The sequence below is a fragment of the Trifolium pratense genome, linkage group LG7, assembly GCF_020283565.1.
Source record: "Trifolium pratense cultivar HEN17-A07 linkage group LG7, ARS_RC_1.1, whole genome shotgun sequence".
NCBI classification, from domain to species: domain Eukaryota; kingdom Viridiplantae; phylum Streptophyta; class Magnoliopsida; order Fabales; family Fabaceae; genus Trifolium; species Trifolium pratense.
In genome coordinates this window covers 40,559,084-40,701,795 of record NC_060065.1, presented here as the reverse complement: position 1 = coordinate 40,701,795, position 142,712 = coordinate 40,559,084, and the positions used below count along the sequence as shown (strand labels likewise).

Genomic DNA, 142,712 nt, shown 5'->3' with positions numbered 1-142,712 from the left:
AATGACCAACTAGGTCGCTCATTTTGGGACGAAGGGAGTAGCATGTAAATCATATAAAATGACAAAATTACGTTTGTAAATTTAGCTTAGGAAGTGAAGGATTAATAGTAATAAGGCATAGGAATCTAAGTCTCATTTTCCTTCTATCTCGTCTGTCATACTGCTCATTGTAATCACACTTGCAGGCCATGAAGTAGTGTTGACAATACATTGTCTGTATAACAGGTGTCTCCTGATCAGGCACAACTACTTACAATGCTTGTGCAGATTCTTGGAGCAGAACGGTGTATTGAAGTCGGCGTTTATACTGTACGTCCCTCATTTTTTTAATAGTATAACTACTTCATGTTATATAGTAAATTTTACCAATTTAGATCTTCACCTGGTTGAGATATCAGCTGATTGAGGCTTTCATTTATTTATTTAAATTATATTTATTTTAATCCGAAAAAAAAATCGCTTTGATCTAAACATTCATGTAACCTTCATAGCACTGCATAATTATGACTCTTCATTGGTGTACTCTTCAAAGTCTTTATAATCTAAAATTTTGGATGAAACTCAAATCTTTTGCAGATTCATGATAAACCAAAAAAATAAAATAATCTATTGTTCCACATTAGTTGAGTGGTATCTTCGGCGTGGATTTTTAAGTTTCCATTTTCTGGTTAATTTGCTTTGTCAATCAGATCTCCGCCTTTTCCTTTCTCCTCAAATGACAGGTTTTGAGAACTATTAAGAGTGAGAAAATTCTAATTACTGAATTTTTCAAGTTTTAAAATGATAGCCTATTTTATTTTCGTCGACAATGCTATGTATTTTATAGGTTTGTTTACATTGTCATGCCTAGATTTTTTAATTTGGCTATTTTACTTTACTTTTTTTTTTGACAAAGCTATTTTCCTTTACTTATGAGGTATATTATATTGTTAATTTGACCAGGGTTACTCATCACTAGCCATAGCACTAGTCCTGCCAGAATCAGGTCGTTTAGTTGCATGCGAAAGAGATGCCAAATCTCTTGATGTTGCCAAGAAGTATTATCAGCTTGCTGGTGTTTCACATAAGGTAAACTTATGCTTTTGATCTGAAAAAGGTGCCAAATATCTGTTTGTTGACTATATTCTCTGAAGTTTTAATGTAATAACACTAGGTGGATGTAAAACTAGGACTTGCAGCAGATTCCCTAGAATCGCTAATTATGAATGGTGAAGCAGGAAGGTACATGGATTCTAAACATTAAGACTATGTGATTTGAGGCCTGTTTAATTTGATTTATTTGTTATCTATTGGAAGAGCTTATGAAAATAGCTTATGACATGTCCATAAGATGTTTTTAGTTTCTTACCTTATTTCCATAAGATCACTAGGATAGCTTATGAAAACGGCTTATAGTGTATAGGAAAACAGTTTGGCTTTATTTTACCTTCTTGTTAAAGAAAAGGCTTATACATAAACACTTATATAATAAGCAATTATGCTATAAGTGCTTAATTAAGTTGTTTATCCAACACAGCCTTGATATTCCTCATTCTGCTGTAGCAGTTGGGAGGTCTTCTACATTTGATATTTTCTCTTTATTAGGGTTATTGTTTGCTAAAAAACCAGTCTATATGATGTGAATTGTGAGAAAAAGAACAAGTAAAACAGAATTTAAACATTTTCTTATTATGCAGCTATGACTTTGCATTCATTGATGCTGAGAAAAGGATGACTGAGAAATATTTTGAGCTGCTACTTCAATTGGTAAGAGCATTATAAAATAGCCAACATTGTTCGGTGCTTCTTATGCCTACGTAATTATAATATTTTTCTTATTCCTAGAAATTATCATATTGGTTCACTGAATAACTTGCCGTTGTAGGTGAGGGTTGGAGGTCTAATCGTAATTGATAATGTCCTTTGGCATGGAAAAGTTGCTGATCCATTGGTAAATAAATTCTTACATGTTTTCCTTTATTTCCTGTTAAACGATCTTGACATCTAATGTACTATGTGCAGGTAAATGACTCTAAAACTAACAGCATTAGAAATTTTAATCAACGGTTAATGGAAGACAAGCGTGTAAGCATCAGTATGGTAAGTTTATACCAATTTTTCTAATTGCTAATACACTTTAAACGAGATTCTTTCAGGTTGATATATATTTTCTCTTTTGGTGTCATAGGTGCCTATTGGAGATGGAATTACAATTTGTCGAAAAAGATGACACGCTTTTAAAGAGTTCTTTAGTTATATGCTATTGCGATTGAACCGTTCAGGGAAGAAAATAAAAGTTATATAAGTCATTACATGTGAACTGCATACTGAAGGATAGCATTTTCGCTCCATACGGAATGCAGACACTAGATTTTTGTGATCTTCTGTGCTGCAGCTTACTCACATACAGGCTACAGCTCTCGATGCGGATATATTGCATTCACTACTCTATGAAGCAGATATATATTGTAAGAAACAAACTCAAGACAAAAATGAGAATACTTGTTGAAACCTTAAGAGAGCATAATCACAGAGAGAGCTTTCATTAGATGAATGACATAACACTATTACAGTGACTAATTTCAGGAGCTAACTTAGATTAATTTGAAAGGTTTATATCATTCAACAAATATATTTTCATACAAGTTAACATTTCTAAGGGTTGTTTATCTCTGAGTTGTCGCAATATAGATTTCTTTCATAAAGATTGACTAGGGATCAATATACAGGTTTTTATTTATTTTTGAGTCCTATATGTGCTATTTGATAGATATTAAAATTCTTACGACTCAATATATGATAGTTTTTTTTTTTTTTTTTTACAGCCTCAATATATGATAGTTAGAAATCATTCATTTGTTGTTTTGTAACAATTAATTGATTAAATTTGCTATGTTAATCGAGTATATGTTCAATTAATAGATTAAGAGGTTGCTAATCGAGTATCATGTGTGTTTGCGAGTCGTAAATAAAATTAATCCATTACAATGTAAATAAACTTGTTTTTCTTTTCTGTAAAATTTTTATTTTTTTTATAAGGGTTAATAAAAAAGAAGCTACTAAGTTTGGTCTAGTGATGACTCTGATGAGAGATTTGGGTAGTATGCTAGAGGTCGTATCCTCAACTCTATTGTAAACAAACAAAATTCACCAAAAAAAAATAAATTTATGGAATAAAATAATACTAATTTATTAACACAAAATTATATCAAAAATAAAAATAACACAAAATTTCATCAAATACATTTAATTCAGACAAAAAAAAGAGTAAAAAATGGACATAATTCAAATTCCACAACAACAAAACAAGCTAGGATTATATCTCAAGGAGCTTCAAATAAAGAAGAACGTGGGAAATACATAGGTTTAATAAACTGTGACCAGCCCCGTTTCTAAGGTTTTGGTGGCCTATGGACGACCTTAAAATTTGGGCCTAACTATTAAATAGTATAAAAAAATTGAATTGCTAATAAACATTGAATTTATTAATTCTAACACTCGTTTACAAGGCTCTTCTACTCATTTGCAAACAAACTTATCTATCGATCCCTTTTGTGATTTTATTAATTCTAACACTCGTTTTCTTTTTTTTTTTTTTCCCTTTTTTTTCATTACCATATGCATATTTTCGCAGCGGCATTATGTGATAAAATAATGAAACACAACGAATAGAATAATAGCACCTGAGTTGTGCTTGCCGACGCGACGCAGCTCAACCAATCAACCTCAAATTATTTGAGCTTAAAACAATTTATTATTGTAAATATAATTGTAACATATATTTAAATTTAAAATCTTCACAAGATATTTAGACATATTATTTTAAATTTTAACAAGAAGTTTGATAATTATTTATTTTATATTATTGACATGTATAATATATATACCACTAAAAAAATTTTGGGGGCCCTAATAGTTGGGGGCCTAGGGCTGTCGCCCTCCTCTCAGATACGGCACTGACTATGACATTAGCGTTCGAATTCTGGACAATATCCCAAACTTGTTTTGCTAACATAGCCATACCTAATTATTATTTTTTTAAATAAAAACAAATAAAATAAGGAAGAAGCATTATTATTTTTTTGACGAAGGAAGAAGCATTTATTAAAAAATATCATTTAACATATTTAGTTTCAACCAAATAATATAATTAATTTAATGAAAACCAAAATTATACGTATATTAAAAGTATAATAATAATAATAATAATAATAATCCACCCTTACCAAAAAAAAGTATAATAATAATCCACCGCGCAACAGGATCTGTGTACTTTACTTCCATCTTCATCTTCCTGAGGATTCAAATTGAAATTGATGATAATGATGATACAGATTTGAAAATAACAGAAAATCACTCAACAACGAATAACAACTTACTTCTTCTGCAACAATGGCGGATCCAAAGAACGAAGGTTTTCTCACCTACGCTTATCTTCTTCTCTACATTGCTCTTTCCAGCGGTCAAATCTTCTTCAACAAGGTTACTTATTATCACCTGTTTCATTCTTATTCATTTTGCATGATTTTCTTGTTTTCTGTTAAAACGGCTGAAATTTTACTGCTAGAAAGGTTCTGTGTTGATTTATAAGCTAGGATTTGATATTTGATTGACTTTTTTGTTTTTGTTTTTGTTTTTGTGAGGTTAGGTTGAATTTTCTTAAGGTTTGTGTTGTTGATTTGGATTTGATATGGTGATGAATGGATTAAGGATTTGGAAGTTTTTAGGTGTAGTTGACTAATTAAGGATTTGTAAGATTTTAGCTGTAGTTTAGCTTTAGTGGAAATGTTTTCAGAATTAGGGTTGAGTGTAAGAGAATTGAAGTGATTAAGCAATTTTTTGTACAATATTTGTGTCTGTGTGTGTGTGTGAAATGTGGATGGTAGAATGCTAGTGGTAATAGCATTAGCATAGTTATAGTACCATGCGTCGCTGCTTGTTTGGATTTACGTTTTTGATATTTTATATAGTTTTGACTGGATTTTGAGTGATATTTGAATGTATTGATGTGTTCTATTTTGGTTTAGAATTATGCTTGATTTGAGAAATGAATGAAGGGGACAATGTGAACACGTGTCTTTTGAGCGATACTTGGAAGGATTATCGTGTTCTGTTTGGTTCTAGGTTTATGTTTGATTTGAGAAATGAATGAAGGGTGACAATGTGAGCACATGTCTTTTGAGCGATACTTGGAAGGATTATCGTGTTCTGTTTGGTTCTAGGTTTATGTTTGATTTGAGAAATGAATGAAGGGCGACAATGTTAACACGTGTCTTTTGAGCGATACTTGGAAGGATTATTGTGTTCTGTTTGGTTCTAGGTTTATGTTTGATTTGAGAAATGAATGAAGGGCGACAATGTTAACACGTGTCTTTTGAGCGATACTTGGAAGGATTATTGTGTTATGTTTGGTTTTAGGTTTATGTTTGATTTGAGAAATGAATGAGGATAAAATGCGGAAAGTCGCACATGTGTTGTTAATTGTTATGTAACTGATGGATTTTGTTTTTCTTTCAATTTTGTTGTCTGCAGTGGGTTTTGTCGTCTAAGGAAATTAACTTTCCTTATCCTTTGGCGTTGACTCTACTTCATATGATCTTCTCCTCTGTTGTGTGTTTTATATTAACCAAAGTTCTAAAGGTATGTTTTACTGTTTGGTTTAATGTGTTATTTGATCAGTTACTATTATGCAATGCTGATTAATTATCTGTTTGTTATAGGTTTTGAAGGTTGAGCAGGGAATGACTCCTGAAATGTGAGTAAATAAAGACAATTTCTGTAAATTATAGCTGATTTATAGTTTTTCATATATGAATATTTTTGGTTTTGTCTTACTTTCTCTGGCTGTTGGTCACTGAAATGATAAAAGTGGGATATTAAGATAATACATTTGCCGATTAAGAAAGGTTATTAACTGGTTGATACTATATGCAAGTTTCTGTGTATGGCTGTATGTATTCAGCTTTGACCCATTATCCACTTTAGATATGGAATTGACGAAAAAAATCGAAGTCAATGAAGAAATATCCTTTTAATTTAAGAGGTGTATAATCTGACGATCCGAAATTGTTTGGTTGTTAAAACAGCACGAGTTTTGATTCAAATGACATGGTTCTATATGATTTGGCAAGCTTGTGATTTGCACCATGTAAGAATTACTGATGGGTTTGAATAAGTTCGCTGAGTTACCTTTATGTTATGGCTATTTTCCTTATTCACTTATAAGTGGATAAGGAGAATTAGTTATGACTTGTGATTTTGTTTTGTGAGAATTGCTGTCAATTTGTTTTGTCTGTTCCTACTTTAATATTACTTCCTCTGCCCCTAATGTTTGGTCCATTTAGGTATGTGCACACATTTTAAGAAGTAATAATAAATTTAGATAGGTTTATACATTTAATACTTAAAGACCAAATTGTTTGTATGCTTTTGGTTTTTGTTAAGGTACAAAAACAAAAATATCATTAATTGCGTCTTGGTTTCTAAAAGACCAAAGTTTTGGGACAAAAGTAAAATGTTTAAAAGGACCAAAGATTAGGGGCGGAAGGAATATTAGATTGGATAATACTATTCATCATTTATATGATATTTCAATTTCAAGTGATTTATCATTGTATCTTTGAATTTCACAATTCAATATGATTATGATTCACGATTTAAAAATAGCTCGGCGATACATTACTTTAATCATGGTTGTGGTGTTAAACAATATAAGGATCAAATCTTGGTTTTGATTGTGCATACATTTTGCGCCTGATTGTCTCTATGTGCAAATGCTTCTCTTCTTGTGATGTTAACCTAGGTCTATTACATCAAGGCTATGTACCTTAATAGTTGATTTCATTAAATACTTGTGATGTCTCCAAATTCCAGTTGTAATTATTTCATACTTATTATTACAGATATGCTACTTCAGTAGTGCCAATTGGAGCCATGTTTGCAATGACTCTTTGGCTTGGAAATACTGCCTACCTGTATATTTCCGTTGCATTTGCACAAATGCTGAAGGCAATTAGTAAGTTACTATAATCTATGATCCTGCATATTATCAATAGAGGCATGCTATTTATTTATTTATTACGAAGCACTTAAGAGACGAAATGCAAGAATCAACACTTGGCAATGTTTTAAAAAAATGATTTCACGTTAATCTCGTTTTTAGTGGAAATCATGGGGGTAGTGGGTGTAAACCTGTGGAGATTTATTCGTACAATTCTTTTCTTTAGCATTCGTAAGAATAACCTTTTTCTTTATCAATAATAGTTAGGCATCTTTAGCCTTTATGATATCTATTATCTATCAATGGTAACCTTAATGGCTGAATATGTGTTGTTTGTGACATTTAAAACAATCAGATTTGTTGGTTTATCAACTTGCCCTAGCTGTGTACAGTTTATGATGATTGTATATTTGTAGGCCATACTTTTCTTCCAATACTACAACTAATTGCCTATTCTCTCTTGTTCTTTAAATGAAAATCACAGTGCCTGTAGCTGTTTTTGTGCTTGGAGTAGCTGTAGGACTTGAGGTGATGAGCTGCAAAATGCTTTTCATCATGTCAATGATTAGTTTTGGTGTTCTAGTAGCTTCTTATGGTGAGATAAATATAAACTGGATTGGAGTAGTTTACCAAATGGGAGGTGTTGTTGGTGAAGCTCTAAGACTTATCTTCATGGAAATTTTTGTGAAGAGGAAGGGTCTTAAGTTGAATCCTATATCTGTGATGTATTATGTTAGTCCCTGCAGGCAAGTGTTCTTTTTATAATTTTACTTATTGTTGCTTAAGTTTTGAACGATTTGTGTGTAAATTGATGGCTATTTAAATAACTTCAAAATTTTCCGCAGTGCACTTTGTTTATTCCTTCCATGGATATTTCTAGAGAGATCAAAGATGGAGGACCATGGACCATGGAACTTCCCACCTGTTTTGCTTATCCTCAATTGCCTTTGCACTTTTGCTCTAAACTTATCAGTTTTCCTTGTGATTACACACACAAGTGCTTTAACCATTCGTGTTGCTGGAGTTGTTAAGGATTGGGTGGTTGTCTTACTGTCTGCTGCTCTGTTTGCTGACACAAAGTTAACAACCATCAATTTGTTTGGTTATGGAATTGGTAAGTATCTTATAATCTTTGACCACCTAAATTCCTTTCTCATTTGATAATCCTTTGAGGATTTTCATAACATTTCTCTCAAATGCTATAGTAAACTAAAATATATTCCACAATCCACGAAAATTGGGTAGTCCAGTATTAGGTGTTCCCTGGAAGTCTGTGTGCATATTAACAAATATAAACCTAGCAAACAAATAAGTTCCTGTTCATTTTCAACATTGTCGTGAGCAAATCTTACACCAATCAACAGTCAGATTTCTTCTCTTTTTAATCCCTTTATGTTTAGGGTGTGGGTGGAGAGTGACGTGGCATATTCTATTTTGTTTATTGACATTTAATGGTCAGAGTGGTAATGGTAAGTAACTCGGTTTCCTATAAATAATGCTACAGATTTAAGTCTTGTGGATGTAATGCAGAGGCATAAGCACCGGGAGAGATTTTTCCCTCTACTCTAGGCGGGTTTACCCAGCTCAAGTCAGACTAGTTGGGTTCAGAAGTGTTTTCTAGATGCCGAATCTCAAATATTTTTTATTTTTATTGTGACTGGTTATTATACTCGGTACTCACTGATGTACTAGTGTGGAGTGGGGAGACAAGTTTGTAGGTGGAGTGGGGAGACAAGACGACGAGTGTTACTTTAGTCTTAAACTACCATAGTTGGTGGTCTAGTCCCCTTTTATGTTTGGGCCTTGTATGATTGTTTGTATTTCTTACTGTGGCTATTTGTAAACTCTTGTAGTCGTTCTCGGCACATCTTGTGCTGAGGAAGCTTTTTGTTAATATATCTCATTTTGGCTTGTTCAAAAAAAAAAGTTTGTAGGTGGTATGGTTGAGTTTTTATAAAATATTCCTTAGAGAAGTATGAATATTGTACTCAAATTAAAAGTTAAATGGTACAAATGTACAAATTATATTAGTTGTAACTTGTAAGACTTGGATATGAAGCAACTCTGAATCTTATTAAATATGAACCAAGAAATGTGAGCAGCTTCTGTATCAATGACTGATTATTATTGTAAATATTCATTCAGCCATTGCAGGTGTAGCAGCATATAATAACTTCAAGTTAAAAAAGGAAACTTCTCGAGACCCCTCAGCTGCTTCTGAGCTTGTTGAATCTACCCAAATGCAGGAGTCTCAGCCTTTAGTAAATAGATAGTAGCAGTCTGAATTACTCAATGTATGTATACATATATTTGACTGTATCCTCTTCCCACATTTTTGCTTCTTATAGAGTATTTCTTTATCTCTTCCAGTTGTTCATGCCTTGTGGGAACATATAGTAGATAGCAACACAGTTGTTAGATAGTGTATCAAATATTCATGTAGTGGATATAGATTTAAACAAGAGTTATGGAGTTTCTTCTATCTTATAAACAATTTCAGTCGGGAATGTAACATTCTGAATCAAGTGTAATATGTGTATATGTATACACAAACTTTATCCTTTCAAATTGAGGTGCTAAGCCATGGCATTTGAATTTTGAGGACTCTGAAGTTATCCCTAGTGATTTTTTTGATGCAATTACCAGTTGTAATCTTAGTGATTCACTATTTCAACTTGATGGTCAAGATTACGAGTCCAGGCATGCACCATTCACTACGATTGGACCTTGAGCTGGTAGTCCAAGGGTTTATACCACCTTCAGGGACAAAGATAAAATCTTTGTAACATTATTTTGTGTTTTTAAATGTATGTTGATAGTGATTCGTTCAGTGTTGGGAATCTTTGCTCCCGACTAATTTTTGTTGATCTAGATGCTTTCAATGTTTCTTACTAGTCCATTATTGTGTTGTAAGGGGATCAAAAGTTATAACCGAATGTTTCATCCTATTCTTACTACATGTATTTGAATCATACTTGTGTTTTGGAATCACTGTTTGATCACTTGTTGCCTATATAATTTACTTTATATAACTGTGATAAAATGCTAGTGTTGCCATATATCGAAGTATATTATGGAATGTATAGTAATTGTACAGCGTTTCAAATAGTTTTTATCTTTGTTGGCTGAATTAACATCTGATTTTGAAATTCTTTGCAGATACTAAATGTCGAGGTTTTATTTATCTTTTTAGTAGCAAGGTTATTGATTTACAATGCGCCTACTTGGAACAAAAATTATGGTTGCGTAGTCCAAAACATAGCATAAACATACATGATAACAATCAACAAGAACATAATATATTGTCATAAAAAGAACATATTATAAAATTCTAACAGTATAACGAAGAATTCACCTTATATTATTATTTTTTGACAAGAACTTTAGATGTTTTTTATACTACCTAAATAACTCAAGACCTGGTCAATATTATTGGCTTAGTGTAATGACTCTTTGATTGATGGTGTACTTGGTATTTAAAATAGAATTGAGGCTTAGCCGAGTTCTTTATTCTTTGCAATTGAATTGAATATACTAAGCATAGGAAGATCGACTCTTGTTTGTTTGATTTGGTCTTATCTTGTGTCTCAATCAACCTTTCTAATTGATTCACAAGTTAATTCATATGAATAAAACATTTGTTTCTAATATTCTACTAATATTCAATTAAACTATAAAATATCTTAAAGTATTTATCGAGATAAAAAAATCCTAATTATGAAAGAACTCTGCAAATTTAGAAAGATGAATTGTCCTGATCAAATTATGAATTTATATTTTGCGGATAGGATGGGGCATACAACCCCTCGATTAATTCCGTTGTAATCTTCATTTTTTTTTTCGGCTTAGGCCCTCACGATTATAAAAAAAATCCTAATTAATTACAATGAAATAATTAAATTGAATATAAAAAAATAAAATCTAAAAAATCACCAACAAAATCACAATTTTTTGTTATAAACATATTTTTATTTTCACACTTTATTTTAAATTGAATATGAATATTAATTTATTTTTACAAGAATATTCCTTTTTATTACACTAGTATTTTTGTAAGAACTAAGAAGATACTAGAAGAAAAAAAATATTACAAATAAAAAAATAACAGAAAAACAAAGAGAGGGAAAGAAAGAAGAACCTGAAAGAACCTCAAATCGCTATCGAATTCGCGCGATGCGATTGCGGTGGCGTTGGCGGCGTTCAGTATTGTTGAGGTCCCAACCATCAACGGCAACGCCGTCCAATGCTTTGGTGGCTTCTCCTTGTTGTCGCCGTCGGCGTTGATGGCTACTTTGCAGATGACCTGGCAACCTAATCTCCTCACTCCCAAACGCAAAACTTCTCCTCCTTTAGGTCTTCGCAATCTCGGTAACTCTTGTTACCTCAATAGCGTTCTTCAGTGCCTCACTTTCACTCCTCCTCTCGCCAATTTCTGTCTCCGTTCTCAACATTCATCTCTCTGTAATAACGACAATTCTCATCTCTCTTCTTCCCTTTAATTTGACCTAATTTTCATCGATTTTATCTAATTTTTCTGTTTTCATTTTTTTTCAGGTGATTCTTCTGGTTCATCTTGTCCCTTTTGTATACTCGAGAAACAAATTTTTCGATTACTCCGTTTAGATCTCACTTCCGAAGCTCCTTCGAAAATCCAAAGCTGTTTACGGATCTTTGCTGAGCATTTCCGATGTGGTCGTCAAGAGGACGCACATGAGTTTCTTAGATACGTTATTGATGCTTGTCATAATTCGTGTCTTCGTTTGAAGAAGATTAGAAAGAAAAGTGGTGGTGGTGGTGGTGGTGACGGTGGTGCTTCTATTGTTAAGGAGATTTTTGGTGGTGCTTTGCAGAGTCAGGTTAAGTGTCTTTGCTGCGGATACGAATCGAATAAGGTTGATGAGATTATGGATATTAGTCTCGATGTTTTTCATAGTAATTCGCTTAAGGATTCTATGCAGAAGTTTTTCCAGCCTGAGGTTTTAGATGGAAATAATAAGTATAAATGTGATGGGTGAGTGTGTTTTTCTCTTTTTCGAATTTTGATTATTGTGTGTTAAATTGTTTGATGTTTGAATTAGGGCTTTATTGATTGAATTTATTGATTTTTGGGTGTTGTTCAGTTGTAAGAAGTTGGTGACGGCTAAGAAGCAGATGTCTATACTTCAAGCACCTAATATACTTGTGATACAGCTTAAGGTTGGTTGTTGTTTATATTCTATTATTCCTGAAAATAGCTGTTTGTTCATATTCTGCTATGCTATATTGCGCCATAACAAGACTATAATGTCTATTTTGATCACACTTATATTAAACAGCTTATCGTGCAGCAATTATGATTTGTTATAAATTTGCTACATTAAGCCATTTGACACCACTGGTTGTTGTGTGTGTGTGTTTTTGTAATGATGGTGTGTTGATGAATTTGGCTTGTAGAGATTCGAGGGCATATTGGGTGGCAAGATAGATAAGACTGTTGGATTTGAAGAGGTTATGGTGCTTTCTAGCTTCATGTGCAAAACAAGCCAGGTATGTTTGATGTTTGTTTTGAACTAGTTATTCCTATAGAGTGTGTTGGTTTTTGCATCATTGAGGCAGACATGGACTTGATAATTGGTGTGTATGTAAGGCATGCTAGCTAGATATGTTTGATCAGTTCTTCCTTTAATCTTGTCAATATGTAGTCTCCAAATTTTGATATTCCTCCTACTTATGCTCCCAAAATCAGAAAGGGGGATGTCTTTGTTGATCTTTCCAATAATTTGCTATGTTTATTTTGGATCTGGTTCCTTAAAGTTAGTGATTTACTTTATAATGTAAGTAAGTAATATCAACCGTTAATGAATAAATCAAATGTAGATATTGCAGGTACTTCATAACAAATCATGGGGTTGTTACAATCACAACTCATGATTTTCTCACTTTACCACTTAGATGATTCAAATCTGTTTATATTAGCTAAGTTTGTTTGGTTAATCATACATGATTGATTTTACGCTTGTTGGTCCTATTTGCTGTTGTTATTTTTTTTAATTGTTGTTATTGTTATAATAAATAAATTAATAAATAAGAGAAATACGAGAGTAGGATTAGATATTCTTCATAAGAAGCTTGTCAAATGAGATGATTGGACATGCGAGCCATATAGGAAAACCTTCTGAGTAAATTGTGGTTTTGAAATTTATTTTTGCACGAGACTGGCCAAAATGATACTTTTTTACCTGGAGAATATGACATTGAAAGGTTTCCTGTACATCTTCTTTAAGTGCTATTGCATGTTGGTGTATAGTACTACTATAATTTGTATGTCAGTCATATGTAATTTGCTATTAATACAGGGTTTACTTTGGCAACCTGATGCAGATAAAAAAAAAGTATGATCCCCATATGGGATTTCAATATTAAATGGAAATCCTGTAATTATGAATTGTGTAAGACTTAAATTAAAACTAATTGGTGGGATGTGAAAGGTGCTACAATATTATATAATCAATGGATCACTCTGTTGGAGAATGAAAAAGAGCAGTATGGTAGTAGAAACTAGAAACTGTATTTTTATCAAATAAGTTAAATAGTTTCACCCTTTGATATCTAGAATTATCAAATAAGTTAGATAGTTTCACCCTTTGATATCTAGAGCACAACTCTTTCAGAGGGTGCAAGCTGGAACGAGAATAGCAGAATGCAAAATTAATCCCCCCATTGCACTCTCTCCCTATGTTTCCCCTTCCGAGGGATAGTTCCCCTCACTTGCTAAACTAGCTATGGACACTCAATCTCACCTTGTTACATGGCACAATTCCCTTTCTTCCCTTTTATTGTATACTTGCCAATCCTAACCCACAGTTGGACTGCAATTCTCCATCAATTGGGCCCTTAGCTTCCTCGGCCCTAACATTTAAGACCTTAAATTTCTTGGTTAACAATGAAATTGTGTATGTTTCTTGTTATCCTGGTACTACATGGTTAATGTTGTCTGTCCTTTTTCCCCTTGTATTAATATTATGTTTCAATTTCTTTCTAACAATATTTTTTGTTTAGGATCCACAACCAGAATATAAGCTCTTTGGAACTATTGTGCATTCAGGATACTCCCCTGAATCTGGTCACTATTATGCTTATATAAAGGTAGGTTTGTGAATTTATAGTCCATCTGTATGCAAACTATATAGTTAATACGTTGATTTATGGTTTAGGGTTGTAATTTTCTATCCCGTTCACAGGATGCAATGGGTCGTTGGTATTGCTGTGACGATTCTTGTGTAACACTTGCAAGCCTGCAAGAAGTTTTGTCAGAAAAGGTTTATATTCTGTTTTTCTCTCGAACTAATCAAAAGCCAGCGTCAGTCAATGGTTCTCTTGCATCTAATGGTGTGAAGCCCCATCATTCTAATGGGAGTCAGGCATCTGAATCCCCTAAGGTTGATGTACAATTCAAAGCCGTCCATGCAAAATCAAATTCTGAGCAATCTTCTCGTAAAGATATGCCAAGTGTATCTAAAATTGGTGAAGTTCCTCCCGGCTTGCGAGTAAAGTTTGACATTAATGGTAGTTCAAATTCCAAAAGAAGTCCGGCTCCTGTAAATGTCAATGGGAAAGTTGACATGTTCAGTAATCAGCCCTTGCTAACAAATGGGCATGCAACAAATTCAGTTTCTTTGGAAAATGGAAAGAAAGATCATTCTTCATCATTACCCACCAGAAATGGCTTTGACAAAAATAAGATTGGTGTTGCTAACAACACGAAATGGAATGATTCGACAGTTACAAATGGACACACTAATATTCAGACGGTTGATACCCATTCTGTAAAACTAGATCCTCCGGAAGATATTGATAGAAGCAAGATAATAACAGTTAGAGGGCCTGGCAACTTTAAGCAAGAAAGTAATGGTGTCGTCAACAAAACTAAGATACTGGGGAATAAGAGAAAAGTACAGGAGGCTCCATGCATTTTGCTTGCAAATGATAGTCAGTCTCGTGCTAGAGTTGAAGAAATGAGAGACATGTATGATCATATATACTTAACTCAATCTTTTATTTATTTATTTATTTATTTTCTTACTAATTTTATTTGATTATTGGACTTAAATGAAAATTGATTCTTCAATGATGCCTAGCTATGCTTTGTGATATATGTTGAAATGCATCCTCACATACTTTTGACGGTGTTTCACGTTGGGTTGAACTGTCGAAATTAGCTAATGTTCGACAGTTTTTTATTTTTTATTATTATTATTATTATTATTATTTTATGAAGACTTATTTATGTTCAACACCTTTACACTCTAATCAATTCATTATATGTATGATTTTTTTATACCATTTTCTTTGTGAATTATTCATTATCAATATATTCCTCATACTGATATTGTATTTTCAAAACCATCTCTCAGTCTTGGGAAAGAAGTAAAGTCAGTTTTGAGCTCATGTGGCTGGACGGATAAGGTTGATGAGTATATGCGTGTTAGAAAGAGGTTGCATGAAAAAGAACCAGGGAATTTAACAAGTGATGTTAAAAGGTAAGTTTGATCATCCTCTATTTCTCTTTATGCATTGGACATTGATATTTCACATAAACATGGTTGTAGCACAAATCTGTGAAAGTCAAAAACCATTTTTGCTATTACTTTTTAAGTTTACACGAGATTGAATTTAAATTAGAGTTTAATCACAATGCAGCAGTGTAAATTATATTTCAGCGTCTTGCCATAATATAAATAAGTTTGAAGTAGTAATATTATGATGTAGTAGGATGGTGAAATGTGTTTAGATATGTTTGTGTAAAACTTCGTTACATTTTTGGTGTATATTTATTTAATTCTTTAAACTATAAGTGGATTGCTGTAGGGTCTATTTGGTTCAACAGAGGGGGGAGGAAAGGGATTTTTAGATGCTTGTGTATATGGTTCAATTAAGGGGAGGGGGATAATTTTAATGGAGGAAAAAGGTAAAATTACATTTTTTAGCCTTATAATATTTAAGGTCACGTTAAATATAATGATATATACCTCCAAATTTAAACAAATATTTTCTCCCCTCCAAATCTCCCCACTTTTGGAGTGGATCTAAAATTAGCTCAGTAGGGATTTTGCCCGGTCCCTTCCCCTCCAAAAAATTAAACCAAGTAACCAAACCATTAAAATTTAAAGTAATCCCTCCCTTCCCCTTCCATTGACTACCTTCCAACCAAGCAGAGCATCTCCCATGCCTAGTTTTCTCATGGTTTTTATAATTAAGTTAAGGAACAACTTGTTCTCCTAGTTTATGCCATGCCATGGCATTGCCATCCTTCACAAATTGCCCATAGTGGTTGGCAAAAAATCTGCCATAGCTGCTGCTAAGACTGATATCACAAGTATATAAGAGAAGAGGCAAAAAGGGAAGTAGAGGACGAAGGCCCAATGACAATGTGGGCTTAGTGAAAACAATTGAGGTTGTTGCTGAACATGAGAAGTGTGGTGGTTGTACCAGAATGGACAAGTGGTGAAATTGGACTGGTAGGAGAGGATGTTGGCATCACAGGAGAAAACAAATGATTATATGAGGGAAAACTAACAGAGCGGGTAGGCAAGTATTCATTGGTGCAATTGTTGTAATGTTGGGTATCTCTCTCTGTCTCAGGGTTGACTTAGGGGCTTTCCCTATTCATTTTCTTTTATTTCATTTTTGTTTGCCAATTTTCCAAGGAGTTAGCCTCCAGCCATTGTATTGATTGTCGTTCTTGACAACACAATACATCAGTATTTCTCTTCTGGTTCTTATTCTTGTACTAGTTCCCCCGTGACTTTTTTTTTTCCTGCCCCTACAGCGGCTATTTGGTAACATGGTTTTTTGGTGAGTATCACAATCGGAGGGAGAAGAAGTGGACACCGTTGTATAATAATCGGAGGGAGAAGAAGTGGACACCGTTGTATAATAATATGTTCATAAAGAGTTGCATCGTTGGAGTGAAAAGTTGCTAAAGTTCTTAAAACTAACGAGACATAGTAGTAGGGTCCATAAAAAATTCAGAACACCTCCTGGTATTCATTACTGGAGATAATCTTAGGGTTCTAACTTATAAAATGAAACTTACATCTATGATACTCTTACTATGATAAAACATTGTGGTCAAGTAGTGGCTTTGGTGTTGGTATTGCGCAATGATGCTGTGGATTTCCAGCATAACACCATTACAAGTCAATGGTGTTTTGGTTTTCTCAGGTAGCATCTCTGTTCCTCCGAGTTTCTGTTTCTTTGTTATTGTTCCTTCCTTCTCTTCCCCTGTTTCTTTGCTTTTCGCTATTCCTTATGTCTCTGTTTTCTCTTTTATTCTCTCCATTCTTCTGTTTTCATGACCATTAATGTAATCCTTGGTTTTCTGAATCCTTTTTGTTTTTTAAAACACTTATAGTATGATTATTAATAAAAAGAAGCTTAAATGATTACAAAACTGTAAATAAATTTCATAATTACAAAGCTCTTTCCTAAAATTACCTGCCTTACATTTCTGGATGGTCGATGGAGCCTCTCTGCAAATCTACTGAGTACTGACTACTGTTTATCACAGCACAACCTGTATTTTCTTTCTTTCTTTGATTTTTTTTCTTTTCCAGTATCTGAAGTTGAGCTTCTTCTAGGCTCGTTTGATCTGTGCTCATTTTTGTTCTATCTTTTCCCTGCTATCTTTGGTTGTTTTCTTTCTCTTTATATATATATATATATATATATATATATATATATATATATATATATATATATATATATATATATATATATATATATATATATAGTCAGGTGTCAAACTTTAATTTGACACCAAAGCATATCCCTTGATTTGATCTCATCCAAAGGCTCTCATTGATTCACTTAATGCTGCGCGTGACCCTTGCTTTATCCTAGTCTCTGTTCTTCCTGTGCTATTCATCGTTTTCGTTCATCCCCTTCTTCTCCTAATGCGTGCACATGATATTTCGTTCATCTAATATTCTGCTCATAGAATTTAAAATCCCACTATTGAATTACTTATGGAGTTGAATTGGAAAATTATTAAACTATATGTTTAACCTAATATCCTTTTGCAAGTACAGATTAATATTTTCTCCGGAATCCATCTACCCTACCCTTAGAATTCCCAAAACAACTTATTTCCTTGCTTCGAAATATAATTTGTTTGAGTTTCAATAAAACAATAACTAACAATATAAAAAAAAAGCTCATGAAGGAATGGAAATCTACAATCAGATTTTCAATCATACAATTGTTTTCTCAGGAATCTCAATAACATGGAAATAAAAGAACGAGAAATTCATAATAGTGGAAATATACAATTGTTTTCAAACCTACCATTCATCAATGCCAGAGAAATAACAAAAATTTGTCAAGAAACCATGACATCAAGTACATATGAGATACCTTGTAAACAAAAAGTGCACGAGATATTATTGTAAAAAAAAAAATAGATGAGGTCTCACATGCAATATCAAGTGAGTTAATTAGAGCCTTTCGATTAGATGGAATCAAGGGATATAATTTGGTGTCAAAATAAAGTTTGACACTTGGTGTCAACGGATCCTGACTCTCTCTCTCTCTCTCTCTCTCTCTATATATATATATATATATATATATATATATATATATATATATATATATATATATATATAGGGGAGGGGTCAAATTACACCGGTGTAACATTTGAGTAATGTTACGCCGCTCAATAACGTTTCAACGAATACAAATTTTACAAAATCCACCGTTGGATTGAAAGTTTATATCATATAGATCATTCATGTTCAATTTTACAAAAATCTAAAATCGTTTGATATGTTATTGAGACCGATCAAGATTAACGCTTTATGTGTTTTTATTGAATACCGTTAAGCTTGATCAATCTCAATAACATATCAAATGATTTTAGATTTTTATAGAATTCAACATGAATGATCTATATGATATAAACTTTAAATCCAACGTGGATTTTGTAAAATTTGTATTCGTTGAAGCGTTATTGAACGGTGTAACATTACTCAAATGTTACACCGGTGTAATTTGATCCCTCCCCATATATATTTGGCGGCTTGGTTTCTTAGCAAGTCTCTTTATCTAAAAAAAAAGATGTTAAATTCTCACTCAACTTTTAGTTATATAAGTTTTCTTTACCTTTTATTAGTATGTGAACTATGTTAAATCATATTTTACAGCCTCTCTTGGTTATAATTCTTGACTTGGATATGCATTTCATGCCATGCAGGAAGTTAATAGCAGATGCCCGGAATGCTTTTAAATCAAAGGTTCCCGAGTCATTGAAAAAGGATCTGATTGAACGTCTCAAATCATTTAGCCAAGAAAAAGTACAATTTGATGGACCTTGATCAAAACATGGTATGTGATGATCTCTAATTTTATTCTACTGATTTACTCCTTCCGGTCTCATATATAAGCAAATATTCCTTTTTTCAGGTTATTCATTGAATAACTGATGTATTTGATCCATAATATGAACCAAATACATCAGTTATTCAATGAATCTAAAAAAGGAAATCTTTGCTTATATTTGAGACCAGAGGGAGTACCATTTTATAAAGCCTATAGATCCGATAGTGATTCATGCATTAAAAAGCTATTGATAGTTTGTGTTTTCCCAAAAATATTGCAGCATGTTGATCTGTCTTGCTAGTGAGACCTGGTGTGTATACTGTATTACTAATTATCGTAGGAATGGTGGTGCCTATACTGGGTTGCTCAGTTTGGGTTTGTCACATACTGACTCTTTGAGCTAGTGCTGGCGTTAGTCGCAGGAGAACGTGGAGACTGTATCATTCAAGTCTTCCACAATGGCCATGTAATGATTTCCTAGGTGTTCCGTTCCATGCATATTCGATATAGAAGTTTAGGTTTCATGTCTTGCTGCCATATGTTCTCTTTCTCCGCGGAGGCTACAAAGTTTTCATTGAATCTTTGAGGAGTATACGGAATTATATTCATTTTGTACAATCTGTTTTAGTCATGTATTGGAGCAAAAGCATATTTTTCTATAATGTTGCTCAACAAATTTTGCATCTAAGATGAGGCTGTATATGGCTTGTTGAATTTATGTATCTACTTTTTGGCATAAACGGAAAGAATCATAAGCCATTGATGGTGGACGATGTTAAAATTTTGAAGGATTTATTGCTCAATTTGGTATACACAAACATATAATAGAAGACGCATATATGCTCTGATTTGATGCGTCTAAAATGACTTTTTATCTTATATAAAGATATGTGAACGTAGCTGATTTTTTTATATTTTTTTGGTTAAAATTTTAAAAACGGTTTCATATGTCAATTATTTGTTCATTTTTACAAATTAGTTATGATTATTTGGTAACATTTACAAGATATATATTATAAAAGGTTTATACGTAGTTTGCATAATAGAAAACACCTTACCCTTTAATTTTTTGAAGAAATCAGAAAGATTAGTCCTGCTTTTCAATTTTGAAGGATTAGTTTGCATAATAGAAAACACCTTACCCTTTAATTTTATAGTTAATTTGAAAATTTAATTGTGCTCCTTAAATTGCTTTTTGTCACAAAAATTTGTTTTTAATGAAATGAATGGACTCGTGAGTTTCTTTTTTAAATAATTGAAGAGTATCTTAATTGTGCAAAAAAAAGAAGAGTGGCTTATAATTAATATTATTAAATTTTGGATAGTTAAAAATGAGATATTCTTGGTTAAAAATTGAAGTTTAATTCAAGAGAATATTTCAACAATTAATTTTTAGTTAAAAATGAAAGTTTAGTTGATACATTTTTATTAATAAAATGCTATAAGTTTGTTTTTGTAAAAAAAAGAGAATATTTCTATGATTAACCTTTTTATCTAGTGCTCGTTAGGCACTTGTTAATATTTGTCTTGTTTAATAAAGATTCAAAATGAGGCAAATGTAAGAGTAATTTCTGTCCTCTATTATTTTGTAAAACTAAAATGAGGAAAAAACCCATTTCTATTATTATAATATTTGGAAGTAGGATACAAAATGTTCAATCATCTTATCAAGCAAGACAAATGAGGCAAATTACATAGTACATAAACAAAATACACTTCAATAGAAACTACATGGTAAAAATTCAACTTCCTTAGGGTTCAATCAAGCTTTAGGCTTTTGAAGAAGAACAACCGAGTTGGTCACATCATCCGTTGGATGAAAAATAGTAAGCACCTCAAAATCCATCACATCATTCTCATCAACAATTGGATACAAAAAAGCTCTACTCCCTTTTGCACTTCTTACAAGATAAATTGGGGGCTAAATTGGGATAGTATCTAAAGTTCAATTTGTTCTTTCCACACTGCGTGTAGAATGAGAAAGTGAATTTTTTTCTTCATGATATTGATAAAAAGATTCCATCACCGGTAGCGATGATTAATTTTAGTCAGAAAACCTATAGGGCACATGAGGTGGGTGTTTCTTTTTCAACTGAATTTTCTTCATACGCATGAGTCAGTAATCAAACCCCTGATCACATGTTTAATTTAAGTGGACCAAAGACACTTATCACTTGGATCAATTTATCGTTAATGAGAAAGTGAATTAACTATTAAGCATATCCTATTTATGCAATATGTTCACACTAATAATATATAATATACGAAAGATAATACTGTCCTTTGATAAGGTCCCACTGCGGGCATGGAACATGGGAAACAGATTTCCTGCTGTTTGGTTTCCCACAGTTTTCACGCTGTTTTAAATTACAGCCGTCCGATCTTAAGATTGATTTAAGTGATTTTATAACTGCGTTGATCTGGATCGTTCGATCAACAATCAACGGCCAGAATCAAAACTGCGTGAAAAATTACTGCAGCAAATCTGCATCCTGGAACATGCTCATGCAATATCCAATAAAACATCATACACGGTTGATATTTGTCATTTGATATATGATATATAGTATATATGATGTTTGTGCTTTCTGCCCTCCTTTAATTTTACATTATGGTTCGTTTTTTAGAACTTGCAAACTCCATTATGTGGATATACTTCTATTTATGAAGTTTTTGATATCAAATTTAGTTTCAAGTCTTCTTTTTAGATTACTAATCTCTTTAACATCATCTTCTATCATTATAAAGTCATAAACTCCATTATGTGTTTGTTTGTTTTGCCTCAAGTTTAATGAGTTATTCCTTTTGTTCATGTTTGTGTTATAGTTTTCCACCTATTGGGGGGGGGGGGGGGGTATAAAAGTTTGTTCATACACTTGGCAAAAATAAAATTTGTGAGTAATTCAAATATTAAGGAGCCGATTGGACCTTTTTGGATCATTTACTCACACTCTTAATTGGTAAACATGTTCAATTTCAATGAATCAATGAATTAGTTTCAAGATTGGATCAAACAAGATATGATTATGCCCAATCTCTTGGAGCATAATCCTCTCTCTCCATCACAAACCCCAAATTTCTTACGTGGATTTGTGATTGAGGGAGGTTTTAAGAGCTTTGATCCTTTAATCACAATCAATAATCCATTATTTCTAAAGTGACCATTAATTGGTCAATCATTCCTAGATCCATGACTAATTTTCATTCTCATGATAAAATCAATCATTAAATTCATCACACAATTGGTCAAATCATATGAAGCATTAAGCAATAAGAACAATCAAATGAAACTACTTCAAAATTCATTTAGAGAGAATCAAAGTTTACATGGTTCAATGAAGGTGGAATAGAATCCACTAAAGATCCAATCAAAAGAGTTTAGCAATCCATGAAGAAATTAGGAATTACAATTAAAGATGGAGATGGAATCTTGGTGGATTGAACTTTGGACTTGTTTCTTCACTTGGATCCCAGATTCAGATCCCTTGCTATGAGCTCCGAGTCTTCAAACTACTTACAATTTCGTAACCTTTGCACTAGAAAATGAGTTCTCTATTTATAGCTTTCACCTGTCAGATCTGCTGCGCCACACGCAGCAAGAACACACTCAAGCTGCGCCACGCGCAGGTGACAGCGTCCAATGACATGAAGTCATCAGTATACTAAGTTTATAAAATGGACGGTTTCAACTTTCAACGATATACATCTTAGTTTTGCCTTTTGGAAATATATATTGTACCATAAACAAACCCAAGCGAAAGAGGAAGACAAAGTTAGCTAGTTCTATAGCCTGTGCAACAAGTTATCTTGTTAGATAGTATTGTATAAGTGCTTGAGGCACGTTAGTTAGCATGTTACACATTACTTTTATAAATAGATATTGTATCCTCTTGATTTTTTAATGAAAGAATGGTTTTTAATTCAATTTGTTCCATTCATAATATGGTATCAGATTATCGTCCTTCAAGATAGAAAGTTTGTTACAATCCATATCCGTTTTTCGTTGCTTCCTAACTTCCTTCATCTTCTTCATCGAGTTCCTGCATAACCGCTATTGATTTTTTGCATATTGAGCTTCTTCAAGCTTCTATTTCTTTGCAACCAATCTTCATTTTGCCTCATTTTCCCATTCTCACCATGCCTCCTCATCAAGTTCCTCCACATGCTCAAGTTCCACCGAACAATTCCAACTCTATCTTCTACGTGCATCCAAGTGAAGGACCAAATTCCGTTACAATTACTCCTCAACTCAATGGTTCTCGAATTATCTTGCATTGAGTCATTTAATGCGACATGCTCTAGGTGCGAAGACCCAACTTGCTTTCGTTGATATACAAACTCAAACCATTTGGTCTTTTACTAGTCAAATTGGGCATGATAGACATTTACCATCCTCCAACTTCGGGCCGGGAGGATATTTGCACCATAAAAACAAACTCAAGTGAAAGAGGATGATAAAGTTAGTTAGTTCTATAGCTTGTTCAACAAGTTATCTTGTTAGCTAATATTGTAAGTACTTGAGCACATTAATGAAATTAAGAATTGTTTTTTCATTCAATTTGTTCCATTCATAATAATACGAAAAACACATTTATTATCATATTATGAAGTACAATACATAACTTTCAATAGCAAGCAAGACAAATGAGGCAAACTACATATAGTACATAACAAAACACACTTAAATAGAAACTACATAGTAAACATTCAACTTCCTTAGTAATTGGGGCCAATCAAGCTTTAGGCTTTTGAAGAAGAACAACCGAGTTGATCACATCATCCGTTGGATGAAAAATAGTAAGCACCTCAAAATCCATCACATCATTCTCATCAACAATTGGATACAAAAAAGCTCTACTCCCTTTTGCACTTCTTACAAGCAAAATACCACCTTGTTTCATATATTTTCTTATATGACCCAAAACCTTCATTTTTTCACCTCTACTCATACCAACAAGTGCAGCCAAGAAAATGCAATCATATTGCCCTAATTTCTCTTTCACTTCCATAATATTTTGTGTCACAAACTTCATCCTCTTTTCAAGTGCTTTATCCGAGGCCACAATCTTGCTAGCAACTTCATTAGCCTTCTCATCAATATCAAAATTATCAAATTGAGTTGATTCCATGTGATGAGTTGCCAATATAATTGAACTTAGTGGCATTGGACCAGATCCAATAAAGGCTACTTTATTTGGATTCACAACACCATTTTCTTTGAGGATTTTGTTCTCATAGTTTGCTAGTTTAACATAGTTTCCATAGTAAGGAAAAAGTGTTAAATTTTTCATTGGGTTTGGTGTGAGGTTAATGAAAGTTGAGAATTCAAGCTCTAAGAATCCTTCAGCTTTGCCACAAAGTTTGATGAGGCTCTCACGCATTGTCTTAACCTCTTGAGGTAGGGTTTCAATGTCAATGGATGAAGGGGGAATACAAAGTTTGACTAAGTGAGTGAAAAGGGTGTTGACTTGTTTTGATGGCCTAAGAGATTCTAGCTTAGAAATTGTTGCATGAATTTGCATGATTTGAGATATGAGAAGCTCATGTGGAATTTGAGTTTCAAAGTTGAAGGTTTGGAATGAAGCCATTGGATTGAATTGAAGGTAATTTGAGTAGAAGTTTGGGAGATTGAAAATGAAATACAAGATGGTTATTTGCCTTGTGGAAAAAATGAGGAAATGTTTCAAGTATTTATAGGTGTTGCATGGGCTTGGATTGAACCATGTAATTATTGTTTGGACATGATTTGGTCAATTGAAAAGGGGTGTTTCATGCCTTCAAGATTAAAAAAATGTAATCTTATTGGGTGACCTCCTCCTACACATGATAAATTAATGATAGATGGATATTATTCTTATTATTATTGTTTAGAAAAATATGAACCTTAATTTCTTAATCAATATAGTTAGATTTTAAAGATTCTAAAAGTAAATGTTATTGCTCAAGAAAAGCATAATCTCCCGGATTCATGAAATGTTATTGCTCACTTTTTTGATCAATTGGAAATAATTGAGCAATTCACTTTAAAATATAAATGGCTAATTGTAACAGTGTGGGCCCCTTCTTCCGGCACTACACTTCACGATCTTCTCTACTCATCTCTCTAGTAGAGTTTTTGCTTGTAGAAATCGAATCACGTACATTAGGGTTCATGTACATGTTCAATCCATTCCCACTACCAATTGGGCTAGGGTTGTTCCAAAAAGACGCTTTTTTGTAACAGCCCGGGCTCCTTCTCCCGGCAGTACACCTTACGATCTTCTCTACTCCCCTCTCTAGTAGATTTTTTACCTTATGTGGGAATCGAACCATGTACCATGAGTTTCAAGTACATGTTCAATTCATTCCCACTATCTACTTTTTTGTAACAGTTCGGGTCCCTTCTCCCGGCACTACACCTCACGATCTTCTCTATACTCTCCTCTCTGGCTACTAGAATTTTTGCCTTTTGTGGGAATCGAACCACGTACCCTAGGGTTCAAGTATTTTTACAATTTTATAATATTACTCGATTTCACTTTGTTCTTTTTAATTTCTTTTTAATTAGAGTATCCAAATAATATTGAGAAAATATTTTTGGTCATTCACTAAGTATTGAATTTGAATGATACAAGTTATACACCACTACAAGTTATACACCACAAAGGTACATATTACAAATATTGTTAAAAAAAAAGTGATAGAAACTCAATAAACATTTGTCAAGTTTTTGGTGATGACTTTCAAGCACACTTGGAAGTAGCCATATAATAAAATATATGGAAATTGGAAATGAACGGGTACGGCATCTCAAGTTCAATTTGGTTCTTTTCCCACCTTATATACGTAGAGTGAGGAGGTGGAACTAAGCATATTCAATTTATGCATTATGTTCACACTATTTGTCACTAATACAAGATTAGTATAATATATTTTTATATGAGATCCCGCTACGGCATGTAACATGCTATAAAATCCAACAATTAATTAAGAACTTTCCAATGATTTTTTTTAAATTAGAGAAAGGATTAATAAAAAATTATAGAAGGTTGATATTTGCCATAGTTATAAGGTTGTTTGTGCTTCCCACGCGACCTTAAAAATAGGTCAAAGGAACTTGTGGGGTCCCTTATATTTATATACTATCTTCATTCTAAATTTTCACATATGACATGTTGATCATGTATATTAAAATATTGTTATTTGGTAAATTTTTTATTAAACACAAATTATTGATGAATTATTTAATTTAGTTTTGCTTCTGAATGGATTGTGGACTATTATTAGAGGTGGGAATAGGCTAGGCCGAGCTAGGCTTTGCCAAGCCTGAGCCTGGCCTGTCAAAAAATCGAAGGTCTGAGCCTGGCCTGTGGCCTATCATAGGCTTAAATTCTAGGCCTGAGCCTGGCCTTTTGAAAGTCTGATGTGGCCTGTTAGCCTGTTTAAAAGCCTATTTCATATGAACATATTTAAATAAATAATTATATTTATTTTGAAATATACTTATGAACTAATAAAATAATGTTCCATTTGATATTTTAGAGAATTTGACTATATATGTCATCATATTTCAATTCTAGTTTATAATAATACATTTATATATGTTAAAAACTAATGTAGATTAATAAACTTAAATTACTTAAAAAGTTAATAGATTTATAATTTAATCAAAATATAAATTTTAATATATAAATAATAATCGTAATAAAAATATTATTCATGTTAACTTAAATAGGCCGGCCTAGTAGGCCTCAAAGGCTTTTTTAATGGCCTGCGGCCTGGCCTTTTTAGCTAAATAGGCTTATAAAAAAGCATTGGCCTGCTCTATTTAAAGAAATAGGCTGGCCTGGCCTGAGCCTATGTAGGCTAGGCCTTAAGGCCATGTAGGCCGGCCTGGCCTGTTCCCACCTCTAACTATTATGTTAAGTTTAATGAGAGGTTTTTCTTCCCTCAATTGTTGTCTCATTAACTATAGACGATCATTAACATATATGATACAAACCTAAAACTAGATGGCATGATAGTGGTTCACCTCTCATTTTCTATTTAGGTACACAATATTTTATCCTTTTCCTCAATTATATCATATAAAGGTACACAAATTTGTTGTTATAGATATGCTATAAATGTGTGTATATATAGTTATATTGTTAAAATTACATCAAAATGTTGTTATTATAATTTTTAAATGTATCAAAATTATACAAATTTTTAGATAAATTTTTTCTTAATGAACTTGATCATAAAATGTCTCGTTAGTCAGTTTCTTTCATAATTACTAACTAAAGCTGATATATCATATAGCTTGAGTGAGGAACAAATTGTTGTGGACCAATGGACAACAAGGGCCACCAGGTTTTGTCTTGTTGGGTCCAATTTTGACGCAACCTAACCCTTTAGAGAAAGATAGCTTCATTTTAGGGCCTCACGTTTCTTTTAGGCATCTAAAACATGCGAAAAAATTCGATTTTTATTTATCGAAGTTATTTTAGTATAAATTTTACACAAACTTCAGGTTCAAGAAATCAAATTTTTTCGTGTGTTTTAGGGACCTAAAAGAAACGTGGGGACCTAAAGAGAAGTTATCTAGTGAGAGAATCAAGTGAAAATTTCAAATTTTGTCCATGTGGATATTTTGGTGGGCTAGGATATTAGCTTCGGTGAAAGGCCAAATAGGTCTCGTAACGAAAATGTTGCGTTATCTAAGATTGTCAGAATTTAGTTTTTTTACATCAATTCGTTTTGGTTAGGTGGAATCGAAACGTAGATTCAACTTATAAACTCGCAGAATTTACCTCATATTAAAATAAACATATATAATATATATTTTAACTTATTCAAGTTTGAACATAATTTGAAATTAATAATTTTAATAATTAAAGAAAATACGACAAAATTAATATATTATTAATTTTAAATATTAGATAATTCACACTTAATTGATTTTATCTCATTCTCATTAGGTAAATATGACTATAGTCATACATTTAAATAACAAATAACAAAACTATACTATATATGTCCATCAATATCAATATATCTTATAAAGAAATAATATCTTTTTTTTTTCTTCACATATATTAAATATGACTCTTTAACTCATGCATGTCCCGCAAGATTGAATATTATATACGATTGAAATACAAAGTGATTGTATATTTTAACCCCTTATTGTTTTATTTTATTTTGATGAAACTCCTATTATATTTTTTTACAATATTTATGTCTCTGTTATTTATCAAATTACTTATTATATTTAATGTCCATAAATCTTAGTTCGACTGGAATAAATGTTGAAATTGCTAGGTCGGACACCATTTCATCTATCTACAAAAATTTATTATATTTAAATAAATGCATAAAATTTTGCAATATTATGTTATTTTATCAAAATAAAATTACTTTCTATTGTTTCTCACTTGTTTTTGTATTGTTTTATTTTTTTTCGCACACGTGCATAAAAACAAAAGATATTGTTGAAAACATACGAGTACTAAAAATTATTATATGTAAAACTCTTATGTACTCCTTTTGTTCCTCCGTTCCCTTTTATAATAAGAAATTCTCTTATTAGAATTATTAATTAATTGATGTACTTAGTCTATAATAGAGACTAGATAATCAATTATTCAACCATGAACGTTTGCTCATTAAAAACAGACAAAATATACTATTATAAAATATAATCACAAGTGTAAATAATTGTTACTCTTATAATTATTAACATATACTATTATAAAAATTAAATGTCTCTCTAGATATTATATTGTATTTATTACTAATAGGATAAAATTGACTAAAAATAAAAATTAAGTTTTTGAATCGTTAGGTGAAAACATGCGAGTTTAAGTAATTTTATAGTGATTTAAATCGTGTAAATTGGTTTTGACTTCCGATTTTACTCAAAATGATTTTAGCTCTGATTTAACAAGAAAATCATACAGGTCTCAGGTTCGATTCTCTCTGATGCCAATTTGGGTGGACTAATTTAGCTTCTTAAAAAAAAAATAAAAAAGTCATACATAAAAACGTAGCATCCATATAATTTACGATTTAAAACGAGATTTTAACAACCTTGGTCCATTATCACCCGTAAGATCAAAGATTAAAAAGGCAAAAACTAATTTGACAAAAGGACAAGTCACCAATAGCTTAAACTCTTAAGAAAACTCTAATGAAGACCTTCAAGAAGCAAAAATGACGTACATGGCTAAGAAGTTAGGCCTAAATGCAGAGAGCAAGGATAAAGTAGTTCAGATGATGATAAAACTTTAGCGAAATTTAAGGAAAATAAGTAGTACCAAAAGCCAATTGAATAAATTTTGTGATCCAGCTGACTTTTAGCATGTATTCGGCTTTTGTGTTTTGTTAACAATATTGTTTCTCTTTCGTGGAGTAGGATTTATTTTATTTTATTTCTATATATGTTTTGGCTTTGGCTTTTATTTTATCTTCGGTTTATGCAAAAAAAAAAGGACAAAAAAAACTTCTGTCTATTTTTATGATGACACTGCAGAATAAAATTCTAATTATATATATATAAAAAAAGAAATCTTAAACTCAAGCCGAACTAAGGCCCCGTTTGACCCTACTTATTTTCTACTTTTTTACTTCTCCTTAAAAGAAATAGAGAAGTAGAAAATTATATTTGGCCACATTTCTTCTTAAAAGAATTAGAGAAATAAAGTAAAGAAGTAGAAAATAAGAAGAAGTTGGGGTCAAACACAATTTTTTACTTGTTTACTATTTTTAAGGAGAAGAAAAAAAGTTGAAAAAAAGTAGGGTCAAACGGAGCCTAAAACCAGTTTGACTCAACTTCATTTATTTTTAAGTGTTAAATATGTTTTTGGTGTCTACTTTTCATTCAACTCGTGCATACCACTTTAAATTTGAAATTTTTTTCTGCAGTCATGTTTAGTACATTGTATGAATATTTGTTACAAAAGTTTAAATTTTTTAACAAAAGATGAATTCAGTATGATTTTTTTCGTTTTTTGCACATAAAAATTCATAAATAATTCATCTTATCTTAAAAAATTCTAAATATTTTTATCGGAGATATTATTATAATATTATAAACATGATTATAAAAAATCATTCAAAAATGTGAAAGTATACACGAGTTGAATGTAAAGTAGGGACTAAAAATATTGACGGAAAAAACTTCAGGGACTAAAAAGTGTGAAAAAAATCTTCAGGGACTAAAATGAAAATTCTGAAAAACTATTTGGACTAAAAATATGTTTAACCCTATTTTTAATCCTAACTAGTCCCCGTAGTTGCACAAAAATTTCCCATTGATTGTTGAATGAACGTAGGGCATCACGATGATAATAAACATGCACCGATATTTATAACGGCCGGTTGAAAAGAAAAAAAAGGAAATAATGTGAAACAAGTGGTAGATATTTGAGTCTCTTAACCATTTGATTCTGGTTTTGATCTCCGGTCGGTGCGTATAGAGAAGTATTTGTTGGGAGAGGTCAACTCCTTAAATGAATCTCAGTTACCTCGAAAAGATTAATCTCTGCAGTTGCGCGCGGAGGATATTTTTGGTTTAAAAAAAAAAGAAGGAAAAGAAAAAAAACAGAAAAATTGTCACATATCCTTGGGATTTGTCCTTGCTATAACTTAATAAATAGAATAGCTACAGATTGAACCCCATAAAAAAAAAAAAGAATAGCTACAGAAAAAAAAGTTTATTGTATTTGAGATAAGGAACAACCACACACTATAAAATTGGCCGATTAACTCTAATGAACAATAGAGCAAAATAAAAATAAAAATTATTATTTGAGATAAGGAGCAATCACACTTAAATTGGGTGAAAAACTCGAATGAACATATTAAAGCAAAAAAAAAAAAAAATCTAAATTAAAAGACATCAAGAAAAACAACACATTGTTAATTCTATCCTCTGCCTATTTATTTGATTCACCTTATGATTTGGAATGCTCACTAATATATGCTTCAACAAACCATGTCTCTTTAATTCTTCTATCAACAAAATATACTCAAAATATATACCAACATTTTATAAATAAAAAAACTATATAACTTGTAGTGGAATTAGAGTCCCAAGTTGTCACCACCAAAATCATTCTCTTCCTCAAAAATAGTATCCAACATTTTCTTCATTGGAATTCTTGTCACGGACACAAACCTTGGTGGAGCAACCTCTGTGGTGATTAATCTTGCAATTTGTTTCAACTTGTTGGACATTTTATGACACTCTAGTGTTGTTGGGATAAATATGTGATGATTAACTTTGGAACAAAAAGGAGACATTGTAAATAAAAAGAAGAGTTGTAGTGTATATATGTTTCTTTTCTTAATAAGAGAAGTGAAGAGAAGTGATAATATATATAGATAGGTTGGTTATGGTTATGAAGTTGAAGTGAACATGTGACATATTTCATCCGTCCCAAATTATAAAATAAAATAAAATAAAAAAACTAATTAATATATAATAATTTTTTTTGAGAAAACTAATATCTAATAATTTGAAGTATTAAAAATACGAAAGACAAACGAGGTACTAATAAAAACAAACGATTTTCATTACACTGTGTTTGTTTAGGTAAATTTACAAAAAAGAGAAATAAAAAAGAGAGAGATAGCAAATTGGTTATTTCTATAGTTTGAATGAGGAGAGAAATAAGGAAAGAAAGAAATATAATGGTTAGTAACCGTTAAAAACAAATCTCTCCATATTAGGAGAGATTTGTGTGTCAAGAAGTGAAATAAACAATCTTACAACTATAATTTATTTTATTGTAAAACGGGTAAATTTGCTATTTTCCCAATTTTATTAATTTATCTCTTCTAACTTTTCTATTCATCCAAACCATATAAAATTTCTATCAAATTTCTCTACTAGCTCTGTTCTCTCTCTCCTCTCTTAACATAATGTTAGTCCTTTATACAAATAAACCTTCCTTTTTAAAAGCCTGACTTAATCATGTGATAGTCCACATGTGTCATATAATAAATGGTCCACAGATTTTTTTTTTGGTACACACATATATTTCAATTTTCAAACAACAATAAGGGTACATTTTGGTACACACATATATACTAATTTTTACTTATTTTTTTTGGTTAACATAATATTGATACGAAATTTTCAAATCATAGTTAACAGTGGCTAATTTTTGTCGGAGAACATATTGGATGGGGGTACAAAGTCAATTATTCCTCCCAAATCCAAATAATTTTTCTCCATATGAATGAGTCACGAATCGAATCTCTGAACAAATGCACTTCATATTTTTTACCAAGGATAAAATGAATGTTTACTAAAAATATAGTGAAGGGTTGATTGAGTGGTCAATTATTTGCAACTATTTCACGAAGTTGGAATAAAAATGTGTGGCGGCATGTTTGAGTTGTTATTACTGAATAGACTTATCTTAGAAGTGGTACGTACTAATACTATGTAGTACCTTTCATTGGGAAATATTTTTTTGTGGTCACGTGACCAAATAATTTGGATTTGGTCACACTCACAAAATAATATCAAATCATTTAATAATTTAAAAAGAAAATATTATTTAATTATATTTTTAAATACTTATTTCACTTATGTGAGTGTGACCAAATCCAAATTATTTGGTCACGTGACCACATAAGACTATCTCTTTCATCGGTCGGTACAAATCACATTGTAGGGTAGGGTCATTGTGTTTATACGGTATTAGAACGTAACTAGTGGGTAAAACTAGAGCTGTAAAAAGGGCCTTAAGGGGCCGGCCCTTTAAGGGGCGGACCCACTTATTCCTGATTATTAATTTTATTTAAATTTTAAACAATTTTTCTAGTGTCGTGAACTTATTCTCTTTTTCTTCAATCAGCACTGTCCACGATCGGCACCCTAAAAAAACTGTGTTTAAAATTTAAATAAAATTAATAATCAGGAATAAGTGGGTCCGCCCCTTAAAGGGCCGGCCCCTTAAGGCCCTTTTTACAGCTCTAGGTAAAACCCACATTTTGGAACAGGAAAATAAAAGATAAATAATAATAATAATAATAATAATAATAATAATAATAAAAATAATAATAATATACATACTTAATTATTCATTAAAATGAGTGATTAGTAGATTGAAATTAAACGGTGTAAATTTTGAATCTCAATCCAATGATAAAGTTCATATTGTCCGATCTAAATTTAACAGTCACTCATATAGCTGAATACAAGAACCTATAGGTGGAAGAGAATTCTATTTTTTTTTTTAATATACAATAGTGTTGGGGTTAGAGAGTATTGAGTATTGTACATTTGTACGTGATATTCATCTGAAAAGTGACTATTTATCCAAGTGAAATGATTTTAAAACTTCAAAATTTTACTAGAAGGTCTTGTACTTTGAATAAATATCAACAATCGTCGTTGGAATTCTGTGTAATTGTCTGTGTTGATATTCTGTGAATCACTTATTAAAATGATATAATGAAGAATTTTTTATCTTCTACAACTTACATATATCATAAAAATTGAATGACACTTTATTTAACATCAAAATTTGTGGTATGTAGTTAACATCAAAATTTTAATGTCAAATATTATTTTGCTTGTAAAAAAATGTCAAATATTATTTTTCTTAATTATATAGCATGCATTTATTAATAGGTAATCACAATATACAAATACTACTTTTCTTAATTGAGTAGTTTGTGTCAAAAAATAAAAATAGTTAATGTCTCTGTCAGCATAATTCAGTTGGTAGGGACATTGCATGTAAAATACAGAGATCGGGGTACGAACCCTAATACTCCAATTATTTCACTTTAAAAAATTGAAATTCTAACCATTAAACTACTTGATAAAAAAAAAATAAAAAAAAATTATACTAATAGTTAATAGTACATCATTATTTATAGCAGCCAATGTGTGATAGTCTTCAAAGCTACAGAATATCTTATTATATTGAAAGGAACGTGAAAGCTATTTGAGATTGAAATTTGCACGGTGCTAGATTTTTGATATGCAATCTGTGTACGGCATGACAGTAGTACTGTAGTAGTACTGTAGTAGTCCTGTGGTCGAAATGAGCTAAGTATTAACTGATTTTGTCCAAAAGCTTTTTGTATTCATTACAAAAAGTGGTTAATTGTGATATTTGATTTCTAACATATATGGAGGCTAGGGACCATTATAATGTATGTGGTTTGAAGCTTTACCCGCATCAACACGGTGTTTGTCAAATATTATGGGTAATTGATGGTCACGGTTGTGTCTTATTCCATTTTCTTTATGATCGTAACTCTACTGTACCTTACAAGCAGGAACGGATCCAGAAATTGATGAGACGGGGGGCAGGAAAATGTAATATTAAATGTTAAATAAGTAAATTCTAAATTCAATAGCAAGATGATTAAGTAAAGTCCGACAAAAAAAATTTCCTTCAAAAAATTGATAGTATAATTTTAAAAGTAGTGCATTCCATTTTTATTTCCTTAATCATTGCCCTAAAAACATTATTTAGCATGACCTTAAATATGACTAAGAAAAGAGGGAGTATAATCCTTTTATTCAATATGACTACACATATATTATTAGTATTGTAAGACAATGAATAAAAGGGAGGGAGGGGCCCAAGCCCCTGCTTACCCCTGCCCAAGTCCGTCACTGCATACAAGGTAAGTTTATCCAAACAAAGGCAGCATGTTGGCCCTAGTTACGACCGAACTAGGGACACATGGCCTTAGGTATAGCAATAGCAAGAGCTCGGTCGGTCCACCTATATTATGTTTGTTTGGAACTGACACGTGACATTCAATTATAGAATATTCCTTGGGAGTATCCCATAATAGAGTATGAGATTAAAATAATTAAATAATTTAGATATCAATAAAATATACTATAATATTATTAGTTTGGCTCTATTTTTATTATTTATTGTTAGTAATTTTCGAGTTTTAGTCTTTTAAGTTTACTATCACTATATATATTTAGTCCTTGAGGTATTGGAACTTAAATGAATTAAAATGAAGAATGTTTATGTTTATTTTCTTAGATAGTTTTTATTTGTCTTTCATAGTTTAGGTTAATTTTCCATGGTTGCTTAGGCTTTAGCTTTTGAAGCCTATCATCCCACCTCTTATAGACTTGGGTTTGTAATGATTGGGAAATCCCGCATAAAGACAAATCCTAGAGCAACCACTATATAAGGGGAACTTAACTTCTAGAGTAAAAGATCACATTTTACTACACACGACCATACACATCCAAAACCCTAGCTATAGTCGCCCTTCAAAGGGGTCAAACCCTAAGCTTGTATTCTAAAGCAAAATATATTGAATAAATAGGACTGCTCACTTGGCCCCCATCAATGGATCAGTTGATGGGAATTTGAAAAGGAAAATGGTGTGTGTTCCGACACACCTAAAATGTCCCACATTGTTTGGAAATCGAGGTTAAGAGTAGTTTATATATAACATTCAAACTCCTTTATCCACCGAGGTGCCTTTTACAAAGGGCAAAACCGTGATGGCTCACGTGCAATCCAATGCAGAAAAGTCATTACATGCCATCTAGTCTCTTAGCTTCGACTCAGGGGCAACTGTTTTAATTTGGTACCCTTAAAATTCTCACCTCGGTTGTGGATCAAGATTAAGAGTAGTTTATATATAACAGCTGCACTCCTCAACTCACCGAGGCGCCTTTTTCAAAAGATAAAACTGTGAGGGCTTGAATGCAGTCTAAAGCGGACCAATTACTTCAATTTTGTGAGGGCTTCGTCAAATTTGACTTAAATCTAGATGAAACTGATATGCAAATTTGTTGGTCGTTGTTGTCAAGTGGCAAAATACCTCTCCTCACTAAATGGGCTACAACTCTCTCATTAGTGGCCCAAATGAAACAAAACTAGTGACCAATTAATTAAGAGAAAACAGCTAGTGGTAGTGAGACAAGTAACATTTTTAATTCATAAGAAATTGTGTTGGACTAACAACAATTAGAGAAGATAGGGCGACACAATTCAAAAGAAATTGCTTAAGCCATCATAAATTGAGTTTGAGAGCTTTCTCACTTTTGCTTAAGGCATCATAAATTGAGGAGCTTCAAAAGCAAACAACAACAAGGCGGTGCAATATGGAAGGAGCTGAGGATATAAATAGAATAGCATGACATAAACTAGGGAAGAAGAATGAGTTTGAGAGCTTCTCTAGATTTTCTTGTTCCTTCATTCTCGTAATTTTGAATTTCATGAGTATTATTTACAAAGAAATTAGCCTTCCATTTAGATGAACGAAAGAACTCATATAAGTAGCAAAAAATACCACTTCAGAAGCAATGTCCAAAAGATTAGAAGCATCATTAGAAATAACTTCAGAAGCAAAAATTTATATATATACTAGATGATCAAGAACAATCTCACTAGATGATTGAAGTGATGAAAATTTTAGTGAAAAAATAATCAGAATCAACAACAAAATCATTGATGCAGACAAGAAGCATATATGCTCTTGTCTCAAGTGATCAGAAGCAAGATTCAAATGTGCAACGGCTAGCTAGTTCAGTAGCTTGTTCAACAAGAGTGTGACGAAAAGGAACCAAGCCTGCTATATAAAGTCCCTTCTTCAAATGTGCAACGACTAGTTCAGTAGCTTGCCTCACTGATTTATCCCATTCTTCTAATAGAATTTGATGCATGCAATTGGATTGGCTTATACCAGGAATGCCCGCAAATGTCCAACCAACTGCCTTTTTGTGTTGCTTTAAGACGTGCAACTACTTTTCTTCTTGCTCAAGCTATAGATGTTTAGCTACTATCAATGGAAGCTTCTTATTATCATATAGGAAATCATATTTTAGTTCAACGTTAGGTGGTTGCATGATTGAAGGTATACCAATTTTGGAACTGAAGTTTAGTCTACTAAGTTTGGAGCAACATCACCTAAAATTTTTGCACAATCTTGCAAAACAAAATCATCATATCCCATGGAATCAATAGAATCACGAACATTAACAGCATGATCAATATCTTCCTCAACAATATAATCATTTTCAACATTAGAGATATCATTAACATCACAATCACATGACAAGAATGTGGAAATTTCAGTACATGAATCACACACACATTTTGTTTATCAGGAAGAAGTTTAGAGCATGTATCACCATCATGACAAACAATGCTATCAATATTATACCCTACAATCTCAGCCAATTTCTCTGCAACTCCTTGCTAATTGTTCTTGCTTTTCTAATTTCTCTGAAGCTATTGTATTTCCATTTGACCTATTTGATCTAGATTTTCATGCTATGTTGGCTCAAGGATTTGTTTACCATTCCTCAAAGTGAAACACTCACATTCCCTTTAGGATTTGGAATGGTTTGTGAAGGCATTTGACTCGATCCTTGAGATTGCAACTGACTAAGAGAGCTAGCCAATTGTCCAATATCAGTTTTCACACTTTGGAGGGTAGTTTCTAATTTCTATCCTTTGTTGAAATTGCATATTATATTAAGTCATTTAAATGTTATTCCGAGCCAATTGTTTCACCAAGTCCTCCATACTTGGCTGATTAGAAGTGTTTGTTTGTTGTTGTACTTGATGATGTTGTCGAAAAGGAGGTCTCCGTTGTTGTTGGGATGGCGGTCTAGATGGTTGTTGGAATGGTTGAGCAACATTTCCATATTAGAAATTTGGATGACATCGCCAACCAGAGTTATAGGTGTTGAAGAATGCATCATTTTATTGTCAATTAATAGGAAAAATAACTGAAGCTTGTCTTGGATCACTCGATGAAGTTTCTTGTAGTGTCGGACATTCATCGGTATGATGGTCTGCTGACGGTCAAATTCCACATAACTTTGCCACACCTTGGTTTTGTTGTCTGATGGCCAGTTGCCTCACCAATGAAGTAAGTTCTTCCAACCTGTTTTCAACTCTTTGTACCCTTGATTGCCTAGCCACATTATAAAGGTGTGAACCCCATTGACTACCCTTGATTAACCTTTCATCCTAGTACCAAATTGTTGTGCATTGCTGCCACATTTTCAATTAGATTTCTGGCAGCATCTACCATATCATTCCAACAAGTCACCACACTAGGTTGAATACACTATGTGAAACACTTTGAGATGTTTATGAGGATCCTTAAGACCGTGAAACTTTGGCAACAAATGGATTAAACCAGATTTTAATTCAAAAGTCATGTCAATATTAGGTTATTAATTGGATACCCAAATGTTGATATGCAAATGCAACATCAGGAGCTTCAAGCTATTTTAATGTCCTATTATTTTTAACCATGTCTAATTCATATTCAAACTGAGAAATAGTATCACTAGTATTAGTATAATCAGACACAATTTAGGTATAACTCCAATATCTAAGTAATTGTCTCACTAAGTCTATTAGTCATATTGAGTATGTGGAGTGTTCTTTCATTTTCAAAGTTTGTTTCAAACAAATTGTTTTCACAATTGGACCTAGTAGTAGTCATGCAAAATCACCACCTAGTCTAAAAAAGTACTAAAAAAAAAAAAAACTTGACTAATGCTTCGGGATCAATTTTCTTAGAATGGCAGAAAACCTTTAGGCAACAAGTTTTCTCTTGAGATTCCAATACAAGTTTTCACAATTTTTGTTTTTTCTTTTTCTTAGATGAAGTGGTAAATCCACTGAAAATAAACTTACTTAATTGTGTGATCTCGAGTTCGAACCCGAGTCACGACGTCCGGCCTAACAATTTCGACATTTTTACCTATTGAGCTAGGATTTATAGGACACTAATTCGACTTCTTAAACCTATAAAACACAAAATTAGTCGAAACAAAACAAAACTGAACAAACAAGTTAGAAATTAGATATAAATAATCCTAATATGATTGAATAGTAGAAGAATATCACATGTTCTATGAGAATAACTCAATTGAAAGAAATATCGTGAGATACAAACGAGTTGTTGAAAATCTAATCACTAAAACTCTTTAACCAATTTTGTACCAAAAAATATCTTTAACCAATTTTTTTGAAATAAATATTTCTTGTAAACGCAACGATTATTGTGAATCGTAATACATAGTACTCCACTAATCCCACAGGTAGGGTATATAATATGCCTAAATAAACTATGTATATCTTACGATCTAACCTTGAAGATTGCAAAGTCTAGCTGGTTGTGCGCTTCCACTAATTAAAAAAGACTCTAACTGCACTCTAAACGAAAGTGGGTGTATGGTTTTTTAGGATGAAACATTAGCCTTTTACTATTGGTTTACAGTATGAGTTATAAAATAATAATATTAAAATATTATAAAATGAGTGATGTATAAATATGAAATTAGTTGGTTAAGTGATAATTGATATTAGACTTATTAAGAAGGACCATGATTCGATCAACTGCAATTGGAAGGGGATTGAAACAACTTGATGTCAGAATTAACTTCCAAACTAAATTAGGCGGTCCACTGAATCAGATACTGGTGGTAAAAACAGAAAAAATAAAAATGAAGAGCTACGTTATTATGAAGGTTGATATAATTTTTTTTTGACACAAGGTTGATATAATTAGATACATAGAAATATCTATTATTTATAAATTAGTGTGAGCATATATTCTTTAAGTATATATCAAGAGACTTATGTAATTTTTTCAAAAATAAGTAGGTCTCTTAAACCTTGTCATTTTTTCACTACCAATCACTTTAACTTCCATAATATCCATTTTTACTTGTTATCCTAGAAACGTAGCCATGGCAGATGAAGTGATTCTGCTGGATTTTTGGCCTAGTCCATTTGGAATAAGAGTGAGAATAGCCCTTGCTGAAAAGGGTATAAAATATGAATACATAGAGGAAGACTTGATGTCAATGAAAAAGAGCCCTTTATTGCTAGGAATGAACCCGGTTCACAAGAAATCCCCGGTTCTCATCCACAATGGTAAACCCATTTGTGAATCTCTAATTGCTGTTCAGTATATTGATGAGGTTTGGAATGATAGATCTCCTTTGTTGCCTTCTGATCCTTATCAGAGATCACAAGCTTTATTCTGGGCTGTCTATGTTGACAACAAGGTACCCTTTTCTTCATCAATATTGTTACACATTTTTTATTGTAATTTTTTTTGCAGTTTTATGTTTACTTATTGTCTTAAAAACTTACTCGTTGATTAACTTAATTGGAAAATGCAAAATGCATTTTAATGACCGGTCAAACTATTGGATCACTGGTTAAACTTCGTAGTTGAACCAAATTAAATGGATCATAAATAGACGAGATGTAGTATATATATATATATATATATATATATATATATATATATATATATATATATATATATATATATATATATATATATATATATCCATGTATTATCTTTAGAATTTTAGGTTGGGCTAACTCAATCTTACAAAACTAGTTTACAAGGTGAATATATTATATTATCCCTACTTAAAAAATATATTCACCTTTTAATGACTAGAATTTCATCTTTTAAAGTGAATTAATAAGTTGGAGTACCAGGATTCAAACTTCAGTCCTATATATTTCATGAATGTCTACCAATTAAACTATACTCACTGAAACACTTATTATGAAATGTTGTTGGATAGAGTGGCGGACCGCGACTAATTGTATAGGCAATTAAACACTTATCATGAATGTCTACTTGTATAGGCAATTAAACAATTTTTTTACGCACACTGACATGAGCGAAAAAAAAAATGATTAAAGTAATATTAATTGATGTGACTATTTGATTTTTGTTTAAATTATTTTGATTTGTGAGTGTGTGCCTAAATCATGTGCATATGGAAGAATACCTCCTTGTAGTGATGCATTGTTAGTGTTAAAACAAAATCAAAATTTTGATATTTAAGTGAAAATTGTATTCAAAGTAAATATATATTAAACCAAATCTACCTCATTTTACTTGTGTTAACTTTTTTTTTTTTTTTAAAAAAAAATTGCAAGGGATTGAGCCAATAGTCAACATTGTACTTCTCAATTAGTGACTCCAAATAGTTTTTTTTTTTTTTTTTGGTTAGAACACGTTTTATAGTTTCATTGATTATGTTAATTGTCACTACCAAATAGATATATGCAATTTTAAGGAACATTTGTGTCAAAAAGGGAGAAGAACAAGAAGTTGCAAAGAAGGAATTCATAGAAACTCTCAAATTGTTGGAGGGACAGCTGGGAGACAAGTCTTATTTTGGAGGAGACAAATTTGGTTATGTGGATATATCACTCATTCCATTCTATGGTCGATTCAAAGCCGTTGAGATCTTTGGTAACATTGATATAGAGAGTGAGTGTCCTAAGTTCATTGTTTGGGCAAAGAGATGCATGAAGATCGAGAGTGTTTTCAAGTCTCTTCCAGACCAAGATAAGCTCTATGAGTTCATTGTGGAGATGAGAAAGAAGTTAGGCATTGAGTAGGTTGGAGCCTTTGAGATGAAGAATTCTCTTCCCTCGAAACTCTTTTTTCGCCCCTGAAAATATATTTTTTCCTTTGTTAAAAAAGTTTGGAATGTATTTTTCGAAATTTTTTTACCGTGAAAAATGATTTTCAAACTAAGAAATTAAAAATTCGGAAAATACATTCCAAACTTTTCTAACAAGGGAAAAAAAATCTTTTTGAAAAAGAGGAAAGGTCCCGAGGGGAGAGAATTTTGCCTTTGATATCTATGGCCACAATAAAGTAGTTGTATTGTATATTGTATCGGTCATCTTTCTTAAAAAATAATTATGTAATAGAGGAAATTGAATGTTCAAATTCTCTGTTTAGTTTTGTTGATAAGATTTAATGTACACCGTATCTTTTTGTTTTACTCGATAGAGATCATCAATACAATATAAATTCAAAATCGTTAAAAATAAAGGATAAATTTGTGAATAATTTGACAGCATTCATGTTAGTAACATAAAATGAAAAATTGCAAAACATATGCATTTGACTATATTGAAAATTGAAATGCCCCAAATATCAGTGCATCCGGATCTATAGCATTGATGACATTAAAGTCATTGATTGAATCTATACTACATCAAACTTAATCCAACAACTTTAAAAAAATGAACAACGCACAAAGACTAGAAAACAATTAATACTTTGTACTAAGACAGAAAAACAAAATACACCGCACTAAGATGAAGAATCTAAAACAAACAACGTCGCACAAAGATGACAAATCACAAAAAAAAAAAAACAAAAAAAAAAACTAAATATATGTGAAAATCACACTAATTTAACTAAAATAAAAACAAAAACGATTTAGAGAGATGATTCTAGACCTAAATTGACCCTAAATCATATATCTCTGATAAATCAAAAAGAAGACAAAAATGGTGATGGTTAGGCTTAGAAGAGACACTCTATGTTTTGTGTATTTATATTTGATGCAATAATATCACGAGGTTATAAGCAGTAATTAATCTCGGTCATCAATTTACGATCAGATGATGCAGGTTATATATGTACTAAAACAATCATAGTCATTCATCGTCTGGGGAAACTGTTTCCTTGCTACATCGTTCCCAATATATAGGACTCTTTTGTAAAATTTGGTCGACTCATATAAGATAGTTTTCAAAGTTCACGGCGCAATAATTAAATTTTCACAAAATAATACTCCTAATTTTGACTTGTTAAAAAAAAAACTCCTAATTAAGTGAAGAGAAAAAAAATATCACAATTTTTCTCTGTTAATAATTGAAGGGCAATTATGGAAAGAGAATGTATATTATTGAAAAATTTAATGCAAAAATTACTTTTCTTAATCCTGGTATTTATGTTAAAGAGATCTTATATTTTGAGATGGAGGTAACATTATTCAAGTATATATCAAGAGACTTGATTGTAATTTTTTAGTTTAATCGTAGTTTTAGTCATACTATTTTCACTGTGTTGCATAATTAGTCTCCCTATTTTAAATTTTGACAGCTTTAATCCTTTTATCAAATATTTTGTTTAAATTATAAGGATACATGTTCTTCAAAATGGTGAAAAGGGATTAAAACTACAAACTTAATTTGTCAAAAAAAAAATCAACAAGCCTAATTTTATTCTAAATTAAATAGGTCTAAACCTTTTCTTTTTCATTGCCAGTACCAAATACCAATAATTTAAATTCCATAATATCCATTTTTCATTGTTATCCTAGAATTGTAGCTATCACAGATGAAGTAAGTTGTGTATAATAATAATAATAATAATAATAATAATAATAATAATAATAATAATAATGCGATAGCAAAATAATATAACTTGTAAAGGAGTGGAAAGAAAGATAACTTACTTCTCAACATTGACAAAGGAATTGCGTGAGAAAGTAGAGAGGGGTATTCTGCCATTGGAATGTGACAAAGGTGAAGAACCATTAATAGTAGAGACCACCATACTTTAATAACTTAACATGCTCTTTGTTTTGTTGATGACGATGAGTGTCTATCTCTGTCACTCTTGGTTGATTTTTGATTTTATTTAGTTGTTATTGTTTGCACTCATATATATATATATATATATATATATATATAGTGAGAGGAAAAAAAATTTGTGAAAGAGATAACTAATAATATCTTCTTTATTTGTTTCCCTAATTCATTCTCCCTTTTATATAATGTGATACTTTTGTTGTTCTTAACATATTTAACCATTGCGATGGTTCATAAAAAATAAAAACTTGACTATTTTGTGTTCTTGTCATATTAGACCATTGCGATGGTTCATAAAAAAAAATTGACCTTTGCGTTGTGATGAGGATGAATCAACACGCCGGCATATAAGCTTAAAAAAACACCTAAATACAATATGTATAGTATTATTCAGTGAAAAAAAAAATAGTATAATATTAGAAAAAAAATTAGATAAGCAAAATAAAAATTACATTAGCAGATAGTATTCCTATATATATTAACAAAATTCATTGTATATGATTATGAACCTCCCCTCTAATCCATCGTATATGATCCATTAGCAGATAATATTATTTTATGAGGAGGGATCCGTTGACTCTAGGAGTAAGTGTAACGACCCGATTTTTAGTAAATCGATATTTTATATATTTGCATATATTTTGGGTTAGTGTTAAATATTTATTTACGCGACCTATTATTATTTATCGCGAACATAAGTTTGTGAGCGAAACCTTTGCCATGTTAGTGGGCTTGGGCGTGAGTTAGAAGCTTAATGGGCCTAAGCCATTGGGCTTGGTTCATGACAATAGAGAGTGGTATAAGTAACCAAGTCAAACCATTGAATAGTATCACAACTTGTTTTTCATGAGAAGTTAGAAGTTTGTAAGCTTAGAAGCAAAGCAAGAACCCTAGGAGAGCAAGTAGAAGAACACGAGCAAGGAGAAGAGATTTAGAGGCCAAGAATCATCATTCAATCTAAGGTGAGAGTGGTTAAGCATAAGCTTGGGTGATCCAAGAGAGGGGAGGTGTCTAGCCTCCATTCCTGAACTCTCTCATCCAATTTCTTTGGGGTTTGGGTGAAGTTTCTTTATCATAAACATGTCTTTTCATCTTAGTATGCTTAATGAACATCTAGGAGGGAATATGTATATGTTTGATGATGGTTTTGCATGTTTATGCAACTTTGCTTATTTTGCAAGAAATTGACATGATTTTGATTGTTTGATGTATTTGGATGTTTGGAAGGGATGATTAATGTTCCTTGATACCATATATGCTTGAATTAGCTGTTTATAGGAATTTATAACATGTCTAGATGGATTTTTGAGTGGATTCAAGGTTAAACCGCCTTATTGAAACTCAAGAACAGATATTTTTCTGGTGTAGTTCGCTAAGCGACCAGGAGTTCGTTGTAGCGAACATGTTCGCTGAAGCTCGCCAATGCTCGCCATGAGCAGGTGACTTCCTGGTGAGGTTCGCCATGTCTCGCTAAGCCCTCGCTTAGCGAAGGCCTCTGTGACAGCAATTTTTGTTAATGTTTGTAAAGTGTGTGTATCCATGTATTTGGTTTCGTTTTGGTTTTGAATTATTATATGTTTAATAATTGTGTTGTGTGATGGCATTTATATAAAATGTCAAAGAAGTATATGTATTTTTTTATATCGGGTTGTCCGATAAAGAAGAATATCAGTTTGTCTGATAAAGAAGTTTAATGGATTATGTTATCCATGTAGTGAGCAGTAGCTTCGTGCTAAGTGATTATCATATGTTTGGTAAATGCATGACATTCATAAATTCATGCATTATTTAGGGATATCAGACTTGTCTGATAAAGAAGGATATTGGACTTGTCCAATAAAGAAGAATATCAATGGTAAGTTCCTTGATAAAGAAGATGGTACCACATGCATTAGTCGTGTCTAGGTTGGCATGACATTGAATGTTTGGCATTAGTCGCATTTGAGTAAATGTGCAATTATGTGTTATGTGTTATGTGAGTTCTTTGTGTTGTCCGAAACGACGCGAAACTATCTGGTTGTGTACTTGTGAGTATGTGTTATTTGGTGTATTGCTTATTGAGGCATGTGTGTTAGTTAGTAATACGTGATAGGTTGAATATAGGTGCGTTTCTATATTCGTATGTATGTGATTATGTTTACTAACTCTCTACCTATTTGTTATGTGCTGGACCTTTGGGGGTTCAGGTATTGAGGTCGAGGTCTCGTCGAGCTTTAGCTGCAGATCGTTTTGGTGTGGAGCACTTTTGGTGAGGAGCTAGTGTAGGCTACCTTTGTATAGTTTTGTTAAGTTTAGTTGGTTGTGATGTATATTAGTGCTCTGGTAGTTTGTAACATCGAGTCGGGGATCGTTTGTATTCCGTCGTATATCGATGCGAACAGCTTAACTTATGTTTTATGTAAATGATTTATCTTTTGAACTATTTTGTTCATTGCTTTGAAAATCCTTTATTTAAATGTTTTCCGCTGCGACGTTTCGTGTCATGCGCACGATCGTTTTATAAAATGTTTTTCCGTAGCGCTCCGGCTACTTATCTTTAAAGAGTTTTTAAGATCACGTTTTTAAGGGTAGTTAGTTCGGGGTGTTACAATAGTGGTATCAGAGCAGGTCGGTTCAGGTGAGCCATTAGGATTTTCTTTATCTTGTATGAAGCATGTGTTGGGTACACTGTTAATACATTCCAACGTCGAGTTGTGATTCGTTCAGGAATCATGGCTGCTGCTAGGACCAACGCTCAGATTGCACAAGCTTTGACTGCTTTGACTACATTGGTGGTAAGGGATAATGACCCGGGAAGGGATAGTGAGAAAAGATTGGAAAGGTTTATGTCGCATAAACCAACTCTGTTTACCGGAGGCTATAACCCGGAGGGGGCTATCAAGTGGTTAGATGAGGTTGAGATCATCTTTGAAGCAATGGGTTGTTCTGAGGAGAACAAGACTACTTTGGAACTTACGCCCTTAGAGAGGAGGCAATCGTTTGGTGGAGGAATGTGAGACTCAGGATAGGAGTGGACGGTGTTGCTATCGTTTGGGAAACTTTCAAAAGGGAATTTTTAAGGAAGTATTTTCCGGCTGATGTGAAGAATAAGAAAGTGATCGAGTTCATGGAGCTCAAGCAAGGAAATTTATCGGTCGCCGAGTATTCGGCTAAGTTTGAAGCTTTGTGTGTGTTTAGTCCACACTACAACACGGTGGAAGCCGAAGAGGATAAGTGTGTCAAGTTCGAGAGTGGACTTCGTCCGGATATCAAGCTTTTGATTGGATTTTCTGAAATCAGGGATTTTCCGACCCTTATGACCAAGGCAAGGATTTGTGATGAAGATAACAAAGCCAAGACCAACTACTATAAGGTTCTGAATGATAGGAAAGGAAAAGGTTTGGATCGTGGTAAGCCGTATGAGAACAAGGGCAATGGAAGTGGAAAGAAGAAGCAAGGAAGTGGAAGTTGTTACAAATGTGGAGAACGGGGTCATATGTCATATGATTGCCCGAGGAAAAGCGACAAGTGTTTCAATTGTGGACAGTTTGGGCACAAGGCCGATGCTTGTCGGGTGAAAGTGTTTTGTTTCAATTGTGGCGAGGAAGGTCACAAGAGTCCGACATGCAAGAAACCGAAGATGCCGCGTTGAGGGTTCGTTCTCTGTTTTATCTCTTAGGTAATTTCGAGGGCGAAATTCTTTTAAGGGGGGTAGAGTTGTAACGACCCGATTTTTAGTAAATCGATATTTTATATATTTGCATATATTTTGGGTTAGTGTTAAATATTTATTTACGCGACCTATTATTATTTATCGCGAACATAAGTTTGTGAGCGAAACCTTTGCCATGTTAGTGGGCTTGGGCGTGAGTTAGAAGCTTAATGGGCCTAAGCCATTGGGCTTGGTTCATGACAATAGAGAGTGGTATAAGTAACCAAGTCAAACCATTGAATAGTATCACAACTTGTTTTTCATGAGAAGTTAGAAGTTTGTAAGCTTAGAAGCAAAGCAAGAACCCTAGGAGAGCAAGTAGAAGAACACGAGCAAGGAGAAGAGATTTAGAGGCCAAGAATCATCATTCAATCTAAGGTGAGAGTGGTTAAGCATAAGCTTGGGTGATCCAAGAGAGGGGAGGTGTCTAGCCTCCATTCCTGAACTCTCTCATCCAATTTCTTTGGGGTTTGGGTGAAGTTTCTTTATCATAAACATGTCTTTTCATCTTAGTATGCTTAATGAACATCTAGGAGGGAATATGTATATGTTTGATGATGGTTTTGCATGTTTATGCAACTTTGCTTATTTTGCAAGAAATTGACATGATTTTGATTGTTTGATGTATTTGGATGTTTGGAAGGGATGATTAATGTTCCTTGATACCATATATGCTTGAATTAGCTGTTTATAGGAATTTATAACATGTCTAGATGGATTTTTGAGTGGATTCAAGGTTAAACCGCCTTATTGAAACTCAAGAACAGATATTTTTCTGGTGTAGTTCGCTAAGCGACCAGGAGTTCGCTGTAGCGAACATGTTCGCTGAAGCTCGCCAATGCTCGCCATGAGCAGGTGACTTCCTGGTGAGGTTCGCCATGTCTCGCTAAGCCCTCGCTTAGCGAAGGCCTCTGTGACAGCAATTTTTGTTAATGTTTGTAAAGTGTGTGTATCCATGTATTTGGTTTCGTTTTGGTTTTGAATTATTATATGTTTAATAATTGTGTTGTGTGATGGCATTTATATAAAATGTCAAAGAAGTATATGTATTTTTGTATATCGGGTTGTCCGATAAAGAAGAATATCAGTTTGTCTGATAAAGAAGTTTAATGGATTATGTTATCCATGTAGTGAGCAGTAGCTTCGTGCTAAGTGATTATCATATGTTTGGTAAATGCATGACATTCATAAATTCATGCATTATTTAGGGATATCAGACTTGTCTGATAAAGAAGGATATTGGACTTGTCCAATAAAGAAGAATATCAATGGTAAGTTCCTTGATAAAGAAGATGGTACCACATGCATTAGTCGTGTCTAGGTTGGCATGACATTGAATGTTTGGCATTAGTCGCATTTGAGTAAATGTGCAATTATGTGTTATGTGTTATGTGAGTTCTTTGTGTTGTCCGAAACGACGCGAAACTATCTGGTTGTGTACTTGTGAGTATGTGTTATTTGGTGTATTGCTTATTGAGGCATGTGTGTTAGTTAGTAATACGTGATAGGTTGAATATAGGTGCGTTTCTATATTCGTATGTATGTGATTATGTTTACTAACTCTCTACCTATTTGTTATGTGCTGGACCTTTGGGGGTTCAGGTATTGAGGTCGAGGTCTCGTCGAGCTTTAGCTGCAGATCGTTTTGGTGTGGAGCACTTTTGGTGAGGAGCTAGTGTAGGCTACCTTTGTATAGTTTTGTTAAGTTTAGTTGGTTGTGATGTATATTAGTGCTCTGGTAGTTTGTAACATCGAGTCGGGGATCGTTTGTATTCCGTCGTATATCGATGCGAACAGCTTAACTTATGTTTTATGTAAATGATTTATCTTTTGAACTATTTTGTTCATTGCTTTGAAAATCCTTTATTTAAATGTTTTCCGCTGCGACGTTTCGTGTCATGCGCACGATCGTTTTATAAAATGTTTTTCCGTAGCGCTCCGGCTACTTATCTTTAAAGAGTTTTTAAGATCACGTTTTTAAGGGTAGTTAGTTCGGGGTGTTACAGTAAGTCTCCATTGACTTACTCCTCTTAATAACTCGATATCGGCATTACATTTATTCAATACAACAGTTGAATTCAAAGATCTCATTGAGTAGAACAACCCCACAAATTTTTATAAAAATTCGAAAAATGTAGTTATGTATTTAGACTATTGAAATTCACCGGTTTTTTTAATAGTTGGTCGGACGTTCAATTGAAGTTATCAGAAAAAATATCAAATGGTTCTGAATTTTTATAAAAATTTGTGGAGTTGATCTACTCAATGAGATTTTTGAATTCAACGGTTGGATTGAAGAAATGTAATGCCGATATCGAGTTATAAAGCGGAGTAAGTTAATGGAGACTTACTCCTGGAGTCAACGGATCCCTCTTCTTATTTTATATGTTTAACAAAATACGTGGTATATGATTAGGAACATCCCCTCTAATATGTTGATGCATCTTCTTCTTTAATAAATAATTTTATTCAATTATATTAAATTAATTAAATTGTGGTTATGTAGAAGTATTTCTTAATTTATTAAGGAATTGTAAATTTCATTTAATAAATGTGTTTGGTTTTTGTAAGAATACAAATAGTAAAACATCATCAACTGTGTGTTGGTTTTTTAAAAGAACCAAAATTTTAGGATGAAATTAATAAGTTAAAAGAACCAGATATTAGAGATCGAGAGCAATATCTCATCATTATCCCCTCTTTATACCACTGCATATGACCGTTGGTGTTGCAATCAATTAAAATTACACAGAACATTATAATAACATTGTAGCATCGTTCACTTTAATTTATAACTTATCTTGGCAACTCTAGTCGAGGCACTCTTTGGAAAACTCTTTTTTGTCCTTGCTGACTAATAATCAAAATTTTCTGCATAATTTGGTAAAGTTGTTTGTGATAGATGGTGAATCACTTGCTATTGGGAGACATCGGTGATTGTAGAGCTTATTTTTTGGAATAAAATTGGAAGAGTGATAATGAAATTAATAATGCATCAGTTGTTAGTAACATAGTGCGGCTAGATGAATCCATTATTGTTGTTACTACAAATGTGATTAGTATGATTTTGTCTGTTATTTAGTGGATATATAGTATAATTATCTTAATTTTTATTAAAAAAAAAGTCCTTACGAGTTTTCTAAGTTTGTAATGAATTATTTTAATATGTTAATTTACTAATTTTCAATGTGGCCAAATGATAGAATGCCACATTATAAAAACTTTTAAGATCATTTGAGTATCATTTATGGCTAAAATAATGCATCAGCAATACTTCGAAAGCTATTAATCTTATTGATAGAAAATATTTTGGGAGAAATTTTGCTATTAAAATTGATTTCAATAATGTCATGTTATTAAAAATTCAATATTTCGTAAAATTTTGTAAAGAAAACACAAACTACGAATTTAAAACATATAAATCATTGACTAAATGAACTCAGTTGAGGCCAAAATTAAATTCTATATAAACGATTTCTATCAAAATTGAACTTATAATTAAGATCCACGACTCCTATCTATGTTGTTTAATCATCACACATCCTCTATCTTAATAGCACAAATGATGTATATTTATATATTTTGATGAAACTCATGCTAACTAGCTAACGATACATACGACATTTTTTGAAGGTTCCAACATCATTCTCTTTTAGCATTTGACAATCTTGTACATAATTCATTGAACTCATCATCTGTACCAATCATGCTAACCCTAACATACTTTGAACTGACACCAAATCTCTCCCCTCCTCTTGTACGAATCTTCAAGTTTTCCAAATAACTCTCGCCTTCTTTTATCCCCTCCACGCACTTCAACCAAGCAAAAGCTGTATAGGAATTTTTAAAAATTTAGTGAAAAAAAAAGCAACAAAAAACTGATAACTTGTGGAAATATGTAACTCATACATTTTTAATAGAAAGTGTTGTCAGGTGGCTAATATTGACATGACACCGAAACATGTAACACATTTAATTAATTCATTTTCAGATTTACTATTGGTGTCCATGTGTTTTCAGATTTCATAGGTGAAAATATATTACCTGGGTATTGCTCAGATAAGTCCTTGTTGAAGTGACAATAGGAAGTTGGGTATTTGGTCAAGGTAAAAACCTTACTTTTCTCAATAGCTGTCTTAAATTTCTCCCACCTTTCTTTCATAAGTCTTTTGCTATAATCAAAAAAGAGGTGATCAGATTCAATGGACTTTAAATTTTTGTAACCATCACAAATCACTCCAATCATCTTAGCAGCTCGAATTTGGGATTCTCTTGACACGCCAATGGAGTTTAACTGTGTGAATCTTATCATCTTTTTAGCAACTTCAATGTCCTTTACAAATGCCCACCTGTGTCACAAAATAAAATAAAATAAACCTATTAGCAAAAACATTGCAATGGTAATTGCGGCTATATAGACCTTATTTTCTCCCATTTTATATCTATATAAGAGTTTGTTGCAAGATTGCAAATGCAACAACAAGCGTAACATAGAATATGGTCGATATCACGAACTCACCCGATACGCGAACCAGCATGACCGGTGCATTTGGAGAATGTGAAGACCATAACATCATGGTCAAGCTGATCAGTAATGGGAGTGTATTGCGGCCAGTAATAGGCCAAGTCATAAATGATTTTCCCTTCAACTCGAGAGTTCACTACCGGTACACGAAGAGTCCCATCAGGGTTGTTTGGGGAGGTCACAACCTCTATGTAAGGTTCATCTTTATCATACAGAGCAGCATCACCGGTCCATTGAAATAACCTTGATTGCAAGATATCAGTTGCGTCTTTGTATTCCTGCAAATTAAACACAAGCGCCGTTCTCAGTTAACCTTTCGATCAAACACTAATAAGTCATGATTTATATGTAGCATTAGATCAAGCCATTTCAAGAAGTAATTTTCGAAATTGAAAAATATAATTTAAATATTTGTTATTCATAAAAAAATTCAACGAGACTCAAACTACATATCTTTTGTATTTTCAAAGGACAAAGTGAAAAGTAGATTTGTAGGAACAAATATTTTTTTAAATGAATAAATTGTTTGTAACTAAATCTTACTCAGCTAAAATAATTGAAACTAAAGATAAATTACCGAATAATAAGGAGCAGCAGCAACAACATTGATGGGACGATGAGAGGATTCTGAAGGAGATAGTGCATATAGAAGAGCTTGGTAGAGTTGAGAAGAACCTGTCCCTAATACTAAGAACTTATCTTTTGTGACAGCATTACCGACCACATTGTGGAGCCTCAAAATTGCATCCCTCATTTGTGGCACCATATACCAACATAAGTTGTTTGTATCACCAAGGTAACTCATCCATTCGTCACCTTTGATCTCTACCGTACATTCATCTCTCACCTTCTCCCAATATGACCGGAATGCCACTGGATCACCCCTGCCAAATTTTTCCCCTTAAATAATTAACTTGTGTCTAAAAATAATAATAATAATAAAAATAATAATGGGATACGAAAATAATATAACTTGTAAAAGGAGGTGGAAAGAAAGATAACTTACTTCTCAACATTGACAAAGGAATTGCGTGAGAAAGTAGAGAGAGGTATTGTTCTGCCATTGGAATGTGACAAAGGTGAAGAACCATTAATAGGAGAGACCACCATAATTTAATAACTTAATATGCTCTTTGTTTTGTTGATGACGATGGGTGTCTATATCTGTCACTCTTGGTTGATTTTTGTTTTTATTTAGTTGTTATGTTTGCACTCATATATATATAGCGAGAGAAAAAAAATTGTGAAAGAGATGACTAATAATATCTTCTTTATTTGTCTCCCTAATTCATTCTCCCTTTTATATAATGTGATGTGATACTTTTTTTTTGTTCTTAACATATTTAACCATTGCGATGGTTCATAAAAAAAAACTTGACTATTTTGTGTTCTTGCCATATTTGACCATTGCGATGGTTCATAAAAAACATTGACCTTTGCGTTGCGATGAGGATGAATCAACACGCCGTCATCTAAGCTTAAAAAAACACCTAAATACATTGAATGTGTATAGTATTTTCAACGAAAAAAAATATAGTGATAATATTAGAAAAAAAAAATTTGATAAGCAAAATGAAAATTACATTAGCAGATAATATTCCTATATATATTAACAAAATTCATTGTATATTATTAGGAACCTCCCCTCTAATCCATCGTATATGATCCATTAGCAGATAATATTATTTTATATGTTTAACAAAATACGTGGTATATGATTAGGAACATCCCCTCTAATATGTTGATCCATCTTCTTCTTTAATAAATAATTTTATTCAATTATATTAAATTAATTAAATTCTGGTCATGTAGAAGTATTTCTTAATTTATTAAGGAATTGTAAATTTCATTTAATAAATGTGTTTGGTTTTTGTAAGAATACAAATAGTAAAACATCATCAACTGTGTGTTGGTTTTCTAAAGGAACCAAAATTTTAGGATGAAATTAATAAGTTAAAAGAACCAGATATTAGAGATCGAGAGCAATATCTCATCATTATCCCCTCTTTTATACCACTGCATATGACCGTTGGTGTTGCAATCAATTAAAATTACACAGAACATTATAATAACATTGTAGCATCGTTCACTTTATTTTACAACTTATCTTGGCAACTCTAGTCGAGGCACTCTTTGGAAAACTCTTTTTTGTCCTTGCTGACTAATAATCAAAAGTTTCCGCATAATTTGGTAGAGTTGTTTGTGATAGATGGTGAATCATTTGCTATTGGGAGACATCGGTGATTGTAGAGCTTATTTTTTGGAATAAAATTGGAAGAGTGATAAAGAAGTTAATAATGCATCAGTTGTTAGTAACATAGTGTGGCTAGATGAATCCATTATTGTTGTTACTACAAATGTGATTAGTATGATTTTGTCTATTATTTAGTGGATATATATTTTAATTATCTTAATTTTTATTAAAAAAAAATGTCTTTACGAGTTTTCTAAGTTTGTAATGAATTATTTTAATATGTTAATTTACTAATTTTCAATGTGGCCAAATGATAGAATGCCACATTATAAAAACTTTTAAGATCATTTGAGTATCATTTATGGCTAAAATAATGCATCAGCAATACTTCGAAAGCTATTAATCTTATTGATAGAAAATATTTTGGGAGAAATTTTGCTATTAAAATTGATTTCAATAATGTCATGTTATTAAAAATTCAATATTTCGTAAAATTTTGTAAAGAAAACACAAACTATGAATTTAAAACATATAAATCATTGACTAAATGAACTCAGTTGAGGCCAAAATTAAATTCTATATAAACGATTTCTATCAAAATTGAACTTATAATTAAGATCCACGACTCCTATCTATGTTGTTTAATCATCACACATCCTCTATCTTAATAGCACAAATGATGTATATTTATATATTTTGATGAAACTCATGCTAACTAGCTAACGATACATACGACATTTTTTGAAGGTTCCAACATCATTCTCTTTTAGCATTTGACAATCTTGTACATAATTCATTGAACTCATCATCTGTACCAATCATGCTAACCCTAACATACTTTGAACTGACACTAAATCTCTCCCCTCCTCTTGTACGAATCTTCAAGTTTTCCAAATAACTCTCGCCTTCTTTTATCCCCTCCACGCACTTCAACCAAGCAAAAGCTGTATAGGAATTTTTAAAAATTTAGTGAAAAAAAAAGCAACAAAAAACTGATAACTTGTGGAAATATGTAACTCATACATTTTTAATAGAAAGTGTTGTCAGGTGGCTAATATTGACATGACACCGAAACATGTAACACATTTAATTAATTCATTTTCAGATTTACTATTGGTGTCCATGTGTTTTCAGATTTCATAGGTGAAAATATATTACCTGGGTATTGTTGGAACAAAATTGATTTAAAAATGTCTGCCCCTAAATATATATAAAGGTTTTGATGATAACAAAGTATTAATTAACAAATTGGAAGGACTAAAAATTTATTTTAAGTGCGCAGATATAAGCATCATATAAGCTCTGAGTGAAGTTCATAGGATGTGAATTCAGAAGTTCACAAGCGCTCAGAAGATGTTGGACTTCAGAGGTTACAACGTTCAGAGGATGAAGACTTCAGAACTTCTTGTCTGTCTACAAGCTTCATCAAACTCTGAAGATCTCTTTGAAAGCTGTGAAGATTCCCTTTACTAGTCAACTCTTCTACCAATGAAGAAAAGGACCTTTCAAGTCTGATCAGTTCAGCCACCTCTATTCTGTCTGTCCTAACTTGAGAACGTGGGTTTTCAGTTTTGTTAGCTGAATAAGGAAAGTCCACTCTGCAGTAGTCAAAGTATCTGAAACTCTTTCTTAGTTTTGGATACAACCAAACTGCATCAAGACAGACTGCTTGGAGACAAAAGTTTATCAACTCCAACGGTTCCTTTTGCAACGACTCTTTTCTAGTGGTATATATACTAGAAGATTCAGCTACAACAACATATTATTATCAAGAATTGAACGTGCGCTGAACAAACTCTGAACTCTGTGTATACAAGCTCTGAACCTCTCATCAAGTGTTTTTGCACTTTAGCCAAATATTCTGTACTATCAGTATTTGCTCTCTTTAGGTTCATCTAAGAGCATTTGTATATTTTTATATACTTAACTTTTTCTTGAGGAAACTTAAGCTTGTGTGCTTAAGTGTGAAACTTAAACTTGTGTGTTTAAGTGTGAAGTCTTAAGCTTGTGTGCTTGAGCATTGTTGAGAAGTCTCTTGCTTGTGTGCTTGAGCAGGTGTAATCTTGTGTGATTATAGTGAAATCCCTTGGAAGTGCAAGGGGACTGGACTACTCTCGTTTTGTGAGAGGAACCAGTATAAATTGCTTGTGTGATCTCTCTCTCTCTTTTGTTTTTATTGTGTTATTTTTCCGCTGCTAACGTAGTTGAGTTAAGAACTTGAAAAAGATTGAACTTGGCTAAAACACAATTCAACCCCCCCCTTCTTGTGTTTTCACACCTTCAATTGGCATCAGAGCGCCTGGTCTGTTACTTTCACTTAACAGTGAGACAGTAAAGATCTTGTGAAAACACTATGTCTGGAGGAGATGATAGTAGTACTAGAACTACTGGTGAAGGTGAGGCCAGTGGAGCTGGTGGTGGTCCTAGAAATGCTTTTGGCTTTGACTACTTGAGTAATGAATCACATGAACATAGTGGCAACAGAAAAGCCCCTATATTCAATGGTGATGCATCATTATTTGAGTGGTGGAAAGAGAGATTGTATAGCAATATTACTGCTATTGATCATGAGTTGTGGGATTTGGTTGAGTTGGGAGTAACTTTTGAAAACTTAAATGAACATGGAAGATTGTCCATTGAGCATAGAAAGTTACTCACACCAGCTAACTTAAAAATCTACACTAAGCATCATAGAGTAAAGGACATTGTTGTTGGTGCTATTAGACATGAGGATTATGTCAGAATAGAGAACAAGTCCACTGCTAAATCTATCTTTGATTCTATGTGTGCTACCTATGATGGTAATGAAAAGGTTCAAGAGGCTAAAGCTAGTCTTTTGATAAGGCAATATGAACTTTTCACTATGCAACAAGATGAAAACATTGAGACTATGTTTACAAGGTTTCAAATCCTTGTATCTGGTCTTAAAGCTCTTAAGAGAAGTTATTCAACCTATGACCATGTTCAGAAGATTCTGAGAAGTCTTCCTATTGCTTGGAGACCTAAGGTCACTGCAATAGAGGAAGCTCAAAATCTCAAGACTCTGAGTCTTGAAGCTCTGATAAGCAATCTCAGAAGCCATGAGATGGTTCTGGATGCTGACTCAGAAACTAAGAAGAAGTCTAAGTCAGTGGCTTTACAGTCAACTAAGACTACTTCTAAGGCTCTTAAGACTCAGCTTCTTGATATTGAAGAAGAATCTTCTGCTGATGGTCAAGAGGATGAGATGAATGAGGATGAGTTTGCTTTATTCACCAAGTTTCAGCAATGGAACAGATTTAACAAAAGAAATTTCAGAGGAAACAGCTCCAGAAATTTTGTCAGCAAAAAGGATGATCAGAAGAACTGCTTCAACTGTAAGAAGCCAGGACACTTTATTGCTGATTGTCCAGAAATGTCTGCTAAAGACAAAAGCAAAAGATACAGCTCAAAGAAGCAACAATTCAAGAGTAAACTGAGAAAGAGTCTGATGGCTACCTTTGAAGAGCTATCATCTGAGGAAGAAGTTGAGGAAGAAGAAGAGGCAAATCTAGCCCTGATGGCTTCAACTGACTCAGATACAGACTCAGACGATGAATCAGAATCAGATTCAGAAGTAACTGATGAGGTATTTTCTGACTGTTCTAAATCTCAACTTATAACTGCACTTAACAAGGTCATTGAGAAACATCTCAGAGTGTTAAGTAAACAAAAAGTTTTTCAAGAAAAGCTCAACACTCTGACTGAACAAGCAGAACATTTTCAAGGTCTATATCAAGAAACTCTGAATAGAGTAAATGACTTTGAAAAGGGTTGTGCTGTCTGTCACAAACCTATTGATGAGCAAGAAATAGCTCTTCAACAGTTTGTGCATCTCAACCTTGGTAAGAGCAAAGCTGCTAATCTTGTTTATAATGTCATGAGACATAGAGGAGAGGGACTTGGCTATGAATATGGTAGAACATATTCAAAGCTAAAGACCTATCCCAAAAAGGTTGGAAAATCTTGGGTTTACTATGTTGTACCCCAGAGTGAAGAAGGAAAGAAATTTGGTACTCTGGAAGATGAGGACAATAATCTGAAAGATTTAGGAAATGACAACTCAGAGGAACCAAGTTCCTCAGGATCTGGGAAGAAAAGCTCAGAAGATAAAAGCTATTCAGAACTTGACAGTATTAGTTCAGATGTTCTGAAAGTTTCAAAATCTGAGGCTTCAACTTCTGGAACCAGAGGAATTCTAGTTCATGAGAAAAGTCAACCTAAAGGCTCAGAAGTTCTTAAAAGAAAGTCAAACCTCAAACCTCAGAGGCAACATAGGACTAAGGTTATTTATGATTCTAGAGTCAGTAAATATAACCAGTCAAATCAATGGACTGGTGATAAATACAAACTCTGGAAGCATAAACAATCCAAGTCCTGGAATAATAACAGAACTCAAACTAAGAAACATTTTCAAAAGAGTTATTATTCCAAACCAAAATCTTTCTCTCACACTCAACAACACAGTAAACATTCGTGGACTAACAAGCGTGGACCCAGAAGATGGGTACCAAAAGCTGAAATTATGTATCATTCAGATTTACCAACTAGGAAAGGATATGTCCTACCTAGAGTATGGAAACAAGTCCTATGCAAAGGAAGAAGGGCTTATGTCCTAGACCAATGGCTGACAAGTTCTCAAGTTAATAATCAGAACTTGATAAATGAAGAGGAAGAATATTGGGATGACTTTATCATTAACTATGATAAAGAGTTCCATCTTAGTGATTAAAGTTGTTTCTCATACAGCCTGCCACTCAAAGAAATATCATGAAACACTCATGGTATCTGGATAGTGGGTGTTCAAGGCACATGACTGGTGACAAACAACTGTTTTCCAAGCTAACCATGAAAGAAGGAGGTTCTGTTGGCTTTGGAGGAAATCAGAAAGGAAAGATAATAGGTACAGGTACAGTAGGTAATTCCTCCCTATCTATTAATGATGTTTGGTTAGTTGATGGACTTAAGCATAATCTATTGAGCATAAGTCAATTTTGCGACAATGGTTATGTAGTTGTCTTTAATAAGGAATCATGTACTGTGTCTAAACAATCTGATAACTCCATTATATTCAAAGGTCTGAGAAAGAACAATGTCTATAAAATTAATCTTTCTGATTTGAATGAACAAAAAGTGATGTGTCTTTTGACCTTGAGTGAAGAAAAATGGATCTGGCATAAGAGGTTAGGCCATGCTAACTGGAGGTTAATCTCTAAGCTTAGTAAGCTTGACCTTGTCAGAGGTTTACCTAAAATCAAATATCACTCAAACACACTTTGTGGTTCATGTCAAAAAGGAAAGATTACAAAATCATCTTTTAAACCTAAGAACATTGTTTCTACCTCAAGACCATTGGAACTTCTTCACATTGATCTTTTTGGACCAGTTAACACTGCTTCAATCAATGGAAAGAAGTATGGATTAGTAATTGTTGATGATTATAGTAGATGGACTTGGGTAAAATTCCTAAGAACAAAAGATGAAGCTTATGATGAGTTTAGCATCTTCTGCAAACAAATTCAGAATGAAAAAGGCTACACTATTTTAAAAGTTAGAAGTGATCATGGTGGAGAATTTGAAAATGAACCTTTTGAAAGCTTTTGTGAAAAATATGGCATTCTGCATGAATTCTCTTCTCCTAGAACTCCTCAACAAAATGGGGTGGTAGAAAGGAAGAATAGAACTCTGCAAGAAATGGCCAGAACCATGATGCATGAAACAAATGTAGCAAAGTTTTTATGGGCAGAAGCTGTAAACACAGCATGTTATGTTCAAAATAGAATCTATATCAGATCTAAGTTGAACAAAACTGCTTATGAATTGTTCAAAGGAAGAAAACCTGATATTTCTTATTTTCATCAGTTTGGATGTACGTGTTACATCTTAAATAACAAAGTCCATCTAAAGAAATTTGATGCTAGAGGCTATAAGGGTATCTTTATAGGATACTCTGAGCGCTCAAAAGCATACAGACTGTATATTTCTGAAACACACACTGTGGAAGAAAGTATGCATGTCAAATTTGATGACAAAGAGCCTGACCAAGTGTCAGAGCTTGTGGAAGGTTTGTCTAGATTTCAGGTATCAGAGGATCAATATTCAGATATTCCAAACTACTCAGAACATCCATTCTCTGAAGTACCTCTGAACACAATAGTTCCTACAGACTCTGAACAACCAAGAACTGAAGCATCTGCTGAACATGATGTTGATGAGTCTGAAGATGATGAGCCCCCAAGAAATACTTTCAAATACAAATCATCACATCCAGAGGAACTGATATTAGGCAACAAGGATAGTCCAAGGAAGACAAGATCTCAACTGAGAAATGAGGAATCATTAGTTGGTCTTATCTCAATGATGGAACCTTCAAAGATTGATGAAGCTCTGAAGGATGATGCTTGGATTGTAGCAATGCAAGAAGAGCTGAATCAATTCCAAAGGAATGATGTATGGACTCTAGTGCCTAAACCTTCACACAAGAACATTATTGGAACAAAATGGGTATTCAGAAACAAGCTGAATGAACAAGGTGAAGTGGTAAGGAACAAGGCTAGATTGGTTGCACAAGGTTATAGTCAACAAGAGGGGATTGACTATACTGAAACCTTTGCACCAGTTGCTAGACTTGAAGCAATCAGGTTACTTCTATCTTATGCTGTTAATCATGGAATAACCTTGTATCAGATGGATGTTAAAAGTGCCTTCTTAAATGGTTTCATTTCTGAAGAAGTGTATGTTAAGCAACCTCCTGGTTTTGAAGATATCTCAAACCCAGAACATGTTTTTAAACTGAAGAAATCACTGTATGGTCTGAAACAAGCTCCAAGAGCTTGGTATGATAGACTCAGTAATTTTCTTCTTGAAAAAGGTTTTGAGAAAGGAAAAGTTGACTGCACACTCTTTAGAAAGACAACCAAAGAAGACATTTTAATCATTCAAATTTATGTTGATGATATTATTTTTGGTTCAACTAATGCTGCTTTGTGCAAGAATTTTTCTAAGATAATGCAGGATGAATTTGAAATGAGCATGATGGGAGAGTTGAAATTCTTTCTTGGAATTCAAATCAATCAGAAGAAGGAAGGAACTTATGTTCATCAATCAAAATACACTAAAGAACTTCTGAAGAAATTCAATTTAGATGACTGCAAGACAATGAATACTCCTATGCATCCAACTACCAACATGGGCAAATCAGATGATGAAGGAAAGGTAGATCAAAAGGTCTACAGAGGTATGATTGGTTCCCTACTCTATCTGACAGCCTCTAGACCAGATATTTTATTCAGTGTTTGCTTATGTGCAAGATTCCAGTCAGATCCAAGAGAATCTCATCTTACAGCTGTAAAGAGAATCTTTAGGTATCTGAAAGGAACAACTAATCTTGGACTTCTCTATAAGAAATCCAATGATTATGTGCTAAATGGATTCTGTGATGCTGACTATGCTGGGGATAAAATTGAAAGAAAATCCACAAGTGGCAATTGTCAATTTGTTGGTGAAAACCTTATCTCCTGGGCTAGTAAGAGACAAACTACTATAGCGTTGTCTACAGCAGAAGCAGAATACATTTCAGCAGCTAAGTGTTGCACACAACTACTCTGGCTAAAATATCAGTTAGAAGATTATCAGGTAAGCAGTAACAATATTCCTTTATATTGTGATAATACTGCAGCCATTCATTTATCTAAAAATCCTATTCTACACTCTAGAGCCAAACATATTGAAATTAAACACCATTTTATCAGAGATTATGTTCAGAGAGGCATTATAGATATTAAGTTTGTTGATACTGAAAATCAATGGGCTGACATATTTACTAAAGCCTTATCTGTTGAAAGATTTGATTTTATAAAGAAACATCTGAACATGTTTTCAATCTCTGAATGAAAATTTTTTTTGGCAATTAAAGTGTAAGAGGTTATGTATATCAGAACTTATGATTCAGAACATCTGAAACACAAGCTCTGAAGTACTTGACTCTGATAGTGAATTTTAAATAACTCAGAGGCTCTGAACTATTTAAGTGAGAAACGTTCAGTATTCACTGCTGAACAGTTGTCCATTAAAATAGCAGTTACCGAGTAAATTTCTGCACGTGGTCTACGTGTGTCAGGTAGTGGGTGGTTAATGATGATTTTTGGTATTCAACTTTCTGTCAATTAGCGTAACTTCCCAAATTTGCTATTTTCATGTTAACTGTACTCATTTAAATAAACTTACACAATACACTTGCACACTATTCACTTTCACAACCTACACTTTCATATTCTCTCTAAACCTCCAACACAATTTCTTTCTCTCTCGTTAGTTTTCCAAACCCTACCCTAATCTCCAACATGGCTGGACCTTCGTCATCTTCTTCAACAAAGATTCCACCATTTATGTTCAAGAATCTTCAAATTGTTGGGAACGAGATGGAGTTTCCAGAATCTGAACTCACGTTTCTGTCTGAGAAGATTGTGGACTTTGATAGTCTTTCTGCAAACGGCTTTGAAGTTAAGCAGTACTTTACATCACAAGGATGGGATAAGTACTTCGACATGCTTAACGGTCCTATCTACCCGGACTTGCTTAAGAAATTTTGGATGAAAGCAAGAGTGTTTGATAAACATGAAGCAAAGAAGGAAGAGATTGCTGCTATTGAGAGGAATCCTAGTCTAAAGGGTAAAACTAGGAAGGAAATGGGCTTGCTGGAATATACAGGTGTTCAGATTAGGTCTAACATCTGTGGGATGAATATGGCTTTCTCACCAATTCATTTTAATGCTCTTCTTGGTCTACCTAACTCTGGGATAGAGTTAGATGTTTTTGAAAAGGATACCAGATATAGAGATGATCTTCTGCATCTCATCTGCACTGACTTCAAGCTGAAAGGGAAAGTCAAAGGATTGACTGACGAGTGCAGAGTTTTGTTCAAGATAATCCTTGCTTCTATCAGTCCAAGAGTTGGAGGGACTGATACAATCTCCTGGACGCATCGTCATTTGTTATATTTCCTTCTGACAAGGAAGAGAGTTAATCTTGGAGATTACTTTTTTGAACGAATTTGTGAAGCAATTTTTGCGAGTAAGTCTCAGAGGAAAACTACTATAGTTTATCCCAGGTTGTTGTCAGATCTTCTATATCAAGGTCACGTGATTCAGAACCTGCAGAAGTTCCATCCAGAACTAGTTCAGAAGAAGTTTTATCCAGAGATTCTGAATGCTAGTTTTCTATCCAAGATGCGTTTGATTGCATCTAAGCCTGTTGCTCCTCCTAAAGAATTGTCTGTTAGGCTTGAAAATCGTCTGTATGTTGAAGGCTACCCTGTTATTTCTGAAGCTGATGCTGAGCATGTAATTCAGGACTATTTAGAAGTGCTCAGACAAGAAGGTTTTGTTGTTGATAGGAGTATGGTTCCTCCTGCTCCTGTAAATCTGTATAATCCTAAGAGGAAACCAAAGAGAAAGGCTGAAGCTCAAGATGATCTACCTAAGCCAGATCTTTTGGCTCAGAAGAAAGTTAAAGTTGAACAATCTATGGCTGAGCAAAGGACTAAGAGGAAGCATGAAGAATCTGCTACCAAGGCTGCTGAAGGAGCTTCAAAAGAGCCTGTTGTTGTTGAAGTAGACAGTTCATCTGAAGGATCTACGTCTGAAGATGAGACTGAGTCTGATGAAGAGACACTTGCTGAAAGACTTCGTAGAAGACCTGTTCCTCTTTCTAAAGATAAAGGTAAGTCTACTAAATATGTCTTTAATGAAAATGAGATTGGAATAGGTTACACCAAACCTCTCAGAACTGTTTTACCAACCTCTGATATTCCAACCTCTGATAACCCCCTATCTGAACTAGAAAAACATCTTAGTCCAGACCCTCTTAACAATCAAACTTTCACCTAGAAGCCTTCATCACCTCCCAAACCTAAATCACCTCAACCTCAACCCCAAAAAGAAACACCTACCATTCCATCATCTGAACCAAAATCACCTATTCCTGTCACTAAACAAATCTCTCCCACAAAACAACCCTCTCCACACAAATCTCCTGAACCAACAGCTGAACACAAATCTCCTGAACCATCCCCTGAGCATATTTACCCTGAATCAACTTCTGACATTTCATCATCAGAACCAACCCCTGAACCCCATCCTAACCCAAGTGCTGAACATGCTTCTCCTGAGCGTATTCACACTTGTGCTCCCAAGCCTTCAGATGCAGAAGTTGTGATTACTGACAACCCTGCTACTGAAACACCTACTCTCTCTACCATTCCCAATCCTTCACCATCATCATCCAACCCTTTTGGTAATCTATCCACTCAGTTTCATGAAGACTTGGTTAGATTATCTTTGCTTAAGGACAGGTTTCTAGTTTGTCCTTCTGATGTGGACTTGGAAGTTTCAAGCATTAAGGCAAGGATTTGCAATGCTTTGGATGGTGCTGCTGAGAAAATTAAGGCTGTAGTTGGAAGAAGAGACTTGGATGTAATAAGCTTCATGAGGGAGAGTATGGCTAGGGCTGAATTGAAAAGGTTAACCACTTTTAATCATGCTAAATCTGAACGTGCTAAGCTGGAAGCACTTGCTGATGCTGAACAACGTCTGAACGCTTTCAAAGTCATCTGGATAGACTCCAAGCTATTTCAGAGTCTTGAAGATCAGAGATCTGAGTCTGAAAGGTTAGAAGAAGCTGCTGCAAGAGTTGCCCAGTTGGCAAATGAGTTGCACCAAGAGGATATTTCAGAAGATGATGTGCTGGCTTCTCAGAATCAAGAGGATGTGCTGATGATTGACTATCCAGAGGAAGGTGAACCCTCTGATAAAGGCAAGGCACCTTTGGTTGAAGAACAAGTGCCTTTGGTTCAAGATCAAGCTCCTATGGTTACTGATCAGTTGCAGATCTTTCAAGAAGCTCTGAGGGAGCAGCAAGAAGGTTTGGAAAGGCAAAGAGCAGCTCACCTCCACTTGGAATCCAAAGTAGATGGACTGGTTTCCAACGTGGGTTCTCTGAATGACAAATTCGACCAACTCTTAGCCTTTCTTAAGAAACCCTAGGATTCTATGCACATTTTCTTCATATTTTTATGTTTTGCTTGCTTATTTTGTCATGTTTATTTCCTTGTTTACCTTCTGAACACTTTTTCTGGTTTATCTATTTCAAGATTTTGTTTATGTTTTGCTTGATTACTTATTTTATGTTCACTAGATATTTATATTTTCTTGATAAATAAGAACATAAGAACACAAGATGCTCTTTAAAACGAAAATTTTTTATGCTCCAACAATGATTGAGTACATTGGTAACAAGAAAAAGAAAAAGACAACCTAATCCTAATCAGATGGATAAAACTCAGAAGAAATCTCTGATTTCTCCTCAGCATCATCTGATGAAATTTCTATGGGATCTGGGTTTTGCTCTTGTTCTTCTTCTTCTTGTTCTTCTTCTGGAACATAGCTAGCTAAGAACTCAACATAGTCAGCATCATCTTCATTCTCTTCAGTTTCAGAATCTGATGAGATGTTTATGATCTCAGCATCTTGTGGTATCTTGTTGTCTTCTTTATCTTTTTCATCGTTTTCGCGTTTCTCTTCGTCTTTCTTTCTCTTAAACTCTGCGATGCGTAGACTAAATCTTTTCATTATTCCCAATCTCTCTTGCTTCACTTGTTTATTCTTGTTTTTACGTGAAGCAGGCATGTTCACCTTTTTATAAACCTTTGAGCGCGTTGGTTTTCGTCTTTGATATTAATTCACCTTTGTAACAACCACTCTTCTTCTTTGACTGTCTTGGTTATATAAATTTTTTTACTTTTTGATAATGACAAAAGGGGGAGTAGTTACGCATTAATTGATAAGTTTCAAAACTGAAACCACGCCTTTTATCTCGCTTTTATCTGTTATGTTAAAAATTGTTACTTTTAAGTTGTTTTACGTAATTTAATGCGGAGACTAAGTTAGTTGAAACTAAAATAAATTTCATAAGTAAGGATAAGTTAAGAGTGCAATTTTAACTTAGTCTTATGAGACTTAGGGGGAGAGCTTGCAAACCTCTCACTCTGAAGAAAGACATGAAATTTGTTTTATTTCTAACCATCTTAATCTTATACTAAATTAAAATATCATGGATAAAACATAAAGATCAGACTTTATGAAGTATCAATCTTAGGGGGAGCTTGCAAACCTCATAAACCTAAGAGAAACATGATAAGTTAATTTAACAACAATTGTCAATTAATACTGATGTTTGTCATCATCAAAAAGGGGGAGATTGTTGGAACAAAATTGATTTAAAAATGTCTGCCCCTAAATATATATAAAGGTTTTGATGATAACAAAGTATTAATTAACAAATTGGAAGGACTAAAAATTTATTTTAAGTGCGCAGATATAAGCATCATATAAGCTCTGAGTGAAGTTCAGAGGATGTGAATTCAGAAGTTCACAAGCGCTCAGAAGATGTTGGACTTCAGAGGTTACAACGTTCAGAGGATGAAGACTTCAGAACTTCTTGTCTGTCTACAAGCTTCATCAAACTCTGAAGATCTCTTTGAAAGCTGTGAAGATTCCCTTTACTAGTCAACTCTTCTACCAATGAAGAAAAGGACCTTTCAAGTCTGATCAGTTCAGCCACCTCTATTCTGTCTGTCCTAACTTGAGAACGTGGGTTTTCAGTTTTGTTAGCTGAATAAGGAAAGTCCACTCTGCAGTAGTCAAAGTATCTGAAACTCTTTCTTAGTTTTGGATACAACCAAACTGCATCAAGACAGACTGCTTGGAGACAAAAGTTTATCAACTCCAACGGTTCCTTTTGCAACGACTCTTTTCTAGTGGTATATATACTAGAAGATTCAGCTACAACAACATATTATTATCAAGAATTGAACGTGCGCTGAACAAACTCTGAACTCTGTGTATACAAGCTCTGAACCTCTCATCAAGTGTTTTTGCACTTTAGCCAAATATTCTGTACTATCAGTATTTGCTCTCTTTAGGTTCATCTAAGAGCATTTGTATATTTTTATATACTTAACTTTTTCTTGAGGAAACTTAAGCTTGTGTGCTTAAGTGTGAAACTTAAACTTGTGTGTTTAAGTGTGAAGTCTTAAGCTTGTGTGCTTGAGCATTGTTGAGAAGTCTCTTGCTTGTGTGCTTGAGCAAGTGTAATCTTGTGTGATTATAGTGAAATCCCTTGGAAGTGCAAGGGGACTGGACTACTCTCGTTTTGTGAGAGGAACCAGTATAAATTGCTTGTGTGATCTCTCTCTCTCTTTTGTTTTTATTGTGTTATTTTTCCGCTGCTAACGTAGTTGAGTTAAGAACTTGAAAAAGATTGAACTTGGCTAAAACACAATTCAACCCCCCCCTTCTTGTGTTTTCACACCTTCAGGTATTGCTCAGATAAGTCCTTGTTGAAGTGACAATAGGAAGTTGGGTATTTGGTCAAGGTAAAAACCTTGCTTTTCTCAATAGCTGTCTTAAATTTCTCCCACCTTTCTTTCATGAGTCTTTTGCTATAATCAAAAAAGAGGTGATCAGATTCAATGGACTTTAAATTTTTGTAACCATCACAAATCACTCCAATCATCTTAGCAGCTCGAATTTGGGATTCTATTGACACGCCAATGGAGTTTAACTGTGTGAATCTTATCATCTTTTTAGCAACTTCAATGTCCTTTACAAATGCCCACCTGTGTCACAAAATAAAATAAAATAAACCTATTAGCAAAAACATTGCAATGGTAATTGCGGCTATATAGACCTTATTTTCTCCCATTTTATATCTATATTAGAGTTTGTTGCAAGATTGCAAATGCAACAACAAGCGTAACATAGAATATGGTCGATATCACAAACTCACCCGATACGCGAACCAGCATGACCGGTGCATTTGGAGAATGTGAAGACCATAACATCATGGTCAAGCTGATCAGTAATGGGAGTGTATTGCGGCCAGTAATAGGCCAAGTCATAAATGATTTTCCCTTCAACTCGAGAGTTCACTACCGGTACACGAAGAGTCCCATCAGGGTTGTTTGGGGAGGTCACAACCTCTATGTAAGGTTCATCTTTATCATACAGAGCAGCATCACCGGTCCATTGAAATAACCTTGATTGCAAGATATCAGTTGCGTCTTTGTATTCCCGCAAATTAAACACAAGCGCCGTTCTCAGTTAACCTTTCGATAAAACACTAATAAGTCATGATTTATATGTAGCATTAGATCAAGCCATTTCAAGAAGTAATTTTCGAAATTGAAAAATATAATTTAAATATTTGTTATTCATAAAAAAATTCAACGAGACTCAAAATACATATCTTTTGTATTTTCAAAGGACAAAGTGAAAAGTAGATTTGTAGGAACAAATATTTTTTTAAATGAATAAATTGTTTGTAACTAAATCTTACTCAGCTAAAATAATTGAAACTAAAGATAAATTACCGAATAATAAGGAGCAGCAGCAACAACATTGATGGGACGATGAGAGGATTCTGAAGGAGATAGTGCATATAGAAGAGCTTGGTAGAGTTGAGAAGAACCTGTCCCTAATACTAAGAACTTATCTTTTGTGACAGCATTACCGACCACATTGTGGAGCCTCAAAATTGCATCCCTCATTTGTGGCACCATATACCAACATAAGTTGTTTGTATCACCAAGGTAACTCATCCATTCGTCACCTTTGATCTCTACCGTACATTCATCTCTCACCTTCTCCCAATATGACCGGAATGCCACTGGATCACCCCTGCCAAATTTCCCCCCTTAAATAATTAACTTGTGTCTAAAAATAATAATAATAATAATAATAATGGGATACGAAAATAATATAACTTGTAAAAGGAGGTGGAAAGAAAGATAACTTACTTCTCAACATTGACAAAGGAATTGCGTGAGAAAGTAGAGAGAGGTATTGTTCTGCCATTGGAATGTGACAAAGGTGAAGAACCATTAATAGGAGAGACCACCATACTTTAATAACTTAATATGCTCTTTGTTTTGTTGATGACGATGGGTGTCTATATCTGTCACTCTTGGTTGATTTTTGTTTTTATTTAGTTGTTATGTTTGCACTCATATATATATAGCGAGAGAAAAAAAATTGTGAAAGAGATGACTAATAATATCTTCTTTATTTGTCTCCCTAATTCATTCTCCCTTTTATATAATGTGATGTGATACTTTTTTTTTGTTCTTAACATATTTAACCATTGCGATGGTTCATAAAAAAAAAACTTGACTATTTTGTGTTCTTGCCATATTTGACCATTGCGATGGTTCATAAAAAACATTGACCTTTGCGTTGCGATGAGGATGAATCAACACGCCGTCATCTAAGCTTAAAAAAACACCTAAATACATTGAATGTGTATAGTATTTTCAACGAAAAAAAATATAGTGATAATATTAGAAGAAAAAAAATTTGATAAGCAAAATGAAAATTACATTAGCAGATAATATTCCTATATATATTAACAAAATTCATTGTATATTATTAGGAACCTCCCCTCTAATCCATCGTATATGATCTATTAGCAGATAATATTATTTTATATGTTTAACAAAATACGTGGTATATGATTAGGAACATCCCCTCTAATATGTTGATCCATCTTCTTCTTTAATAAATAATTTTATTCAATTATATTAAATTAATTAAATTGTGGTCATGTAGAAGTATTTCTTAATTTATTAAGGAATTGTAAATTTCATTTAATAAATGTGTTTGGTTTTTGTAAGAATACAAATAGTAAAACATCATCAACTGTGTGTTGGTTTTCTAAAGGAACCAAAATTTTAGGATGAAATTAATAAGTTAAAAGAACCAGATATTAGAGATCGAGAGCAATATCTCATCATTATCCTCTCTTTTATACCACTGCATATGACCGTTGGTGTTGCAATCAATTAAAATTACACAGAACATTATAATAACATTGTAGCATCGTTCACTTTATTTTATAACTTATCTTGGCAACTCTAGTCGAGGCACTCTTTGGAAAACTCTTTTTTGTCCTTGCTGACTAATAATCAAAAGTTTCCGCATAATTTGGTAGAGTTGTTTGTGATAGATGGTGAATCACTTGCTATTGGGAGACATCGGTGTTTGTAGAGCTTATTTTTTGGAATAAAATTGGAAGAGTGATAAAGAAGTTAATAATGCATCAGTTGTTAGTAACATAGTGTGGCTAGATGAATCCATTATTGTTGTTACTACAAATGTGATTAGTATGATTTTGTCTATTATTTAGTGGATATATAGTATAATTATCTTAATTTTTATTAAAAAAAAAGTCCTTATGAGTTTTCTAAGTTTGTAATGAATTATTTTAATATGTTAATTTACTAATTTTCAATGTGGCCAAATGATAGAATGCCACATTATAAAAACTTTTAAGATCATTTGAGTATCATTTATGGCTAAAATAATGCATCAGCAATACTTCGAAAGCTATTAATCTTATTGATAGAAAATATTTTGGGAGAAATTTTGCTATTAAAATTGATTTCAATAATGTCATGTTATTAAAAATTCAATATTTCGTAAAATTTTGTAAAGAAAACACAAACTACGAATTTAAAACATATAAATCATTGACTAAATGAACTCAGTTGAGGCCAAAATTAAATTCTATATAAACGATTTCTATCAAAATTGAACTTATAATTAAGATCCACGACTCCTATCTATGTTGTTTAATCATCACACATCCTCTATCTTAATAGCACAAATGATGTATATTTATATATTTTGATGAAACTCAAGCTAACTAGCTAACGCTACATACGACATTTGTTGACGGTTCCAACATCATTCTCTTTTAGCATTCGACAATCTTGTACATAATTCATTGAACTCATCATCTGTACCAATCATGCTAACCCTAACATACTTTGAACTGACACCAAATCTCTCCCCTCCTCTTGTACGAATCTTCAAGTTTTCCAAATAACTCTCGCCGTCTTTTATGCCCTCCACGCACTTCAACCAAGCAAAAGCTGTATAGGAATTTTTAAAAATTTAGTGAAAAAAAAGCAACAAAAAACTGATAACTTGTGGAAATATGTAACTCATACATTTTTAATAGAAAGTGTTGTCAGGTGGCTAATATTGACATGACACCGAAACATGTAACACATTTAATTAATTCATTTTCAGATTTACTATTGGTGTCCATGTGTTTTCAGATTTCATAGGTGAAAATATATTACCTGGGTATTGCTCAGATAAGTCCTTGTTGAAGTGACAATAGGAAGTTGGGTATTTGGTCAAGGTAAAAACCTTGCTTTTCTCAATAGCTGTCTTAAATTTCTCCCACCTTTCTTTCATAAGTCTTTTGCTATAATCAAAAAAGAGGTGATCAGATTCAATGGACTTTAAATTTTTGTAACCATCACAAATCACTCCAATCATCTTAGCAGCTCGAATTTGGGATTCTCTTGACACGCCAATGGAGTTTAACTGTGTGAATCTTATCATCTTTTTAGCAACTTCAATGTCCTTTACAAATGCCCACCTGTGTCACAAAATAAAATAAAATAAACCTATTAGCAAAAACATTGCAATGGTAATTGCGGCTATATAGACCTTATTTTCTCCCATTTTATATCGATATAAGAGTTTGTTGCAAGATTGCAAATGCAACAACAAGCGTAACATAGAATATGGTCGATATCACGAACTCACCCGATACGCGAACCAGCATGACCGGTGCATTTGGAGAATGTGAAGACCATAACATCATGGTCAAGCTGATCAGTAATGGGAGTGTATTGCGGCCAGTAATAGGCCAAGTCATAAATGATTTTCCCTTCAACTCGAGAGTTCACTACCGGTACACGAAGAGTCCCATCAGGGTTGTTTGGGGAGGTCACAACCTCTATGTAAGGTTCATCTTTATCATACAGAGCAGCATCACCGGTCCATTGAAATAACCTTGATTGCAAGATATCAGTTGCGTCTTTGTATTCCTGCAAATTAAACACAAGCGCCGTTCTCAGTTAACCTTTCGATCAAACACTAATAAGTCATGATTTATATGTAGCATTAGATCAAGCCATTTCAAGAAGTAATTTTCGAAATTGAAAAATATAATTTAAATATTTGTTATTCATAAAAAAATTCAACGAGACTCAAACTACATATCTTTGGTATTTTCAAAGGACAGAGTGAAAAGTAGATTTGTAGGAACAAATATTTTTTTAAATGAATAAATTGTTTGTAACTAAATCTTACTCAGCTAAAATAATTGAAATTAAAGATAAATTACCGAATAATAAGGAGCAACAGCAACAACATTGATGGGACGATGAGAGGATTCTGAAGGAGATAGTGCATATAGAAGAGCTTGGTAGAGTTGAGAAGAACCTGTCCCTAATACTAAGAACTTATCTTTTGTGACAGCATTACCGACCACATTGTGGAGCCTCAAAATTGCATCCCTCATTTGTGGCACCATATACCAACATAAGTTGTTTGTATCACCAAGGTAACTCATCCATTCGTCACCTTTGATCTCTACCGTACATTCATCTCTCACCTTCTCCCAATATGACCGGAATGCCACTGGATCACCCCTGCCAAATTTTTCCCCTTAAATAATTAACTTGTGTCTAATAATAATAATAATAATAATAATAATGGGATACGAAAATAATATAACTTGTAAAAGGAGGTGGAAAGAAAGATAACTTACTTCTCAACATTGACAAAGGAATTGCGTGAGAAAGTAGAGAGAGGTATTGTTCTGCCATTGGAATGTGACAAAGGTGAAGAACCATTAATAGGAGAGACCACCATACTTTAATAACTTAATATGCTCTTTGTTTTGTTGATGACGATGGGTGTCTATATCTGTCACTCTTGGTTGATTTTTGTTTTTATTTAGTTGTTATGTTTGCACTCATATATATATAGCGAGAGAAAAAAAATTGTGAAAGAGATGACTAATAATATCTTCTTTATTTGTCTCCCTAATTCATTCTCCCTTTTATATAATGTGATGTGATACTTTTTTTTTGTTCTTAACATATTTAACCATTGCGATGGTTCATAAAAAAAAAACTTGACTATTTTGTGTTCTTGCCATATTTGACCATTGCGATGGTTCATAAAAAACATTGACCTTTGCGTTGCGATGAGGATGAATCAACACGCCGTCATCTAAGCTTAAAAAAACACCTAAATACATTGAATGTGTATAGTATTTTCAACGAAAAAAAATATAGTGATAATATTAGAAGAAAAAAAATTTGATAAGCAAAATGAAAATTACATTAGCAGATAATATTCCTATATATATTAACAAAATTCATTGTATATTATTAGGAACCTCCCCTCTAATCCATCGTATATGATCTATTAGCAGATAATATTATTTTATATGTTTAACAAAATACGTGGTATATGATTAGGAACATCCCCTCTAATATGTTGATCCATCTTCTTCTTTAATAAATAATTTTATTCAATTATATTAAATTAATTAAATTGTGGTCATGTAGAAGTATTTCTTAATTTATTAAGGAATTGTAAATTTCATTTAATAAATGTGTTTGGTTTTTGTAAGAATACAAATAGTAAAACATCATCAACTGTGTGTTGGTTTTCTAAAGGAACCAAAATTTTAGGATGAAATTAATAAGTTAAAAGAACCAGATATTAGAGATCGAGAGCAATATCTCATCATTATCCTCTCTTTTATACCACTGCATATGACCGTTGGTGTTGCAATCAATTAAAATTACACAGAACATTATAATAACATTGTAGCATCGTTCACTTTATTTTATAACTTATCTTGGCAACTCTAGTCGAGGCACTCTTTGGAAAACTCTTTTTTGTCCTTGCTGACTAATAATCAAAAGTTTCCGCATAATTTGGTAGAGTTGTTTGTGATAGATGGTGAATCACTTGCTATTGGGAGACATCGGTGTTTGTAGAGCTTATTTTTTGGAATAAAATTGGAAGAGTGATAAAGAAGTTAATAATGCATCAGTTGTTAGTAACATAGTGTGGCTAGATGAATCCATTATTGTTGTTACTACAAATGTGATTAGTATGATTTTGTCTATTATTTAGTGGATATATATTATAATTATCTTAATTTTTATTAAAAAAAAAAATATCTTTACGAGTTTTCTAAGTTTGTAATGAATTATTTTAATATGTTAATTTACTAATTTTCAATGTGGCCAAATGATAGAATGCCACATTATAAAAACTTTTAAGATCATTTGAGTATCATTTATGGCTAAAATAATGCATCAGCAATACTTCGAAAGCTATTAATCTTATTGATAGAAAATATTTTGGGAGAAATTTTGCTATTAAAATTGATTTCAATAATGTCATGTTATTAAAAATTCAATATTTCCTAAATTTTGTAAAGAAAACACAAACTATGAATTTAAAACATATAAATCATTGACTAAATGAACTCAGTTGAGGCCAAAATTAAATTCTATATAAACGATTTCTATCAAAATTGAACTTATAATTAAGATCCACGACTCCTATCTATGTTGTTTAATCATCACACATCCTCTATCTTAATAGCACAAATGATGTATATTTATATATTTTGATGAAACTCATGCTAACTAGCTAACGATACATACGACATTTTTTGAAGGTTCCAACATCATTCTCTTTTAGCATTTGACAATCTTGTACATAATTCATGGAACTCATCATCTGTTCCGATCATGCTAACCCTATCATACTTTGAACTGACACCAAATCTCTCCCCTCCTCTTGTACGAATCTTCAAGTTTTCCAAATAACTCTCGCCGTCTTTTATGCCCTCCACGCACTTCAACCAAGCAAAAGCTGTATAGGAATTTTTTAAAATTTAGTGAAAAAAAAGCAACAAAAAACTGATAACTTGTGGAAATATGTAACTCATACATTTTTAATAGAAAGTGTTGTCAGGTGGCTAATATTGACATGACACCGAAACATGTAACACATTTAATTAATTCATTTTCAGATTTACTATTGGTGTCCATGTGTTTTCAGATTTCATAAGTGAAAATATATTACCTGGGTATTGCTCAGATAAGTCCTTGTTGAAGTGACAATAGGAAGTTGGGTATTTGGTCAAGGTAAAAACCTTGCTTTTCTCAATAGCTGTCTTAAATTTCTCCCACCTTTCTTTCATGAGTCTTTTGCTATAATCAAAAAAGAGGTGATCAGATTCAATGGACTTTAAATTTTTGTAACCATCACAAATCACTCCAATCATCTTAGCAGCTCGAATTTGGGATTCTCTTGACACGCCAATGGAGTTTAACTGTGTGAATCTTATCATCTTTTTAGCAACTTCAATGTCCTTTACAAATGCCCACCTGTGTCACAAAATAAAATAAAATAAACCTATTAGCAAAAACATTGCAATGGTAATTGCGGCTATATAGACCTTATTTTCTCTCATTTTATATCTATATAAGAGTTTGTTGCAAGATTGCAAATGCAACAACAAGCGTAACATAGAATATGGTCGATATCACGAACTCACCCGATACGCGAACCAACATGACCGGTGCATTTGGAGAATGTGAAGACCATAACATAATGGTCAAGCTGATCAGTAATGGGAGTGTATTGCGGCCAGTAATAGGCCAAGTCATAAATGATTTTCCCTTCAACTCGAGAGTTCACTACCGGTACACGAAGAGTCCCATCAGGGTTGTTTGGGGAGGTCACAACCTCTATGTAAGGTTCATCTTTATCATACAGAGCAGCATCACCGGTCCATTGAAATAACCTTGATTGCAAGATATCAGTTGCGTCTTTGTATTCCTGCAAATTAAACACAAGCGCCGTTCTCAGTTAACCTTTCGATCAAACACTAATAAGTCATGATTTATATGTAGCATTAGATCAAGCCATTTCAAGAAGTAATTTTCGAAATTGAAAAATATAATTTAAATATTTGTTATTCATAAAAAAATTCAACGAGACTCAAACTACATATCTTTTGTATTTTCAAAGGACAAAGTGAAAAGTAGATTTGTAGGAACAAATATTTTTTTAAATGAATAAATTGTTTGTAACTAAATCTTACTCAGCTAAAATAATTGAAACTAAAGATAAATTACCGAATAATAAGGAGCAGCAGCAACAACATTGATGGGACGATGAGAGGATTCTGAAGGAGATAGTGCATATAGAAGAGCTTGGTAGAGTTGAGAAGAACCTGTCCCTAATACTAAGAACTTATCTTTTGTGACAGCATTACCGACCACATTGTGGAGCCTCAAAATTGCATCCCTCATTTGTGGCACCATATACCAACATAAGTTGTTTGTATCACCAAGGTAACTCATCCATTCGTCACCTTTGATCTCTACCGTACATTCATCTCTCACCTTCTCCCAATATGACCGGAATGCCACTGGATCACCCCTGCCAAATTTCCCCCCTTAAATAATTAACTTGTGTCTAAAAATAATAATAATAATAATAATAATAATAATAATAATGGGATACGAAAATAATATAACTTGTAAAAGGAGGTGGAAAGAAAGATAACTTACTTCTCAACATTGACAAAGGAATTGCGTGAGAAAGTAGAGAGAGGTATTGTTCTGCCATTGGAATGTGACAAAGGTGAAGAACCATTAATAGGAGAGACCACCATACTTTAATAACTTAATATGCTCTTTGTTTTGTTGATGACGATGGGTGTCTATATCTGTCACTCTTGGTTGATTTTTGTTTTTATTTAGTTGTTATGTTTGCACTCATATATATATAGCGAGAGAAAAAAAATTGTGAAAGAGATGACTAATAATATCTTCTTTATTTGTCTCCCTAATTCATTCTCCCTTTTATATAATGTGATGTGATACATTTTTTTTGTTCTTAACATATTTAACCATTGCGATGGTTCATAAAAAAAAACTTGACTATTTTGTGTTCTTGCCATATTTGACCATTGCGATGGTTCATAAAAAACATTGACCTTTGCGTTGCGATGAGGATGAATCAACACGCCGTCATCTAAGCTTAAAAAAACACCTAAATACATTGAATGTGTATAGTATTTTCAACGAAAAAAAATATAGTGATAATATTAGAAAAAAAAAAATTTGATAAGCAAAATGAAAATTACATTAGCAGATAATATTCCTATATATATTAACAAAATTCATTGTATATTATTAGGAACCTCCCCTCTAATCCATCGTATATGATCCATTAGCAGATAATATTATTTTATATGTTTAACAAAATACGTGGTATATGATTAGGAACATCCCCTCTAATATGTTGATCCATCTTCTTCTTTAATAAATAATTTTATTCAATTATATTAAATTAATTAAATTGTGGTCATGTAGAAGTATTTCTTAATTTATTAAGGAATTGTAAATTTCATTTAATAAATGTGTTTGGTTTTTGTAAGAATACAAATAGTAAAACATCATCAACTGTGTGTTGGTTTTCTAAAGGAACCAAAATTTTAGGATGAAATTAATAAGTTAAAAGAACCAGATATTAGAGATCGAGAGCAATATCTCATCATTATCCCCTCTTTTATACCACTGCATATGACCGTTGGTGTTGCAATCAATTAAAATTACACAGAACATTATAATAACATTGTAGCAGCGTTCACTTTAATTTATAACTTATCTTGGCAACTCTAGTCGAGGCACTCTTTGGAAAACTCTTTTTTGTCCTTGCTGACTAATAATCAAAATTTTCTGCATAATTTGGTAAAGTTGTTTGTGATAGATGGTGAATCACTTGCTATTGGGAGACATCGGTGATTGTAGAGCTTATTTTTTGGAATAAAATTGGAAGAGTGATAATGAAATTAATAATGCATCAGTTGTTAGTAACATAGTGCGGCTAGATGAATCCATTATTGTTGTTACTACAAATGTGATTAGTATGATTTTGTCTGTTATTTAGTGGATATATAGTATAATTATCTTAATTTTTATTAAAAAAAAAAAGTCTTTACGAGTTTTCTAAGTTTGTAATGAATTATTTTAATATGTAAATTTACTAATTTTCAATGTGGCCAAATGATAGAATGCCACATTATAAAAACTTTTAAGATCATTTGAGTATCATTTATGGCTAAAATAATGCATCAGCAATACTTCGAAAGCTATTAATCTTATTGATAGAAAATATTTTGGGAGAAATTTTGCTATTAAAATTGATTTCAATAATGTCATGTTATTAAAAATTCAATATTTCGTAAAATTTTGTAAAGAAAACACAAACTACGAATTTAAAACATATAAATCACTGACTAAATGAACTCAGTTGAGGCCAAAATTAAATTCTATCTAAACGACTTCTATCAAAATTGAACTTATAATTAAGATCCACGACTCCTATCTATGTTGTTTAATCATCACACATCCTCTATCTTAATAGCACAAATGATGTATATTTATATATTTTGATGAAACTCAAGCTAACTAGCTATAACGCTACATACGACATTTGTTGACGGTTCCAACATCATTCTCTTTTAGCATTCGACAATCTTGTACATAATTCATTGAACTCATCATCTGTACCAATCATGCTAACCCTAACATACTTTGAACTGACACCAAATCTCTCCCCTCCTCTTGTACGAATCTTCAAGTTTTCCAAATAACTCTCGCCGTCTTTTATGCCCTCCACACACTTCAACCAAGCAAAAGCTGTATAGGAATTTTTAAAAATTTAGTGAAAAAAAAGCAACAAAAAACTGATAACTTGTGGAAATATGTAACTCATACATTTTTAATAGAAAGTGTTGTCAGGTGGCTAATATTGACATGACACCGAAACATGTAACACATTTAATTAATTCATTTTCAGATTTACTATTGGTGTCCATGTGTTTTCAGATTTCATAGGTGAAAATATATTACCTGGGTATTGCTCAGATAAGTCCTTGTTGAAGTGACAATAGGAAGTTGGGTATTTGGTCAAGGTAAAAACCTTGCTTTTCTCAATAGCTGTCTTAAATTTCTCCCACCTTTCTTTCATAAGTCTTTTGCTATAATCAAAAAAGAGGTGATCAGATTCAATGGACTTTAAATTTTTGTAACCATCACAAATCACTCCAATCATCTTAGCAGCTCGAATTTGGGATTCTCTTGACACGCCAATGGAGTTTAACTGTGTGAATCTTATCATCTTTTTAGCAACTTCAATGTCCTTTACAAATGCCCACCTGTGTCACAAAATAAAATAAAATAAACCTATTAGCAAAAACATTGCAATGGTAATTGCGGCTATATAGACCTTATTTTCTCCCATTTTATATCTATATAAGAGTTTGTTGCAAGATTTCAAATGCAACAACAAGCGTAACATAGAATATGGTCGATATCACGAACTCACCCGATACGCGAACCAGCATGACCGGTGCATTTGGAGAATGTGAAGACCATAACATCATGGTCAAGCTGATCAGTAATGGGAGTGTATTGCGGCCAGTAATAGGCCAAGTCATAAATGATTTTCCCTTCAACTCGAGAGTTCACTACCGGTACACGAAGAGTCCCATCAGGGTTGTTTGGGGAGGTCACAACCTCTATGTAAGGTTCATCTTTATCATACAGAGCAGCATCACCGGTCCATTGAAATAACCTTGATTGCAAGATATCAGTTGCGTCTTTGTATTCCTGCAAATTAAACACAAGCGCCGTTCTCAGTTAACCTTTCGATCAAACACTAATAAGTCATGATTTATATGTAGCATTAGATCAAGCCATTTCAAGAAGTAATTTTCGAAATTGAAAAATATAATTTAAATATTTGTTATTCATAAAAAAATTCAACGAGACTCAAACTACATATCTTTTGTATTTTCAAAGGACAAAGTGAAAAGTAGATTTGTAGGAACAAATATTTTTTTAAATGAATAAATTGTTTGTAACTAAATCTTACTCAGCTAAAATAATTGAAACTAAAGATAAATTACCGAATAATAAGGAGCAGCAGCAACAACATTGATGGGACGATGAGAGGATTCTGAAGGAGATAGTGCATATAGAAGAGCTTGGTAGAGTTGAGAAGAACCTGTCCCTAATACTAAGAACTTATCTTTTGTGACAGCATTACCGACCACATTGTGGAGCCTCAAAATTGCATCCCTCATTTGTGGCACCATATACCAACATAAGTTGTTTGTATCACCAAGGTAACTCATCCATTCGTCACCTTTGATCTCTACCGTACATTCATCTCTCACCTTCTCCCAATATGACCGGAATGCCACTGGATCACCCCTGCCAAATTTTTCCCCTTAAATAATTAACTTGTGTCTAAAAATAATAATAATAATAATAATAATAATGGGATACGAAAATAATATAACTTGTAAAAGGAGGTGGAAAGTGTAACGACCCGTTTTTCGTATTCGTATATTTTATTAAATGTTATTTTATTTATTAATTGGCTTTTATTATTTTAGTGAGCGACGAATAATTGTTTAGCCGATCGTAAGTTATTAGGCGCGAGAACCTTGTTTTGGGCTTAATGGGGCGTGAGAGGCATGGGCCTAAGCCAATTGGGCTTGGTTCATGACATATGGGAAATAGTATAAGTAGCAAGTCAAACTTATGAATAGTATCATAACTTCATTTCTTTGAGTTTTGAGTGAGTAGAGCAAGAGCAAAACCATAGAGCTAAGCTAGGGTTTGATCAAGAGAGAAAGCTTGAGCAAGAGAAGGCTTGGATCATCATCTTTGCTTAAGGTAAGAGATTAGAATTCATGATTCTTGAGTGACAAGGAGGGGGGAGATTGTCTATGTCTCCGTTCCCGAACTCTCCCACTCGATTTCTTTTAGACTTTGATTAAGCTTTTGTATGTGAGTGTGATGTTCTTCATCATTACTTTGTATGTGTTAATCACTAGATTGATTCCATGATAAATATGTATGTGTCTGGATCATTTTTGGAAAGTTTATGAAAGTTACTTAAAACTCAAGTAATTGCCATGATTTTGATTATTAGAGGTATTTGGATGTTTGGAATGGATGATTAATGTTCCTTGATACCATATATGTTTGGAATAGCTGTTTATATGAATTTATAACATGTTTGGATGGATTTTTGAGTTGATCCAAGGTTAAACCGCCTTAGAAACTCAAGAACAGATATTTTCTTTCTGGTGTAGTTCGCTAAGCGACCAGGGGTTCGCTGTAGCGAACAGGTTCGCTGGATCTCGCTGAAGCTCGCTATGAGCAGGTGATTCCCTGATGAGGTTCGCTGAGGCTCGCTAAGCCTTCGCTCAGCGAATAGTTCGTTGAAGCTCGCCAATGCTCGCCATGAGCAGGGGACTTCCTGGTGTGGTTCGCCAAGTCTCGCTAAGGCTTCGCTTAGCGAAGGCCTCTGTGACAGCAATTCTTGTTGATGGTTGTAAGTGTGATTAGGCACTTGTAACATGGTTTAAGAGTATCCTTACATGATTGTTGATACATGTTGATACTGATAATGCTTATTGTTAATCGTTATATGATTGATAAACGTGTATGCAATAAGTTGTAGCTTAATGTGAGCAATGTTATGTTTTGGCATTAATTTGCAATGTTAAGTGAATGTGTTAGGATTGTGTTCCCGCATTCATAAAAGAGTAGCTTCGAGCTAGAGAAATATCATATTGATGATATGTGTAAACATACATGCATTCATGTATATATATGTTGAATTGGAAACTAGGGTTCCAATAGATTTAAATGGATTTTTGAGTCCATAAGGAAGCTGAGGATCGGATTAGATGAATCCATAAGATCTAGAGCTGCTATCCAGCAGGATATAAAACTGTTTAACTTATCCATAAGGGATATGAAGGTTTGGTAAGTTCCGAACAATCCGGCAAGATGTAAAACTGTTAACTTATCCATGAGGGATATGGAGGCAATTTGGTACCACATGCATTAGTCGTGTCTAGGGATGACATGACATAGAATGATTGGCATTAGATACATTAGGGTAAATGCGCATATATTTGATAAATGGTATGTGACATTATCTGATTGAACTGTGCTAAACTTTATTGATTGATCACTGTTTGGTGCAATGTTTTGACGTGAGTTAGAATATGTATGATGTAGTTTGAAAGTGTAAGACCTTTCTTATACTCGTATGATATGCGGTTATGTTTTCTAACTCTCTGCTTTGTGTTATTTGCTGGACCTTTGGGGGTTCAGATATTCAGGCTGAGGACGGTGCCGACGTTTAGACTGCGGTTTTAGCGTGGTGTGGAAGTACCTTTTGGTGAGGAGACTTAGCATAGATTACTCCTCTTAGTACTAGCTTTTGACTAGAGTTTGTAAATAGTAAATGCTCTGGTAATGTAACATCGAGTCGGGGATTACGCTTGGATTTCATCGTATATCGGTGTTACCTTTTTGATATGCTAGTTCTTGTATAAGTGACATCCTTAGGGATGAATTTGGCTTATGTATATATATATGTATATATATGCATGCTTGGTTTGATTGGAATCCGCTGTTGCTTTTCATGTTAAATTTCATGATGCTCTGTGTGTATGCTTGTGTTTTAATTACCGCGTGGCACTCTGCCTTTACACTTGTTGAAAAGTTTTTAAAATTACGTTTTTAAGGGTAGTATGGGTTAGGGTGTTACAATAGTGGTATCAGAGCAGGTCGGTTCATGTGAACCAATTAGGACTTTTCTTTTCCCCGTATGAGCATGTGTAGGGAACACTGTTAGTACTTTCTAACGTCTAGTTGTGATTCGTTCAGGAATCATGGCTGCTGCGAGGACGAATGCTCAGATTGCGGAGGCTTTGGCCGCACTCACCAACATTGTGGTTAGAGATCATCAACCTGGAAGAGAGGTAGAGATGAGGTTGGAAAGGTTCATGAAGCAGAAACCGCCAACATTTACCGGAGGTTACAACCCGGATGGAGCTCACAAGTGGCTGGAGGAGCTTGAAATAATTTTTGAAGCAATGGATTGTTCCGAGGAAGGGAAGACAACCCTTGGGACATATGTGTTGCGTGAGGAAGCGAATGTGTGGTGGAAGAATGCTAAGTTGAGGCTAGGACCCGGTGGTATGGCTATACCATGGGCAATGTTTAAAAGAGAATTTCTGGTTAAGTATTTTCCTGTGGATGTGAAGAATAAGAAGGTGGTGGAATTCATGGAGTTGAAACAGGGAAATATGACGGTAGCTGATTATGCCGTCAAGTTTGAGACCTTGTGTGCGTTTAGCCCGCATTACAACACTATGGAAGCGGAGAACGACAAGTGTGTGAAGTTTGAAAGTGGTCTACGTCCAGACATTAAGCATATGATTGGATTTTCACAGATAAGGGATTTTGCGACCCTTGTGAACAAGAGTAGGATCTGTGATGAAGATGGTAGAGCTAAGGTGAACTACTACAAGGCTGCGAATGACCGAAAAGGGAAAGGACAAGAGCGCGGAAAACCTTATGACAACCGCGGTAAGGGGAATTCAAGTGGAAGTAGGAAACCGAATGATGGAAACTGTTACAAATGTGGAGGGCGGGGTCATATGTCGTATGATTGCCCGAAGAAATTGGACAAGTGTTTGAATTGTGGGAAGTTAGGCCACAAAACTGAAGTGTGTAGGACAAGAGTGTTTTGTTTCAACTGTGGTGAGGAGGGCCACAAGAGTATAATCTGCAAGAAGCCCAAGAAGGTGGTGGGCAAGGTGTTTGCTTTGAGTGGAGAGGATGCTAGCCTTGAGGACAATCTCATTAGAGGTACGTGTTTCATCTATAACACTCCTTTAATTGCGATTATAGATACGGGAGCGACACATTCTTTTATTTCTTTGGATTGTGCGAAGCGTCTTAGTATTCCTTTAACGGATATGATGGGTAGGATGGAAATAGAAACTCCTGCTAATGGTTCAGTGATTACTCGACAAGTATGTCGTAACTGCCCCGTAACCATTTTTGATAGGCACTTTGGTATGGATTTAGTATGTATTCCACTTAGTGGTATGGATGTAATTTTTGGTATGAATTGGTTAATCTTTAATCGAATTCATATCAACTGTTGTGAGAAGGCCGTTGTTTTTCCGAAGCCGGAGGAGAACTTGCATTTGATGAGCAGGAAGGAAGTATCGGAAGCGTTGAAAGAACATGCCGAGATGTTCATGATGTTTGCATCATTGAAACTCGAAGGAGGAGTTAAGATAGAAGAGTTACCGATCGTTTGTGAATTCCCAGATGTGTTTCCGGATGATATATCTGACGTGCCTCCGAAGCGAGAGGTAGAGTTTTCTATCGACCTAGTACCTGGAACTAGCCCGATATCGATGGCGCCGTATCGAATGTCAGCATCTGAGTTGAATGAGTTGAAGAAGCAACTTGAAGAGCTGCTTGAGAAGAGGTTTGTTCGACCGAGTGTTTCGCCATGGGGAGCGCCGGTATTGCTTGTGAAGAAGAAAGATGGAAGCATGAGACTATGTATAGACTATCGTCAGTTGAACAAAGTGACGATCAAGAATAAATATCCACTTCCGAGGATAGATGATTTGATGGACCAACTAGTTGGAGCTTGTGTGTTTAGTAAGATAGATTTGAGATCTGGATACCATCAGATTAGAGTGAAGACGGAAGACATACCTAAGACTGCATTTAGGACGAGGTATGGGCACTACGAGTATTCAGTTATGCCGTTTGGTGTGACCAATGCACCTGGAGTTTTCATGGAGTATATGAACCGAATTTTCCATTCATTTTTGGATAGATTCGTGGTGGTGTTCATCGACGACATTTTGATTTACTCAAAATCCGAGGAAGAGCACGAAGAGCACTTGAGGATTGTTTTGCAAATCTTGAAGGAGAAGAAGTTGTATGCCAAGTTGTCGAAGTGTGAATTTTGGATGAAAGAGGTGAGTTTCCTAGGGCATATAATTTCAAGTGGAGGAATCGCGGTAGATCCTGCGAAGGTTGACGCTGTGTCACAGTGGGGAACGCCGGAATCTGTTTCAGAGATTAGAAGTTTCCTTGGTTTAGCCGGTTACTATAGAAGATTCATCGAAGGTTTTTCGAAGTTGGCTTTACCGTTAACCAAGTTGACGAGGAAAGATCAAGCGTTTGTTTGGGATGGTATTTGTGAGAAGAGTTTCCAAGAGCTCAAGAGAAGATTGACTACTGCACCCGTGTTGATTTTACCTGATGCCAAAGAGTCGTTCATCGTGTATTGCGATGCTTCGAAGTTAGGACTTGGTGGAGTGCTTATGCAAGGGGGTAATGTGGTAGCATATGCTTCAAGGCAACTGAAGGTTCACGAGAGGAACTATCCGACGCATGATTTGGAGTTAGCCGCAGTGGTGTTTGCTTTGAAAGTGTGGAGACACTACTTGTATGGATCGAGGTTTGAAGTGTTTAGTGATCACAAGAGTCTGAAATACTTATTCGACCAGAAGGAGTTGAATATGAGGCAACGGAGATGGCTCGAATTCTTAAAGGACTACGATTTTGAATTGAGTTATCACCCTGGAAAAGCCAATGTGGTGGCCGATGCTTTAAGTAGGAAAACTTTGCATATGTCATCATTGATGGTAAGAGAGTTAGAGTTGATTGAAGAATTCCGAGACTTGAGTCTTGTGTGCGAGGTTACTTCTTCAAGTGTGAAGCTTGGAATGTTAAAGTTGACGAATCCTTTTCTCGAAGATATTAAAGAGCGTCAGAAATCGGATAAGAGATTGATGGAGAAGATGGTACTCATCAATGAAGGCAAGGAGACCAATATCAAGATTGACGAAAGTGGAGTCGTGAGATTCCACGGAAGAGTTTGTGTACCGGATGTACCCGAATTGAAAAGAATGATCATGGAGGAAGGTCACAGAAGTGGTTTGAGTATACATCCTGGAGTAACCAAGATGTATCAGGATTTGAGGAAGTTGTTTTGGTGGCCGGGAATGAAGAGGCAAATTTCTGAATTTGTTTATTCCTGTTTAACTTGTCAGAAATCGAAGATTGAACATCAGAAGCCGTTTGGTTTGTTGCAACCAATGTTTATACCCGAATGGAAATGGGATAGCATTGCAATGGATTTTGTGGGAGGTTTACCAAAGACCAAGAAAGGTCACGAGGTGATTTGGGTAGTGGTAGATCGTCTGACGAAGTGTGCTCACTTCATTGCTATCAGGAAAGGTACTTTGGTGCCTAAGTTGGCCGAGATTTATGTGGAGCAGATTGTGAAGCTACATGGTATTCCAACAAGTATTATTTCGGATAGAGATCCGAGATTTACTTCTAGATTTTGGGAAAGCTTGCAAGAAGCTTTAGGAACGAAGTTGAGGTTGAGTTCAGCGTATCATCCGCAGACAGATGGTCAGTCGGAGAGGACGATACAATCCTTAGAGGATTTGTTGAGAGCTTGTGTTTTGGAGCAAAACGTGAGTTGGGATTCTTGTTTACCGTTGGTAGAGTTTACATACAACAACAGTTACCATTCTAGTATCGGAATGGCACCGTTTGAGGCTTTGTATGGGAGAAGGTGTAGGACACCTCTGTGTTGGTATGAAACTGGAGAAGGTGCAATTCTTGGACCAGAGATTGTACAAGAAACAACAGAGAAGATTCGGATGATTCGTGAGAAGATGAAAGCGTCTCAGAGTCGACAGAAGAGTTATCATGATAAGAGGAGGAAGGACATTGAATTCCAAGAAGGGGATCATGTATTCCTACGAGTTAAATCGACTACGGGAGTAGGACGTGCGTTGAAGTCAAGGAAGTTGACGTCGAGGTTTATTGGGCCGTTTGAGATTTTGAAGCGAGTTGGGAAAGTTGCGTATAGGATTGCATTACCGCCATCATTGGCGAATTTGCACGATGTTTTTCATGTATCACAGTTGCGCAAGTATGTGTCTGATCCGACACACGTGATTGAATCGGACGATGTTCAAGTGAGGGATGACTTGACCATTGAGACTGTGCCTTTGAGAATCGAAGGAAGAGAAGTGAAGAGGTTGAGAAACAAAGAGATTGCATCCGTGAAAGTCGTGTGGGGAGGACCGGCTGGTGAGAATGCAACGTGGGAGCTGGAAAGCAAGATGAGAGATTCTTATCCCGATCTGTTTCTAGGTAATTTCGAGGGCGAAATTCTTTTAAGGGGGGTAGGATTGTAACGACCCGTTTTTCGTATTCGTATATTTTATTAAATGTTATTTTATTTATTAATTGGCTTTTATTATTTTAGTGAGCGACGAATAATTGTTTAGCCGATCGTAAGTTATTAGGCGCGAGAACCTTGTTTTGGGCTTAATGGGGCGTGAGAGGCATGGGCCTAAGCCAATTGGGCTTGGTTCATGACATATGGGAAATAGTATAAGTAGCAAGTCAAACTTATGAATAGTATCATAACTTCATTTCTTTGAGTTTTGAGTGAGTAGAGCAAGAGCAAAACCATAGAGCTAAGCTAGGGTTTGATCAAGAGAGAAAGCTTGAGCAAGAGAAGGCTTGGATCATCATCTTTGCTTAAGGTAAGAGATTAGAATTCATGATTCTTGAGTGACAAGGAGGGGGGAGATTGTCTATGTCTCCGTTCCCGAACTCTCCCACTCGATTTCTTTTAGACTTTGATTAAGCTTTTGTATGTGAGTGTGATGTTCTTCATCATTACTTTGTATGTGTTAATCACTAGATTGATTCCATGATAAATATGTATGTGTCTGGATCATTTTTGGAAAGTTTATGAAAGTTACTTAAAACTCAAGTAATTGCCATGATTTTGATTATTAGAGGTATTTGGATGTTTGGAATGGATGATTAATGTTCCTTGATACCATATATGTTTGGAATAGCTGTTTATATGAATTTATAACATGTTTGGATGGATTTTTGAGTTGATCCAAGGTTAAACCGCCTTAGAAACTCAAGAACAGATATTTTCTTTCTGGTGTAGTTCGCTAAGCGACCAGGGGTTCGCTGTAGCGAACAGGTTCGCTGGATCTCGCTGAAGCTCGCTATGAGCAGGTGATTCCCTGATGAGGTTCGCTGAGGCTCGCTAAGCCTTCGCTCAGCGAATAGTTCGTTGAAGCTCGCCAATGCTCGCCATGAGCAGGGGACTTCCTGGTGTGGTTCGCCAAGTCTCGCTAAGGCTTCGCTTAGCGAAGGCCTCTGTGACAGCAATTCTTGTTGATGGTTGTAAGTGTGATTAGGCACTTGTAACATGGTTTAAGAGTATCCTTACATGATTGTTGATACATGTTGATACTGATAATGCTTATTGTTAATCGTTATATGATTGATAAACGTGTATGCAATAAGTTGTAGCTTAATGTGAGCAATGTTATGTTTTGGCATTAATTTGCAATGTTAAGTGAATGTGTTAGGATTGTGTTCCCGCATTCATAAAAGAGTAGCTTCGAGCTAGAGAAATATCATATTGATGATATGTGTAAACATACATGCATTCATGTATATATATGTTGAATTGGAAACTAGGGTTCCAATAGATTTAAATGGATTTTTGAGTCCATAAGGAAGCTGAGGATCGGATTAGATGAATCCATAAGATCTAGAGCTGCTATCCAGCAGGATATAAAACTGTTTAACTTATCCATAAGGGATATGAAGGTTTGGTAAGTTCCGAACAATCCGGCAAGATGTAAAACTGTTAACTTATCCATGAGGGATATGGAGGCAATTTGGTACCACATGCATTAGTCGTGTCTAGGGATGACATGACATAGAATGATTGGCATTAGATACATTAGGGTAAATGCGCATATATTTGATAAATGGTATGTGACATTATCTGATTGAACTGTGCTAAACTTTATTGATTGATCACTGTTTGGTGCAATGTTTTGACGTGAGTTAGAATATGTATGATGTAGTTTGAAAGTGTAAGACCTTTCTTATACTCGTATGATATGCGGTTATGTTTTCTAACTCTCTGCTTTGTGTTATTTGCTGGACCTTTGGGGGTTCAGATATTCAGGCTGAGGACGGTGCCGACGTTTAGACTGCGGTTTTAGCGTGGTGTGGAAGTACCTTTTGGTGAGGAGACTTAGCATAGATTACTCCTCTTAGTACTAGCTTTTGACTAGAGTTTGTAAATAGTAAATGCTCTGGTAATGTAACATCGAGTCGGGGATTACGCTTGGATTTCATCGTATATCGGTGTTACCTTTTTGATATGCTAGTTCTTGTATAAGTGACATCCTTAGGGATGAATTTGGCTTATGTATATATATATGTATATATATGCATGCTTGGTTTGATTGGAATCCGCTGTTGCTTTTCATGTTAAATTTCATGATGCTCTGTGTGTATGCTTTGTTGGAACAAAATTGATTTAAAAATGTTTGCCCCTAAATCTATAAAGGTTTTGATGATAACAAAGTATTAATAAACAATTGGAAGGACTAAAAATTTATTTTAAGTGCGCAGATATAAGCATCATATAAGTCCTGAAGTGAAGTTCAGAGGATGTGAATTCAGAAGTTCACAAGCGCTCAGAAGATGTTGGACTTCAGAGGTTACAACATTCAGAGGATGAAGACTTCAGAACTTCATGTCTGTCTACTAGCTTCATCAAACTCTGAAGATCTCTTTGAAAGCTGTGAAGATTCCTTTATTAGTCAACTCTTCTACCAATGGAGAAAAGGACCTTTCAAGCCTGATCAGTTCAGCTACCTCTGTTCTGTCTGTCCTATCTTGAGAACGTGGGTCTTCAGTTTTGTTAGCTGAATAAGGAAAGTCCACTCTGCAGTAGTCAAAGTAACTGAAACTCTTTCTTAGTTTTGGATACAACCAAACTGCATCAAGACAGACTGCTTGAAGACAAAAGGTTATCAACTCCAACGGCTCCTTTTGCAACGACTCTTTTCTAGGGGTATATATACTAGAAGGATCAGCTGCAACAAAATATACAATTATCAAGAATTGAACGTGCGCTGAACAAACTCTGAACTCTGTGATATACAAGCTCTGAACCTTTCTCAAGTGTTTTTGCACTTTAGCCAAATACTCTGTAATACTTGTATTTGCTCTCTTTAGGTTCATCTAAGAGCACTTGTATATTTTTATATACTTTATTGTTACGTGTGTAACTTAAGCTTGTGTGCTTAAGTGTGAGACTTAAGCTTGTGTGCTTAAGTGTGAAGTCTTAAGCTTGTGTGCTTGAGCATTGTTGAGAAGTCTCTTGCTTGTGTGCTTGAGCAGGTGTAATCTTGTGTGATTATAGTGAACTCCCTTGGAAGTGCAAGGGGACTGGACTACTCTCGTTTTGTGAGAGGAACCAGTATAAATTGCTTGTGTGATTTCTCTCTCTCTATCTTGTTATTTATTGTGTTATTTTTCCGCTGCTAACGTAGTTGAGTTAAGAACTTGAAAAAGTTTTAACTTAGCTAAAACACAATTCAACCCCCCCCCCTTCTTGTGTTTTCACACCTTCAATTGGCATCAGAGCGCCTGGTCTGTTACTTTCACTTAACAGTGAGACAGTAAAGATCTTGTGAGAACACTATGTCTGGAGGAGACGATAGTAGCACTAGAACAACCGGTGAAGAGGCCAGTGGAGCTGGTGGTGGTCCTAGAAATGCTTTTGGTTATGACTACTTAAGTAATGAATCACATGAACATAGTGGCAACAGAAAAGCCCCTATATTCAATGGTGATGCTTCATTATTTGAGTGGTGGAAAGAGAGACTGTATAGCAATATTACTGCTATTGATCATGAGTTGTGGGATTTGGTTGAGTTGGGAGTAACTTTTGAAAACTTGAATGAACATGGTAGGTTGTCCATGGAGAATAGAAAGTTACTCACACCAGCTAACCTAAAAATCTACACAAAACATCATAGAGTAAAGGACATTGTTGTTGGTGCTATTAGACATGAGGATTATGTCAGAATAGAGAACAAGTCTACTGCTAAATCTATCTTTGATTCTATGTGTGCTACCTATGATGGTAATGAAAAGGTTCAAGAGGCTAAAGCTAGTCTTTTGATAAGGCAATATGAACTTTTCACTATGCAACAAGATGAAAACATTGAGACTATGTTTACAAGGTTTCAAATCCTTGTATCTGGTCTTAAAGCTCTTAAGAGAAGTTATTCAACCTATGACCATGTTCAGAAGATTCTGAGAAGTCTTCCTATTGCTTGGAGACCTAAGGTCACTGCAATAGAGGAAGCTCAAAATCTCAAGACTCTGAGTCTTGAAGCTCTGATAAGCAATCTCAGAAGCCATGAGATGGTTCTGGATGCTGACTCAGAAACTAAGAAGAAGTCTAAGTCAGTGGCTTTACAGTCAACTAAGACTACTTCTAAGGCTCTTAAGACTCACCTTCTTGATATTGAAGAAGAATCTTCTGCTGATGGTCAAGAGGATGAGATGAATGAGGATGAGTTTGCTTTATTCACCAAGTTTCAGCAATGGAACAGGTTTAACAAAAGAAATTTCAGAGGAGGTAACAGCTCCAGAAATTTTGTCAGCAAAAAGGATGATCAGAAGAATTGCTTCAACTGTAAGAAGCCAGGACACTTTATTGCTGATTGTCCAGAAATATCTGCTAAAGACAAAAGCAAAAGATACTGCTCAAAGAAGCAACAATTCAAGAGCAGATTGAAAAAGAGTCTGATGGCTACTTTTGAAGAGCTATCATCTGAGGAAGAAGTTGAGGAAGAAGAAGAAGCAAATCTAGCCCTAATGGCTTCAACTGACTCAGATGTAGAATCAGACGATGAATCAGAATCAGATTCAGAAGCAACTGATGAGGTATTTTCTGACTGCTCTAAATCTCAACTCATAACTGCACTTAACAAGGTCATTGAGAAACATCTCAGAGTGTTAAGTAAACAAAAAGTTTTACAAGAAAACCTTAACACTCTGACTGAACAAGCAGAACATTTTCAAGGTCTATATCAAGAAACTCTGAATAGAGTAAATGATCTTGAAAAGGGTTGTGCTGTGTGTCACAAACCTACTGATGAGCAAGAAATGGCTCTTCAACAGTTTGTGCATCTCAACCTTGGTAAGAGCAAAGCTGCTAATCTTGTTTATAATGTCATGAGACATAGAGGAGAGGGAGTTGGCTATGAATATGGTAGAACATATTCAAAGCTAAAGACCTATCCCAAAAAGGTTGGAAAATCTTGGGTTTACTATGTTGTACCTCAGAGTGAGGAAGGAAAGAAATTTGGTACTCTGGAAGATGAGGACAATAATCTGAGAGATTTGGGAAATGACAACTCAGAGGAACCAAGTTCCTCAGGATCTGGGAAGAAAAGCTCAGAAGATAAAAGCTGTTCAGAACTTGACAGTATTAGTTCAGATGTTCTGAAAGTTTCAAAATCTGATGCTTCAACTTCTGGAACCAGAGGAATTCTAGTTCATGAGAAAAGTCAACCTAAAAGCTCAGAGGTTTTTAAAAGAAAGTCAAACCTCAAATCTCAGAGGCAACATAGGACTAAGGTTATTTATGATTCTAGAGTCAGTAAGTATAACCAGTCAAATCAATGGACTGGTGATAAATACAAACTCTGGGAGCATAAACAATCCAAGTCCTGGAATAATAACAGAACTCAAACTAAGAAACATTTTCAAAAGAGTTATTATTCCAAATCAAAATCTTTCTCTCACACTCAACAACACAGTAAACATTTGTGGACTAACAAGCGTGGACCCAGAAGATGGGTACCAAAAGCTGAAATTATGTATCATTCAGATTTACCAACTAGGAAAGGATATGTCCTACCTAGAGTTTGGAAACAAGTTCTATGCAAAGGAAGAAGGGCTTATGTCCTTGACCAATGGCTGACAAGTTCTCAAGTTAACAATCAGAACTTGATAAATGAAGAGGAAGAATATTGGGATGACTTTATCATTAACTGTGATAAAGAGTTCCACCGTAGTGATTAAAGTTGTTTCTCATACAGCCTATCACTCAAAGAAGTATCATGAATCATTCATGGTATCTTGATAGTGGGTGTTCAAGGCACATGACTGGTGACAAGCAACTGTTCTCCAAGCTAACCATGAAAGAAGGAGGTTCTGTTGGCTTTGGAGGTAATCAGAAAGGAAAGATAATAGGTACAGGTACAGTAGGTAATTCCTCCCTATCTATTAATGATGTTTGGTTAGTTGATGGACTTAAACATAACCTATTGAGCATAAGTCAATTTTGCGACAATGGTTATGTAGTTGTCTTTAATAAGGAATCATGTACTGTGTCTAAACAATCTGATAACTCCATTATATTCAAAGGTCTGAGAAAGAACAATGTTTATAAAGTTAATCTTTCTGATTTGAATGAACAAAAAGTGATGTGTCTTTTGACCTTGAGTGAAGAAAAATGGATCTGGCATAAGAGGTTAGGCCATGCTAACTGGAGGTTAATCTCTAAGCTTAGCAAGCTTGACCTTGTCAGAGGTTTACCTAAAATAAAATATCACTCAAACACACTTTGTGGTTCATGTCAAAAAGGAAAGATTACAAAATCATCTTTTAAACCTAAGAACATTGTCTCTACCTCAAGACCATTGGAACTTCTTCACATTGATCTTTTTGGACCAGTTAACACTGCTTCAATCAATGGAAAGAAGTATGGATTAGTAATTGTTGATGATTACAGTAGATGGACTTGGGTAAAATTCCTAAGAACAAAAGATGAAGCTTATGATGAGTTTAGCATCTTCTGCAAACAAATTCAAAATGAAAAAGGCTACACTATTTTAAAAGTTAGAAGTGATCATGGTGGAGAATTTGAAAATGAACCTTTTGAAAACTTTTGTGAAAAATATGGCATTCTGCATGAATTCTCTTCTCCTAGAACTCCTCAACAAAATGGGGTTGTAGAAAGGAAGAATAGAACTCTGCAAGAAATGGCCAGAACCATGATGCATGAAACAAATGTAGCAAAGTTTTTATGGGCAGAAGCTGTAAACACAGCATGTTATGTTCAAAATAGAATCTATATCAGATCTAAGTTGAACAAAACTGCTTATGAATTGTTCAAAGGAAGAAAACCTGATATTTCTTATTTTCATCAGTTTGGATGTACATGTTACATCTTAAACAACAAAGTCCATCTAAAGAAATTTGATGCTAGAGGTTATAAGGGTATCTTTATAGGATATTCTGAACGCTCAAAAGCATACAGACTATATATTTCTGAAACACATACTGTGGAAGAAAGTATGCATGTCAAATTTGATGACAAAGAGCCTGACCAAGTGTCAGAGCTTGTGGAAGGTTTATCTAGATTTCAGGTATCAGAGGATCAATATTCAGATATTCCAAACTACTCAGAACATCCATTCTCTGAAGTACCTCTGAACACAATAGTTCCTACAGACTCTGAACAACCAAGAACAGAAGCATCTGCTGAACCTGATGTTGATGAGTCTGAAGATGATGAGCCCCCAAGAAATACTTTCAAATACAAGTCATCACATCCAGAGGAACTGATATTAGGCAACAAGGATAGTCCAAGAAAGACAAGATCTCAACTGAGAAATGAGGAATCATTAGTTGGTCTTATCTCAATGATGGAACCTTCCAAGATTGATGAAGCTCTGAAGGATGATGCTTGGATTGTAGCAATGCAAGAAGAGCTGAATCAATTCCAAAGGAATGATGTATGGACTCTAGTGCCTAAACCTTCACACAAGAACATTATTGGAACAAAATGGGTATTCAGAAACAAGCTGAATGAACAAGGTGAAGTGGTAAGAAACAAGGCTAGATTGGTTGCACAAGGTTATAGTCAACAAGAGGGGATTGACTATACTGAAACCTTTGCACCAGTTGCTAGACTTGAAGCAATCAGGTTACTTCTATCCTATGCTGTTAATCATGGAATAACCTTATATCAGATGGATGTTAAAAGTGCCTTCTTAAATGGTTTCATTTCTGAAGAAGTGTATGTTAAGCAACCTCCTGGTTTTGAAGATATCTCAAATCCAGAACATATTGTTGGTGTTTTGATTGGCTGCATTTTGCAAAAGCCAACCAGCCAGATGCTGAACTGAGATGCTGTAGCATCCTCGTACAGCATCCTGATGCTCTGTTTTAAGTGCAGAATTTTTTCTGTCAATCTCGTTCAAGATTTGCTTCAATTATATATTCAGGCACGTGCGTCTGGGCAAAACGAGCCTTGCTCAGCAAGGTTTATTGAAGTCGGCTGAAGGAATGTTATTTAAAACAAAAATATAATTATATTATATTTTTGGCGTTTTTTTTTGTTTGGTACAACATGAATTATATTTCTGGAAATAATCTAGGGTTGGCCGCAATTTCTACAGCTGTGTTTGTCTGAAGACCTAACTTGCACATCAAGACAATTGAAGACTATAAATATGTGAAGCCTCAAGCCTTTACAACTCATGTATTTTCTAAACCGTGTATTACTAAAGCGTGAGTTTTTTTAAGGTTTAGTGTGTTCTTTTTGTCAGCCTTTCTTGTGTCAATTTGATGCAAGTTTAGGACTGTGTTTTGGTTGTTAATTGTAAGCTACTCCTAAGCTTTGAAGCACGGAGTTAGTGTGTGTGATTCACTCATAAGCTTTTAAGCAAGAGTGTGGTCTAGTTTCTAGGAGAGTGTCTCCATCCTTATCGTTATTATTGACAGCAACATAGTACGTGTTGTTAGAGGGAATTTGGGACGGGGTCTCATTATCTAAGAGGTTCTTAGATAGGATTGCACGGGTAGTGTCTAGGTGATAAGTCAAGTACCGGGTGTTGGTCGAGGGCTTTGAACTAGAGCTATTATAGTGGATTCATTCCTGGATTGGTATCCCCCAGAGTAGGTGACGTTGCACTGAACTGGGTTAACAACTATCTGTCTTATTTATTATTCTGCAATTTATTTATTTATTTCCTGTGTTCTGCGACTGTCTTGCTGCAACGTATGCTATAGCATCTTGTGCAGCATTGTGTTCACTGCGTGCCAGATTTCAATTGGTATCAGAGCAGGCACCCTTTCTGGTTATAGGGTGAGCTCCAGGGAGAATGTCTGGCAACATGGACAAAGAAGGAGGGCTTGTAAGCAGACCACCGCTTCTCGTTGGTGTCTCCAACTATGATTATTGGAAATCACGCATGATTGCTTTCCTAAAATCTATGGATAGCAAAACTTGGAAAGCTGTTCTGAAAGGATGGGACCCCCCTGTGGTCATGGACAAAGATGGAAAGCCAACACTTGAACTAAAAGCTGAGGAGGACTGGTCTAAAGAAGAAGATGAACTTGCTTTGGGAAACTCAAAAGCATTATATGCATTATACAATGGGGTAGACAAACACATCTTCAAGATGATCAAAAAATGTGTCTCAGCAAAGGAAGCTTGGAAGATTCTTGAAACTGTTCATGAAGGTACTCCTCAGGTAAAGATGTCTAAATTACAGATCCTTACTACTCAGTTTGAAAATTTACGTATGAAGGATGAGGAAACAATCCAAGATTTTCATATGACTATTCTAGATTATGATAATCAATTTGATTCTTTGGGGGAGAAAATTCCCGAAGAAAAGTTAGTAAGAAAAATGCTCAGATCTCTTCCAAAGAAATTTGATATGAAAGTCACAGCTATGGAAGAAGCCAAAAACATATCTCAGATGAAGCTGGATGAACTGGTTGGATCACTCCAAACTTATGAAAGTGCCGCAAATGGAAGAAGTGAAAAGAAAAATAAGAGCATTGCTTTTTCATCCAAAAATGATGAAGAAGATCTGGAGGAGGATGAAGAATCTAATGAAAGTATCTATGAAGCTATGGAGTTGCTGGGAAAACAGTTCAACAAAGTTCTAAAACAAATGGACAAAAGACCCAGACCAAATTCTAAGAATGATGCTCCAGGCACTATGCGCAGCATTGTGAATCAAGGAAAACCTAAGAGTGATGAAAATTCAAGCTTAAACAAGAATATTCAATGTCATGAATGCGAGGGATATGGTCACATCAGACCTGAATGTCCAACATATCAGAAAAGAACGAAGAAAGGACTAACTGTCAGTTGGTCTGATGATGATGACTCAGAAGATGATACAGCATATGTGACTGCCAAACATATCTCAGTCTTAACAGGTACTATTACATCTGATACAGAATCTTGTGATGGAGAGGTAACCTACGAAGAACTTGCTGATTCTTACAAAGAACTCTGCCTCAAGAGTGGAGAAATATGCAGAGTCATTGAGAAACAAAAGGTAACCATCAATCAATTGAAGGCAGAAAAATTTGAAAATATTTCAAAGATGGATGAGCTCCAGAAGAAGGTAAATTATCTATCCTCTGATCTTGATGAAGCTAAGGAAGTCATTGAAAAATTAAATGCTGACATTTGGCGTTTGAGAAAATTCTCTGACATGCTGTATAAAGATGATGATCATCTTGATAAACTTCATAAAGCTGATGGTCAACTAGAAGAAATCTTAGAGAAAAATGTTCTAAAGCCTAAATATATTGGGCTTAGTTATGAGAATGTCAACAAACACAAAGGTTACAGCTCAGATCTCATGTACATGCATCCAAAAGAAACTCATAAGCGAAAGATGCCTCAACAGATGCTACAGCATCATAACCAGCATCCCTTGTCAAAGAACAAAAGAAAACATCACTCTTGGATATGTCACTACTGTGGTAGAAAAGGGCATATAAGACCTTTTTGTTACAAATTGTTTGGATACCCTAACAGGCATCATCAGCCTAAACTAGTTTCCATAACTGTCTCCACTCAACAAGAATGGAAACCTAAAGGTAAGAATGTGAAGACCAGTGATGGTACTCAACTTGAGAAGAAGATTACTGCTCTGGTTGCTCACACATCACTTAGAGCTTCATCAAGGGAAGACTGGTATTTCGATAGTGGTTGTTCAAGACACATGACCGGAATTGGAAAATTTCTTGTTGGTATAAAGTCTTATTCAACCAGCTTTGTAACCTTTGGTGATGGTGCAAAAGGAGAAATTGTTGGGATAGGGGAGCTCAGAAGTAATAGCTTGCCTAAACTAAACAATGTGCTGTTAGTAAGAGGGTTGACTGCAAATTTGATAAGTATTAGTCAACTATGCGACCAAGGAATGAAAGTAAACTTCACCAAGTCTGAATGTTTGGTTACAAATAACGAAGGTGAGATTTTGATGAAAGGTGTCAGATCAAAAGACAACTGCTATCTATGGGTTCCCCAAGAAGAAGCAAATATGTCAACATGCTTAATCACTAAAGAAGATGAAGTAAAACTATGGCACCAAAAGCTTGGTCATCTTAATCTAAGAAGCATGAAGAAAGCAATATCTAAAGAAGCCATCAGAGGACTGCCAAATCTCAAAATTGAAGAAGGTAGCATATGTGGAGACTGTCAGATTGGGAAACAAACCAAGATGCCACATCCAAAGCTGCAGCTGTTGGTGTAAGCCCTAGAGGCCAATCATTTATAATTGCATGATACTTGTATTGGATAATTTACTTATTAAATAAAGGCTTTTCTTTATTATGTTTATGTGTTAAATAATAATAGAGTCCCTAGAATAGTAAGTTCATTGAATGGAACGTTAAGTGTGACTTAATCGTGAGAATCCATTACACATGAGAACACTATTCTTAAAACATCCGTAGTCGAGCTTTAATGTGAATTGGGATAACATCAAAACGTAGAGACTATTATGTTGATAGACTGATGATCACATCTCACGGATCATAGATAAAGAGTTATCAAGTCTTCACATAGATATAAATATTAAGAGTAATATTTATATCGGATTGACCCACCATGAGAATATTACATAGTATGTTATGAAATGTCATAAGATATTCTCATAGTGATAAGTGGTGTATTCCACCCTTCGACCTGAAACCACTATGTTCCCTAGGTGTAGGAGTGTAGTACTTTGTCGCCATTCAAAGTTATCCGTAACAGGATGACTATAAGGTTGGTTGATGGGTATTCCACGAATCATGCTGAGGGACATGAGTGACCTAGATGGAATTTACCCCTCCTACATAACGGGAGATATGTCTATGGGCCCAATATTGAACTTAACAAGGGTGACGTACTATGCCTTGTGTTCAATATAGACATAAGGGTAAAAGGGTAATTATACACACGAGTTTTATCACGGAAAGGTTTGTCAGATCACGTGACATTCTTGTGACTTGGGTAGCAGTGATGTGTTGCTAGATACCGCTCACTGTTTATAATATTGAGATTAATATTATTGCCAACGTCATAGGAACCTACAGGGTCACACACATAAGGACAGTTAATGACGGGAGAAATAAGTATGACTTATTAGTGGGGTGCGATTAGTTACAGTAGGTTATTGGGCTTATGAAGTCCAATAACCACTTTGGCCTGAAGACAACATAATAAGCTCTATAAATAGAGCCTTATGTAATTCAGTCAAGTGTTACACACATAATCTGAATTTTAGAGTAACCTTAAAATTCTCTAAAACCCTAACCACACTAAATCTCCCTCTACCGTCGTCTTGAAGCTAGCACTAAGAGGTGAACGGAAACTGTTCGTGTGGACCGGCTAGAGGTACTGCGATCGTGCGGTTCTTGTGATCAATTCAGAATCGAGGAATTGTTCTTCAAAGGTAATAATCGAAACCCTGATCATGTCCATTCGCAAGGATCCACCGAAGGAAAATCTTAAATTTCCGCTGCGTTTTACTCTGTTTTTAAATGCAATTTTCCTTCAGTGGTATCAGAGCCACTTGTGAAACCATGAATCGGTTTGTTGTTTATTACTGTTTTATTAATATGGTTTTGAATCGGTATTAATAATAATAACAAGGATTAATAAAATTTGATTGATCGGTTTTAAAATATATATGTGATATATATTTCTGATACGGCGCATCGGTGTATGTGATACATTGATCGTGTCATTCATTCGAATGTTTAAGTGATTGGCGTTTAATTTGGATGATTGTGAGCGTGAGCTTCGGAACCGTTTATGGTGAAGCATCATATATCCAATCGTTCATCTAGAACTAGCAGTCCTGAAACGTTTTGATGAATGGCGGTTGTATTAGGGTTTATAACTATACAAGTGTTGTGTTGTTATATATAAACAGAACATATTGTTCATTGAAAGTTTTAAGTGATTGTCGTGAGCATGGATGATTGTGAGCGTGAGCTTCGGAACCGATAACTGGTGAAGCATCATATATCCAATCGTTTATGGTGAACAAAATCCTGAAACGTTTTGATGAATAATTACTGTATTAATTTTGTAAAAGCAGAGTACGGCTAGGGTTTACATCTGAAGCATCAAGTGTTGGTGCGATTAGGATTCAATGATGAAGTGTTCAGCGGAACCCCCGGCTAACTCTGCGTAAGGTGATCAATCATGGTGTTTTATTAATTGGACTAATGTAATAATAATAAATTGTGTGTTTATTGTTATTAAAGTTGCATGATGAATGGTTATGGCCTTAGTTCTTCTTTTCGTTTTATTTGGGATTTAAATACGGCCTGCGTGTCGTGCCTTTCTTATATTTTCTTGATGTAATTTCTTTTCTCATCTCACTCCCTCGTATGAACACGAGTTTCTTGTAGTGATGTAATATAAGATTAGCAAATAGGACAGGAAGGACAACAATGAAGATCTATCTTGGAGAAGTATAGGTTTTTGTTAGATATAGCATAGGTTCTCTCATTGGCTTGAAGGAACAATCACGCTAGGGGCCATAACCATATCATTTTATTATATTATGTATGTTGATGCATGTTATGTATGGAGTGACGTCATTGTATGTAAGCCGTGGTAAGGTGAGATCAAATTAATTATAAAAGCCCTCAAAGGAATTAATATTAAGTTTTATTGCTTTCCAACGAATAGCGCCCTTCAAGATCAATATCGACAAATGTAGGTTTTGCCAACGCGAAGTGCATTGTCAATATTGATAAGTTGCGGTGAGGTAATTTATTTATCCGATCGCTATTTAATGGGTCTAACTTAACTAAAGAGAATATAATAAGATTATATAACTTTAGAAGCAAGTATTGGGTTATTCCATGTGATGGATTAGAATAAGTGTTATTCGCCCAATAGAAAGGATATGAGAGTTGTATGAGATACAATTGGAAAGGAGTTTCCTACCTAAATAACTAAGTTTTGTGTAATCAGCCCAACGCTGACTTAAAACGAAGTGAAATATGGATCTCATTCTCACTAGAAAATCTTCCAACGGGATTTTCCGAATCAAATGTCGAGGGTCATTTGTTTTGAGTAAAATAGTGGGAGCACATGTTTAATTAAAGGCCTAATTAAATGTGTATTAAAATTGTTCAAATACTTATATTTTCACTTTTACAATTGTAGATCACCATGTCAAACACCAATACTTCGAACAACATTTTGCGAAGCATTCTTGACAAAGAGAAATTGTCTGGGACAAATTTTCTTGATTGGCATCGTAACTTGAGGATAGTCCTCATGCACGAAAAAAAGCTGTATGCTATTGAGGAACCCCAACCTAACCCTGAGGATGAACCTGCGGCTAATGCCCCTAAGGCTCAAAGGGATGCTTATCAGAAGCGTCTTGATGATGCCATGGATGCAAAGTGCCTAATGCTGGCTACCATGACCTCTGAGCTTCAGAAGCAACATGAGGACATGAATGCGTTCGATATGATCGAACACTTGAAGACGCTCTATCAAGAGCAAGCCAGGATTGAAAGGTTTGAGGTTTCCAAAGCCCTGTTTTCAGCTAAGCTATCTGAGGGATCTCTAGTAAGTCCACATGTGCTCAAGATGATTGGGTACGTGGGGAACTTAGAAAAATTGGGATTTCCACTTGGAAATGAGCTTGCAACTGATCTGATCCTGCAATCGTTGCCGGAGAGTTTTAATCAGTTTGTTCTGAACTTCACCATGTCGGACATGGAAAAGACTTTGCCACAACTGCTGGGCATGTTGAGGCAGGCTGAGCAGAACATGAAAACAAAAGGGAAATCCAACCATGTTCTTATGATTGGCAATGGAAACAAAGGGAAGGGCAACAAAGGGAAGGGAGGTAAAGGGAAGGGCAAGGAAGTTGCCAAACCCAAACCTACCCCTAAAGCTTTGAAGCCCACTGGGGGAGTTGCAAAGGAGGGTAGGTGCTTCCACTGTAACAAGACTGGACATTGGAAGAGGAACTGCCCAAAATACCTGGAAGATAAAAAGAATGGAGTAGAGAGCTCCAATTCAGCAGGTATCTTTGTTATTGAAATTAATTTATCTACTTCTTCTACATGGGTATTAGATACCGGATGTGGTTCTCACATTTGTACTAATGTGCAGGGGCTGCAAAGGAGTAGAGGATTGGCTAAAGGTGAAGTCGACCTACGAGTGGGAAATGGAGCAAGAGTTGCCGCATTAGCTGTAGGAGTTTTTAATTTAACTTTACCTTCTGGTTTAATAATACAGTTAGAGAACTGTTTTTATGTACCTGCTATTAGCAGGAATATTATTTCTGTTTCTTGTTTGGATAAACTTGGCTTTTCATTTATAATAAAGAACAATTGTTGCTCCATTTATTTAAATGATATCTTTTATGCCACAGCTCAAATGAGTAATGGATTATATATTCTTGATCTTGAAATGCCAATTTATAACATTGATACGAAAAGGATTAAACCTAATGAGTTAAATCCTACATACCTTTGGCACTGTCGTTTAGGCCATATAAATGAGAAACGCATTTCCAAGCTCCATAAAGATGGGCTCTTGGATTCATTTGATTATGAATCTTTTGAAACATGCAGATCTTGCTTATTGGGAAAAATGACAAAGACCCCATTCACTGGTAAAGGTGAAAGGGCAAATGATCTCTTGGCTCTCATACATACTGATGTATGTGGACCATTGAACACACATGCTAGAGGAGGTTTTCAGTACTTCATCACATTCACTGATGACTACAGCAGATATGGGTATGTATACCTAATGAAGCATAAGTCGGAATCCTTTGAAAAGTTCAAAGAATTTAAAAATGAAGTACAAAACCAACTAGGAAAGAAAATCAAAATCCTTCGATCAGATCGAGGAGGTGAGTATTTAAGCCTAGAATTTGATGACTATCTAAAAGAGTGTGGGATCTTATCCCAACTCACTCCTCCTGGAACACCGCAATGGAATGGTGTGTCTGAGAGAAGGAACCGAACCTTGTTGGACATGGTGCGGTCTATGATGAGTCACGCTGATCTTCCAAACTCCTTTTGGGGACATGCTCTATTAACAGCAGCTTATACACTTAACCGTGTTCCTTCTAAAACGGTTGAAAAGACACCATATGAGATATGGAGTGGCAAGAAACCACATATGTCTTACTTAAAGATTTGGGGTTGTGAAGTTTATGTAAAACGTCAAATTTCTACTAAACTTGAACCTAAATCTGACAAGTGCTTCTTTGTGGGATATCCAAAAGAGACAAAAGGATATCACTTCTACAATCCTTCTGAGGGCAAAGTGTTTGTCGCTCGAACAGGAGTATTCCTAGAAAAAGATTTTATTTCCAAAGGAATCAGTGGGAGGAAAGTAGATCTTGAAGAAATTCACGATCCACAAAGTAGTGACACACCAATGGAGGAACAAGAGCAGGATGCACAAGATGTTGTGACAGAGAACCCTGCTCATGTAACACAAGAACCACGTAGGTCCAACAGGATACGTCAAGAACCTGAAAGATATGGATATCTCATATCGGAACAAGGTGATGTATTACTCATGGATCAAGATGAGCCTGTGACTTACCAAGAGGCCATTACTGGCCCTGAATCTGAGAAGTGGCTTGAAGCCATGAAATCTGAAATGGATTCCATGTACACAAATCAAGTTTGGAACTTGGTGGAAGCTCCTGATGGGATTAAACCCATAGGATGCAAGTGGGTCTTCAAGAAGAAGACTGACATGGATGGAAAGGTACAGACCTACAAAGCGCGATTGGTTGCTAAAGGTTTCAAACAAATTCATGGGGTAGACTATGATGAAACTTTTTCACCAGTTGCGATGATCAAATCCATTCGGATCTTACTTGCCATCGCTGCATACTATGATTATGAAATCTGGCAGATGGATGTAAAAACTGCCTTCCTCAATGGGAGTCTCCTTGAGGATGTGTATATGACACAACCTGAAGGCTTTTGCATTCCAGGAGAAGCCAAAATGATATGCAAATTACAGCGATCAATCTACGGATTGAAGCAAGCTTCCAGAAGTTGGAATCTTCGTTTTGATGAAACTGTAAAACAGTACGGATTCATTCAAAATGAAGATGAGCCTTGTGTTTACAAGAAGGTTAGTGGGAGCATAGTCGCATTCCTAGTATTATATGTAGATGACATATTACTGATAGGAAACGACATCCCTACCTTGCAACAAATTAAAACTTGGTTAGGGAATTGCTTTTCTATGAAAGATCTGGGTGAAGCAGCCTATATATTAGGAATAAGAATCTATAGAGATAGATCACAAAAACTGCTTGGCCTAAGCCAGAGTACATACATAGATAAAGTGCTAAGACGCTTTAATATGCATGATTCCAAGAAAGGATTCATTCCTATGCAACATGGCCTATGTCTTTCAAAGACACAGTCTCCTTCATCTAAGGAAGAAAGGGACCGCATGAGTAAGATCCCTTATGCATCGGCTATAGGATCCATCATGTATGCCATGATATGTACTCGACCAGATGTTTCATATGCCTTAAGCGCAACAAGCCGTTATCAGTCTGATCCTGGTGAGGCTCACTGGGTGGCTGTCAAGAACATCCTTAAATACTTAAGGAGGACTAAAGACTCATTCCTAATATATGGAGGCCAAGAAGAGCTAAATGTAATTGGTTACACTGATGCTAGCTTCCAAACAGATAGGGATGACTTTAGGTCGCAATCAGGCTATGTGTTTTGCATAAATGGTGGCGCTGTGAGCTGGAAGAGTTCAAAGCAAGATACAGTTGCTGATTCTACAACCGAAGCTGAGTACATCGCTGCATCAAATGCAGCAAAGGAAGCTGTTTGGATAAAGAAGTTCATTACTGAACTTGGCATATTCCCTAGCATTGTGGATCCCATTGAATTATTTTGTGACAACAATGGTGCAATCGCACAAGCTAAGGAGCCTAGATCTCACCAAAAGTCCAAACACATACTCAGGCGCTATCATCTTATTCGAGAGATAATTGATAGAGGAGATGTGAAAATATGCAGAGTACCAACACTTGACAATGCTGCTGATCCACTTACAAAGCCTCTTGCTCAGCCGAAGCATGAGGGCCACACTAGGGGCATAGGTATTAGGAGTATGCCTGATTGGCTCTAGTGCTAGTGGGAGATTGTTGGTGTAAGCCCTAGAGGCCAATCATTTATAATTGCATGATACTTGTATTGGATAATTTACTTATTAAATAAAGGCTTTTCTTTATTATGTTTATGTGTTAAATAATAATAGAGTCCCTAGAATAGTAAGTTCATTGAATGGAACGTTAAGTGTGACTTAATCGTGAGAATCCATTACACATGAGAACACTATTCTTAAAACATCCGTAGTCGAGCTTTAATGTGAATTGGGATAACATCAAAACGTAGAGACTATTATGTTGATAGACTGATGATCACATCTCACGGATCATAGATAAAGAGTTATCAAGTCTTCACATAGATATAAATATTAAGAGTAATATTTATATCGGATTGACCCACCATGAGAATATTACATAGTATGTTATGAAATGTCATAAGATATTCTCATAGTGATAAGTGGTGTATTCCACCCTTCGACCTGAAACCACTATGTTCCCTAGGTGTAGGAGTGTAGTACTTTGTCGCCATTCAAAGTTATCCGTAACAGGATGACTATAAGGTTGGTTGATGGGTATTCCACGAATCATGCTGAGGGACATGAGTGACCTAGATGGAATTTACCCCTCCTACATAACGGGAGATATGTCTATGGGCCCAATATTGAACTTAACAAGGGTGACGTACTATGCCTTGTGTTCAATATAGACATAAGGGTAAAAGGGTAATTATACACACGAGTTTTATCACGGAAAGGTTTGTCAGATCACGTGACATTCTTGTGACTTGGGTAGCAGTGATGTGTTGCTAGATACCGCTCACTGTTTATAATATTGAGATTAATATTATTGCCAACGTCATAGGAACCTACAGGGTCACACACATAAGGACAGTTAATGACGGGAGAAATAAGTATGACTTATTAGTGGGGTGCGATTAGTTACAGTAGGTTATTGGGCTTATGAAGTCCAATAACCACTTTGGCCTGAAGACAACATAATAAGCTCTATAAATAGAGCCTTATGTAATTCAGTCAAGTGTTACACACATAATCTGAATTTTAGAGTAACCTTAAAATTCTCTAAAACCCTAACCACACTAAATCTCCCTCTACCGTCGTCTTGAAGCTAGCACTAAGAGGTGAACGGAAACTGTTCGTGTGGACCGGCTAGAGGTACTGCGATCGTGCGGTTCTTGTGATCAATTCAGAATCGAGGAATTGTTCTTCAAAGGTAATAATCGAAACCCTGATCATGTCCATTCGCAAGGATCCACCGAAGGAAAATCTTAAATTTCCGCTGCGTTTTACTCTGTTTTTAAATGCAATTTTCCTTCAGCAGCATCTTACCACCACCAGAGTTCTTGAACTTCTACACATGGACTTGATGGGCCCTATGCAAACTGAAAGCTTGGGAGGTAAAAGGTACGCATATGTTGTTGTTGATGACTTTTCTAGATACACCTGGATAAATTTTATTAGAAAGAAATCAGAAACCTTTGATGTGTTCAAAGATCTATGTATTCAACTTCAAAGGGAGAAAAACAATGTTGTATTAAGGATCAGAAGTGATCATGGTAAGGAGTTTGAAAACTCCAGGTTCTCTGACTTCTGTGCCTCTGAAGGCATCATACATAAATTCTCATCTCCCATTACACCACAACAAAATGGTGTAGTAGAAACGAAAAATAGAACTATACAAGAGTCAGCAAGGGTAATGTTACATGCAAAGAAGCTTTCACATGGTTTTTGGGCAGAAGCTATGAATACTGCCTGCTATATTCATAATTGTGTCACCCTGAGATCTGGAACAACAACTACTCTGTACGAATTATGGAAAGAGAGGAAACCTACTGTTAAGCACTTCCATGTGTTTGGTAGTAAATGCTACATCTTGTCTGATAGAGAACCAAGAACCAAAATGGACCCTAAAAGTGATGAGGGCATATTCTTGGGATACTCAACAAATAGCAGAGCCTACAGAGTATATAATAATAGAACCAAAACCATGATGGAATCTATAAATGTAGTAATAGATGATATTTCAAGTGAAGTTGTGAAAGATGATACAGAAGATGCTACAGCATCTATCCCAGGTAGTATAGATTCTGAAACTATTGAGGAATTCAAGAATGATACAGAGATTACTACACCTGAACCAATCTTTGCTACTTCAAAGAAAGGGTCATCGATTCGTACTCAAAAGAATCATCCTACAGATCTGATTATTGGTAATCCTAATCATGGAATTACTACTAGAAGGACACTTGACTTAGTTCCTAATGCTTGTTTTGTTTCTAAGTTTGAACCCAAAAATGTGATGGAAGCCCTCACTGATGAGTTTTGGATAAATGCTATGCAAGAAGAGCTAAATCAGTTCAAGAAGAATGAAGTTTGGGACTTAGTTCCTAGACCAGAAACTACTAATGTGATTGGTACCAAGTGGGTCTACAAGAACAAGTCTATGCTAGAGGGGTATTGTGATGCTGATTGGGCAGGTTGTGCAGATGATAGAAAAGGCACCTCAGGAGCTTGTTTCTTTTTAGGCAACAATCTAATATCTTGGTTCAGCAAGAAACAGAACTGTGTGTCTTTATCTACAGCTGAAGCTGAGTACATAGCTGCTGGTAGTAGCTGCTCCCAACTATTATGGATGAAACAAATGTTGCTGGAGTACAATGTGGTACAAGATGCTATGGCATTGTACTGTGACAATCTTAGTGCCATCAATATTTCAAAGAATCCTATCCAACATAGCAGGACGAAGCATATTGATATTAGGCACCATTTCATCAGAGATCTTGTTGAAGAAGGTATTATAACTCTTGAGCATATTGCCACTGAAGAACAACTGGCTGATATTTTTACTAAGGCTCTAGATGCGGTCCAATTTGAAAAATTGCGAGGCAAACTTGGGATTTGCCTATCTGAAGAGTTATAGCAATTATTGCAAGTGTGGCGTGCAGTTTTCTCTTCAACTTATTTAGTAATGCACGCTGTTATGGGTAATGTTGAAACATCTGAAGATTTGGTAAGAATTGTGTGTTTGTTGATGATAAGGATGTTTCTTGTGGTGAGAAAGTATTTGTCAGAGAAAGTTATGTGGTGTTCTCCCCTGTTGTGTTTAACATTTGTTGGTAATGATATTAGCGCTCCAACTGAGGTCAAAGATGACTTTGTGTTGGAACATGTCAAGAAGAGTGTTCCTGAGAAAGATGCTGCACATGATGCTACAACATCTGCAGCACGGGAAAATTTGGATAACATCGTGATACCCGAGTCTCTAGATGATGTTATTGTTCCTGACAAAGAAAAGGGTTCTGAAGCAACTACTACTGATAATGTTTTTGTTCATGATATCTATGTGATCCCTTATGTTGATGATAGTGGTAAAACTATGTTTGTTCCTTTGAATGTTGATGAATCTGCTGAGAAAGATTCAAATGTTATTTATGTGGACAATCTCAACCTTACTGAGAGGACTCCTGCTTCTAGTACTAGGAGGTTAAGGAGCAATGCTGGTAAAGGTGTAGCTGTTTCCAATGTTCCTGTCAAGACTGCCAAGGAAAAGAAAATCTATGGTCTTAAAAGACAGTGGAGTAAGATTACTGGGCCCTCTGAGCCAAAGAAGAAGCTTTTGAGGAGGAAGACTATTTCCTCTAGTGATTCAGAGTTTGAGGAAGACCAACATGCTACTGCATCGCCTGCAGCATCCTCAAAGAAGTCTGTGAAGAAAAAAAGGATCTCTCAAGATGTATCCCCTGTACCCATTGACAACATTTCCTTTCATCATTTTGAAAATGTTGACAGGTGGAAATTTGTGATAAAAAGAAGGCTTGCTGTGGAAAGGAATTTAAGTGAATTTTTTTTAATGCCAAAAGCTTGTTGATTTGATTAATGCAGCTGGATTGATGAAAACTGCAACTGGGCTCCAACTACTCATTCCAAATACTGTGGCTACAGGTTTGACTAGGTTTATATATGTTGTAGGGACCAGATCACCTTTTGCCTTTGGTTCTTATATTCTTGATGAAACTGTTCTGCATGGTAAGTCATGTACTGTGAAGATGCCTATAGTCTTTCCTACACTGATGTGTGACATTATTCTAGCTCAACATCCTGACATTTGTACTAAGGCTGGTGTTCCTAGTAAGAGAGGTTGTGATTTGTCTTTTGATTTTAGACTGTTTGAGGGTACACATGCTGCAGACTGTGCTGCATCATCTGTCAATCAGTCAAGTGATGTTTTGCCTAGGAAGCAAATGATTGTTGACCTCAAGGTGTTTTCCAATTTCAATCCTGGTGTTCTAGATGATAATGCAGGCTGTGATACTGAGGTAGAGGAAGAGGAGGAATCTGATGCAAGTCCTTCTATGTGACCTGCTTATGCTTTATTTGCATGTCCTTTTGGGCTACGCCCTGATGCTCTCTGGATTGTAACATGCATAATCCATGTCTTTGGGTCCGATACTCCAGGTTTTCTATGCCCTGATGGTCTGTCATATGCACTTTATGAGTTCCTATGCTCTGATTCTCTCTACACTCTATGTTTCTCTATGATCTGATAACTCTGTGGAAGTTCTGCTCCTACTATGTGATACTGACTTTATTTGTCAGAATTTATGGCTAAAAAGGGGGAGTAAAATGTGTTTATGTGCATGATGTGATGAAGAATGCTATAGCATCTAGTATAGCATGATGTTTTATGTGATATGCATAATTTGAGGGGGAGTGAAAGTTTATGCATATATTGAGGGGGAGTAGGTAGAATTTATTTTTCTACTACTTATGATATGCATGTCTGAAGTATTCATATAGGAATTTATTTTTCCTATTCTCTGTGGCGTTGCTTAAATATTATGGAGTTTATTTCTCCGATCTTGAATCCACTATGTGAGAGTTTATTTCTCTCTGTCTGTACTTTGAGGCTAAGATGTGTTATGTTCCGCTGCTGCATGCCTCTGATGCTTACGTGCTAGCTATCTATTCATCTGGTGAATTTATTTACTTTCTTTCCTAGTTGTGTGCGTATGTTGACTCGAAGGAAAGTTTAAAATAGCTTAGCATCGTTCTACTTTCTTTCCTAGTTGTGTGCTTATGTTGACTCGAAGGGAAGTTTAGACTGTATCTCTCTATGCACTGGCCTAAGGTTGTTTTAGCCAAAATTTGCCAAAGGGGGAGATTGTTGGTGTTTTGATTGGCTGCATTTTGCAAAAGCCAACCAGCCAGATGCTGAACTGAGATGCTGTAGCATCCTCGTACAGCATCCTGATGCTCTGTTTTAAGTGCAGAATTTTTTCTGTCAATCTCGTTCAAGATTTGCTTCAATTATATATTCAGGCACGTGCGTCTGGGCAAAACGAGCCTTGCTCAGCAAGGTTTATTGAAGTCGGCTGAAGGAATGTTATTTAAAACAAAAATATAATTATATTATATTTTTGGCGTTTTTTTTTGTTTGGTACAACATGAATTATATTTCTGGAAATAATCTAGGGTTGGCCGCAATTTCTACAGCTGTGTTTGTCTGAAGACCTAACTTGCACATCAAGACAATTGAAGACTATAAATATGTGAAGCCTCAAGCCTTTACAACTCATGTATTTTCTAAACCGTGTATTACTAAAGCGTGAGTTTTTTTAAGGTTTAGTGTGTTCTTTTTGTCAGCCTTTCTTGTGTCAATTTGATGCAAGTTTAGGACTGTGTTTTGGTTGTTAATTGTAAGCTACTCCTAAGCTTTGAAGCACGGAGTTAGTGTGTGTGATTCACTCATAAGCTTTTAAGCAAGAGTGTGGTCTAGTTTCTAGGAGAGTGTCTCCATCCTTATCGTTATTATTGACAGCAACATAGTACGTGTTGTTAGAGGGAATTTGGGACGGGGTCTCATTATCTAAGAGGTTCTTAGATAGGATTGCACGGGTAGTGTCTAGGTGATAAGTCAAGTACCGGGTGTTGGTCGAGGGCTTTGAACTAGAGCTATTATAGTGGATTCATTCCTGGATTGGTATCCCCCAGAGTAGGTGACGTTGCACTGAACTGGGTTAACAACTATCTGTCTTATTTATTATTCTGCAATTTATTTATTTATTTCCTGTGTTCTGCGACTGTCTTGCTGCAACGTATGCTATAGCATCTTGTGCAGCATTGTGTTCACTGCGTGCCAGATTTCACAGAACATGTTTTTAAATTGAAGAAATCACTGTATGGTCTGAAACAAGCTCCAAGAGCTTGGTATGATAGACTCAGTAATTTTCTTCTTGAAAAAGGTTTTGAAAAAGGAAAGGTTGACTGCACACTCTTTAGAAAAACAACCAAAGAAGATATTTTAATCATTCAAATTTATGTTGATGATATTATTTTTGGTTCAACTAATGCTGCCTTGTGCAAGAATTTTTCTAAGATAATGCAGGATGAATTTGAAATGAGCATGATGGGAGAGTTGAAATTCTTTCTTGGAATACAAATCAATCAGAAGAAGGAAGGAACTTATGTTCATCAATCAAAATACACTAAAGAACTTCTGAAGAAATTCAATCTAGATGACTGCAAGATTATGAATACTCCTATGCATCCAACTACCAACATGGGCAAGTCAGATGATGAAGGAAAGGTAGATCAGAAGATCTACAGAGGTATGATTGGTTCCTTACTCTATCTGACAGCCTCTAGACCAGATATTTTATTCAGTGTTTGCTTATGTGCAAGATTCCAGTCAGATCCCAGAGAATCTCATCTTACTGCTGTAAAGAGAATCTTTAGGTATCTGAAAGGAACAACTAATCTTGGACTTCTCTATAAGAAATCCAATGATTATGTGCTAAATGGATTCTGTGATGCTGACTATGCTGGAGATAAAATTGAAAGAAAATCCACAAGTGGCAATTGTCAATTTGTTGGTGAAAACCTTATCTCCTGGGCTAGTAAGAGACAAACTACTATAGCTTTGTCTACAGCAGAAGCAGAATACATTTCAGCAGCTAAGTGTTGCACACAACTACTCTGGTTAAAATATCAGTTAGAAGATTATCAGGTAAGCAGTAACAATATTCCTTTATATTGTGATAATACTGCAGCCATTCATTTATCTAAAAATCCTATTCTACACTCTAGAGCCAAACATATTGAAATCAAACACCATTTTATCAGAGATTATGTTCAGAGAGGCATTATAGATATTCAGTTTGTTGATACTGAAAATCAATGGGCTGATATATTTACTAAAGCTTTATCTGTTGAAAGATTTGATTTTATAAAGAAACATCTGAACATGTTTTCAATCTCTGAATGAAAAATTGTTTTTGGCAATTAAAGTGTAAGAGGTTATGTATATCAGAACTTATGATTCAGAACATCTGAAACACAAGCTCTGAAGTGCTTAACTCTGATAGAGACTTTTAAATAACTCAGAGGCTCTGAACTATTTTAGTGGGAAACGTTTAGTATTCACTGCTGAACAGTTGTCCATTAAAATAGCAGTTACCGAGTAAATTTCTGCACGTGGTCTACGTGTGTCAGGTAGTGGGTGGTTAATGATGATTTTTGGTATTCAACTTTTTGTCATTTAGCGTAACTTCCCAAATTTGCTATTTTCGTGTTAACTGTGTGCATTTAAATAAAACTTACAAAATACACTTGCACACTATTCACTTTCACAACCCACACTTTCATATTCTCTCTAAACCTCCAACACAAACTTTCTTTCTCTCTCGTTAGTCTTTCCAAACCTCACCCTAATCTCCAACAATGGCTGGTACTTCGTCTTCTTCGTCAAAAAGGATTCCACCGTTTATTTTCAAGAACCTTCAGATTATTGGGAACGAGATGGAATTCCCAGAATCTGAACTTACTTTTCTTTCAGAGAAGATGGTTGATTTTGATGGTCTACAAGCTAATGGGTTTGATGTTAAAAAGTACTTTATCGCTCAGGGATGGGATAAGTACTTCGACATGCTTAATGGTCCCATTTATCCAGATTTGTTGAAGAAATTTTGGATGAAAGCAAAGGTATTTGATAAGCATGAAGCTAAGAAGGAAGAGCTTGCTGCTATTGAGAGGAATCCTAGTCTGAAGGGTAAAACTAGGAAGGAAATGGGTTTGCTGGATTATACAGGTGTACAGATTAGGTCAAATATCTGTGGGATGAACATGGCAATCTCGCCTATCCATCTCAATGCTCTTCTTGGTCTACCTAACTCTGGGATAGAGTTAGATGTGTTTGAAAAGGATACAAGATACAGGGATGATCTTCTGCATCTCATTTGCACAGATTTCTCTTTAAAAGGGAAAGTAAAGGGTTTGACTGATGAATGTAGAGTTCTCTTCAAGATCATCCTAGCAGCTATCAGTCCAAGGGTTGGTGGGACTGATACAATCTCCTGGACTCATCGTCATCTGCTGTATTTTCTTCTGACTGAAAAGAAGGTTAATCTTGGAGATTATTTCTTTGAACGTATTTGTGAAGCCATTTTTGCTAGTAAATCTCAGAGGAAAACTACTATAGTTTATCCTAGGCTGTTGTCTGACCTTCTGCATCAAGGTCATGTTGTTCAGAACTTGAGGAAGTTCCATCCTGAATTGGTTGAGAAGAGGTTCTATCCAGAAATTCTGAACGCCAACTTTCTGTCCAAGATGCGTTTGATTGCATCTAAGCCTGTTGCTCCCCCACAAGAGTTCACTGTTAGGCTTGAGGATCGTCTGTATGTGGATGGCTACCCACTTATATCTGAAGCTGATGCTGAGCATGTAATTCAAGGCTACTTGGAAGTGCTCAGAGAAGAAGGATTTGTTGTTGATAGAAGTATGGTTCCTCCTGCTCCTGTCAATCTGTATAACCCTAAGAGGAAACCAAAGAGAAAGGCTGAAGCTCAAGCTGATCTTCCTAAGCCAGATCTTCTGGTTCAGAAGAAGATTAAGGTAGAAAAAGCTATTGTTGAGCAAAGGACTAAGAGGAAGCATGAAGAATCTGCTAACAAGGCTGCTGAAAGAGCTTCCAAAAAGCCTATTGTTATTGAGGAAGATAGTTCAGACAGTTCATCTGAAGGATCTACATCAGAAGATGAGACTGAATCTGATGAGGAGACTCTTGCTGCTAGTTTAAAGAAAAGACCTGCTCCTACTTCCAAAGATAAAGGTAAGTCTTCTGAGTATGTCTTCAATGAAAATGAGATTGGATTAGGTTACACCAAACCTCTCAGAACTGTTTTACCAACCTCTGATAATCCAACCTCTGATAACCCCCTATCTGAACTAGAAAAACATCTAAGTCCAGACCCTCTTAACAATCAAACTTTCACCCAGAAGCCTTCATCACCTCCCAAATCTAGCTCACCTCCTAAACCTACATCACCTCAACCTGAACCTCAACCTGATATTCCACCATCTGACCCTCAACCAGATATTCCTGTCACTAAACCAACCTCTCCCACAAAACAACCTTCTCCACATAAATCTCCTGAACCAAACCCTGAACAAATTGCTCCTGAACCAACACCTGAACCTAAATCCCCTGAACCATCTCCTGAGCATATCTACCCTGAATCAACCTCTGACATTTCATCATCTGAACCAACCCCTGAACCCCATCCTAACCCAAGTGCTGAACATGCTTCTCCTGAGCGTATTCACACTTGTGCCCCCAAGCCTTCAGAGGTAGAAGTTGTGACTATTGACAACCCTACTCCTGAAATACCTAATCTCTCTACTATTCCCAATCCTTCACCATCATCATCCAACATTTTTAGAAATCTATCCACTCAATTTCATGAAGACTTGCTTAGATTATCTACAATAAAGGACAGGTTCTTAGTTTGTCCTTCTGATGTGGATCTCGAAGTATCAAGCATTAAGGCAAGGATTTGCAATGCTTTGGATGTTGCTGCTGCAAAGGTTAAGGCTGTGGTTGGAAGAAGAGATTTGGATGTGATAAACTTCTTAAAGAAAAGTCTGGCTAGGGCTGAATTGAAAAGGTTAACCATGTTTCATCATGATGGATTTGAACTTGCTAAGCTGGAAGAAATTGCTGCTGTTGAACACCGTCTGCATGCTTTCAAGAGTTCAGAGTCTGGAGTCATCTGGATAGACTCCCAGCTATTTCAGAGTCTTGAAGCTCAGAGATCTGAGTCTGCAAGGTTAGAAGAAGCTGCTGCAAGAGTTGCCCAGTTGGCAAATGAGTTGCAACAACAAGATCTTTCAGCAGATGATGTGCTTGCTTCTCAGGATCAAGAGGATGTGCTGATGATAGACTATCCAGAGGAAGGTGAACCCTCTGATAAAGGCAAGGCACCTTTAGTTGAAGAACCAGAACCTATGATTGAAGATCAAGCTCCAGGTATGGCAGATCAGTTGAGAATATTTCAAGAAGCTCTGAGGGAACAGCAGGAAGGTCTAGAACGCCAGAGAGTTGCTCAAGAGACATTGGAAACCAAGGTGGATGGTTTAGTTTCCAATGTGGGATCTTTAAATGACAAATTTGACCAACTCTTAGCCCTTCTTAAGAAACCCTAGGATTCTATGCACATTCTCTTCATATTTTTTTTTTTTTGTTTTGCTTGCTTATTTTGTCATGTTTATTTCGTTGTTTACCTTCTGAACACTTTTTCTGGTTTATCTATTTCAAGATTTTGTTTATGTTTTGATTGATTAATTATTTTATGTCCACTTGATATTTTTTTATAAATAAGAACACAAGAACACACAATGCTTTTAAAACGAAAATTTTTTTATTAATGATCTGATAATGTAGAGTACATTGGTAAAGAGAAAAAGAAAAAGACAACCTAATCCTAATCAGATGGATAAAACTCAGAAGAAATCTCTGATTTCTCCTCAGCATCCTCTGATGAAATTTCAATGGGATCTGGGTTTTGCTCTTGTTCTTCTTCTTCTTGTTCCTCTTCTGGAACATAGCCAGCCAAGAACTCCACATAGTCAGCATCATCTTCATTCTCTTCAGCTTCAGAGTCTGATGAGATGATTATTATCTCAGCATCTTGTGGTTTCTTGTTGTTTTTCTTATCCTTCTCTTCGTCTTCGCGTTTCTCTTCGTTCTTCTTTCTCTTAAACTCTGCGATGCGTAAACTAAATCTTTTCATTATTCCTACCTTCTCTTGCTTCACTTGTTTTTTCTTGTTTTTACGTGAAGAAGGCATGTTCGCGTGTTCCTTTTTATACACCCTTGAGCGCGTTGGTTTTTGGTTTTTTAAAATTAATTCACCTTTGTAACAACCACTCTTTCTTCTTTGACTGTCTTGGTTTTATAACTTTGTTTTACTTTTTTGATAATGACAAAAGGGGGAGTAGTTACGCATTAATTGATAAGTTCCAAAACTGAAACCACGCCTTTTATCTCGCTTTTATCTGTTAAATTAAAAGTTGTTACTTTTAAGTTGTTTTACGTATTTCAAGGCGGAGACTAAGTTAGTTGAAACTGAAATAAATTTCATAAGTAAGGATAAGTTAAGAGTGCAATTTTAACTTAGCCTTATGAGACTTAGGGGGAGAGCTTGCAAACCTCTCACTCTGAAGAAAGATATGAAATTTGTTTTATTTCAAACATCTTAATCTTATACTAAATTAAAATATCATGGATAAAACATAAAGTTCAGACTTTATGGAGTATCAATCTTAGGGGGAGCTTGCAAACCTCATAAACCTAAGAGAAACATGATAAGTTAATTTAACAACAATTGTCAATTAATACTTATGTTTGTCATCATCAAAAAGGGGGAGATTGTTGGAACAAAATTGATTTAAAAATGTTTGCCCCTAAATCTATAAAGGTTTTGATGATAACAAAGTATTAATAAACAATTGGAAGGACTAAAAATTTATTTTAAGTGCGCAGATATAAGCATCATATAAGTCCTGAAGTGAAGTTCAGAGGATGTGAATTCAGAAGTTCACAAGCGCTCAGAAGATGTTGGACTTCAGAGGTTACAACATTCAGAGGATGAAGACTTCAGAACTTCATGTCTGTCTACTAGCTTCATCAAACTCTGAAGATCTCTTTGAAAGCTGTGAAGATTCCTTTATTAGTCAACTCTTCTACCAATGGAGAAAAGGACCTTTCAAGCCTGATCAGTTCAGCTACCTCTGTTCTGTCTGTCCTATCTTGAGAACGTGGGTCTTCAGTTTTGTTAGCTGAATAAGGAAAGTCCACTCTGCAGTAGTCAAAGTAACTGAAACTCTTTCTTAGTTTTGGATACAACCAAACTGCATCAAGACAGACTGCTTGAAGACAAAAGGTTATCAACTCCAACGGCTCCTTTTGCAACGACTCTTTTCTAGGGGTATATATACTAGAAGGATCAGCTGCAACAAAATATACAATTATCAAGAATTGAACGTGCGCTGAACAAACTCTGAACTCTGTGATATACAAGCTCTGAACCTTTCTCAAGTGTTTTTGCACTTTAGCCAAATACTCTGTAATACTTGTATTTGCTCTCTTTAGGTTCATCTAAGAGCACTTGTATATTTTTATATACTTTATTGTTACGTGTGTAACTTAAGCTTGTGTGCTTAAGTGTGAGACTTAAGCTTGTGTGCTTAAGTGTGAAGTCTTAAGCTTGTGTGCTTGAGCATTGTTGAGAAGTCTCTTGCTTGTGTGCTTGAGCAGGTGTAATCTTGTGTGATTATAGTGAACTCCCTTGGAAGTGCAAGGGGACTGGACTACTCTCGTTTTGTGAGAGGAACCAGTATAAATTGCTTGTGTGATTTCTCTCTCTCTATCTTGTTATTTATTGTGTTATTTTTCCGCTGCTAACGTAGTTGAGTTAAGAACTTGAAAAAGTTTTAACTTAGCTAAAACACAATTCAACCCCCCCCCCTTCTTGTGTTTTCACACCTTCATGCTTGTGTTTTAATTACCGCGTGGCACTCTGCCTTTACACTTGTTGAAAAGTTTTTAAAATTACGTTTTTAAGGATAGTATGGGTTAGGGTGTTACAGAAAGAAAGATAACTTACTTCTCAACATTGACAAAGGAATTGCGTGAGCAAGTAGAGAGAGGTATTGTTCTGCCATTGGAATGTGACAAAGGTGAAGAACCATTAATAGGAGAGACCACCATACTTTAATAACTTAATATGCTCTTTGTTTTGTTGATGACGATGGGTGTCTATATCTGTCACTCTTGGTTGATTTTTCTTTTTATTTAGTTGTTATGTTTGCACTCATATATATATAGCGAGAGAAAAAAAATTGTGAAAGAGATGACTAATAATATCTTCTTTATTTGTCTCCCTAATTCATTCTCCCTTTTATATAATGTGATGTGATACTTTTTTTTTGTTCTTAACATATTTAACCATTGCGATGGTTCATAAAAAAAAAAACTTGACTATTTTGTGTTCTTGCCATATTTGACCATTGCGATGGTTCATAAAAAACATTGACCTTTGCGTTGCGATGAGGATGAATCAACACGCCGTCATCTAAGCTTAAAAAAACACCTAAATACATTGAATGTGTATAGTATTTTCAACGAAAAAAAATATAGTGATAATATTAGAAGAAAAAAAATTTGATAAGCAAAATGAAAATTACATTAGCAGATAATATTCCTATATATATTAACAAAATTCATTGTATATTATTAGGAACCTCCCCTCTAATCCATCGTATATGATCTATTAGCAGATAATATTATTTTATATGTTTAACAAAATACGTGGTATATGATTAGGAACATCCCCTCTAATATGTTGATCCATCTTCTTCTTTAATAAATAATTTTATTCAATTATATTAAATTAATTAAATTGTGGTCATGTAGAAGTATTTCTTAATTTATTAAGGAATTGTAAATTTCATTTAATAAATGTGTTTGGTTTTTGTAAGAATACAAATAGTAAAACATCATCAACTGTGTGTTGGTTTTCTAAAGGAACCAAAATTTTAGGATGAAATTAATAAGTTAAAAGAACCAGATATTAGAGATCGAGAGCAATATCTCATCATTATCCCCTCTTTTATACCACTGCATATGACCGTTGGTGTTGCAATCAATTAAAATTACACAGAATATTATAATAACATTGTAACATCGTTCACTTTATTTTATAACTTATCTTGGCAACTCTAGTCGAGGCACTCTTTGGAAAACTCTTTTTTGTCCTTGCTGACTAATAATCAAAAGTTTCCTCATAATTTGGTAGAGTTGTTTGTGATAGATGGTGAATCACTTGCTATTGGGAGACATCGGTGATTGTAGAGCTTATTTTTTGGAATAAAATTGGAAGAGTGATAAAGAAGTTAATAATGCATCAGTTGTTAGTAACATAGTGTGGCTAGATGAATCCATTATTGTTGTTACTACAAATGTGATTAGTATGATTTTGTCTATTATTTAGTGGATATATATTATAATTATCTTAATTTTTATTAAAAAAAAATGTCTTTACGAGTTTTCTAAGTTTGTAATGAATTATTTTAATATGTTAATTTACTAATTTTCAATGTGGCCAAATGATAGAATTCCACATTATAAAAACTTTTAAGATCATTTGAGTATCATTTATGGCTAAAATAATGCATCAGCAATACTTCGAAAGCTATTAATCTTATTGATAGAAAATATTTTGGGAGAAATTTTGCTATTAAAATTGATTTCAATAATGTCATGTTATTAAAAATTCAATATTTCGTAAAATTTTGTAAAGAAAACACAAACTATGAATTTAAAACATATAAATCATTGACTAAATGAACTCAGTTGAGGCCAAAATTAAATTCTATATAAACAATTTCTATCAAAATTGAACTTATAATTAAGATCCACGACTCCTATCTATGTTGTTTAATCATCACACATCCTCTATCTTAATAGCACAAATGATGTATACTTATATATTTTGATGAAACTCATGCTAACTAGCTAACGATACATACGACATTTTTTGAAGGTTCCAACATCATTCTCTTTTAGCATTTGACAATCTTGTACATAATTCATTGAACTCATCATCTGTACCAATCATGCTAACCCTAACATACTTTGAACTGACACCAAATCTCTCCCCTCCTCTTGTACGAATCTTCAAGTTTTCCAAATAACTCTCGCCGTCTTTTATCCCCTCCACGCACTTCAACCAAGCAAAAGCTGTATAGGAATTTTTAAAAATTTAGTGAAAAAAAATCAACAAAAAACTGATAACTTGTGGAAATATGTAACTCATACATTTTTAATAGAAAGTGTTGTCAGGTGGCTAATATTGTCATGACACCGAAACATGTAATACATTTAATTAATTCATTTTCAGATTTACTATTGGTGTCCATGTGTTTTCAGATTTCATAGGTGAAAATATATTACCTGGGTATTGCTCAGATAAGTCCTTGTTGAAGTGACAATAGGAAGTTGGGTATTTGGTCAAGGTAAAAACCTTGCTTTTCTCAATAGCTGTCTTAAATTTCTCCCACCTTTCTTTCATGAGTCTTTTGCAATAATCAAAAAAGAGGTGATCAGATTCAATGGACTTTAAATTTTTGTAACCATCACAAATCACTCCAATCATCTTAGCAGCTCGAATTTGGGATTCTCTTGACACACCAATGGAGTTTAACTGTGTGAATCTTATCATCTTTTTAGCAACTTCAATGTCCTTTACAAATGCCCACCTGTGTCACAAAATAAAATAAAATAAACCTATTAGCAAAAACATTGCAATGGTAATTGCGGCTATATAGACCTTATTTTCTCCCATTTTATATCTATATAAGAGTTTGTTGCAAGATTGCAAATGCAACAACAAGCGTAACATAGAATATGGTCGATATCACGAACTCACCCGATACGCGAACCAGCATGACCGGTGCATTTGGAGAATGTGAAGACCATAACATCATGGTCAAGCTGATCAGTAATGGGAGTGTATTGCGGCCAGTAATAGGCCAAGTCATAAATGATTTTCCCTTCAACTCGAGAGTTCACTACCGGTACACGAAGAGTCCCATCAGGGTTGTTTGGGGAGGTCACAACCTCTATGTAAGGTTCATCTTTATCATACAGAGCAACATCACCGGTCCATTGAAATAACCTTGATTGCAAGATATCAGTTGCGTCTTTGTATTCCTGCAAATTAAACACAAGCGCCGTTCTCAGTTAACCTTCGATCAAACACTAATAAGTCATGATTTATATGTAGCATTAGATCAAGCCATTTCAAGAAGTAATTTTCGAAATTGAAAAATATAATTTAAATATTTGTTATTCATAAAAATAAATCAACGAGACTCAAACTACATATCTTTTGTATTTTCAAAGGACAAAGTGAAAAGTAGATTTGTAGGAACAAATATTTTTTTAAATGAATAAATTGTTTGCAACTAAATCTTACTCAGCTAAAATAATTGAAACTAAAGATAAATTACCGAATAATAAGGAGCAGCAGCAACAACATTGATGGGACGATGAGAGGATTCTGAAGGAGATAGTGCATATAGAAGAGCTTGGTAGAGTTGAGAAGAACCTGTCCCTAATACTAAGAACTTATCTTTTGTGACAGCATTACCGACCACATTGTGGAGCCTCAAAATTGCATCCCTCATTTGTGGCACCATATACCAACATAAGTTGTTTGTATCACCAAGATAACTCATCCATTCGTCACCTTTGATCTCTACCGTACATTCATCTCTCACCTTCTCCCAATATGACCGGAATGCCACTGGATCACCCCTGCCAAATTTTTCCCCTTAAATAATTAACTTGTGTCTAAAAATAATAATAATAATAATAATAATAATAATGGGATACGAAAATAATATAACTTGTAAAAGGAGGTGGAAAGAAAGATAACTTACTTCTCAACATTGACAAAGGAATTGCGTGAGAAAGTAGAGAGAGGTATTGTTCTGCCATTGGAATGTGACAAAGGTGAAGAACCATTAATAGGAGAGACCACCATACTTTAATAACTTAATATGCTCTTTGTTTTGTTGATGACGATGGGTGTCTATATCTGTCACTCTTGGTTGATTTTTGTTTTTATTTAGTTGTTATGTTTGCACTCATATATATATAGCGAGAGAAAAAAAATTGTGAAAGAGATGACTAATAATATCTTCTTTATTTGTCTCCCTAATTCATTCTCCCTTTTATATAATGTGATGTGATACTTTTTTTTTGTTCTTAACATATTTAACCATTGCGATGGTTCATAAAAAAAAAACTTGACTATTTTGTGTTCTTGCCATATTTGACCATTGCGATGGTTCATAAAAAACATTGACCTTTGCGTTGCGATGAGGATGAATCAATACGCCGTCATCTAAGCTTAAAAAAACACCTAAATACATTGAATGTGTATAGTATTTTCAACGAAAAAAATATAGTGATAATATTAGAAGAAAAAAAATTTGATAAGCAAAATGAAAATTACATTAGCAGATAATATTCCTATATATATTAACAAAATTCATTGTATATTATTAGGAACCTCCCCTCTAATCCATCGTATATGATCTATTAGCAGATAATATTATTTTATATGTTTAACAAAATACGTGGTATATGATTAGGAACATCCCCTCTAATATGTTGATCCATCTTCTTCTTTAATAAATAATTTTATTCAATTATATTAAATTAATTAAATTGTGGTCATGTAGAAGTATTTCTTAATTTATTAAGGAATTGTAAATTTCATTTAATAAATGTGTTTGGTTTTTGTAAGAATACAAATAGTAAAACATCATCAACTGTGTGTTGGTTTTCTAAAGGAACCAAAATTTTAGGATGAAATTAATAAGTTAAAAGAACCAGATATTAGAGATCGAGAGCAATATCTCATCATTATCCCCTCTTTTATACCACTGCATATGACCGTTGGTGTTGCAACCAATTAAAATTACACAGAATATTATAATAACATTGTAGCATCGTTCACTTTATTTTATAACTTATCTTGGCAACTCTAGTCGAGGCACTCTTTGGAAAACTCTTTTTTGTCCTTGCTGACTAATAATCAAAAGTTTCCTCATAATTTGGTAGAGTTGTTTGTGATAGATGGTGAATCACTTGCTATTGGGAGACATCGGTGATTGTAGAGCTTATTTTTTGGAATAAAATTGGAAGAGTGATAAAGAAGTTAATAATGCATCAGTTGTTAGTAACATAGTGTGGCTAGATGAATCCATTATTGTTGTTACTACAAATGTGATTAGTATGATTTTGTCTATTATTTAGTGGATATATATTATAATTATCTTAATTTTTATTAAAAAAAATGTCTTTACGAGTTTTCTAAGTTTGTAATGAATTATTTTAATATGTTAATTTACTAATTTTCAATGTGGCCAAATGATAGAATTCCACATTATAAAAACTTTTAAGATCATTTGAGTATCATTTATGGCTAAAATAATGCATCAGCAATACTTCGAAAGCTATTAATCTTATTGATAGAAAATATTTTGGGAGAAATTTTGCTATTAAAATTGATTTCAATAATGTCATGTTATTAAAAATTCAATATTTCGTAAAATTTTGTAAAGAAAACACAAACTATGAATTTAAAACATATAAATCATTGACTAAATGAACTCAGTTGAGGCCAAAATTAAATTCTATATAAACAATTTCTATCAAAATTGAACTTATAATTAAGATCCACGACTCCTATCTATGTTGTTTAATCATCACACATCCTCTATCTTAATAGCACAAATGATGTATACTTATATATTTTGATGAAACTCATGCTAACTAGCTAACGATACATACGACATTTTTTGAAGGTTCCAACATCATTCTCTTTTAGCATTTGACAATCTTGTACATAATTCATTGAACTCATCATCTGTACCAATCATGCTAACCCTAACATACTTTGAACTGACACCAAATCTCTCCCCTCCTCTTGTACGAATCTTCAAGTTTTCCAAATAACTCTCGCCGTCTTTTATCCCCTCCACGCACTTCAATCAAGCAAAAGCTGTATAGGAATTTTTTAAAATTTAGTGAAAAAAAATCAACAAAAAACTGATAACTTGTGGAAATATGTAACTCATACATTTTTAATAGAAAGTGTTGTCAGGTGGCTAATATTGACATGACACCGAAACATGTAACACATTTAATTAATTCATTTTCAGATTTACTATTGGTGTCCATGTGTTTTCAGATTTCATAGGTGAAATTATATTACCTGGGTATTGCTCAGATAAGTCCTTGTTGAAGTGACAATAGGAAGTTGGGTATTTGGTCAAGGTAAAAACCTTGCTTTTCTCAATAGCTGTCTTAAATTTCTCCCACCTTTCTTTCATGAGTCTTTTGCAATAATCAAAAAAGAGGTGATCAGATTCAATGGACTTTAAATTTTTGTAACCATCACAAATCACTCCAATCATCTTAGCAGCTCGAATTTGGGATTCTCTTGACACGCCAATGGAGTTTAACTGTGTGAATCTTATCATCTTTTTAGCAACTTCAATGTCCTTTACAAATGCCCACCTGTGTCACAAAATAAAATAAAATAAACCTATTAGCAAAAACATTGCAATGGTAATTGCGGCTATATAGACCTTATTTTCTCCCATTTTATATCTATATAAGAGTTTGTTGCAAGATTGCAAATGCAACAACAAGCGTAACATAGAATATGGTCGATATCACGAACTCACCCGATACGCGAACCAGCATGACCGGTGCATTTGGAGAATGTGAAGACCATAACATCATGGTCAAGCTGATCAGTAATGGGAGTGTGTTGCGGCCAGTAATAGGCCAAGTCATAAATGATTTTCCCTTCAACTCGAGAGTTCACTACCGGTACACGAAGAGTCCCATCAGGGTTGTTTGGGGAGGTCACAACCTCTATGTAAGGTTCATCTTTATCATACAGAGCAGCATCACCGGTCCATTGAAATAACCTTGATTGCAAGATATCAGTTGCGTCTTTGTATTCCTGCAAATTAAACACAAGCGCCGTTCTCAGTTAACCTTTCGATCAAACACTAATAAGTCATGATTTATATGTAGCATTAGATCAAGCCATTTCAAGAAGTAATTTTCGAAATTGAAAAATATAATTTAAATATTTGTTATTCATAAAAAAATTCAACGAGACTCAAACTACATATCTTTTGTATTTTCAAAGGACAAAGTGAAAAGTAGATTTGTAGGAACAAATATTTTTTTAAATGAATAAATTGTTTGTAACTAAATCTTACTCAGCTAAAATAATTGAAACTAAAGATAAATTACCGAATAATAAGGAGCAGCAGCAACAACATTGATGGGACGATGAGAGGATTCTGAAGGAGATAGTGCATATAGAAGAGCTTGGTAGAGTTGAGAAGAACCTGTCCCTAATACTAAGAACTTATCTTTTGTGACAGCATTACCGACCACATTGTGGAGCCTCAAAATTGCATCCCTCATTTGTGGCACCATATACCAACATAAGTTGTTTGTATCACCAAGATAACTCATCCATTCGTCACCTTTGATCTCTACCGTACATTCATCTCTCACCTTCTCCCAATATGACCGGAATGCCACTGGATCACCCCTGCCAAATTTTTCCCCTTAAATAATTAACTTGTGTCTAAAAATAATAATAATAATAATAATAATAATAATAATAATAATAATAATAATGGGATACGAAAATAATATAACTTGTAAAAGGAGGTGGAAAGAAAGATAACTTACTTCTCAACATTGACAAAGGAATTGCGTGAGAAAGTAGAGAGAGGTATTGTTCTGCCATTGGAATGTGACAAAGGTGAAGAACCATTAATAGGAGAGACCACCATACTTTAATAACTTAATATGCTCTTTGTTTTGTTGATGACGATGGGTGTCTATATCTGTCACTCTTGGTTGATTTTTGTTTTTATTTAGTTGTTATGTTTGCACTCATATATATATAGCGAGAGAAAAAAAATTGTGAAAGAGATGACTAATAATATCTTCTTTATTTGTCTCCCTAATTCATTCTCCCTTTTATATAATGTGATGTGATACTTTTTTTTTGTTCTTAACATATTTAACCATTGCGATGGTTCATAAAAAAAAAACTTGACTATTTTGTGTTCTTGCCATATTTGACCATTGCGATGGTTCATAAAAAACATTGACCTTTGCGTTGCGATGAGGATGAATCAACACGCCGTCATCTAAGCTTAAAAAAACACCTAAATACATTGAATGTGTATAGTATTTTCAACGAAAAAAAATATAGTGATAATATTAGAAGAAAAAAAATTTGATAAGCAAAATGAAAATTACATTAGCAGATAATATTCCTATATATATTAACAAAATTCATTGTATATTATTAGGAACCTCCCCTCTAATCCATCGTATATGATCTATTAGCAGATAATATTATTTTATATGTTTAACAAAATACGTGGTATATGATTAGGAACATCCCCTCTAATATGTTGATCCATCTTCTTCTTTAATAAATAATTTTATTCAATTATATTAAATTAATTAAATTGTGGTCATGTAGAAGTATTTCTTAATTTATTAAGGAATTGTAAATTTCATTTAATAAATGTGTTTGGTTTTTGTAAGAATACAAATAGTAAAACATCATCAACTGTGTGTTGGTTTTCTAAAGGAACCAAAATTTTAGGATGAAATTAATAAGTTAAAAGAACCAGATATTAGAGATCGAGAGCAATATCTCATCATTATCCCCTCTTTTATACCACTGCATATGACCGTTGGTGTTGCAACCAATTAAAATTACACAGAATATTATAATAACATTGTAGCATCGTTCACTTTATTTTATAACTTATCTTGGCAACTCTAGTCGAGGCACTCTTTGGAAAACTCTTTTTTGTCCTTGCTGACTAATAATCAAAAGTTTCCTCATAATTTGGTAGAGTTGTTTGTGATAGATGGTGAATCACTTGCTATTGGGAGACATCGGTGATTGTAGAGCTTATTTTTTGGAATAAAATTGGAAGAGTGATAAAGAAGTTAATAATGCATCAGTTGTTAGTAACATAGTGTGGCTAGATGAATCCATTATTGTTGTTACTACAAATGTGATTAGTATGATTTTGTCTATTATTTAGTGGATATATATTATAATTATCTTAATTTTTATTAAAAAAAAATGTCTTTACGAGTTTTCTAAGTTTGTAATGAATTATTTTAATATGTTAATTTACTAATTTTCAATGTGGCCAAATGATAGAATTCCACATTATAAAAACTTTTAAGATCATTTGAGTATCATTTATGGCTAAAATAATGCATCAGCAATACTTCGAAAGCTATTAATCTTATTGATAGAAAATATTTTGGGAGAAATTTTGCTATTAAAATTGATTTCAATAATGTCATGTTATTAAAAATTCAATATTTCGTAAAATTTTGTAAAGAAAACACAAACTATGAATTTAAAACATATAAATCATTGACTAAATGAACTCAGTTGAGGCCAAAATTAAATTCTATATAAACAATTTCTATCAAAATTGAACTTATAATTAAGATCCACGACTCCTATCTATGTTGTTTAATCATCACACATCCTCTATCTTAATAGCACAAATGATGTATACTTATATATTTTGATGAAACTCATGCTAACTAGCTAACGATACATACGACATTTTTTGAAGGTTCCAACATCATTCTCTTTTAGCATTTGACAATCTTGTACATAATTCATTGAACTCATCATCTGTACCAATCATGCTAACCCTAACATACTTTGAACTGACACCAAATCTCTCCCCTCCTCTTGTACGAATCTTCAAGTTTTCCAAATAACTCTCGCCGTCTTTTATCCCCTCCACGCACTTCAACCAAGCAAAAGCTGTATAGGAATTTTTAAAAATTTAGTGAAAAAAAATCAACAAAAAACTGATAACTTGTGGAAATATGTAACTCATACATTTTTAATAGAAAGTGTTGTCAGGTGGCTAATATTGACATGACACCGAAACATGTAACACATTTAATTAATTCATTTTCAGATTTACTATTGGTGTCCATGTGTTTTCAGATTTCATAGGTGAAAATATATTACCTGGGTATTGCTCAGATAAGTCCTTGTTGAAGTGACAATAGGAAGTTGGGTATTTGGTCAAGGTAAAAACCTTGCTTTTCTCAATAGCTGTCTTAAATTTCTCCCACCTTTCTTTCATGAGTCTTTTGCAATAATCAAAAAAGAGGTGATCAGATTCAATGGACTTTAAATTTTTGTAACCATCACAAATCACTCCAATCATCTTAGCAGCTCGAATTTGGGATTCTCTTGACACGCCAATGGAGTTTAACTGTGTGAATCTTATCATCTTTTTAGCAACTTCAATGTCCTTTACAAATGCCCACCTGTGTCACAAAATAAAATAAAATAAACCTATTAGCAAAATCATTGCAATGGTAATTGCGGCTATATAGACCTTATTTTCTCCCATTTTATATCTATATAAGAGTTTGTTGCAAGATTGCAAATGCAACAACAAGCGTAACATAGAATATGGTCGATATCACGAACTCACCCGATACGCGAACCAGCATGACCGGTGCATTTGGAGAATGTGAAGACCATAACATCATGGTCAAGCTGATCAGTAATGGGAGTGTATTGCGGCCAGTAATAGGCCAAGTCATAAATGATTTTCCCTTCAACTCGAGAGTTCACTACCGGTACACGAAGAGTCCCATCAGGGTTGTTTGGGGAGGTCACAACCTCTATGTAAGGTTCATCTTTATCATACAGAGCAGCATCACCGGTCCATTGAAATAACCTTGATTGCAAGATATCAGTTGCGTCTTTGTATTCCTGCAAATTAAACACAAGCGCCGTTCTCAGTTAACCTTTCGATCAAACACTAATAAGTCATGATTTATATGTAGCATTAGATCAAGCCATTTCAAGAAGTAATTTTCGAAATTGAAAAATATAATTTAAATATTTGTTATTCATAAAAAAATTCAACGAGACTCAAACTACATATCTTTTGTATTTTCAAAGGACAAAGTGAAAAGTAGATTTGTAGGAACAAATATTTTTTTAAATGAATAAATTGTTTGTAACTAAATCTTACTCAGCTAAAATAATTGAAACTAAAGATAAATTACCGAATAATAAGGAGCAGCAGCAACAACATTGATGGGACGATGAGAGGATTCTGAAGGAGATAGTGCATATAGAAGAGCTTGGTAGAGTTGAGAAGAACCTGTCCCTAATACTAAGAACTTATCTTTTGTGACAGCATTACCGACCACATTGTGGAGCCTCAAAATTGCATCCCTCATTTGTGGCACCATATACCAACATAAGTTGTTTGTATCACCAAGATAACTCATCCATTCGTCACCTTTGATCTCTACCGTACATTCATCTCTCACCTTCTCCCAATATGACCGGAATGCCACTGGATCACCCCTGCCAAATTTTTCCCCTTAAATAATTAACTTGTGTCTAAAAATAATAATAATAATAATAATAATAATAATGGGATACGAAAATAATATAACTTGTAAAAGGAGGTGGAAAGAAAGATAACTTACTTCTCAACATTGACAAAGGAATTGCGTGAGAAAGTAGAGAGAGGTATTGTTCTGCCATTGGAATGTGACAAAGGTGAAGAACCATTAATAGGAGAGACCACCATACTTTAATAACTTAATATGCTCTTTGTTTTGTTGATGACGATGGGTGTCTATATCTGTCACTCTTGGTTGATTTTTGTTTTTATTTAGTTGTTATGTTTGCACTCATATATATATAGCGAGAGAAAAAAAATTGTGAAAGAGATGACTAATAATATCTTCTTTATTTGTCTCCCTAATTCATTCTCCCTTTTATATAATGTGATGTGATACTTTTTTTTTGTTCTTAACATATTTAACCATTGCGATGGTTCATAAAAAAAAAAACTTGACTATTTTGTGTTCTTGCCATATTTGACCATTGCGATGGTTCATAAAAAACATTGACCTTTGCGTTGCGATGAGGATGAATCAACACGCCGTCATCTAAGCTTAAAAAAACACCTAAATACATTGAATGTGTATAGTATTTTCAACGAAAAAAAATATAGTGATAATATTAGAAGAAAAAAAATTTGATAAGCAAAATGAAAATTACATTAGCAGATAATATTCCTATATATATTAACAAAATTCATTGTATATTATTAGGAACCTCCCCTCTAATCCATCGTATATGATCTATTAGCAGATAATATTATTTTATATGTTTAACAAAATACGTGGTATATGATTAGGAACATCCCCTCTAATATGTTGATCCATCTTCTTCTTTAATAAATAATTTTATTCAATTATATTAAATTAATTAAATTGTGGTCATGTAGAAGTATTTCTTAATTTATTAAGGAATTGTAAATTTCATTTAATAAATGTGTTTGGTTTTTGTAAGAATACAAATAGTAAAACATCATCAACTGTGTGTTGGTTTTCTAAAGGAACCAAAATTTTAGGATGAAATTAATAAGTTAAAAGAACCAGATATTAGAGATCGAGAGCAATATCTCATCATTATCCCCTCTTTTATACCACTGCATATGACCGTTGGTGTTGCAACCAATTAAAATTACACAGAATATTATAATAACATTGTAGCATCGTTCACTTTATTTTATAACTTATCTTGGCAACTCTAGTCGAGGCACTCTTTGGAAAACTCTTTTTTGTCCTTGCTGACTAATAATCAAAAGTTTCCTCATAATTTGGTAGAGTTGTTTGTGATAGATGGTGAATCACTTGCTATTGGGAGACATCGGTGATTGTAGAGCTTATTTTTTGGAATAAAATTGGCAGAGTGATAAAGAAGTTAATAATGCATCAGTTGTTAGTAACATAGTGTGGCTAGATGAATCCATTATTGTTGTTACTACAAATGTGATTAGTATGATTTTGTCTATTATTTAGTGGATATATATTATAATTATCTTAATTTTTATTAAAAAAAAATGTCTTTACGAGTTTTCTAAGTTTGTAATGAATTATTTTAATATGTTAATTTACTAATTTTCAATGTGGCCAAATGATAGAATTCCACATTATAAAAACTTTTAAGATCATTTGAGTATCATTTATGGCTAAAATAATGCATCAGCAATACTTCGAAAGCTATTAATCTTATTGATAGAAAATATTTTGGGAGAAATTTTGCTATTAAAATTGATTTCAATAATGTCATGTTATTAAAAATTCAATATTTCGTAAAATTTTGTAAAGAAAACACAAACTATGAATTTAAAACATATAAATCATTGACTAAATGAACTCAGTTGAGGCCAAAATTAAATTCTATATAAACAATTTCTATCAAAATTGAACTTATAATTAAGATCCACGACTCCTATCTATGTTGTTTAATCATCACACATCCTCTATCTTAATAGCACAAATGATGTATACTTATATATTTTGATGAAACTCATGCTAACTAGCTAACGATACATACGACATTTTTTGAAGGTTCCAACATCATTCTCTTTTAGCATTTGACAATCTTGTACATAATTCATTGAACTCATCATCTGTACCAATCATGCTAACCCTAACATACTTTGAACTGACACCAAATCTCTCCCCTCCTCTTGTACGAATCTTCAAGTTTTCCAAATAACTCTCGCCGTCTTTTATCCCCTCCACGCACTTCAACCAAGCAAAAGCTGTATAGGAATTTTTAAAAATTTAGTGAAAAAAAATCAACAAAAAACTGATAACTTGTGGAAATATGTAACTCATACATTTTTAATAGAAAGTGTTGTCAGGTGGCTAATATTGACATGACACCGAAACATGTAACACATTTAATTAATTCATTTTCAGATTTACTATTGGTGTCCATGTGTTTTCAGATTTCATAGGTGAAAATATATTACCTGGGTATTGCTCAGATAAGTCCTTGTTGAAGTGACAATAGGAAGTTGGGTATTTGGTCAAGGTAAAAACCTTGCTTTTCTCAATAGCTGTCTTAAATTTCTCCCACCTTTCTTTCATGAGTCTTTTGCAATAATCAAAAAAGAGGTGATCAGATTCAATGGACTTTAAATTTTTGTAACCATCACAAATCACTCCAATCATCTTAGCAGCTCGAATTTGGGATTCTCTTGACACGCCAATGGAGTTTAACTGTGTGAATCTTATCATCTTTTTAGCAACTTCAATGTCCTTTACAAATGCCCACCTGTGTCACAAAATAAAATAAAATAAACCTATTAGCAAAAACATTGCAATGGTAATTGCGGCTATATAGACCTTATTTTCTCCCATTTTATATCTATATAAGAGTTTGTTGCAAGATTGCAAATGCAACAACAAGCGTAACATAGAATATGGTCGATATCACGAACTCACCCGATACGCGAACTGTAACGACCCAAAATTTAGTATTCGTTGTTTAATTATTTTATTACGCGAGGGCGTGATTTATAATTAAATTATTAAGCGGCGAATAATCATTTAGCGCAAACGTAAGTTATGAGCAAGAAGTTATGTTGTTTGGGCCTTTGGGCGTGGGTTAGGCATTGGGCCTAAGCCAAGTGGGCTTGGATCCATGAGAAAAATGGGAGCTCTATAAGTAGCCAAGTCAAACCATGAATAGTCTCATAAGTTACAATTCTTGAGAAAGAGCAAGAGGAGGAGCTCATGAGGGAGAGGGAGAGCTCGTGGGAGAGAAAGAGAAGAGCAAGCTTGTGGATTCGTCGAGCTAAGGTACGAGAGTTAGATTACATATTCGTGAGTGATTCGAAAGAGGGGAGGATGTCGATTCCTCCATTCCCAAACTCTTTCCACTCTATTTTCTTGTGGGTTTTGTGGGTGATTTTCTTAATGGAAAATGGATTCTTTTGATCCTAACATGTGTAGTGAACTCATGGTAGATGAGGTAAACAACTTTGGGGAGTTGAAAGTGGGTATATGTAGATGTTTGATCAATGATTTGCATGTTTTGTTAAACTTGCTTAAAATGCAAGAAATTGGTATGAATTTGTAAGTGTGATGTATGTGGGTGTTTGTGAGTGTTAATTAATGTTCATAGATACCATATATGCTTGAATTAGCTGTTTATAAGAATTTATAACATGTCTAGATGGATTTTTGAGTGGATTCAATGTTAAACCGCCTTAGAGAAACTCAAGAACAGATATTTTTCTGGTATAGTTCGCTAAGCGACCAGGAGTTCGCTGTAGCGAACATGTTCGCTGAAGCTCGCCAATGCTCGCCATGAGCAGGTGACTTCCTGGTGAGGTTCGCCATGTCTCGCTAAGCTCTCGCTTAGCGAAGGCCTCTGTGACAGCAATTTTTGTTGATGTTTGTAAGTGTAATTAGGCACTTGTAACATGGTTTAAGGGTATCCTTACATGATTGTTGATACATGTTGATACTGTTAATACTTATTGTTAATCGTTATATGATCGATAAACGTGTGTGCAATAAGTTGTAGCTTAAAGTGAGCAATGTGATGTTTTAGCATTAATTTGCAATGTTAAGGAAATGATGTGTGTTTTATGACATAAGTGTAAATGAAACTTTATGTGTATAAAAATGGTTATGCAGATAATTATCATGTGAATAATTATGATTTGAGTGATAGGATATTGTGTTATCCTAATGTGTTAGATGTTGGAATTGTGTTTCCGCATCAGTGAATGAATAGCTTCGAGCTAGATAGCGTCATGTATTTGATGTGTTTAAAAGTAATCATGCATTCATGAATAATCGTGTTATGGGAATCATGTGAATTCCAATAATTGATGAAAATGGATTATGTTTATGAAAAGTGGCTGAAGATGGGGTTATGTTATCCGAGATCTGGAGCCCATATCCAAACATGATATAAAACTGTGTGACTCCTCTTTATGGGAGAGATGGTTGATGATAACCATATCCTACATGATATAAAACTGTTATTGAGCTTATCCAAGGGAGATAAGGTGGTTCGGTAAGTTCCGACGCATCCAACAAGATGTAAAACTGGGTTCATCTTAAATGGGGTGAATAGCAGCATCCAACATGATGTAAAACTGGTTTGGTCCACCATTGGTGAGACGCTTATCCTGCATGATGTAAAACTGATGTAGAGTCCGTGCATGACTATAATCTGAACAGTCCGTACATGACTATAATCTGAACAGTCCGTACATGACTATAATCTGAACAGTTCGTCATGACTGAAATCTGAACAATGTAAATTGGTACCACATGCATTAGTCGTGTCTAGGGATGACATGACATTGGATAATTGGCATTAGATGCATTAGGGTAAATGCACATGTATCTGATAATTGTTATGTGACATTATCTGATTGGATTGTAATGTGTTTTCAGTATGTGTTAAGCTTTGGTATTTACTAATTGTTTAATACTGTGATTGTTGCCATGTCTTGGTATATGAGCAGAGTCCGTCATGACTATAAAATGAACAAGTGTAGAGTCCGTCATGACTATAAAATGAACAAGTGTAGAGTCTGTCATGACTATAAAATGAACACTTTGGTAGTGTCCGAGAAGACGTGAAACTATATGATTGGTGTGTTTGTAAATGAATGATTAATTGGTAGTCGCATTTGACGATGTATGTGCGTGAGTTAGAAATGTATGATAGTGTGTGAAGTGTGTAGTATACTACTCACACTTATATTTATGTTTATGTTTTCTAACTCTCTGCTTTGTGTTAATTGCTGGACCTTTGGGGGTCCAGGTTGACAGGTTATGTGTTAGCCTCGTCTGAGTGCAATGGTGAAGCTCTGCTCTGATTGAGACACGGGAAAAAGGGGTTTTTATATGTATATGCATGTAGTCCTCTTAGTATACTCTGTTGGTCTTAAGCTTTCATTTGAAAAGTATCCGTTTTGTATAACTAATAACGCATCGTTCGATGCGAGGTTTTGTTTTTAGTTCATTCGAATATTTTACTAGATAAATGTATTAGTATTATCTTTGAATGAAGTTTGTGATATTCAAACCAGCGCTTTATAAATCAGATTTTCAATTTTTCCGCTGCGTATTTTCGAAAAAGATTTTTATAAAGGCAGAGTTAATTAAATAACGGGTTTGGGTGTTACAAAGTGGTATCAGAGCAGGTCGTCTTCGGACTGTAAGGGTTATGTGTCAATCAGAGCCGTTCTGTGCAGTCAGATCGAGTGAGCGTGTGTGCCAGTTGTGTCTGTCTTTTCTTGTTGTGTGTACTTGATGCGATTGATACTTATCATTGTTATAAGTTATCAAGTCAAGTAGTGGATGAGTATTTTTTATGCTTAAAGTTTTAAAAATTTGTGTGGTTTGAACTTTTGGTTTGTAGATGCTTATTGCTAATAGTTGATGATCCGACATGATGTAAAACTGTATTGTTAATGATCCAGCATGATGTAAAACTGCATGTGATGAAGATTTTGTTGAAAACATAAGATTATTTTCTTTTGAGTAAGTGAAAATGAATTTTTCACTAGAGTGAGAAAGGAGTAGGATGTAAGTAGATCCTAATGTGTGTTGTTATATGTTTGTTTATAACATGTGGTAGATTGATTACTAGTACTTAGTGTGGTTCTTTAATTGAACTATGTGAATGTATTCTCATGATGAGAACTTGTTTTAGAACATGCTATGTTTTATACATGTTTGAGTAGGTGTTGTAAGTATGCGGGCAAATGAAATGTAATGCATGTACTTGACTCGATGTCTTGTGTACATGGATGTTTTGTTGTCTTACATATATTTTAGTTATAAATATATGTATTGACATGTTGTTGTGTTTATGTATGCTAGTTGTTACGTAGGTTGTTACATTAGCATAGATGGGAATAGTGTGTTTATGTATTTTGTAGTGGTGTGTATGTCAAGAGGACTGCACCGGGGTTTTGAGTAGATGCTTAGATATCTTACCTTATGTTTACCCTTTGCATACGACATGCATGTGAATGCTGTCGGTATTAGATTTCTCTTGAGAGGAATATATTTGGAATCGATAGGACGGTTAGGTGCTTACACCGGATGTTCTAGTGGAAGTGTGAAGGTGGGTTTGAGATAAGTGGGGGAGAAGATTTTGTCTCTCCAAGATGTTTCGAACGCGAGAAGTAAGGACGAATAGAGATGTTCTTGAAGTGGATTGTTTAAGATTGAGTAGCGTTGTTCGAAGTGGAGTTCTTATTTGGAGAATATTTTGGAGGAAGTATCAGATGATCATTTCGGAGTGAGTCGGAATGAAGTTGTTTAGCCGTAGGGAGAATGTGGCCATCGGGGAACGATGGAGCAGATTGAATGTTAAGTGAACACCGTTGCTGGGAAACGGAGAAGACGTGTGCGTCGAGGGTGAGAAAACCTAGTGATGATCATACGACGAGTATGCGAATGGTGGGTACCTTGAGGGTTAAGTTAAGTGGGAGATTGATGTCAAGGATTGAAGGTGTGGTTAGGGAACTGAAAACCCGATTACAATAAGTGGGACTGGTGGTGTTTCTAGCGGAACTTGTAGCAAGAATGTTCCCTTGATTGGTTGTCTTTCACTTGATGGTTCATCCTCAAAGAGGAGGAAGAGTGATAAAGATGGAAGCTTTGTTGATGAAAAGTTTTCAGAGGAATCTGATGAGAGTTGTGTTGGAATCAACAAGACGGAGATCATGGTTGTTTGGAAATCAACTTTTGATAGTAGCTGAGATTTAAATACAGAATTACTAGGTGATCAAGAAGAGCCTAGGAAGGATTTATAAAGGTTGAGTATGTTTGAACCGAGTAGTCATTTCTTGGAAGGATTTGAGAAGCTTAGAAATAGAGGTGGAGCCTTGTAAATCGTTAGTGTTAGTTAACCACGGAATGAGAATGAAGTTATGAAGATATCATAATAAGATTAGCAAACTTTTTTTTTTTAAGTTATCAAGTGGCATATGATTGTACAAGTAGTAGAGTTATTCCAAGATGGAAGTGGGATAACAAATCGAAGGATTTCATAAGAAAGTTAGCCTTTGGAAACGTGTCGAGCACGAGTATTAGAGAGACGTAAGAAAGTGACTTATGTCAAGTAAGAATTTGCGGAAAGGACTATCTCACACATAAGTGATTGTTGTGTTTGGAAAATGTGTATTAAGAATTTGGAAGCAATGCTCAAAGTAAGTGTCAAATGATGTTTTGTAGCAATTGGAAAAGGTTAACTATGAAATGGAAAAGTCGGTGGAGATTATAGATGTCGGACACATCGTATCTATAGGAATAGTATAGTAATACCATGTGGGAAGGAAATAAATGATTATGGATATTTTCGTCGTGAACGGTGGGATGATAGTGAGTCGACGAGTGACTTAAGGTAATATTTTGGATAAGAATATTTCGACGGGAAATGATATCGGGAAGGTCATGTTAAGGAAGTCAGAAATTGGATAAGAGATTATTTGGAAAATAAAACAGTTATGTTGAATGTTCGACGCAATGATTTGGGGAATTGCAAGGAAAAAGAATTTGACGGTTGGATAGTATATTTTTGGCATGTGTTAAGAAATTTGAGAAGTTAGACAGCAGATGAGTGTAGAGGTTGTGCTACCGAATGAATAGTTGGAATGAGATTCGGCACAGTGAAACGATTTAAGAAAATGTTGAGAACCTATGGAACTTAAGGAGTTGCGGAGTATGCAACAGAGGTGTCTTTTCGGAGTGCATTAGACGGAGTAGAATTTGTTTTTGGGGCGGTGCTGTGAGTACCGTAAGATATTAAGAGAAAGTTTTAAGTAGTTTGATGAGAATGGTTTATGCCATCATCACGATTGTTGACTATCTATCGACAAATCAAGGGATTAGCTGTCCTTGATCTATTGTTGATGAGTAGACGAGATTGTGTCGATTGGGATTGACTGATTTTGTCAAACTTGGTTTGGTTTGGAGTTTGTATGTTTTGTTGGTACGAATCCGGAAGAAGTGTGATTTTGAATCGGAGTCTGTGTAAGAGACCGTATCGGTTAAGGTATTATGACTAGAAAACCCGTTGGTTAGAATGCAAGTTGGGAATTAGAAAGTCGGATGAGGGAGTTTATCCGGAGTTGTGTTTGAGTCGGGTAATTTTCGAGGGCGAAAATCTTTTAAGGGGGGTAGAGTTGTAACGACCCAAAATTTAGTATTCGTTGTTTAATTATTTTATTACGCGAGGGCGTGATTTATAATTAAATTATTAAGCGGCGAATAATCATTTAGCGCAAACGTAAGTTATGAGCAAGAAGTTATGTTGTTTGGGCCTTTGGGCGTGGGTTAGGCATTGGGCCTAAGCCAAGTGGGCTTGGATCCATGAGAAAAATGGGAGCTCTATAAGTAGCCAAGTCAAACCATGAATAGTCTCATAAGTTACAATTCTTGAGAAAGAGCAAGAGGAGGAGCTCATGAGGGAGAGGGAGAGCTCGTGGGAGAGAAAGAGAAGAGCAAGCTTGTGGATTCGTCGAGCTAAGGTACGAGAGTTAGATTACATATTCGTGAGTGATTCGAAAGAGGGGAGGATGTCGATTCCTCCATTCCCAAACTCTTTCCACTCTATTTTCTTGTGGGTTTTGTGGGTGATTTTCTTAATGGAAAATGGATTCTTTTGATCCTAACATGTGTAGTGAACTCATGGTAGATGAGGTAAACAACTTTGGGGAGTTGAAAGTGGGTATATGTAGATGTTTGATCAATGATTTGCATGTTTTGTTAAACTTGCTTAAAATGCAAGAAATTGGTATGAATTTGTAAGTGTGATGTATGTGGGTGTTTGTGAGTGTTAATTAATGTTCATAGATACCATATATGCTTGAATTAGCTGTTTATAAGAATTTATAACATGTCTAGATGGATTTTTTAGTGGATTCAATGTTAAACCGCCTTAGAGAAACTCAAGAACAGATATTTTTCTGGTATAGTTCGCTAAGCGACCAGGAGTTCGCTGTAGCGAACATGTTCGCTGAAGCTCGCCAATGCTCGCCATGAGCAGGTGACTTCCTGGTGAGGTTCGCCATGTCTCGCTAAGCCCTCGCTTAGCGAAGGCCTCTGTGACAGCAATTTTTGTTGATGTTTGTAAGTGTAATTAGGCACTTGTAACATGGTTTAAGGGTATCCTTACATGATTGTTGATACATGTTGATACTGTTAATACTTATTGTTAATCGTTATATGATCGATAAACGTGTGTGCAATAAGTTGTAGCTTAAAGTGAGCAATGTGATGTTTTAGCATTAATTTGCAATGTTAAGGAAATGATGTGTGTTTTATGACATAAGTGTAAATGAAACTTTATGTGTATAAAAATGGTTATGCAGATAATTATCATGTGAATAATTATGATTTGAGTGATAGGATATTGTGTTATCCTAATGTGTTAGATGTTGGAATTGTGTTTCCGCATCAGTGAATGAATAGCTTCGAGCTAGATAGCGTCATGTATTTGATGTGTTTAAAAGTAATCATGCATTCATGAATAATTGTGTTATGGGAATCATGTGAATTCCAATAATTGATGAAAATGGATTATGTTTATGAAAAGTGGCCGAAGATGGGGTTATGTTATCCGAGATCTGGAGCCCATATCCAAACATGATATAAAACTGTGTGACTCCTCTTTATGGGAGAGATGGTTGATGATAACCATATCCTACATGATATAAAACTGTTATTGAGCTTATCCAAGGGAGATAAGGTGGTTCGGTAAGTTCCGACGCATCCAACAAGATGTAAAACTGGGTTCATCTTAAATGGGGTGAATAGCAGCATCCAACATGATGTAAAACTGGTTTGGTCCACCATTGGTGAGACGCTTATCCTGCATGATGTAAAACTGATGTAGAGTCCGTGCATGACTATAATCTGAACAGTCCGTACATGACTATAATCTGAACAGTCCGTACATGACTATAATCTGAACAGTCCGTCATGACTGAAATCTGAACAATGTAAATTGGTACCACATGCATTAGTCGTGTCTAGGGATGACATGACATTGGATAATTGGCATTAGATGCATTAGGGTAAATGCACATGTATCTGATAATTGTTATGTGACATTATCTGATTGGATTGTAATGTGTTTTCAGTATGTGTTAAGCTTTGGTATTTACTAATTGTTTAATACTGTGATTGTTGCCATGTCTTGGTATATGAGCAGAGTCCGTCATGACTATAAAATGAACAAGTGTAGAGTCCGTCATGACTATAAAATGAACAAGTGTAGAGTCTGTCATGACTATAAAATGAACACTTTGGTAGTGTCCGAGAAGACGTGAAACTATATGATTGGTGTGTTTGTAAATGAATGATTAATTGGTAGTCGCATTTGACGATGTATGTGCGTGAGTTAGAAATGTATGATAGCGTGTGAAGTGTGTAGTATACTACTCACACTTATATTTATGTTTATGTTTTCTAACTCTCTGCTTTGTGTTAATTGCTGGACCTTTGGGGGTCCAGGTTGACAGGTTATGTGTTAGCCTCGTCCGAGTGCAATGGTGAAGCTCTGCTCTGATTGAGACACGGGAAAAAGGGGTTTTTATATGTATATGCATGTAGTCCTCTTAGTATACTCTGTTGGTCTTAAGCTTTCATTTGAAAAGTATCCGTTTTGTATAACTAATAACGCATCGTTCGATGCGAGGTTTTGTTTTTAGTTCATTCGAATATTTTACTAGATAAATGTATTAGTATTATCTTTGAATGAAGTTTGTGATATTCAAACCAGCGCTTTATAAATCAGATTTTCAATTTTTCCGCTGCGTATTTTCGAAAAAGATTTTTATAAAGGCAGAGTTAATTAAATAACGGGTTTGGGTGTTACACGAACCAGCAAGACCGGTGCATTTGGAGAATGTGAAGACCATAACATCATGGTCAAGCTGATCAGTAATGGGAGTGTATTGCGGCCAGTAATAGGCCAAGTCATAAATGATTTTCCCTTCAACTCGAGAGTTCACTACCGGTACACGAAGAGTCCCATCAGGGTTGTTTGGGGAGGTCACAACCTCTATGTAAGGTTCATCTTTATCATACAGAGCAGCATCACCAGTCCATTGAAATAACCTTGATTGCAAGATATCAGTTGCGTCTTTGTATTCCTGCAAATTAAACACAAGCGCCGTTCTCAGTTAACCTTTCGATCAAACACTAATAAGTCATGATTTATATGTAGCATTAGATCAAGCCATTTCAAGAAGTAATTTTCGAAATTGAAAAATATAATTTAAATATTTGTTATTCATAAAAAAATTCAACGAGACTCAAACTACATATCTTTTGTATTTTCAAAGGACAAAGTGAAAAGTAGATTTGTAGGAACAAATATTTTTTTAAATGAATAAATTGTTTGTAACTAAATCTTACTCAGCTAAAATAATTGAAACTAAAGATAAATTACCGAATAATAAGGAGCAGCAGCAACAACATTGATGGGACGATGAGAGGATTCTGAAGGAGATAGTGCATATAGAAGAGCTTGGTAGAGTTGAGAAGAACCTGTCCCTAATACTAAGAACTTATCTTTTGTGACAGCATTACCGACCACATTGTGGAGCCTCAAAATTGCATCCCTCATTTGTGGCACCATATACCAACATAAGTTGTTTGTATCACCAAGGTAACTCATCCATTCGTCACCTTTGATCTCTACCGTACATTCATCTCTCACCTTCTCCCAATATGACCGGAATGCCACTGGATCACCCCTGCCAAATTTTTCCCCTTAAATAATTAACTTGTGTCTAAAAATAATAATAATAATAAAAATAATAATGGGATACGAAAATAATATAACTTGTAAAAGGAGGTGGAAAGAAAGATAACTTACTTCTCAACATTGACAAAGGAATTGCGTGAGAAAGTAGAGAGAGGTATTGTTCTGCCATTGGAATGTGACAAAGGTGAAGAACCATTAATAGTGTTGGAACAAAATTGATTTAAAAATGTTTGCCCCTAAATCTATAAAGGTTTTGATGATAACAAAGTATTAATAAACAATTGGAAGGACTAAAAATTTATTTTAAGTGCGCAGATATAAGCATCAGACAAACTCTGAGTGAAGCTCAGAGGATGTGAATTCAGAAGTTCATAAGCGCTCAGAAGATGTTGGACTTCAGAAGTTACAACATTCAGAGGATGAAGACTTCAGAACTTCTTAAGTGACTACAAGCTTCATCAAACTCTGAAGAGCTTCTTGAAATCTGTGAAGATTCCCTTTGTTAGTCAACTCTTCTACCAATGAAGAAAAGGACCTTTCTAGCCTGATCAGTTCAGCTACTCTCGCTTTGTCTGTCCTAACTTGAGAACGTGGGTCTTCAGTTTTGTTAGCTGAATAAGGAAAGTCCACTCTGCAGTAGTCAAAGTACCTGAAACTCTTTCTTAGTTTTGGATACAACCAAACTGCATCAAGACAGACTGCTTGAAGACAAAAGATTATCAACTCCAACGGTTCTTTTTGCAACGACTCTTTTCTG

At 34.5% G+C, this 142,712-nt stretch overlaps 15 protein-coding genes and 1 pseudogene across 17 annotated transcripts in view; 4 read left to right on the top strand and 12 right to left on the bottom strand.

Annotated features, from left to right (window-relative positions):
• The window catches only part of LOC123897596 (O-methyltransferase MdmC-like), a 4,545-nt gene extending 1,754 nt beyond the window's left edge, over positions 1-2,791 (top strand). Inside the window, exons 3-9 of the mRNA XM_045948301.1 lie at positions 226-309; positions 943-1,068; positions 1,154-1,221; positions 1,677-1,746; positions 1,865-1,930; positions 2,002-2,079; positions 2,168-2,791. Coding sequence (XP_045804257.1) covers positions 226-309; positions 943-1,068; positions 1,154-1,221; positions 1,677-1,746; positions 1,865-1,930; positions 2,002-2,079; positions 2,168-2,209 — 534 coding nt within the window. The 3' untranslated portion in view covers positions 2,210-2,791. The remainder of the gene's footprint in view (positions 1-225; positions 310-942; positions 1,069-1,153; positions 1,222-1,676; positions 1,747-1,864; positions 1,931-2,001; positions 2,080-2,167) is intronic.
• A 1,401-nt stretch (positions 2,792-4,192) lies between these two features.
• On the top strand, positions 4,193-9,618 carry LOC123898904 (probable sugar phosphate/phosphate translocator At3g14410). The gene is made up of 7 exons (XM_045949941.1): positions 4,193-4,461; positions 5,512-5,619; positions 5,700-5,734; positions 6,882-6,994; positions 7,464-7,725; positions 7,825-8,093; positions 9,125-9,618. Exons 1-7 carry the CDS (start codon positions 4,372-4,374, stop codon positions 9,250-9,252), a joined length of 1,005 nt encoding a protein of 334 aa, XP_045805897.1. The 5' UTR covers positions 4,193-4,371; the 3' UTR covers positions 9,253-9,618.
• Positions 9,619-11,023: 1,405 nt separating this feature from the next.
• On the top strand, positions 11,024-20,136 carry LOC123894882 (ubiquitin carboxyl-terminal hydrolase 25). 2 transcript variants are annotated; one of them, XM_045944977.1, is made up of 10 exons: positions 11,069-11,440; positions 11,534-11,990; positions 12,100-12,175; positions 12,413-12,505; positions 14,018-14,104; positions 14,200-14,484; positions 14,572-14,984; positions 15,373-15,498; positions 19,209-19,339; positions 19,614-20,136. In XM_045944977.1, exons 1-9 carry the CDS (start codon positions 11,263-11,265, stop codon positions 19,327-19,329), a joined length of 1,836 nt encoding a protein of 611 aa, XP_045800933.1. In that variant the 5' UTR covers positions 11,069-11,262; the 3' UTR covers positions 19,330-19,339; positions 19,614-20,136. The 2 variants fall into 2 exon arrangements, with proteins under 2 accessions (XP_045800932.1, XP_045800933.1); XM_045944976.1 differs by having other exon boundaries at positions 11,024-11,440; positions 14,200-14,984.
• A 3,768-nt stretch (positions 20,137-23,904) lies between these two features.
• Positions 23,905-25,008, bottom strand: LOC123898269 (nicotianamine synthase-like). Its single transcript, XM_045949184.1, has one exon. The coding sequence runs from the start codon at positions 24,919-24,921 to the stop codon at positions 24,067-24,069; it is 855 nt and encodes a 284-aa protein (XP_045805140.1). The 5' UTR covers positions 24,922-25,008; the 3' UTR covers positions 23,905-24,066.
• Positions 25,009-39,903: 14,895 nt separating this feature from the next.
• On the top strand, positions 39,904-42,078 carry LOC123897889 (probable glutathione S-transferase). 2 transcript variants are annotated; one of them, XM_045948703.1, is made up of 2 exons: positions 39,904-40,343; positions 41,401-42,078. In XM_045948703.1, the coding sequence occupies exons 1-2, from the start codon at positions 40,023-40,025 to the stop codon at positions 41,707-41,709; spliced, it is 630 nt and encodes a 209-aa protein (XP_045804659.1). In that variant the 5' UTR covers positions 39,904-40,022; the 3' UTR covers positions 41,710-42,078. The 2 variants fall into 2 exon arrangements, with proteins under 2 accessions (XP_045804659.1, XP_045804658.1); XM_045948702.1 differs by having other exon boundaries at positions 39,916-40,343; positions 41,365-42,078.
• Positions 42,079-50,850: 8,772 nt separating this feature from the next.
• Positions 50,851-53,030, bottom strand: LOC123898886 (L-tryptophan--pyruvate aminotransferase 1-like). The gene is made up of 5 exons (XM_045949915.1): positions 52,927-53,030; positions 52,498-52,804; positions 51,915-52,198; positions 51,440-51,744; positions 50,851-51,225 (listed from the first exon to the last, which is right to left on the bottom strand). The coding sequence occupies exons 1-5, from the start codon at positions 53,028-53,030 to the stop codon at positions 51,038-51,040; spliced, it is 1,188 nt and encodes a 395-aa protein (XP_045805871.1). The 3' UTR covers positions 50,851-51,037.
• Positions 53,031-67,494: 14,464 nt separating this feature from the next.
• On the bottom strand, positions 67,495-68,434 carry LOC123896413 (tryptophan aminotransferase-related protein 1-like). Its single transcript, XM_045946803.1, has 3 exons — positions 68,424-68,434; positions 67,978-68,286; positions 67,495-67,807 (listed from the first exon to the last, which is right to left on the bottom strand). Exons 1-3 carry the CDS (start codon positions 68,432-68,434, stop codon positions 67,495-67,497), a joined length of 633 nt encoding a protein of 210 aa, XP_045802759.1.
• Positions 68,435-68,545: 111 nt separating this feature from the next.
• On the bottom strand, positions 68,546-69,139 carry LOC123896412 (L-tryptophan--pyruvate aminotransferase 1-like). Its single transcript, XM_045946802.1, has 2 exons — positions 68,987-69,139; positions 68,546-68,867 (listed from the first exon to the last, which is right to left on the bottom strand). The coding sequence occupies exons 1-2, from the start codon at positions 69,088-69,090 to the stop codon at positions 68,546-68,548; spliced, it is 426 nt and encodes a 141-aa protein (XP_045802758.1). The 5' UTR covers positions 69,091-69,139.
• A 1,792-nt stretch (positions 69,140-70,931) lies between these two features.
• Positions 70,932-72,969, bottom strand: LOC123898850 (L-tryptophan--pyruvate aminotransferase 1-like). Its single transcript, XM_045949873.1, has 5 exons — positions 72,817-72,969; positions 72,391-72,697; positions 71,808-72,091; positions 71,333-71,637; positions 70,932-71,119 (listed from the first exon to the last, which is right to left on the bottom strand). Exons 1-5 carry the CDS (start codon positions 72,918-72,920, stop codon positions 70,932-70,934), a joined length of 1,188 nt encoding a protein of 395 aa, XP_045805829.1. The 5' UTR covers positions 72,921-72,969.
• A 1,607-nt stretch (positions 72,970-74,576) lies between these two features.
• LOC123898871 (L-tryptophan--pyruvate aminotransferase 1-like) lies at positions 74,577-76,813 on the bottom strand. The gene is made up of 5 exons (XM_045949893.1): positions 76,661-76,813; positions 76,223-76,529; positions 75,640-75,923; positions 75,165-75,469; positions 74,577-74,951 (listed from the first exon to the last, which is right to left on the bottom strand). The coding sequence occupies exons 1-5, from the start codon at positions 76,762-76,764 to the stop codon at positions 74,764-74,766; spliced, it is 1,188 nt and encodes a 395-aa protein (XP_045805849.1). The 5' UTR covers positions 76,765-76,813; the 3' UTR covers positions 74,577-74,763.
• A 1,795-nt stretch (positions 76,814-78,608) lies between these two features.
• LOC123896411 (L-tryptophan--pyruvate aminotransferase 1-like) lies at positions 78,609-118,398 on the bottom strand. The gene is made up of 5 exons (XM_045946801.1): positions 118,295-118,398; positions 80,068-80,374; positions 79,485-79,768; positions 79,010-79,314; positions 78,609-78,796 (listed from the first exon to the last, which is right to left on the bottom strand). Exons 1-5 carry the CDS (start codon positions 118,396-118,398, stop codon positions 78,609-78,611), a joined length of 1,188 nt encoding a protein of 395 aa, XP_045802757.1.
• Positions 118,399-120,181: 1,783 nt separating this feature from the next.
• On the bottom strand, positions 120,182-122,285 carry LOC123898924 (L-tryptophan--pyruvate aminotransferase 1-like). The gene is made up of 5 exons (XM_045949965.1): positions 122,133-122,285; positions 121,701-122,007; positions 121,118-121,401; positions 120,643-120,947; positions 120,182-120,429 (listed from the first exon to the last, which is right to left on the bottom strand). The coding sequence occupies exons 1-5, from the start codon at positions 122,234-122,236 to the stop codon at positions 120,242-120,244; spliced, it is 1,188 nt and encodes a 395-aa protein (XP_045805921.1). The 5' UTR covers positions 122,237-122,285; the 3' UTR covers positions 120,182-120,241.
• A 1,731-nt stretch (positions 122,286-124,016) lies between these two features.
• Positions 124,017-126,138, bottom strand: LOC123898908 (annotated as a pseudogene).
• Positions 126,139-127,871: 1,733 nt separating this feature from the next.
• Positions 127,872-129,975, bottom strand: LOC123898866 (L-tryptophan--pyruvate aminotransferase 1-like). The gene is made up of 5 exons (XM_045949888.1): positions 129,823-129,975; positions 129,391-129,697; positions 128,808-129,091; positions 128,333-128,637; positions 127,872-128,119 (listed from the first exon to the last, which is right to left on the bottom strand). The coding sequence occupies exons 1-5, from the start codon at positions 129,924-129,926 to the stop codon at positions 127,932-127,934; spliced, it is 1,188 nt and encodes a 395-aa protein (XP_045805844.1). The 5' UTR covers positions 129,927-129,975; the 3' UTR covers positions 127,872-127,931.
• Positions 129,976-131,709: 1,734 nt separating this feature from the next.
• Positions 131,710-132,466, bottom strand: LOC123898895 (L-tryptophan--pyruvate aminotransferase 1-like). The gene is made up of 2 exons (XM_045949927.1): positions 132,171-132,466; positions 131,710-131,957 (listed from the first exon to the last, which is right to left on the bottom strand). The coding sequence occupies exons 1-2, from the start codon at positions 132,436-132,438 to the stop codon at positions 131,770-131,772; spliced, it is 456 nt and encodes a 151-aa protein (XP_045805883.1). The 5' UTR covers positions 132,439-132,466; the 3' UTR covers positions 131,710-131,769.
• LOC123896410 (tryptophan aminotransferase-related protein 2-like) lies at positions 132,462-142,151 on the bottom strand. The gene is made up of 4 exons (XM_045946800.1): positions 142,067-142,151; positions 141,638-141,944; positions 141,068-141,338; positions 132,462-132,475 (listed from the first exon to the last, which is right to left on the bottom strand). The coding sequence occupies exons 2-4, from the start codon at positions 141,863-141,865 to the stop codon at positions 132,462-132,464; spliced, it is 513 nt and encodes a 170-aa protein (XP_045802756.1). The 5' UTR covers positions 141,866-141,944; positions 142,067-142,151.
• Between the last annotated feature and the right edge of the window lie 561 nt (positions 142,152-142,712).

Bases quoted from the DNA above. Each gene is read 5' to 3' on its own strand.
- LOC123898904 (XM_045949941.1), top strand. From the start codon at position 4,372: ATGGCGGATCCAAAGAACGAAGGTTTTCTCACCTACGCTTATCTTCTT. The intron at 4,462-5,511 runs GTTACTTATTAT...TGTTGTCTGCAG, and splicing joins GTCAAATCTTCTTCAACAAG to TGGGTTTTGTCGTCTAAGGA. The intron at 8,094-9,124 runs GTAAGTATCTTA...ATATTCATTCAG, and splicing joins TTTGTTTGGTTATGGAATTG to CCATTGCAGGTGTAGCAGCA.
- LOC123894882 (XM_045944976.1), top strand. From the start codon at position 11,263: ATGGCTACTTTGCAGATGACCTGGCAACCTAATCTCCTCACTCCCAAA. The intron at 11,441-11,533 runs GTAATAACGACA...ATTTTTTTTCAG, and splicing joins TTCTCAACATTCATCTCTCT to GTGATTCTTCTGGTTCATCT. The intron at 11,991-12,099 runs GTGAGTGTGTTT...GGTGTTGTTCAG, and splicing joins AATAAGTATAAATGTGATGG to TTGTAAGAAGTTGGTGACGG.
- LOC123898269 (XM_045949184.1), bottom strand. From the start codon at position 24,921: ATGGCTTCATTCCAAACCTTCAACTTTGAAACTCAAATTCCACATGAG.
- LOC123897889 (XM_045948702.1), top strand. From the start codon at position 40,023: ATGGCAGATGAAGTGATTCTGCTGGATTTTTGGCCTAGTCCATTTGGA. The intron at 40,344-41,364 runs GTACCCTTTTCT...ACTACCAAATAG, and splicing joins CTGTCTATGTTGACAACAAG to ATATATGCAATTTTAAGGAA.
- LOC123898886 (XM_045949915.1), bottom strand. From the start codon at position 53,030: ATGGTGGTCTCTCCTATTAATGGTTCTTCACCTTTGTCACATTCCAAT. The intron at 52,199-52,497 runs GTAATTTATCTT...TTTAATTTGCAG, and splicing joins CTGCTGCTCCTTATTATTCG to GAATACAAAGACGCAACTGA. The intron at 51,226-51,439 runs GTAATATATTTT...ATTCCTATACAG, and splicing joins CTTATCTGAGCAATACCCAG to CTTTTGCTTGGTTGAAGTGC.
- LOC123896413 (XM_045946803.1), bottom strand. The intron at 67,808-67,977 runs GTGAGTTTGTGA...TTTGTGACACAG, and splicing joins CATGCTGGTTCGCGTATCGG to GTGGGCATTTGTAAAGGACA.
- LOC123896412 (XM_045946802.1), bottom strand. From the start codon at position 69,090: ATGGTGGTCTCTCCTATTAATGGTTCTTCACCTTTGTCACATTCCAAT. The intron at 68,868-68,986 runs GTAAGTTATCTT...GAAATTTGGCAG, and splicing joins TCCTTTGTCAATGTTGAGAA to GGGTGATCCAGTGGCATTCC.
- LOC123898850 (XM_045949873.1), bottom strand. From the start codon at position 72,920: ATGGTGGTCTCTCCTATTAATGGTTCTTCACCTTTGTCACATTCCAAT. The intron at 72,092-72,390 runs GTAATTTATCTT...TTTAATTTGCAG, and splicing joins CTGTTGCTCCTTATTATTCG to GAATACAAAGACGCAACTGA. The intron at 71,638-71,807 runs GTGAGTTCGTGA...TTTGTGACACAG, and splicing joins CATGCTGGTTCGCGTATCGG to GTGGGCATTTGTAAAGGACA.
- LOC123898871 (XM_045949893.1), bottom strand. From the start codon at position 76,764: ATGGTGGTCTCTCCTATTAATGGTTCTTCACCTTTGTCACATTCCAAT. The intron at 76,530-76,660 runs GTAAGTTATCTT...GAAATTTGGCAG, and splicing joins TCCTTTGTCAATGTTGAGAA to GGGTGATCCAGTGGCATTCC. The intron at 74,952-75,164 runs GTAATATATTTT...ATTCCTATACAG, and splicing joins CTTATCTGAGCAATACCCAG to CTTTTGCTTGGTTGAAGTGC.
- LOC123896411 (XM_045946801.1), bottom strand. From the start codon at position 118,398: ATGGTGGTCTCTCCTATTAATGGTTCTTCACCTTTGTCACATTCCAAT. The intron at 80,375-118,294 runs GTAAGTTATCTT...AAAATTTGGCAG, and splicing joins TCCTTTGTCAATGTTGAGAA to GGGTGATCCAGTGGCATTCC. The intron at 78,797-79,009 runs GTAATATATTTT...ATTCCTATACAG, and splicing joins CTTATCTGAGCAATACCCAG to CTTTTGCTTGGTTGAAGTGT.
- LOC123898924 (XM_045949965.1), bottom strand. From the start codon at position 122,236: ATGGTGGTCTCTCCTATTAATGGTTCTTCACCTTTGTCACATTCCAAT. The intron at 122,008-122,132 runs GTAAGTTATCTT...AAAATTTGGCAG, and splicing joins TCCTTTGTCAATGTTGAGAA to GGGTGATCCAGTGGCATTCC. The intron at 120,430-120,642 runs GTAATATATTTT...ATTCCTATACAG, and splicing joins CTTATCTGAGCAATACCCAG to CTTTTGCTTGGTTGAAGTGC.
- LOC123898866 (XM_045949888.1), bottom strand. From the start codon at position 129,926: ATGGTGGTCTCTCCTATTAATGGTTCTTCACCTTTGTCACATTCCAAT. The intron at 128,638-128,807 runs GTGAGTTCGTGA...TTTGTGACACAG, and splicing joins CATGCTGGTTCGCGTATCGG to GTGGGCATTTGTAAAGGACA. The intron at 128,120-128,332 runs GTAATATATTTT...ATTCCTATACAG, and splicing joins CTTATCTGAGCAATACCCAG to CTTTTGCTTGGTTGAAGTGC.
- LOC123898895 (XM_045949927.1), bottom strand. From the start codon at position 132,438: ATGATAAGATTCACACAGTTAAACTCCATTGGCGTGTCAAGAGAATCC. The intron at 131,958-132,170 runs GTAATATATTTT...ATTCCTATACAG, and splicing joins CTTATCTGAGCAATACCCAG to CTTTTGCTTGGTTGAAGTGC.
- LOC123896410 (XM_045946800.1), bottom strand. From the start codon at position 141,865: ATGAGTTACCTTGGTGATACAAACAACTTATGTTGGTATATGGTGCCA. The intron at 141,339-141,637 runs GTAATTTATCTT...TTTAATTTGCAG, and splicing joins CTGCTGCTCCTTATTATTCG to GAATACAAAGACGCAACTGA.